General features: G+C 44.5%; 4 protein-coding genes and 1 long non-coding RNA gene across 16 annotated transcripts; 2 read left to right on the top strand and 3 right to left on the bottom strand.

Annotated features, from left to right (window-relative positions):
* The first annotated feature begins 385 nt into the window (after nt 1-385).
* Nucleotides 386-41,162, top strand: GNE (glucosamine (UDP-N-acetyl)-2-epimerase/N-acetylmannosamine kinase). 6 transcript variants are annotated; one of them, XM_045469500.1, is made up of 12 exons: nt 401-539; nt 5,665-5,870; nt 12,000-12,451; nt 13,805-13,957; nt 16,067-16,279; nt 20,926-21,013; nt 21,755-21,965; nt 25,063-25,192; nt 26,482-26,703; nt 28,597-28,779; nt 37,623-37,739; nt 38,964-41,162. In XM_045469500.1, the coding sequence occupies exons 2-12, from the start codon at nt 5,707-5,709 to the stop codon at nt 39,197-39,199; spliced, it is 2,169 nt and encodes a 722-aa protein (XP_045325456.1). In that variant the 5' UTR covers nt 401-539; nt 5,665-5,706; the 3' UTR covers nt 39,200-41,162. The 6 variants fall into 6 exon arrangements, with proteins under 6 accessions (XP_045325457.1, XP_045325456.1, XP_045325455.1 ...); XM_045469499.1 differs by having other exon boundaries at nt 404-539; nt 26,482-26,697; XM_045469496.1 differs by having other exon boundaries at nt 409-850.
* Nucleotides 41,163-46,805: 5,643 nt separating this feature from the next.
* Nucleotides 46,806-49,652, top strand: LOC123593529. Its single transcript, XR_006710363.1, has 3 exons — nt 46,806-46,975; nt 47,276-47,387; nt 49,261-49,652. It is a non-coding gene; the product is annotated as an uncharacterized LOC123593529 (long non-coding RNA).
* CLTA (clathrin light chain A) lies at nt 48,163-70,335 on the bottom strand. Of its 7 annotated transcripts, XM_045469502.1 has the most exons (7): nt 69,968-70,321; nt 62,227-62,264; nt 60,095-60,212; nt 55,112-55,223; nt 50,768-50,821; nt 49,558-49,593; nt 48,163-48,595 (listed from the first exon to the last, which is right to left on the bottom strand). In XM_045469502.1, the coding sequence occupies exons 1-7, from the start codon at nt 70,182-70,184 to the stop codon at nt 48,424-48,426; spliced, it is 747 nt and encodes a 248-aa protein (XP_045325458.1). In that variant the 5' UTR covers nt 70,185-70,321; the 3' UTR covers nt 48,163-48,423. The 7 variants fall into 7 exon arrangements, with proteins under 7 accessions (XP_045325458.1, XP_045325459.1, XP_045325461.1 ...); XM_045469503.1 differs by lacking the exon at nt 49,558-49,593; XM_045469505.1 differs by lacking the exon at nt 50,768-50,821.
* Nucleotides 70,336-92,703: 22,368 nt separating this feature from the next.
* CCIN (calicin) lies at nt 92,704-94,676 on the bottom strand. Its single transcript, XM_045468478.1, has one exon. The coding sequence runs from the start codon at nt 94,532-94,534 to the stop codon at nt 92,768-92,770; it is 1,767 nt and encodes a 588-aa protein (XP_045324434.1). The 5' UTR covers nt 94,535-94,676; the 3' UTR covers nt 92,704-92,767.
* Nucleotides 94,677-98,240: 3,564 nt separating this feature from the next.
* On the bottom strand, nt 98,241-118,286 carry GLIPR2 (GLI pathogenesis related 2). Its single transcript, XM_045467693.1, has 5 exons — nt 118,153-118,286; nt 108,879-108,987; nt 108,427-108,530; nt 106,442-106,519; nt 98,241-99,793 (listed from the first exon to the last, which is right to left on the bottom strand). Exons 1-5 carry the CDS (start codon nt 118,163-118,165, stop codon nt 99,633-99,635), a joined length of 465 nt encoding a protein of 154 aa, XP_045323649.1. The 5' UTR covers nt 118,166-118,286; the 3' UTR covers nt 98,241-99,632.
* Nucleotides 118,287-121,247: the final 2,961 nt, after the last annotated feature.

Here is a 121,247-nt window from a genome sequence, read left to right as displayed (position 1 = left end):
GTTTAACTCAAGAGATGGCTCTGTGGCTGACCGGCTGCACCGCAGAATTGTTTTGGTGATAGCCTATAAAATGCCGGAGGGAATACAAGGCCTAATTCCCCCTGGGTGCAAGGCCAAAGCCACTACCCTGGGTGAGGACCCGGACTCCCGAGCGTGCGTAGCGGCGCAAGAGAAGGCGTCGGGGCGGGAACAGAGCGAGACCAGCAAGACCCCGACCGCCACGACAACGGAAGGCACTCGGCGCCCCCGCACCGGCCCCCTCCAAAGACCGTTTGGCCAGGGGGTGGGGCACGGGAAGGCGCAGCCAATCACAGGATCGCTCTCAGGTTACGTAAGGGCGCGTTCGCCGATTCGGCGCTTGGGGTGGGCGTGCAGGGGAGTGCGTGGCTGGGATCTAGACCCGAGTCGTCCGCGCGCTCGGCCGACGTGCGGAAGGCGCGGGAGCGGTCTTGGGCCGGCCCGCTTGCTGGTGCTGCGTTCGGCTCTGCTCGCGAGGCGGGGCGGCGGCGGCGTGCGAGGGAGCTGCGCGCCAGCGTGTGGTGAGAGCCCCGCGTCGGCGGGGACTCGGGAGACGGGCCGGGGAGAGCATCCTTCGGACCCCCACGGCCTCTTCCCCCGGCCCCCGCCTCGTGGCCCCCGCAGCCCGGCGGCCGCCCGGTACCTCTCCGCGTCCCCAGGCCCGCACAGACCCTGGCCTCGCCCGGTCTTCGCAGGCCTACGTGCCAGAGCCCCCTCCGTATTCCTGTTGCGGGCTCCGTCTTGTGACCCGCGGAGCAGACCGCTTCATTGCGGGCCCCGGGCGGGTAGCCGGAGGCCTGGCATGATTCCATCCCCCGGGCAGCGCTGCCCAGTAAGGAAAGGGGTTGTCCTGGTAGATAGTGAGGGTTCTGTTACGAGGGTGTGCAAAAGAGGGCGGAGAGCTCCTTGACAGACAAGTTGCCCTGGGGTGTAAAGGGTTGGATTAAAAGATGATTTTGAAGGTCTGCGCCCAACCCTGCCATTCTGAGTCTGGGCTTCCGTAGTAGTTTGATGCGCGTTTATTTTCCTCTCCAATCTTGAGCACACCTGTAAAATTGTTAGAGCACGAACAAGTATTCTGGGCTCCTCGGAAAGAGAGGAGTGCCGTGTAGCAGTCTAGATAATTGGCTAACCCAGCTAGAGAAGCTCTGGAAGAGGCCAAACCAAACTACAGCTCGGGAATAGGCTTCAGAAATTTCAGGCCGCTTTTACATAGCTCCTTCCGTCTTAATTGTAAGTCGCATCCCCGCTGCACCGAGGGAAGAGTGGTATGTCATGGTCTCTTAATTGCTATGGAGCCTGGCAAGACCTGCCAGGAAGAAGGCCCGTGGATGTTAAGGAACAGACACTAGGCAAACACTGGATGTGTAATATCCTGCGTGCTGGGTCTGATTTTTAGTTCTGGCAACAAACTGTACTTTGGGGCAGGTAAATTATTTTGTCTGTACCTCAGTGTTCCCGTCTGTAAAATGGGATTGGTGAGAGGGCTCTCAGGATGAGATGGTTAATGTAAAGCTCTGAATATAGTTAGTGCTTAGCACCTCAGAAGTACTTAGCAGATGCTTACTGTTACTGTTTCCTCTGCTCAGTGACTACTTGAGCCGAGTGCTGGTGAGTCTTTTTCCAACAGTTCAATTGAGAGGTCCAGAGGAATATTTTTCTGGGAAGTGTTGATCATGTTGATCACCTTTTGTTAGTATGTAAAATGGTCACTCTTGAGAGAATGCAGGAAGTGGGCTTTAAGAATTGGGTTTCTCAGAGACTGCCAGTGAATTCGAGATGAAAGCATACTTCTCTGAAATTTAGCTATATTTTAGTTACAGTTCTGGAGTTAATAGGTGAAATGGGTGTAAATATCCGGCCCCTCCTGACTTTCTGAGCTTTAGGCTTGAGGGAAATGTGGACAACATACCTACTTCACAGTGTCTATTTAGAAGATTCTTAAAAAAAAAAAAAGATTTCTTGTTTTGATAGTGACAATTTCAAGTATGCTGAAAAGGACAGAAGACAATATGACACCCTCTACCAGTCACCAAGATTTAACACATATTAATATGTTACCGTGTTTGTTTCACATCTCTGCCTATGGTATGATTTAAAAAAATAAATGTTACCTAAGCCTTTTCAGCCCCATTTTTCTTTCCCTTCTCTCCCTCTCCAGAGATAATAACTACTTTCCTGAGTTGGTGTGTAACTTTCCTGTAGAGAAATAAACAACATATAATGTTTTATACATTTAAACAGTACATTATACATTAAGACATTTACAAAAAAATGGTACCTTATGTATCTAAGATTTTAGAATTTGTTGTTTTCCTCTAATGTTCTGTTGCTGAGATTCATAAGTGTGGACAAATATAGACATAGTCCATTCTTTTTAATTATTGTCTGGCATTCCAGAGTGTAAAGAAATGAGTTTTATCTTGTTTCCTTTACATTGCACTTTATGCAACTTAAATCATGCTGGTATAGTTTAAGTCCATTTTGCCACATTTACTCATTCTATACTGGTTACGGGGACTCTGGTCACAGTTCTCAGTATAAAAATGTATCTTTGGGTATGACCTCTTATGCAGAATAAGTGATAATGTATACTGGGCTGAAAAAAAATGTATTTTGTTTCTGGTGCTCCTATTTGGGAAAGTGAACTAGTTAAGATCTATTATGTGGCCTGGTGTCAGGTATTAGATTTAAGTTTCCAAAAATCAGAGACTAGGTCTTTCTCAGCTCTGTGTCTGTCTCAGCTCTCTTCATAGTTCTCTGCACATAAATGTTTGTGACATTGATTATTTTTACTTTTGGGGTTCTCATACCCTTCATATATTTGAAGAGTTGATGGTGCAGTTTTCAAAACTTTTTGCACCTTTAGGTTTAATATTTCCAGTGCCTTTTAAGTTTTCCAATTTCCCCATTCAATTCAGAAACAAAATTAAAAGCATTTTATTTTTTTAAATTAAAAAAATGTTTTTATTTATTTTTGAGACAGAGAGAAACAGAGCATGAGCAGGGGAGGGGCAGAGAGAGAGGGAGACATAGAATCCGAAACAGGCTCCAGGCTCTGAGCTGTCAGCACAGAGCCTGATGCGGGGCTCAAACTCACGGACCGTGAGATCATGACCTGAGCTGAAGTCGGATGCTCAACCGACTGAGCCACCCAGATGCCCCCAAATTAAAAGCATTTTAAAAAGCAAGGTATGAATATCAGTTTGTAGAATGTTACCAGTTGCATAATATGTGCTGTATGTATTTGTAAGCAAATACATCTGTATTTATATATGCATATAGTTTACTTATAGAAGTATAGATAAGAATATAGTAACTCATAGCATCCAGTGAGAAGAACTACATGGCTGGGGAACACAGATGAGAAGAATTTTTGCTATGTAGCCTCTTGTGACTTCTCAGTTTTAAACCATGCATATGTATTACCTAATCAAAAAATAAGTTAAAATTATGTATATATGTATATATATAAAACTTCTCCCCTTAAGCCATTTTACCATATTTTTAAGATTTAACTTCCTTTCCTTAAAGCTTTGGCCTTAATAACATTTTTGCCTTTTTCATTGTTGGTTTATTTAGCTAGGTTACTCTCAGTTTTGTTAGAATAACCTTTGACTTACTTGGTAAATACTAAGTATTTTAGTATTGCAAGATAGAGTTTACTGTTCTTCTAAAATGAAAACAAATTAACCAACCATGAAAGATTTGCTTTGCCCCACCCAGCAAGTTGAATATCACCAACAAGTTATTCAGCTCAAATTTAATCATCAGTGAAAGAGGGATAATGCACAAGAACATTTAAAATCACCATTTTTGGAAAAATATTTTTGCCTTTAACGATATTGGTAGTGCTTAGAGCTTATGAATACAACTGTCTTGACAGATGCTTATTTCATTATTTTATAAATGATTTCTGTTGGGTGCCATTAGCTTTTACCAGAGATTGTGAAGTTCAGAATGGGCCTAATGATGGGGCAGTTCGTGTGCTCACAGAAGTTCTAGCCCAATACAGAGGTGAGATGGCCACTGATGAGATTTCCAGCGGGTTTTAGAGTATTCTGGTCTAAAAGGCAGCTCCCCTTTTACTGGCATCTTTACTCAAGCTTCTCTGTATTACTGATTGCAAGTTCTAAATATTGACACACTTCCTGAAGCAAAAGCATTGCATCCATGAGGTGGAATTTTACATTGATATAGAGAAGTTTAAAATGCTCCATAAAACATCTCTTATCCCTTGCCACCAATTTTTACTTTTGAATGAAGGGTGTAGATGGCAGGAGGGCAGAGGAGTTGAACAAAAGTATATATGTGTATGGTAAGGCCATACTGCTCAGAGGAAGACAGCAACTAAAAGGGGTGAGGTGGAGAGGGACCAAAGTTTACGTCAGGGTTTTCAGTAAGAGGCAACCCTGAGACTGGGTTTTGAAGAATGGGGAGGAGGCTGGGCAAGGGGAAAAGGAAGTTTTAGGTAGAGGTACTTCTATCTAGAAAGGCACAGAGATTTGAAGACTCACTGGTTGAACCGCAGGCACTTTGGTATGGCTTTGGCACCAAGTACAGGTAATTGTAGGTCGAGGAGAAGTGGTTGGAAAGATGGGCTAGGCCCAGATCAGCAATTCGTACTTCATCCATAGGTTATGTATTCTGTCAGTCATGGTAATCAGATTTACAAACTTTGGACCAATCACTCTGAAAGCCTGTGCGAGGCAGGCAAAGACTGGCAACAGGCAAATTCCTGTGGCAGCTCTTAACAGTAGTTCAAACCTAAAATGAGAGTTTGGGCTAGGAGATGTCCTGGTGGGGAGGAAGAGGAGGAGCTAGATTTGAAAGCTGTTTAGGAGGCGGAATTGACAGGGCTTGGGAGGTACAAAGTAAGGAACAGAGAAGACAAGGATGTCAGAGCATTTGGATGAATGGAAGTTCATAACTGACTTACATAACAAGGAAGGAGGAACAGAAATGAGGGGGAAAAAAGTAAGTTTGGGTTGGGCTACTGACTTTAAGGTGTGTGTATAAGACAAGAGATCTCTCATAGGCATTTGGAGTTGTCCAGTTTGTAGGCACTGGCTGTAGGTGCTAATGAGGCTTTGAAGGTAGGGGTTTTTATTTTACCGTTCTCTTCCTCAGCACTAATCACAGTGCTTTGTATATAGTGGGTATTTAGTGTGAGGGTGAATAGATCTTATCCCTTATAAAATGTGATCTTGAACCTTGAGTTAATTTCCTCTTTCAAGACCTGTGTTTCCCTTTTTGTAAAAGAGAGAGTTGAACTAGATCAGTTATTCTCAGTCACAGTTTTGTAGTAGACCGGTATGTTGGGATCAGTTGTGAGACATTGAAAGTAGTTTCTAACTAATTAAGAGCTGATGGTTCCTTGCCCTTTAAAGAGGAGTTGATTTATATCACTGTTTCTTAATTGCGTTCCAGTGTGTTTTCTTAAGTGTCACAGAAAGAGGTGGAATTAGCTGGAATTTCTTAGCTCTGGGTGTACCAGTGGGTGTGTCACACAGGAGTGGGGGTGGAAAAAAGGTTAAGAAGCACTGTGTTAAATGTTGGTTAAAGGCTTATTAGAACTGCAGAATTCTGTGTTTATATCTAGGACCTATCATTCTGGTTATAAATAATTTGTTTTTGCAACTTTAGGAGCTCTATTTTAAGAATCTCTCAAAGCAAAAGAAACAAGTCATGGAGAAGAATGGGAATAACCGAAAGCTTCGGGTTTGTGTTGCGACTTGCAACCGTGCTGATTATTCGAAACTTGCCCCGATCATGTTTGGCATTAAAATGGAACCTGAGTTCTTTGAACTTGATGTGGTGGTACTTGGCTCTCACCTGATAGATGATTATGGGTAAGATGAAAGCATTTTCTTATGATATTCTTAATTGTAACAAGGTGTGCAGAGAGCTTGGTTCTTGGCCTCATGTGGACCTAGCTTCAAATCCCAGTTGTGCCATTTAGTTTTTATATGGCTTGGAGAAGTTGCATCTTCAGGTTCCTCAGTTATAAAATGGAATGAAAACCTATGTTGCATGTTACTGTGGAGAAAGGAGATTGTGCTGTAAAGCGTCCATCACAGTGTTGCTGCTTAATAGGTGCTTGATAAATGAAAGCCATAAATATTTTTATTTGTTACATTCAGGAGAAATGCTACTTATAAATCTATATTGTGTGACTACAATAATGTAACTACCTGTAATGTATTTTGTGACTTGTAATGGTACTTTGTTAAAACTCATGTATAGATTGACAGCATCCCAAGTAGTAGATATGGAATAAGATTTAAAAAATCTAATTGATCTACAACATAAGGTAGAATGTTACATTACCATTGGTATTTATTTTGGTGATATTAGGTTTATTATTGATCACAGTCTAAATTTGAAAAAATGACAGTTGGGAAATCTTGGAATAGAATGTCTAAACCAGAGATAAACATTCATTGTGTTCTGTGTAATAAAGTGGCATTTAGTGCACTCTTGTGGCATAAAAATATTAATGCAGTTTCCAAAGATATCAATAATACACTATTACATGTGAGAGAACCTTGTGTTAAAGTACAATTGCCTTTTTCAGACTATTCTTTAAAAGCAAGACAACAACAACAGCAAAAGCAAACAAAAACCTGTCTCTAAAAACCAGTCCGCTCTAGGTAAATACATAAAGTAGAGAAGAAACTTATGGCTAGCTCAAAAATTCATAGGTTTTAAACATGTCAAATGAATTCTGGCTATCTAAGAAAATCCACTGGGTTTTCGTATGTACATAGAGCGAAGTAGAAGAGAAATTTTAGCCAGAGCCTGAGATGAAAGTCTAAGTGGTTCCTTTACTTCTGTGAGAAGAATTTGACAGGAAGACTAGTGGAAGAGAGGCTGTGAAGGAACTTGTGCTAGGTTTCTTATCTGCCAGCCACTATAAGGTTAGAAAGGCAGTATTTGTTTGGTGAGACTGATAGATAGGAAACTTGACTGGTACTTAATGGAAATGTTGTATGAAGTACACTGACATAAGTTTCTGGGAGAGGAACTGGATGACTGGGAAACAAAAGTGAGAAGGTGGCCTTTTCCCTGTAGAAACTTTTGTATCTTAAATTTTAAACCATTCGAATGTATTATTATATTAAAAGACATTAAAACAACAGAAAAATAAGCTACCTTCTATTTCAACTACCTGGGTACTTTTTTTAAAAACAGCATTTTTAGGGGTGTCTGGGTGGCTCAGTTGGTTAAGTATTTGACTCTTGATTTCGGCTCAGGTCATGATCTCATGGTTCACGGGTTTGAGCCCTGCATGGGGCTCTTCGCTGACAGCATGGAGCCTGCTTGGGATTCTCTCTCTCTACCCACCCCCTCGCCCCCCCCCCCATCTCTCTGTCTCTCTTGCTTGTACCCACGTGTGTGTTCTCTCTCTGTCAAATACATAAACATTTTTTAAAAACATAGTATTTTTATACTCCTAAGAATTGGGTGAAAAAGAAAATCAAGTAAGTAACAACAGACTACTTAGAAATTCATTTGTTCATTCATTTCCTATGAGTTGGTAATAAAATTTTTTTTTAAATTTTAGAGCAGTTTTGGGTCTACAGCAAAATTGAGCAGAGGGTTGTGCCTCCACACATGCATAGCCTTTCTCATTTTCAACATCAGCCCTCCATCCCTAGTGGTACATTTGTTACAGTTGAACTTAAATTGGTACTTCATTATTATTGAAAGTCCATAGTTTACATTAGGGCTCACCGTGGTGGTTTAAATCCTATATGTTTGGGCAAATGTATAATGACACGTATCTACCATTATAGTATCAGAGTCGTTTCCTTTCACTGCCCTAAAAATCTGTTCTTTAACCACTGTTCCTTTTACCATCTCCATAGATTTGCCTTTTCCACAATGTCATAGTTGGAATCATAAAGTACACAGTCATTTCAGATTGGTTTCTTTCACTTAATAATATGCATTTAAGTCTCCATGCATTTTCATGGTTTGATATTCCTTTCTTTTTAGCACTGAATAATATTCCATTTTCTGGATATACCATAGTTTATTGATTGATTCACCTACTGAAGGGCATCTTAGTTACTTCCAAGTTGAGGCATTTATGAATAAAGCTGCTGTAAATATCCGTTTTGCCGATTTTTGTGTGGACATAAGTTTTCAGCTCCTTTGGGAAATACCAAGGAGCATGATTGCTGGATTGTGTGGTAAGAATATGTTTAGTTTTGTAGGAAACTACTGAGCTGTCATCCAAAGTGGCTGTATCATTTTGTTTTCCCACCATCAGTGGGTGAGTGTACCTGTTGTTCCACTTCCTTGTCAGCATTTGGTGTTGTCAGTGTTCTGATTTTGGCCATTCTAATAGGTTTGTAGCAGTATCTCATTGTTTTAATTTGCATTTCTGTGTTCTATGATGGGGAGCAGCTTTGCATATGCTTATTTGCCAATTTTGTATCATCTGTGATGAGGTGTCTGTTAAGGTCTTTAGCTCATTTTTAAATCAGGTTGTTTTGGGGCACCAGAGTGGCTCAGTTGGTTGAGCATCCAACTCTTGATTTTGGTTCGGGCCATGATCCCCGGATCGTGGGATTGAGCCCTGTGTCAGGCTCTGGCTGAGTGTGGAGCCTACTTAGGATTCTCTCTCTCCCTCTGCCTTTCTCCACTGCTCATGCACACTCTCTCTCAAATTAAAAAATGAGGTTGTTTTCTCTTACTGCTGAGTTCTTTTTTTTTTTAATTTTTTTATTAATGTTCATTAAAAAAAAATTTTTTTTTAACGTTTTATGTATTTTTGAGACAGGGAGAGACAGAGCATGAACAGGGGAGGGTCAGAGAGAGGGAGACACAGAATCTGAAACAGGCTCCAGGCTGTCAGCACAGAGCCCGACGCGGGGCTCGAACTCACGGACTGCGAGATCATGACCTGAGCCAAAGTCAGCCGCTTAACCGACTGAGCCACCCAGGCGCCCCTATGTTTATTCATTTTTGAGAGAGAGAGAGAGAGAGGGAGAGAGAGAGCGAGAGAGCATGACAGCAAGTGAGGGAGGGGCAGAAAGGGAGACAGAGGATCGGAAGTGGGTCCCAAGCTGAGGGCAGAGAGCCTGATGCAAGGCCAAACTCACGAACTGTGAGATCATGACCTGAGCCAAAGTCAGATGCTTAACCAGCTGAACCACACAGGCACCCCGTTCTTACTGTTGAGTTCTAAGCCTGTGGACCAAGTAAGTTTTAAGGGAAATTGGAAAATCTTCTGAACTGAATAATATTACAGTATATCACAATTTGTGGGTATAGATGAAGGAGTGCTTGGAGGAAATTTATAGCTTTAAATACTTAGGTAACAAAGGAGAAATTTCGAGTTAATGGTCTATTTTCACTTTCTTAAATGAGAAAAAGATGAGAAGACACCTAAGTAAGTAGAAGGGATAAAAAAGAGTGGAATTCAATGAAACAGAAGTAGGTTAAGCAATAAAAGAATTATATTTAAAAATATTAAGTTGACAAATTCCTAGCAGAGCATAAGAAAAAGAGAACACAGAGATTACCAATTTAAGATGAGAAAGAGGATATCACTACTGATCTTCTAGCCATTAAAAGAATAAAAAAATATTAGGCCAGTAAAGTTGGCAATCAGTGTATATAAAATGGACAAAGTCTTTGAAAAAAAACACTGCTTACCAAACTGACACAGAAGAAATAGAAAAATCACAATAGTCCTGTATCAAAGAAATTGAGTTCATTATTAAACACTTCCTATGAAAATAATTTCCTACAGAGATGGGGTCACTTATGAAATCTATCAAACATTTAAGCAAGAAATAACACCAGTCTTTTTTTTTTTTTTTTAGTTTTTAATTTTAATTCCAGTATAGTTAACATACAGTGTTATATTAGTTTCAGGTATATAGTATCATGATTGTATGCATTACCCAGTACTCGTCATGATAAGTATACTCTTTAATCACCATCACCTATTTCATGTATTCCTGCCCCCCTCCCCCCCCCCCCCCCCCCCCCCCCCCCCCCCCCCCCCCGCTGTAGCCATCAGTTTGTCCTCTACAGTTAAGAGTCTGTTTCTTGGTTTGTCTTTTTCTCTTTTTCCCCCTTTGTTTGGAAATAACACCAAAATTCTTCTATATTAAAAAAATTTTTTTAAGTTTATTTTTCAGAGAGAGAGAGAGCATGCACAAGTGAGGGAGGGGGCAGAGAGAGGGAGAAGAATCTTATGCAGACGATATGCTGTCAGTGCAGAGCCCGATACAGGGTTCAGACTCACAAACCATGAGACCATGACTTGAGCCAAAATCAAGAGTCAGATACTTAACTGAGTTACCCAGGCGCCCTGGGAATAACACCAATCGTACATAAACTCTTTTAGAAAATAGAGGAGAGGGGAACTTTCCCAGATTGTTTTATAAAATCTGCATAATCTTGATAATAAAACCTGACAGAGACATTGTAAGAAAAAAAAATTACACCAGTATCCCTTATGAACATAGATATAATTTTTTTTTTTTTTTAATTTTAGAGAGCATGTGGGTGGGGGTCGGGGAGAGAAAGAGAAGACCTTAAATGCTCAGCACGGAGCCCAATGCAGGGCTCGATTCTGTCACCCTGTGATTCATGACCTCAGCCAAAGTCAAGAGTCAGATGCTCAACCGACTGAGCCACCCAGGTGCCCCCATAGACATGAAATTTTTTAACAAGATATTAACAAATCACATTCAGCAATATAAAAAACAGCTAATACATCATAACCAAGTAGGTTTATCTCAGGAAATCAAGACTGATAGAACATTTGAAAATCAGTGTTATTCACATATTAACAGAATAAAGGGGAAATACCTGATCATCTCAAGAGAGGTCAAAAAAGCATTTGACAAAATTAAATCAGTTATGATAAAAGCTCTTAACAGACTTTGAATAGAAGGGAAATTACTCAATCTGGTAAAGACCGTTGTTAGAGACATGTTGGTTTGTGTAGGAAAATTCCAAGGAATCTGTAAAATGACTATTATCACATCCACATGATGTAAAATGATGTATGTAAAGAATCTTTCATGATCAGAGAAAATATTGTATGAAATGGATTAAATAGATTATAAAATTGTGTGTGTTCTCCCCATGTTAAGATATCATGCATGAAATGGGAAGAAAAATAAAAATGATTACACTGATATTGCTGAGTGGTAGGTTTAGGGAGGATAATTTTCTATATTTTCCAATTTAAAAATACAGATTTTGAAAAATTATACAGAATTACATTATTATATGTTTATTAAAAACCATATCTTTTTAAATCAGCCATAACAGACAGGAAACTTTGAGGCACTGAAAATTGCTATTGTTACTAAAGCATGAAACAGACATGAAATTACATTTTATAGCCAATTTAATGCTGTAAAACCTACATTTACACCCCATTCAGAATTATGTTGCACTAATGGTACAGTACAAATTCAGAAGAGAATTTCCATCATTCAGAAATTTATAGTATAGTGACATGTCAGGGATCCTGATTGCCTATTTTTTTTTTAATAAAAAGTGAGCTTTTCTTTTATAAGTAACATTTTTTTAAAATTAGGTAGCATATTGTTTTAAAAAAAAACTTATAAAAAGAGAAAGAGAAAAGTCAACCACCAAAAACTTTGGTCTCTATTTTAATAAAAAAATTCTCCCCCAATACCCTGAGTGCCCAGGTATTGGCCAAGACACTAGTGAGACACTAGTGAGGGTGCTGGATATGTTATATCTTGATCTGGGTAGTAGCTGTAGGGGTATTTATGTAAGATAATCAAGGGATCTGTACATTAATGATCTATGCTTTTTAATTTTTGTGTGTAAGTTACACCTCAGTTTGTCTATTTTAACAAGCACATTTCATAAAATATTTCTCCCTTCAGGGTTGCTCTTAGATTGGTTTTTCATATGTTTTTATGGTCCTGTGTTGAAGAACATGCTCTCATATCTTTATTTCTCTCCTGCTTTAGGAACACATACCGCATGATTGAACAAGATGACTTTGACATTAACACCAGGCTACACACGATTGTTAGGGGGGAAGATGAGGCAGCCATGGTGGAGTCAGTAGGCCTGGCCCTAGTGAAGCTACCAGATGTCCTTAATCGTTTGAAGCCTGATATCATGATTGTTCATGGAGACAGATTTGATGCCCTGGCTCTGGCTACTTCTGCTGCCTTGATGAATATCCGAATCCTTCATATTGAAGGGGGAGAAGTCAGTGGGACCATTGACGATTCTATCAGACATGCCATAACAAAACTGGCTCATTATCATGTGTGTTGCACCCGAAGTGCAGAGCAGCACCTGATATCCATGTGTGAGGACCATGATCGCATCCTTCTGGCAGGCTGCCCTTCCTATGACAAACTTCTCTCTGCCAAGAACAAAGACTACATGAGCATCATTCGGATGTGGTTAGGTACGTATCAAACTGTATTCACTCTGATGGTTGTTTTTGTCGGTGTTGGGTATGTTTCAGTTCTTTCAGAAACCATTGTAGGTAGAATATTCCATTAGAAATCGGAAGGCTAAAGTTTTAGTTCATAGATCTCACCTTATGGCATGACTTCACCTCTCTGAGACTTCTCAAGTTTTTATTTTTACTTATTTTGAGAGAGAGTGCACACCCACGTGTGAGCAGGGAAGGGGCAGAGAGAGAGAGAGAGAGAGAATCCCAAGCAGGCTCCGTTCTGTCAGCACAGAGCCTGATGTGGGGCTCGAACTCATGAACCCTGAGATCATGTTTAGCTACACCTTAAAGTAATCTTGAGTTTCATCGATTCATTAATACTGCTGGTAATTTGCTAGAAACGGAGAAGATTTACATTTTTCTAATGCTTTGAAATAGTTTGGATTTTATTTAATTTATTTATTTTTATTATTATTTTTTAATGTTTACTTAGAGCAGAAGCAGGGGAGGGGCAGAGAGAGAGGGAGAGAAAAAATCCCATGCAGGCTCCATGCTGTTAGTGCAGAGCCCAGTGTGGGGCTTGATCCCACAGACTGAGATCATGACCTGAACTGAAACTAAGAGTTGGATGCCCAACTGACTGAGCCACTCAGGTGCCCCTATTTATTTACTTTAAAGTTTATTTTGAGAGAGAGAGAGAGAGTGCAAGAGTGTGCTTGTGAGCAGGAGAGGGGCAGAGAGAAGAGGGGAGAGAGAGAATCCCAAGCATGCTCCATGCTGTCAGTGCAGAGCCTGACTTGGGGCTTGATCTCATGACCTGAGTCGAAATCAAGAGTCAGATGCTTAACCAACTGAGCCACCCAGGTGCCCCTGAACTATTTTGGGTTTTAAAACAATGGGTTCTAGTGACAGCTACTTAAAGTTAGATATTTTGTTTATGGTAGCAAGCACCTTTATAAAATTTGCTGGATTCTTGGACTTGGTGCTCTAAATTCTTACTTTTTTATTTATTTTTATTTTTATTTTTTTGAGAGAGAGTGCACAGGGAGGGGCAGAGAGGGAGAGAGAATCTTAAGGTCCACATCCAGTGCCAAGCCCAACTCGGAACTTGATCTCAGGACGGTGAGATCATGACTTGAGCCAAAATCAAGAGCTGGATGCTTAACCGACTGAGCCACCCAGGTGCTCCAAGTTCTTAGTGTTTGATCCTATGTCCAGATACTCTACCTGGAATGTGACAAACTGTTTTTTCCTTAGAACTTTTGAAAACACAGACTTTGGGGTCTTACGTTTTAGAATTTGCTTTTTCCTCTTTAAGATTCTTAACTAATGAAGCAACGTGGTTTGATTTTCTTTAAACAGGTGATGATGTAAAATCTAAAGATTACATTGTTGCGCTACAGCACCCTGTGACCACTGACATTAAGCATTCCATAAAAATGTTTGAATTAACATTGGATGCGCTTATCTCATTTAACAAGCGGACCCTAGTTCTGTTTCCAAACATTGATGCAGGTAATTGGAAATGAAATTATGCCACCTCCTTTTCTGATTTTATGTTTCTATTATGTCCCCTTTTGACTGCCCCTCTTATCTTATCGTTGAAGGCCACTGTATTCTGAAATGCATTCCAGTTTTTAGGGGGTCACCAATTTTGTAGTAGATTGACGTTTGTGATGTTTTTGCCAAGTCTGATAGAAACTGGGTAGGAAAGAAAGAAATACTTAAAAAAAGTTTTCTCTAATCTCCACTGTAGTTCCAAGTTTAGTCTCTGTCCCCCAGTTTCCACCAATGAGAAAATGCAGTAGCTAAAAGACAAACCTTAGAAAGTGAAAGGGTATCTCCAGGAAAGTAATGATCCGAGTGAGTGCAATAAAATAGCCCTTACTGTTATTTCTTGTTCCCTTATTTATATTAGCTATACCTTAATCTTGAGCACAGGCAGTTTAGATCCGGAGTCCCCAACCAGTTTGTCCTTAAGCCTGACCTGGTTGATCACCTACTGGTGGATGGTACTGTAGCCTTTGGTGCTAGTGAGACCTTAGGCAGGTTAATGGGAATGTGAGCTATAAGTGAGAAATGCAGAGCAGGGCCTGGTGCTACAGAATTTTCAAGTACTGGTTTAGCTGACATCGCTCGTTGCTGAGCTTTTAGGCATTTTTTGGTAAAGGAGGCAGGACCCTTCTCTGCAGTACCAAAATGTCAGCATCTTACTCTGAAAGTATCCTTCTTAGTGTCTCTTGAATAATCTTTTCTATTAGGGGAAACAAAGTAGGATGTTAGTTGGAAAAAAGAAGAACTCCCAACCCAGGTTTCATCCAGGTAACATATTAGTATTTCAAAAATGTTAATATTGATTCTTCTAACCCTTTAAATTTTCTATAAATATTTGGTAATGTAATTATATATCTCTGATTCAATATTCATTGTCCGCGATACTCTGTTTATAATATACTTTCCTGATTGTACACACTTTAGAATTAGAGATATTTTTCCCCAGTGAAAATAAAGGGTCCCAGGAATGCCCAAATCATGTCTGCTACATGCCCCTCTCCTCCTCGCGGGGCTTTTGATAAAATTAACACAAGGAACTTTAGGGAAGTAAGAATTACGGCATCCATTTATCATTATGAGGCTTAGTGCCCAATTCCCCAATGGAGGAGAATAGAAGTAGTGTCTGTGGTTTAGGCTTAAGGCCAGAGAAAGCCTTCAGTGAGCCTAAATCTGAATCTCAGAATAGTACTACCTTCTGGCGTACTAAATACTACAATAATTATAGTTGATGACTGACGTGCTCTGGCAGAACTGGATATAGAGAGGGGTGGCCAGGCCTGCGGTAGGGAGTTAGACCCTAAGTCTGTCACCTACCTTGCCACATAGAGAAAGTTAAAAAGAGAGAAAGCACATGTGTGCCCAACTTCTGTTACGTCAGTGGCTCCGCCCACCATTAAATATGGTGTGCTAACACAGTTTGGTGCTCACGGTCTTGTCTAAGTAATAAGATTAGCAACCTTATCTCCCTTGTTAGATGCTGGTTAGGAAAGGGTGAGTAAAGAGGCAAGCAGAGAGGCATTAATTATTGCCTCCCCCTTCATACACCTGTACCATTTTAAATAATCCTGCATTTAATATAAAATACCAGCCACAATATCAGGTTCTACATGCATTTTGTTGGAGTTTAGTCCATGTAATCAGGGATGCTATCCAGTTGAGCAGTTGTTAGGGTAAATATGAGCATAGCTAAGGCAGAGGCTCTCTAATCAGCTTGGTGTGTGGAGCCCGAGACCTTTCAATTTAGGAACTCCCAGCTTAAGAGAGAGAGACTGTTGGCCGGTCTTGCTTCTTAGTTGTTGTTTAATGTAAAGGCTTTTTATTGGGGCATTAGTAAGAGGTGTTTACTTTGATGAATGCTGTTTAATGTTCCTAGATGAGTTGAAGCAGAGAGCTGACCAGACATTTTAAATATTCATCATTCCTGGAAAGATCAGTAATTAAAATTATTATCTCCCTAATAACCATTGTGCATCTGCATAGAACAATTTCTTTAAATGGGGCTATACTTGCCAGTGAAAATGGTTTTTTTAATCTCATAAACCATTTAACCTTTGATTTTCATTTTCACAGGGAGCAAAGAGATGGTTCGAGTGATGCGGAAGAAGGGCATTGAGCATCATCCCAACTTCCGTGCAGTTAAACATGTCCCATTTGACCAGTTTATACAGCTGGTTGCCCATGCTGGTTGTATGATTGGGAACAGCAGCTGTGGAGTACGAGAGGTTGGAGCTTTTGGAACACCTGTGATTAATCTTGGAACACGTCAGATTGGAAGAGAAACAGGTATTTACCTTTGTCCATGTCTCAGCTATCGAGAGATATATATGAAAGCAGTGGCTCTGGCAAGCACAGTGTGGTCATTGCCCTGCTGTCTAACCAATCAGATTAGTAACTTGGCCTCCCATGGTAGGCAGTAGCTAGGAGAAGGTGAGAGAAGAGGCATTAAGTATTGGCTCCCCCTCATATATCTGTAACATCTTTAAAATTCTGTATATGAATTATTACAAGGCAGTGCTGGCATATATTTTTATGAATCAGTGAGTGAATGAGGTTAATGACCAGTTGTAGCCTAAAATCTATAAATAGCACAAAGTGATTACCAAATTTTTTTAGGGCTCTACGTTTATTTTTATTGTCTTTGTAATATCAGAGCTAAGAGTTTCTTAGCTGATTATGGTCTTTGATGGCTGTGGGTAGGTTAGAATGGTTGAATGTATTATAAGTATATGAATGCTAGTCTCATTTTTGGGTACAGTAGAGTACTTTTAGTGAGTAGTTTAGAGCATGAAAACTCTAAGATGCTCCCTTAATAACTGAAGGATAAAGAAATTTTATTATTAATTTGCTAATTGAGTTAGATCTTGTTTTTAATAGTAGTCTAAATTCTAATACTATACATGGAAATAAATTTCTGTAGCTAATGGAAAAATGTATGGACTTTGTGAAAAAAGAACAAGACTAGAATCAAGGAGGTTAGTTTCAGCTCTGCTTTTTCTCTATTCGTAATTGCTACCCTAATTTTCTGTTGTCTTTAGGTCTTCTTTCCCTTACGTTATTATTATTTGTTTTTAATTTACATCCAAGTTGGCATATAGTGCAACAATGATTTCAGGGGCAGATTCCTTTATGCCCCTTACCCATTTAGCCCATCCCCCCCCTCCCACAACCCCTCCAGTAACTCTCTGTTCTCTATATTTAAGAGTCTCTTATATATTGTCCCTCTCCCTGTTTTTATATTATTTTTGCTTCCCTTGTGTTCATCTGTTCTGTGTCTTAAAGTCCTCATATGGGTCATATGGTATTTGTCTTTCTCTGACTAATTTCGCTTAGCATAATACCTTCTAGTTCCATCCATGTAGTTGCAAATGGCAAGATTTCATTCTTTTTGATTGCTGAGTAATACTCCATTGTGTATATACACCACATCATCTTTATCCATTCATCCATCGATGGACATTTGGGCTCTTTCCATACTTTGGCTATTGTTGATAGTGCTGGTATAAACGTTGGGGTGCGTGTGTCCCCTTGAAACAGCACACCTGTATCCCTTGGATAAATACCTAGTAGTGCAATTGTTGGGTCGTTGGGTATTTCTGTTTTTTTTTTTTTTTTTTTTTTTCCAACGTTTATTTATTTTTGGGACAGAGAGAGACAGAGCATGAACGGGGGAGGGGCAGAGAGAGAGGGAGACACAGAATCGGAAACAGGCTCCAGGCTCTGAGCCATCAGCCCAGAGCCCGACGCGGGGCTCGAACTCACGGACCGCGAGATCGTGACCTGGCTGAAGCCGGACGCTTAACCGACTGCGCCACCCAGGCGCCCCAGGGTATTTCTGTTTTTAATTTTCTGAGGAACCTCCATACTGTTTTCCAGAGTGGCTGCACCAGTTTGCATTCCCACTAACAATGCAAAAAAGATCCTCTTTCTCCACATCCTTGCCAACATCTGTTGTTGCCTGAGTTGTTAATGTTAGCCCTTCTGACAGGTGTGATGAGGTATCTCAGTGTGGCTTTGATTTCTATTTCACTGATGATGAGTGATGTGGAGCATTTTTTCATGTGTCGGTTGGCCATCTGGTTGTCTTCTTTGGAGAAGTGTCTATTCATGTCTTTTGCCCATTTCTTCACTGGATTATTTGTTTTTTGGGTATTGAGTTTGATATCCCCTTTCATTCTTAACATATTACCTTGCTCCCCACTTCACAGAGAAAATACAAACCACTGAATGGAAATTCTTTTGACTCCATTCATTAAGAAAATATTTAATAAACACCTAGTATGTGTAGGCACTGGGATTTGTCAGTAAATCAGACTAACAAGGGCTGAGCTCTCGTGGAATTTCATTTTAGTGGGAGGGGAGACAGATGATAGACGAAAAAGAAAAAAAAGAAGACTGTCAGAATTTATGTGTAGTGTGCAGGGTGTAACCTGCAGGTGATGTGCCGGGCTACATTAGACTGCATCAGGGAAGGCCTCGTTGAGGAGATGACACTTCAGCTGAGATCTGAGTAACAGTGAATCTGCTGTGTGAGGATCAGAGAGAAGCAGAGGGAACAGCCAGTGAGAAGACCCTAAGACAGGAACAAGCTTGATGTATTTGAGCAGCAAAAGGCCAGTGTAGCAGGAGGGTACTGGGCAGGAGGAAGAGCGATACAAGATGATGTCAGAGAAGGAGGTAGACCTTTGTAAGCCAGGGTAAAAAATCTGGGGTTTTTCCCAAGTATCATGGAAAGCCATTTATGGGAGGATGACACGATGTGACTTGCATTTTGGAAAAACCACTCTGCTGCTCTGTGAGAGTGGAATGTGGTGGGACAGCAGTGGAAGCAGGGAGACTACTTGAGAGCTTATTTCAGTTGATATGAGAGTTGATAGTGGCTTAGAGTACATGATAATAACAGAAATGGACAAAAGTTAGATTTGGGGATTGTTAGAGGACTTGCTGCTGCTTGGATGTGAGCAGTGAAAGGAAGAAACTTGCAGATTTTTGGATTGAGCAGTGGGGGCACTCTTTGCTGACATAAGGGACACCGTGGGAGGAACACATTTGGGAGGGGTGCAATTAGGAGTTCTCTAATAGCTGTGTTAAGTTCGAGATGCCTATTAGATATCAAAGTGGACATGGCAGACAAGCAGCTAGATAGTTCCAGGGAGAGTCAGAGTTGGAGATAGAAGTTTTAGAGTGATTGGCATGTGGATGTTGTTTAGTTAGGATATTAGTTCATCTGCTGTAACAGAGAGAACCAAGATAATAGTGCCTAAGTGGGATTTTCTTTGTTTCTCATTGGTATAACTCCATGGTTATCAGAAATTTAGCCTCCATCTGTCTGCTTGAGGGATGCTAATCTTGCTATCAAGTCCACATTTTAGTCATTGGGAAAGGAAGAGGAGGGAAGATGTCCTTCTTTTAAAAGCACAACCTGTAAATTTCAAATATTTCTTCATGTATCCTGTCAGAACATAGTCACAGGGTCACAGCTAGCAGTAGGGGAAGGTGAGGAATATAGTCTTGAGCTGGATTATCAGATGCCTGGCTAAAAATTCTGATGCTAGTACAGACAAAGGATATGGAGATAATGGTGCACCCTGCCAGAGATGTCATTTAAAATGAAGAGATTGGGGCGCCTGGGTGGCGCAGTCGGTTAAGCGGCCGACTTCAGCTCAGGTCATGATCTCGCGGTCCGTGAGTTCGAGCCCCGCGTCGGGCTCTGTGCTGACAGCTCAGAGCCTGGAGCCTGTTTCAGATTCTGTGTCTCCCTCTCTCTGACCCTCCCCCGTTCATGCTCTGACTCTCTCTATCTCAAAAATAAATAAATGTTAAAAAAAAAAAATTTTTTTTAAATAAAATGAAGGGATTATAGGAGATTAACCAGGGTAACACGTAAATAGGGAAGAGAATGGAATCCACAACCAACTGCCGGAACTAGTCAGCATTTAGAGTTCTGGTGAGGAGGAGGGGGCCAGTGGGAAGACTGAAGAGGAGTTGCCAGTGAGTCCAGAGGAAACCCAGGAGTGTGATAGCATTAAAGCCCAGAAAAGAAAGTGTTTCCAGGAGATGGTGTTGAACGCTGCTCAGAGTTCAAGGACAATGTGAAAGAAGAATTGAACGCTGGATCTGGCATCGGGTCTTTAGTCAAAGGCAGTCTTGTACTTTGTCATTTGTCACCACACTTCTATAAACACATGTCCATCCATCCTGTCCTTCATACCTCTTTACATTGGAAGGGTTGGCATCTCTTTCCTGCCCATTGCTCAGCCTTCTACCCGTGTTCTAGATCCGTACCCTTCCTGCCTTCTCAGGGACCTCAGGGGTATCCTTTCTGTACCATGATTCTTTAGCCTCCTCATCATTTAAACATGCCTTCGCCTCTCACATCTGAAAACCAACCCCTTCCTCAACCCCATGCCTCTTTCCAGCTCTTCTCTTCTTAGCTAGGTCTGTTGAAAAATATGGCCATTTTCACTGTATTTACTCCATTGCACTGGTCAGAAAATATATGGAGAAAAAGTGACTGAACAGCTGACTGGCTGATAGACTAATGGAACGACCTGGCCTGACTGCTGATGAATACCTGGCCAAGTAGATGGAAAGCAGGGTGGATTGAAAGAATGGACGCACTGAACGATTAGATGAGGGGTGGGGGGTAAGTGGGTACTAGATTAATGTACATCATTTATTTCAGTAAATCAACAAAAACTTGATTTACTCTTTTTGGGAATAAAGGACCCTAGTGTCCTTAAGTATTTGGTACATGGAAATCTTGTTGAAAGTGCTTTAAAGGTATAAAGGAGAAAAGTCGATGTTTCTCTGATAGACTCATTTGAAGTCCTCTGGGTTTCAGGGTTAATAATGAGCACAACACATTGCTAATTTATTCTTTGGATATTTCCACTTCCAAATCATTGTAATGTGTCACTGGGTTCATCTAGGGGAGAATGTCCTTCATGTCCGGGATGCTGATACCCAAGACAAAATACTACAGGCACTGCATCTTCAGTTTGGCAAACAGTACCCTTGGTGAGTATATACCCTTGCTAAAGAAGTGATTTAAAAGGGGGAGCTGTGGGCACCATTTTTAAGCTGTGATCATTCTTCAGTCATTTTAACAGAGCTTTTGTTATATATCCCTGGGGGTCCCTAGCTGTCAGGGAGACAGGGCTTAGCAATAGAACCCCTATTACTCTACCAGGGGTTCAAATGGAGGATAGCTGTTTTTTATTTGTCTCAGTTAATTAATATAGCACTTCTGCCAGGAAATACTTCCTTAACCTACTTTGACGTTTTATAAATATTAGAAAATAACTGATTTTCTTTAAAAATAGTCTAGTTCAGCATTTTAATTTAGACTGCTCACCTTTCTGTTTGAAATTAATGAGATTTTCCTTTATTTGGATGTTTGAAATGTTTGAATTCTGAAAATAACTTTTTTTTCCTCACGAATGTAAAGGTTTAAAAAGCAATAAATAAATAGACTCATTGTCCCAAATTATGTTATATTCTGAAATTGGCTTAACAAAGGTAATTTGTCTTTGATGATAGAGACATTTGTTAATGGTATCCCAGTCTGGAATAGTTGTATTTCAACCAACAGTGGAGTTAGACATTCCGTTGATAATACACTGAAGATATCAGATGTTATTTTAAAATGAAAAAGCACAACTTTATTACCTGAAGTCTTGGTTTCTGTTAGTACCATGTCCTCCATACCATTTCACATGTATGAGAGAAGCATTTAATTTGACTTTTTTGATACTGCAGTTCAAAGATATATGGGGATGGAAATGCTGTTCCAAGGATTTTGAAGTTTCTCAAATCTATTGATCTTCAAGAGCCACTGCAAAAGAAATTCTGCTTTCCTCCTGTGAAGGAGAATATCTCTCAAGATATTGACCATATTCTTGAAACTCTAAGTGCCTTGGCTGTTGATCTCGGTGGGACAAACCTCCGAGTTGCAATAGTCAGCATGAAGGTAAAATAATTCCTAAGTCTTAACTTCATACCTCATATAAATAATTGATCTTTTTTTTAAAGTATGGTTGGAAGGTAGGACTAGAAACATACATTAGAGTTTATAATCATTTGCCCACAGGATTGACTTTTAGATCCATTACAATGTTTGTCTCGCAATATTTTACAAATTATTGACATTTCAGAGAAATAAAATTTTCCGGGAATCCAAGTTAGTGAGACTTGAATTAACCATGGGAGACCCCTTAGGCACCAGAGAGGGCTCTTGCCACCCAGGAGACCTGGAATTCTGTATTTGGTAACAGCATGTAGCATGTTGATTACGGTCATTATCCAGAGGAAGACATCGGCAAATGGGGAAGGGAATTGCATCTCCTCTAGAACATGATTTTTAGTTGAGTACAGCATACTTCAGTCCCTTAACCAAAAAATCAGCAGTGTTGACAGAGACTGAGAGAGCATCATAAAAACACTAAATTGTTCATGTTAAAAGATCTCTGATGACTTAAGAATAAACCTACCAGAGGGGCACCTGGGTGGCTCAGTTCGTTGAGCATCTGACTTCGCCTCAGGTCGTGATCTGAAGGCTGGTGAATTCTAGCTCTGCGTTGGGTTCTATGCTGACAACTCAGAGCCTGGAGCCTGCTTCAGATTCTGTGTCTCCCTCTCTATCTGTCCCTCCCCTGCTTGTGCTCTGTCTCTCAAAAATGAGTAAAGATTAAACAAAAAAAAAAAAAAAAAAAAGCCTACCAGAGAAGGTTCTGAAATCTTGTGGATATATAAAGTTTTAGGAGTCCATGAAAAATAGTAAGGTCTTAAAAAATAAAGTTGTTTAGGGGCACCTGGGTGGCTCAGTCGGTTGAGCATCTGACTTCGACTCAGGTCATGATCTCGCGGTCCGTGAGTTCGAGCCCCGCGTCGGGCTCTGTGCTGACAGCTCAGAGCCTGGAGCCTGTTTCAGATTCTGTGTCTTCCTCTCTGACCCTCCCCCGTTCATGCTCTCTCTCTGTCTCAAAAACAAATAAACGTTAAAATAAATAAATAAAAGTTGTTTAGATCAAATAGAGCAAAACAAAACCTAATTTTCTCAAAAGAAGTGGTGGTCTCCTTTGTAAATACTCTTTAAAAAGTATTAATAGAATGGGCACCTGGGTGGCTTAGTTGGATAAGTGTCCAACTCCGGCTCAGGTCATGATCTCACATTTGTGAGTTTGAGCCCCCCACTGGGCTGTCTGTTGTCAGTGTGGAGCCCACTTCAGATCCTCTGTCCCCCTCTCTCTCTGTCTCTCCCCCGCTTGCATTCACGCATTCTTTTCTCTCTCTGTCTCTCAAAAATAAACATTCAAAAAAATATATTAATAGAAGATTTTCTTAACCTGAAGATGATCTATTCTGTATCAGTGGTCAGTACCCTTTGTAGTGGTGAAATTCTAGAGAAAATCAAGAAGAAAAGAAATGTTTTCTGCAACATTATTTCACATAATTCTGGGGGAGTCACAAAGGGATAAAGCAAGGAACAAACAGCACAATCTCTCCTTCTCTGCCCCTCCCCTGCTTGTGCTGTCTCTCTCAAGATACATAAATAAAATTTAAAAAGATCAGTAACTTTCTACTTACATGAAATTTTAGGCACATTTTTGAGTTTTCCTCTTGGTGAGTGAGTGTTAGCCTGACTGCCCATTAGCATTACCTGGAAGCTTAAAAAAAAACCACAGATGCCCAGGCTATTTGAATCTCTGCAGGTGGGGTCCAGGGCATCACTATTTGTTCACTATTTGTTGAAGGTTGAGAAACACAACTTTAGGTTTACCTTTTAAAAAAATATTTATTTACTTTTGCACATGTGTGTGCACAAGTGGAGGAGGGGCAGAGTAAGAGGGAGACAGTGAATCCCAAGCAGGCTCCTCGCTGTCAGTGCAGAGTCTGACGGTGTGGATCTCAAATCAAGTCAGATGCTTAATCAACTGAGCCACTCAGGCGCCCCACTTTCGGTGTCTTTTTAATGACAATCATTAGTGATTGCTTTAACCCTTGTAAATGGATAAAATCCATTAATAACAAAAGATTGGGAAAGAGCCTATTCAGAACAACAACCAAAATTGTAAGAATCATCTAAACTAACAACTTACGCAATCTATCTATATGAAGAAAAGTATAAAACTTCAACAAGTAATGTAAAGGCTTGAAAAGTGTCCTAGATGGGAATGCTGAGTATTTTTAAAATGTCAGCACTTTTCCAAATTGAATTACAAGTTTAATACAATTCTAGTCAACATTTCAGTGGGATTTTTTTTAAAGTTTGGCAACATTATTCTGAAATTTACTCAAAATGATGCACAAGTGAGAAGAGCAAAGAAAAAACTTAAAAACCATAATTGGGAGAGACTCTCCTTGACTGGCTTTAAAACAGATCACAAAGCACAGTAATTTTTTTTTTTTTTTTTTTTTCGACGTTTATTTATTTTTGGGACAGAGAGAGACAGAGCATGAACAGGGGAGGGGCAGAGAGAGAGGGAGACACAGAATCGGAAACAGGCTCCAGGCTCTGAGCCATCAGCCCAGAGCCCGACGCGGGGCTCGAACTCACGGACCGCAAGATCGTGACCTGGCTGAAGTCGGACGCTTAACCGACTGCGCCACCCAGGCGCCCCAAAGCACAGTAATTTAAACATTTTGGAACCATGCCATTATTGGCTTCACTTATGGGAGGTGATCAGCGCTTACCTCCCTAGGATATATATTTAGGTGCCTCAGTTTTTAAGCAAGGAGGTTTTTTCAGCCTGAAAGAGTAAACTACGACCTTTTCGTGAAGATTGTGATTAGCCAGCACTGACTTTATGTGTAAGAGGGGCTCCGTGATTTGCTGTGAGCTGTTGTTGCTTCAGTAGCCATGTGCCAGGATGGTTTCTCAGGAAACTACTTGGACATACCCCACGGCCGGCCCACATCAGAGCAGCTCCCTTCCTGAGCTGTCCTCTAAATCTACAGTACTCTCTATCATATAGTGAAGTCTGATGTATCGTGAAAAAGGTCAGAAGATTCACAGGCTGCTTCTTAGCTTAGATCAATGAGACAGGGCTTGTTTTTTTCTCTTTTAGGGTGAAATTGTCAAGAAGTATACTCAGTTCAATCCTAAAACCTATGAAGAGAGGATTAATTTAATCCTACAGATGTGTGTTGAAGCTGCAGCAGAAGCTGTAAAACTGAACTGCAGAATTTTGGGAGTAGGTGAGATTGTGAATTACATACTCAAGAAATGTTCGTTTTTTTTTTTTAATATGAAATTTATTGGCAAATTGATTTCCATACAACACCCAGTGCTTATCCCCACAGGTGCCCTCCTCAATGCCCATCGCCCACTCTCCCCTCCCTCCTACCCTCCATCAACCCTGTTTATTCTCAGTTTTTAAGAGTCTCTTATGGTTTGCCTCCTTCCCTCTCTGTAACTTTTTACCCCCTTCCCCTCCCCCATGGTCTTCTGTTAAGTTTCTCAGGATCTACATAAGAGTGAAAACGTATGGTATGTGTCTTTCTCTGTATGACTTATTTCACTTAGCATAACACTCTCCATTTGCATCCACGTTGCTACAAAAGGCCATATTTCATTCTTCCTCATTGCCAAGTAGTATTCCACTATGTATATAAACCACAATTTCTTTATCCATTCATCAGTTGATGGACATTTAGGCTCTTTCCATGATTTGGCTATTGTTGAAAGTGCTGCTATAAACATTGGGGTACACGTGCCCCTATGCATCAGCACTCCTGTATCCCTTGGGTAAATTCCTAGCAGTGCTACTGCTGGGTCATAGGGTCGGTCTATTTTTAATTTTTTGAGGAACCTCCACACTGTTTTCCAGAGCGGCTGCACCAGTTTGCATTCCCACCAACAGTGCAAGAGGGTTCCCATTTCTCAACATCCTCTCCAGCGTCTATAGTCTCCTGATTTGTTAAGAAATGTTCATTTTGGGGCACCTGGGTGGCGCAGTCGGTTAAGCGTCCGACTTCAGCCAGGTCACGATCTCGCGGTCCGTGAGTTCGAGCCCCGCGTCAGGCTCCGGGCTGATGGCTCAGAGCCTGGAGCCTGTTTCTGATTCTGTGTCTCCCTCTCTCTCTGCCCCTCCCCCGTTCATGCTCTGTCTCTCTCTGTCCCAAAAATAAATAAACGTTGAAAAAAAAAATTTTTTAAAAAGAAATGTTAATTTTGACATACAGAGTTTTCCAAGTTCTGATGCATGACTGACCATCATGTCACTGCTCTGTGTACAGATGGCTCCAGGTCCTATCTGTGGGCCCCAAGCGTGAGGACTTCCTAGAACCCCAGTAATTGTTATGGGTACATTGGTGGGGAGCTACAGATTTTGCTCAGAATTGCCTGACATTTCCTTGCAATCTTTGGTAATGCTTGTCTTAGGAGATCTTGGGTGAATTAATTTGTGTTTGAAACCCAGTAAGTTGGCATGCTTTCTAAGGTTGCTTATGAGAATTATTTTCCTTGTGTGTGTGGTGGAGCTCAGGTATTTCCACGGGTGGCCGGGTAAATCCTCGGGAAGGAATTGTGCTGCATTCAACTAAACTGATTCAAGAATGGAACTCTGTGGACCTCAGGACCCCCCTGTCTGACACCTTGCATCTCCCTGTGTGGGTGGACAATGATGGCAATTGTGCTGCCCTGGCGGAAAGGAAATTTGGCCAAGGAAAGGGCCTGGAAAACTTTGTGACACTTATCACAGGTACAGGTAAGAGGAGTAAGAGGTTGTTTGAGGAGCTAGAATGGGTGTTGGGGCATGCCTTCAGCACCAGCAGGCAGCTTGTGAGTCTGCTTTAGTGTTCACTTCCTGCCTGAGTAGAGCCAGGAGGTGAGCCCCACATGAGAGCTTAGGGCCTTCTCAGTCTTTCCTGGGCATATGCCCTGCCCTGGGCATGTGTGTGGACCTCAGATTGCTAGGAACTTGTCAGAGCTGTTCAAAGCTCTTACTCCCCAAAGCTTCTCATTCTCAGCTTTGCCTCCCAGTCATCTTGGTTAGTATATTATTTGCCTCATCTGTCAGCTGTCGCCCTAGGCAGCAGAGACGAATAAATATATTTTGCCTTTAAATGTTTTTGACAAAGGCCACCTGAGTGCCTCCCCAGCTCTAGGGGAGTTCTGAGGTCAGTGACACAAAGGTGAGCTGAGCTGAGCTCTTCGAGTTGGTCCTCCACTAGCCGCCAAGTAGGTCAGAACAAGCAACCACAGGTTTTCGAGAATGAAGTTGGTCCTGCTTCTTCCAGTACTGCCGTCTCTGTGCAGGATGTGGGCTGGTTCAAGGCCACCAAACTGGGGAGTGGGTGGTGGGACCAGAAAATGCCAGAAGGAGCTCTTAAGACTCAGTTGTTTTTTTTTTTCTTGAGTAAGCATTCCCTGGTTGTTACAAAACCTGTGATTAGTTTCCAGAGTTCCAAAAAAAATTGGTTCTGAGAGTTTTTGCAAGTTTATTCATTGCTTTAGTGGAGGGATGGACTTTTGGAGTCGCCTACTTTGCCATTTTTGCTGATGTCCTACTTTTGGAATGAAAAACAGACTCACCTAGTAAGTGGTTGAGCCACCATTTATCCCAAATATATGTAACTTCAAAACTTGTGTGCTCTTAAACTCTGAATTATGTTACCTCCTCTTGAAGCTCAGGCCCTTCTTCTCTTAGTTGCAGATACAGTTTTAGCAAGCTTGGATATCATTTCTTAGTTCAGAGCAGGTAATTTGCAAATTAGAAGGGTGGAGTTGAGTAGGTGCCACAGGAAGTAACTGATGGCAAGAGAGCTCTAAAAATAGTCTTCTCAGGCTTTTCTCCTTAATAACTCCTCCTAAACTTGGTAACAAGAATCATTGATATTCATAATCATTGAATCATAGATTTTTGGACATGGTGGCATTAAGAGGCAAAATCTTAATATTCTCTGTTTAAGGAAGAAAGTGGTATGTGAAAGGTGGTGTGCGATACATTTGGGAAAGATGGTCTTATCTTGGGTTTCTCCCACAGCAGAGCCCAAGACGAGGACTTAGGTGTGAGAATTTTATGTTGGAGGTGATCCTGAGAAGCAGGAGTAAAGGAGTGAGAAGAGTAGAACAGAGTAGATGGAAAACCGTTATCCAAGTTGCCTTGAGGGCAGTGGGGGCTGAAATCAACCAGAACCTCCCAAGAAGCCTGTGGAATATCATCCAGAATTGTCCACTGGAATCTGTTGGCTCTTACCTTGCTTGGTTGAGGATGCCCTGTGCTCACGTGGACAGTTAGGCTCTAACATTAGTGTTGGAGATGGCCTTGGTGAGAACAGGCATTGTGAGCTTGAGGTGGTACACTGGCATCACACGGTGAGTCTGAGCCTGCATGGATCTGTTCCCCACAGCTGTGCTTGAAATCACAGTGAGCCACGTAGGTGCGACACAGGGCATCAGGGGATCTGCTAGATAGATTTTCCTCCAAAATGCTTCCAGGTGAAGTGTTAATACTTAGTAAGTTTCCGCTATTTAGGAAAAGGGGCATCATAAAGAATCTCACATTCCAAAGCTTTGCTAAACACATGAGGCATTGCCATATTTCAGCTTTCTGTTTCAGGGGAAGAGCCACCTCAGTGATTATTGTCTCTCGCTGTAGGAATTGGCGGGGGTATCATCCATCAGCACGAATTGATCCATGGAAGCTCCTTCTGTGCTGCAGAACTTGGCCACCTTGTTGTGTCTCTGGATGGGCCTGATTGTTCCTGTGGAAGTCATGGGTGTATTGAAGCATATGCCTCTGGAATGGCCTTGCAGAGGGAAGCAAAAAAGCTACATGATGGTTGGTTTCTTTCTCCTGAGGGGTTAAATAGCTAAATTGTAGACAAGTATTTCAAAGTACATATTCCAAAAAGAGCTGAACACTGAAGCCAGAACTTCTACCCTTCTCACTTCCTGGAGGAAAGATGGGGTTCCTCATACTAAAACTCCCAGGTACCCTTAGTCTTGATCCATATTAACACTTTCCTCTCCAATGCTGGGGGTGGACAAGGGTCTTGAGCTCCAGGAGAGCAGGGAGGATTTTTTAAATTTTTGTTTCCTCGGCCTCTAGCACAGGGTGGGTGCTTAATACACATTTTTAAAACTTTCTTTTTTTAATGTTTGTTTATTTTTGAGACAGAAACAGAGTGTGAGCAGGGAAGGGGCAAAGAGAGAGACACAGGATCTGAAGCAGGCTCCAGGGTCTGAGCTTTCAGCACAGAGCCTGCAGGGGCTCGAACTTGTGAACCATGAGATCGTGACCTGAGCCAAAGTTGGACGTTTAACCGACTGAGCCACCCAGGTGCCCCCTTAATACACATTTAAAAAAAAATTTTTTAACATGTATTTACTTTTGAGAGACAGAGGCAGAGCATGAGCTGGGGAGTGGGGGGAAAGAGAGAGGGAGAGAGAGAGAGGGAGAGATACAGAATCTGAAGAAGGCTCCAGGCTCTGAGCTGTTTGTTAGCACAGAGCCTGGCATGGGGCTCGAACCCACAAACTCCCAAGACCATGACCTGAGCTGAAGTCAGGTGCTCAACCAACTGAGCCACCCAGGCACCCCCCGTCCCCCCACTTAATACACATTTTAATGAAGAAGTAAATGGATTAACATACTACAGTTGTGAAGTCTGAGAAGTCTATTTGAGTTAAAGCTATTTCTGGACATGTTAATAAAAGGATGGTTTCTAGCCTAAGAAAAAGGAATCATTTAATATCATTATTAATGTAGCGTCAAGTGCACTGAGAATGATGGCCAAGGAATGTAGACGTATAAGAAGGACACCAGCGTTCTCTCCCTGTGCTCTTCATATGGGGAAGGGAGTGTTAGGATGCTGTCTGGAGGTTGAGAGAGGGTAAGTAGGATTAGCAGGGCAAGTTGGGATGAGCCAGGGATGCTTCCAAGCCTGGGAAACAGTGGTGTGGGTACATAAAGGGCAAGGTGGGGTAGAGCGTAGCAAGAGGGAGGCCAGGACCAGCAGCTAATGAAGCCATTGCGAACTTTTAGGGGAAAAGCATGGTCAGATCTGAATTTTAGACTCTTCACTACACTGTAACTTTCTGTTTTCTGGGAGAAAAATAGTAGTTGAATGGAGTGGCTTTATTTTTCAAAATTTTATTTAAATTCTAGTTAACATACAGTACAGTATTGGTTTTAGGAGTAGAATTTAGTGTCTTTTTTCCATTGGATATTCTTTTCTGCTTTGTTGAAGATTAGTTGACTCTATAGTTGTGGGTCCATTTCTGGGGTTTTTATTCTGTTCCATCGATCTATGTGTCTGTTTTCATGCCAGTACCATACTGTCTGGGTGACTACAGCTTTGTAATATAGCTTGAAATCCAGAATCGTGATGCCTCCAGTTTTGTTTTTTTCAGGATTGATTTGGCTATTAGGGATGATTCCATAGAAATTTTAGGATTATTTGTTCTAGCTCTGTGAAAAATGCTGGTGGTATTTTGATGGAGATTGTGTTAAATGTGTAGATTGCTTTGGGTAATATAGACATTTTAACAATGTTTGTTCTTCCAATCCATGAGCAAGGAATGCTTTTCCATTTCTTTGTGTCTTCTTCAGTTTCTTTCATAAGTGTTCTGTAGTTTTCAAGAGTACAGATCTTTTACCTCTTTGGTTAGGTTTATTCCTAGGTATCTTACGGGTTTTGGTGCAATTGCAAATGGGATCGATTCTTTGATTTCTTTTTCTGCTGCTTTGTTTTTGGTGTATAGAAATACAACCAATTTCTGTATGTTGATTTTATATCCTGCAACTTTGCTCAGTTCATGTATTAGTTCTAGCAATTTTTTGCTGGAGTCTTTTGGGTTTTCTACATAGAGTATCATGTCGTCTGCAGATAGTGAAAGGTGGACTTCTTCCTTGCTGATTTTGATGCGTTTTGTTTCTTTTTGTTGTCTGCTGAGGTTAAGACTTCCAGTACTATGTTAAATAGTAATGGTGAGAGTGGACATCCTTGTCTTGTTCCTCAAGGAGAAAGGCTCTCAGTTTTTCCCCATTGAGAATGGTTAATTAGCTGTGGGTCTTTCATATGTAGCTTTTATGATGTTGAGGTATGTTCCATCAATGCCTACTTTGTTGAGGGTTTTTTATCAAGAATGAATGCTGTATTTTGTCATCTATTGAGAGGATCATATGGTTCTTATCCTTTCTTTTATCAATGTGGTGTATCACGTTGATTGATTTGCACATATTGAACCAGCTCTGCAGCCCAGGAATAAAAAATCCCATTTGATTGTGGTAAATAATTCTTTTAATGTAGTGTTGGATTCAATTTGATAGTATCTTGTTGAGAATTTTTGCATCCATGTTCATTAGCGATACTGGCCTGTAATTCTCCTTTTTATTGGGGTCATTGTCTGGTTTTGGAATCAAGGTAATGCTGGCCTCGTAGAATTAGTTTGGAAGTTTTCCTTCCATTTCTGATTTTTGGAATAGTTTTAGAAGAATAGGTATTACTACTACTTTTTTTTTTTTTTTTTTTTAAGTTTGTTTATTTCTGAGACAATGTGCATGCGCAAGCTGGGGAGGAGCAGAGAGAGGGGAAGAGAGAATCCCAATCCATGCTGATAGCATGGAGCCTGAGAGAGGGCTCAATCCCACAAACCGTGAGATCATGACCTGAGCCAAAATCAAGAGTCGGATGCTTAACCTACTGAGCCACCCAGGCACCCTAGTATTAACTCTTCTTTCAAGGTACGGTAGAATTCCCCTGGGAAGCCATCTGGCCCTGGACTTTTGTTTGTTGGGAGTTTTTTGATTACAGTTTCAATTTCTTTGCTAATTATGAGTCTGTTTAAATTTTCTATTTCTTCCTGTTTCAGTTTTGGTAGTTTGCATGTTTCTAGGAATTTGTCCATCTTTATGATTGCCCAGTTTGTTGGCATGTAATTTTTCATAATCTCTTATAATTGTATTTCTGAGGTGTTGGTAGTGATCTCTCCCCTTTCATTTGTGATTTTATTTATTTGGGTCCTTTCTTTTTTCTTTTTGACAAGTCTGGTTAGGAGGTTATCAATTTTATTCTTTCAAAGAACCAGCTCTTAGTTTTGTTGCTCTGTTCTTTTTTGTTGTCGTTGTTTGTTTGTTTCTGTATCATTTGTTTCTGCTCTGTCTTTATTATTGTTTTATTTTTTTTTTTCAACGTTTATTTATTTTTGGGACAGAGAGAGAGCATGAACAGGGGAGGGGCAGAGAGAGAGGGAGACACAGAATCAGAAACAGGCTCCAGGCTCTGAGCCATCAGCCCAGAGCCTGACGCAGGGCTCGAACTCACGGATCGCGAGATCGTGACCTGGCTGAAGTCGGACGCTTAACCGACTGCACCACCCAGGCGCCCCTGCTCTGCCTTTATTATTTACCTTGTTCTGCTGGCTTTAGGCTTTCTTTATTTTCCCTTTTCTAGCTCCCTTATGTGTAACGTTAGGTTGTGTATTTGAGACCTTTCTTAATTCTTGAGGTAGGCCTGTATTGCAAGATACTTCCCTCTTTAAGACTGCCTTTGCTGCATCTCAGAGGTTTTGGACTGTCGTGTATTCATTTTCATTTGCTTCCATGTACTTTTTTATTGCTTCTTTAATTTTTTCATTAACCCATTCATTCTTTAGTATGATGTTATTTAACCTCCATGTATTTGTGGTCTTTTCAAATTTTTTCTTGTGGTTGACTTCAAGTTTCATAGCGTTGTGGTCTCAAAATATGCATGGTTGATCTCAGTCTTTTAAGGGCTGATTTGTGACCCAATATATGATCTATTCTGGGGAATATTCCGTGTGTACTCTAAAAGAATGTGTATTCTGCTGCTTTAGGATCAAATGTTCTGACTATATGTGTTAAGTCCATCTGGTCCAGTGTGTCATTCAAAGCCATTGTTTCCTTGTTGATTTTCTGCTTAATCTGTAAATTGGTATAAGTGGGGTGTTAAAACTCCCTACTAGTATTGTATTTCATCAGTGAGTTTCTTTATGTCTGTTAGTAATTGATTTGGGTGTCCCAGGTTGGCATAAATATTTACAATTAGAACTTGATGGGTAGACTCCTAAATTATGATATAATGCCCTTCTTCATTTCTTTTTACGGTCTTTGGTTTAAAATCTAGTTTGTCTGATAGAAGTATGGCTATTCCAGCTTTCTGTTAGTATCCATTATCATGATAGATGGTTCTCCATCACCTCACTTTGAATCTGCTGATGTCTTTAGGTCTAAAATGAGTCTCCTATAGACAGGTTATAGATGGGTCTTGTTTTTGTTTTTTGTATCCATTCTGATACCCTGTATCTTTTGATTGGAGCATTTAGTCCATTTACAGTCAGCATGATTATTGAAAGAAAGATAGGAGTTTACTGCCATTATGTTACCTGTAAAGTTGGTGTTTCTGATGATGTTCTCTGTTCCTTTCCAGTCTTCGTTGCTTTTGGTCTTTTTTTTCCCCCCAGAGTCCCTCTTAATATTTCTTGAAGGAATGGCTTAGTGGTCACAAATTCATTCAGTTTTGGGGGAAACTCTTTATCTCTCCTTCTATTCTGAATGACAGCTTTGATGGATAAGGTATTCTTGGCTTCATATTTTTCCCATTCAGCATGTTGAATATATCCTGCTATTCCCTTCTGGCTTGGCAAGTTTCTCTGGGCAGATTTGCTGCGAACCTGATCTGTCTTCCCTTGTAGATTAAGGACTTTTTCCCCTTGCTGCTTTCAGGACTCTTTCCTTGTCTGTGTATCTGGTGAATTTGACTATGATATGCCTTGGTGATGACCAGCTTTTGTTGAATGTAATGAGAGTTCTCTATGCTTCTTGGATTTTGATGTCTGCATGCTTCCCCAGATTAGGGAAGTTTTCAGCTATAATTTGCTCACCAAAACATTCTGCTCCTTTCTTTCTCTCTTTATTTTCCGGGACTCCTATGATAAGAGTGTTACTCCGTTTTAATAAGTTGCTGAGTTTCCTAAGTCTACCTTCGTGATCCATTATCTTTGTTTCCCTCTTCTTTTCAGCTTCATTATTTTCGATAATTTTAACTTCTGTATCACTGATTCGTTTCTCAGATTCACCCATTCTCACTGTTGTGACATCTATTCAGGTTTGCAGTTTGGTTATAGCATTTTTAATTTCAGCCTGACTAGGTTTTAGCTTTTATCTCTGCAGTAAGGGATTCTCTACAGTCTTCTAAGCATTTGTCAAGCCCAGCTAGAATCCTTATAATTGTTGTTTTAAATTCTAGTTCAGACATATTACTTATATCTGTATTGATTAATTCCCTGGCTGTCATTTCTTCCTGTTCTTTCTTTTGGGGTGAATTCATCCATCTTGTCATTTTGGAGGGGAAAAAATAATAATAAAATGGAATTTAAAAAATAATAAAGGAAGCTAGATCCTTGGTGTATAGCTTGAAGCTTGATAGAAGAAAAAAGATTAAGAAAAGGTAAAAAAAAAATTTTTTTTTTAATTAAAAAAAATAAAATACAATAAAAAATAAAAAATTTGCTTTCTGTATCCCAGGAAAAAAAACAAACACAAAAACAACTAATAGAAACAAAGCAAAGAAGCAAAGCCCAAGGGAAGCTAGATCCTGTTTCCCCTAGAGCTGAAGCTTTGCAGCATTCTATGATCTGTAGACGTAGTGCATGGAAGCAGTTTGTGTTGGTCTTCTGGTGGAGGGGCCTACTACTTTGATTCTCAGGCCAACTTGCTCTACCAGAGATGTGCCTGGAGGGTGCAAGGGGGCGGGCTTGGTGTATTGGCTCTGTTCTCCACTTGGTGGCTCCATTCTCTACTTGGTGGCGCTGTTTAGCTCACTGAGGTTGATCAGTGATGATGGGCTAGGGGTGAAAATGGCTTCACCCCACTCTGTAGCCTCCAGAGAGGCAAGTTTGTGCCCCCACAGATGTGCAATCGGTCATCCTCCTGTGTCCCCAGATTCTGTCAGCTCCCCACCTTCATACACCCTGTGTCTGCGCTGTCCACCTGCCATATGGTGCCACCCTCCTGGGTTTTATCTCAGACACAGCTGTGTTTCAAAACCCCACACTTCAGAGACCCCTGCGGCTTGGGACCTGCATTGAATCCTGTGGGACAGCATTTTGCTGCACCGTGGCTGGTGCTGGCTAGTCCTAAGCAACAGTTGCACGACTGTGCAGCAGCAGTGGCTTAGAGTTTATGGTAAATTGCAACATGCAGCCAGCATCTTTGTTCCTGTACTGGTGAATGGGGCAGCTCATACCCACCAGGGCTTTTGCCTGCTTGAGAGGCCATGTCGCCTCTACCAAATGCACTCCAGGGGATCCTCAGACCACACTGCCCGCGCCGGGGCTCTGCCCTGCTTCCTCGAGGGAACTGGCCTCTAAAACTTCAGACTCTGCACTCCACCCTCTCCTTTTTCCCCATCATTGGTTTTGGGGAACAGTTTTTTTTGTGTAGTCCCCTGCATGTATTTTCACTCTTTTATTTTTTTTCTTCATTCTTATCTCCCCTCCCCCTGATCAGAGATCAGAGAACCTCTCCCAGAGATTCAAAAGAATGTCAGCCATTCTTTTCTTCCAACGACTCAACCTTCCACAGTTCCTACCTTGCATGGGTTGTTTTTTCTGCTCGTAGACATGCAGTTTTGTCTTCTAAGACTTCCGGTCAATTTCTTAGGTGTTCAGAATGATTTGATACTTATCTAGCAGTTTGGGGGAGGAGGCAAGCTTGGAGTCACCCTACTCCTCTGCCATCTTGCCTTAATCCCTCCAAATGGAGTGGCTTTAAATAGTACAATTCTAGAGTGACTTCCCGTATTCTAGTCGGACAGCTGGGGGTTGAGAATATGAAAGGAGGAGCAAGTTGTGGCAGAAGATGATGGTTGGGTGCTTATGGGACATAGGGTGGAGATGTGTAGGCAGAGCCTGGCTACAGGAGTCTGGTGCTCGGGAGAGCGGACTAGAGGTGGGGATTTGGGAATCATCAGTGCTGAGGTGGCAGTTAAACCTTTGAATTGAATGAGATTGGAGTGAGGCAAGAGTTAGAGGTGGAACCTTGCAAAACAGTGTTTAATGGGCAGAAAGGAAAACCAGGAATGGGTAAAGTCACAGAAGCCAAAAGGGAGAGTGCTTCGGGGAGGGAATAGTTGGGAATGTCAAGTGCTGCTTTTGAGAGAGAAAATCAGAAAAAGGTATTGATTTTGGCCATGAGGACGCTATTTGAAACCCTGAAAACTATTTTTCAACCTCATTTTTTACATTCAGCCCCCCTTAGGAGCCTGTTCAGACTTTTCTTAGTCCTCCCCCCGCCCCATAATACTTTAATACCATATATCTGTTGATCTGTTTGTATTTATGTACTATTTGTATAAGAAGAATAAGCTTATAAACTTCCCCCCCCCCCACCCCCCTCCAAGAACCAGTTTTGGTCCCCATCAGGGCAAATGCCTGTCTTAAGAGCACATTCAAATCACAGGAGCAGAAACTTGACTACACTGAGAGGGAAGAAGTGTTTTGAGGACATGGAAATTGTGAGCACCTGCCAGTGGAAAGCAGACAGTAGGAATGGAAGCAAGGGTTGAGAATGCGGGAGGGAAAGGGCAGTTGAGTCCCTACTATAAAGCTCCTGGCGAGGGGGTAGGAGATGAGCTGCAAGGCCTCGACAGAGGGCCCAAGAGAGGGGAAGGATGAGTGAAGGTGTGCAAACAGACGTGTTTATAGGTGGGGGCAGAAAAGTGAGGGGACTGCTGCCTGTTGGTGTCCTTTAGTAGAGAGGCCAGCAGGACGGAAATCCTGTGGTAGGAGGTGGGGTATAAGGTGTGAGGTGGTGGAAACTGAGAAGAGCCACGGGGGGGAATGGGAGAGTGCTGGCAGGGGCAGCTGTGAGAAGATCCTTGGATGGGGTCTAGGCGGCAGCCTGCATGGCTGGGATTTTCTCTCATCAGCACACAAGTATGACAGCAGACGAGGAGGCAGATTGACCTGGGTTGATGACGGGCAGGGTGAGGGGCAGAAAAGACCAGGACTATAGATAATAGACATGTTTAGTGAGCATTGACTCTGGCCAGCACTTAACTAAGTACTTGATATCTGTTACCTCATTCAGTTCCTCACATAATCCTGCCAGGGTACATGGTGTTACCCATTTTATAGAGAAAAGAAGGGTCTGCAGGTGGCGTGACGTGGACAGGGTTGTGCAGCTGGTAGTGGCCAAGCGCCAGCAACTGAGAACCCCTGTCAGCGTCAGTTCTTCAGGCCCTGCCGTGGAACGTGGGGCACTCGCAGTAATGTGACCTGCATCTGGGGTGGATAAAGGAAGGAGATAAATACAGAGGAGTCTGATAATTTGGGGAAAAAAACACGTTAAGGACTCAGTTTCACGTGGAGGTGAGAAGTAAAGAAACTAGAGAGCCGGATAGGAGGCTGTGGTTGGAGTTGAGGATTTTCCAGGTGGGGAAGTTCTGGATGATAGGTAACCACGACAGCAAGAGGACAGCGGCCTCTGGAAAATGTATGTGGACATTTGTGCGTGATAAAAAGCTTTGCAAACGTGAAAAGAAACCATGTCTTCCCACTTGGGGGCTTGCCGCCCGCAGGCAAACTTAAAAGGTTGGCCCTGCTGCAGGGCTGCCACAGCCCAGTGATGACTGCTGCCTCTTGCCTCTTCTCTAACAGAAGACCTGCTCTTGGTGGAAGGGATGTCAGTGCCAAAAGACGAGGCCGTGAGTGCAGTCCATCTCATCCAAGCCGCGAAACTTGGCAACGTGAAGGCCCAGAGCATCTTGAGAACAGGTGAGCATGTGGCTCTGGGCAGCTGTGCCCTAGAGGGCCCCTCAGACCGCCCAGGGCTCCGACACGTACCCAGCCCCCCTCGGGACCAATGCTCTGGAATGTGTGTTCAGGGCCGTTTTTCCCTGCTTTCTGAGAGTGAAAAAAAGGAAATGGCATTCAAGGTATTTGGCAGCATTGCTTTATTAAACAAGTTTTTTGTCTTGTTTTAAAACCATGAATAAACTACTTGTTCATTTTATAGGAGATCTAGAGAAATACAGGAGAATAGGAAAAAGTATCCCTTTGGGGAGCCTGGGTGGCTCAGTCGGTTGAGCGTCCGACTTCAGCTCAGGTCATGATCTCACTGTTTGTGAGTTCGAGCCCCACGTCTGGCTCTGTGCTGACAGTTCAGAGCCTGGAGCCTGTTTCAGATTCTGTGTCTCCTTCTCTCTCTGCCCCACCCCCACTCTCTGACATGCGCTCTTTCTCACTCAAAAATAAACATTAAAAAAAATTGAAAAAGTATCCCTTCAAGTTTTACTCTTCAGAGATAGTCAACTATTAGCATTCCCTTCCAGTCTTTTCCAGTTTTTTTTTTTTTTAAACATAGTTGAGAGCATATGGTGTAGTATTACCATATCTAGCTTTTTTTAAATTTCAAAGCATTTTCTCATATTAAGAATAAATCATGAGGGCGCCTGGGTGGCTCAGTTGGTTAAGCATCCGACTCTTGATTTGGCTCCGGTCATGATCTCACAGTTTGTGAGTTTGAGCCTGCATTGGCAGTGAGGAGTCTGCTTTGGATATTCTCTCTCTCTCTCTCTCTCTCTCTCTCTCTCTCTCTCTCTCTCTCTCTTCCCCCGCCCCTCCTGCACTCAAGCATACGCTTTCCCTCTCAAAATCAATAGGAGCGGGTGGCTCAGTCAGTTAAATGGCCAGCTTCACCTTAAGTCATGATCTCATGGTTCATGAGTTTGAGCCCCACATCAGGCTCTCTGCTGTCAGCACAAGCCTGCTTTGGATTCTTTGTACCCCTCTCTCTCTGCCTCCCATCTCAAAAATAAACATTAAAAAATAATAAACCTAAAAAAAAGAATAAGTCACAAACAGCTTTAAAAGTACCACTTTCTCTTACGTAGTATGAATGTAGTGAGTATTCTGGGCTGCTGACTCTTTCCACTGTCCTCTGGTGTTTTTGATTTGGCTCTCTCCTTGAGACTTATTTTCATTTTTGTTTTCTTGTAGCTGGAACGGCTTTGGGTCTTGGGGTTGTGAACATCCTCCACACTATAAATCCTTCCCTTGTGATCCTCTCTGGAGTCCTAGCCAGTCACTACATCCACATCGTCAAAGATGTCATCCGCCAGCAAGCCTTGTCCTCGGTTCAGGATGTGGACGTGGTAGTTTCGGATTTGGTGGATCCCGCCCTGCTCGGTGCCGCCAGCATGGTTTTGGACTACACAACTCGCAGGATCTGCTAGGCCTCCCAGGAGGGGACATGGACCAAGACTCAGAACTTCTTCGTGGAATCAGGTTGTCTTTTAGATGAGCGTTTCTTACAAAGCAAATTTGGTATTTAGCAGGTGACTTCAGTTAAGTTTTTGCTTTTACTCTCCTCTTCCGAAGTCACTTTTCCCAACCCGTTTTGGTAGATGCTGCTCTTTCTGGGGTCATTTTAGCTCAAACCCTGTAAGTACCAGTCACAATTTTCTGTGCCAAAGGAGCTGTGATAGTAGACAAGGAAGCCTTAGGACTCTGCTCACCAGACGTACCACTTAGACCTGCAGGCCTTGCTTGAGATGGGACCTTGATACTGGAGTTTGGATTATTAATCCTTCCTACTCTGACCTTAAACTCAGATTGCAGAAAGGGATCCAGTCAGGAAACAGAAGGAAATCTCACCGTGAATGGCTAAAGTAAACTTTTTTAAAAACAGCTTTACTGAGATATTTTTAAAAGTGTACAATTTGGTAAGCTTTGACATATGTATATACCTGTGAAACCATCACCACAATCAAGACATTGGACATACCTGTCACCCCCAAATGTCATCTGCTTAAAGATGTTATTTGCTACTACTCTTGGAGAGTCTTGAGCAACTTTAGGGATCTGAATTACAGTGGCTTTAAGTGACCTTGTCCTTATCTTCTTAAGGACAGCTGAGAAGCCACTAGGACTTAACAGCCTCTGAAAGGAGATTAACCATCCCCAAAGGATCTTCGCTATGGACAAACACCTCTCCCTTCAGTAACTTTTCATGCTAATGTTGAGTATGACCCTGGAGTATCTCCTAAGGCAGCGTTTGTGGAGCCCGTATCTGTGAATCTGGATTCTGGCGAAATATGATTTTGTGCTTTCATTGGTGTCTAGATACAAAGGCTAGGGTTCTTGCTATCAATTTCAACCTGGAAGAAATACGAATACCCACCATTTATTAAGTGCCTACTGTGTGCCAGGTTCTGAACTAGGTGCTCCATATATGTTATTCTAAATTCTCACAACCTGGGAGGTAGGTGTTTTAATTTCCATTGTATACAACCGCAAATTAAGTCTTGGCGCGTTTAAGTGATGGCACCTAAAGCTGTGTGGCTAGTGACTCTCAGAAACAGGATTTGCTCCCAGGTCCATCTGTGCTTTTCTGCTAAGCCACACAACCCCTCAAATAAAAACCTTGCAGAAGGTAAATATATCCTAATTTAGTTCAGACTGACAACAGCTTTAATAAGACTGTCTCTTTAGCAGATGACTCAATTTGTCTTTGATGCTGTCCCTCAGTGATAAATTTAATCAAATATTCTTCTCTGCTGTGGACATTTTGCCAATACAGTATTTTGTCTAGTGACAGGTTTTTATGGGTACTTTCAGATGATCTAAGAAAGCATATGCATGTTTTTCAGATTCTTATTTTAGGAAAACCAGAAAGTTTCTATTGTTTCAGTGTTAGCATACAAAATAAAGTGTGAAAGAATCACTATTGCATTTGAACTACTTCCTTCCTGGTGGGTTAATGTGAATAGATAGGTTGGCTGATTCTAAGAACTCCACCGGCCCTGAAATAATCTCCAGGTCCTGGTTATTGTTGAAAAATTCCACCGTGATTCCTAGGAAGGAAGCTAGTTCTGCTTGGCGTCAGCGTCTGGGGTGAGGTGGTGTCCTGGGAAGGGACACCAGTTGTTCCTGGGCGACATCTGTAACTGCTCTGGACACCAGACGGTTGCATTGCTACCAGGCTTCATACCAAATATTTGGAAGGATGGTTCTAAATCTAAAACCAAATCTTAGTTTTTATTGAATTCACAGAAAGGATAATTAATATATTCCAGCATAATTATTACTGACAGTTAAACCACATATTAATTTATTTTAGTGTAAATATTTGTATGTTACTGTTCTGAGCCAAATTCTAAAGAAAAAAATAAATATATTTCTTTGTGGAAATCCTAACATTTTTGCATTTTGTTTTCTTAATTAACTGTCTAGCTAAAATCCCTTCCCAGAAGAAATTTATGTTGTTGCACTGCTTACTTTTTGAAGGTCATGTAACTTCTTAAGGCATCTAGTACAGATTTCTTAACCAAACAAATAATAAATCTTTGATAATATGGAGTACTGCTATATAATATTTTTATATATTGCAGATGATCACCACAGTAAGTCTAGTTAACAGCCATCACCATACCTACAGAACTTTTTTTTTCTTGTAATGAGAACTTTTAAGATCGACTCTTGTAGCAACTTTCAAATATATGGTATTTGAGGTACAGGCGTACCTCATTTTTAAAAAAAAATTTTTTTTTTTTTTAACGTTTATTTATTTTTGAGACAGAGAGCATGAACGGGGGAGGGGCAGAGAGAGAGGGAGACACAGAATCGGAAGCAGGCTCCAGGCTCTGAGCCATCAGCCCAGAGCCCTACGCGGGGCTTGAACTCACGGACCGCGAGATCGTGACCTGAGCTGAAGTCGGCCGCCCAACCGACTGAGCCACCCAGGCGCCCCCAGGCGTACCTCATTTTACTGCGCTTCACAGATAATGTGGTTTTTCTTTTTTGTTTTTTTGTTTTTTTGTTTTTACACAAATTGAAGGTTTGTGGCAGCCCTGTGTCACACAAATCTATTGGCACCATTTTCCCAACAGCATCTGCTCACTTTGTGTCTCTGTCACTAGTTGGTAATGACCGCAGTATTTCAAACTTTTTCATTATTATATTTGTTGTGGTGATCTGTGATGTTACTGTTGTGTTTGGGGGCACCATAAGCTGCACCCATATGAGATGGTGAACTTAAACCAAGAAATATGTGTGTTCTGACTGCTCCACTGACTCGCCGTTCCTCCATCTGTCTCCCTCCTCACACCTCCCTATTCCCTGAGACACAATATTGAAATTAGGCCAGTTAATAACCCTACAACGCCTTCTGTGTATTCAAACAAAAGGAAATGTTACACATTTCTCACTTTAACTCAAAGGCTAGAAATGAGTGAGAAGGGCAGGCCAAAAGCCGAGACAGGCCAAAGCTATGCTTCTCACGCCAGAGAGCCAAGTTGTAAATGCAAAGGAAAACTTCCTGAAGGAAATGAAAAGTTCATTTGCTACTCCAATGAGCACACATATGATAACAAGGCGAAACAGCCTTATCATTGGTATGGAGAAAGCTTCAGTGGTCTGGATAGAAGATCAAGCCAGCCACATTTCCTTAAGCCAAAGCCTAATCCACAGCAAGGTCCTAACTCTCTTTAATTCTGTGAAGGCTGAGAGAGGTGAGCAAACTACAGTAGAAAAGCTGGAAGCTAGCAGAGGTTGCTTCATGAGGTTCAAGGAAAGAAGCCATCTCCACGACATAAAGTTGCAAGGTGAAGCAGCAAGTGCTGATGCAGAAGCTGCAGCAAGTTATCCAGAAGAGCCAGCTAAGATCATTAACGGAGGCGGCTACATGAGACAACAGATTTTCAATGTAGGCAAAACAGCCATATATTGGAAGAAGATGTCTTCTAGGACTTTCATAGCTAGAGAGGAGAAGTCAGTTCCTGGCTTCAAACTTCAAACGATAGGTTGACTCTCATTAGGGGCTAAGGCAGCTGGTGACTTTAAGTTGGAACCAGTCAGTGTTCATTCATATACCATTCCAAAAATCCTAGGGCATTTAAGAATTATGCTAAATCTACTCTGTGCTCTGTAAATGGAACAAAGCCTGGATGACAGCACATCTGTTTACAACATGGTTTGCTGAGTATTTTAAGCCCACTGTTGAGGCCTACTGCTCAGAAAAAAAAGATTCCTTTCAAAATACCACTGCTCGTTGACAAGGCACCTGGTCACCAAAGAGTTCTGATAGAGAGGTACAATGACATTAATATTATTTTCAAGCCTGCTAACAAAACATCCACTCTGCAGCCCATGGGTCGAGAAGTCATTGCAACTTTCAAGTCTTATTGTTTAAGAAATACCTTTCATCAGGCTCTAGTGCCATATATAGTGATTCCTTTGATGGATCTGGGCAAAGGTAATTGAAAATCTTCTGGAAAGGATTCACCAAGTCTGGTGCCATTAAGAACACTCATGATTTAGGGGAAGAGTCAAAATATCAACAGGAGTTTGGAAGAAGCTGATTTCAACCCTAATGGATGACTTTGAGGGGTTCAAGACTACAGTGGAGGAAGTGAGGGCAGATGTGGTGGAAATAGCAAGGGAACTAGAATTAGAAGTGGAGCCTGAAGATGTGACTGAATTGCTATTACTGTCATGATAAGATTTTAATGGATGAGGAGTTGCTCCTTATGGATGAGCAAAGAAAGTGGTTTCTTGAGATGGAATCTACTCCTGGTGGAGATGCTGTGAAGACTGTTGAAATGACAGCAAAGGATTTAGAAATTACATACTTAGTTGATAAAGCAGTGTGGGGTTTGAGAGAATTGACTCCAATTTCAAAAGAAGTTCTGTGGGCGAATATCAAATGGCATTTAAATGCTACAGAGAAATTGTGAAAAGAAGAGTCAATCAATGTGGCAAATTCATCGTTGTCTTATTTTAAGAACTTGCCACAGCCACATCAACCTTCAGCACCCACCACCCTGATCAGTCAGGAGCCACCAACATTGAGGCAGGACCCTCCACCAGGAAAAAGATTACAACTCACTGAAAGCTAAGATGATGGTTAGCATTTCTTAGCAATAAAGCATTTTTTAATTAAGATATGTGTGTTTTTAGACATAATGCTGCTGCACACTTAACAGACAACAGTATTATAATGTAAACATTTATTTGCACTGGGGAACCAGAAGATTCACTTGACTCACTTTATTGCAGTATTCCCTTTATTGCAGTGGTGTGGAATTGAACCTACAATATCTACAAGGTAGGCCTGTATTATTTAATTATTTTTTGTTTATTTTTGAGAGAGAGAGAGGAGACAGAGCATTAGTAGGGGAGGGACCGAGAGACAGGGAGACACAGAATCTGAAGTAGGCTCCAGGCTCTGAGATGTCAGCACGGAGCCCAACCCAGAGCTCAAACTCACCGCGACATTATGACCTGAGCCGAAGTCAGACACCCAATCGACTGAGCTACCCAGGAGTCCCGGTAGGCCTGTATTATTAACTATAGTTGCCACACTGCATTACTTCCCCATGACTCAATAAATGGAGATTTGTACCTTTTGACTCCCTTCAGCCATTTCACCAACCCCTTCCCCATCCTGCACCTCTGACAACCACCAGTGTGTTACCTGTTCTCTATGAGCATGGTTTTTGGAGTTGTTTTTTTTTTTTTAAGATTCTACTTGGATATTTCATATGGTATTTGTCTTTCTGACTTTGCCCTCAAGGCCTATCCATGTCACAAATGGCAGTATTTCATTTTTTATGGTTGAATAATTGTGTGTGTGTGTGTGTGTGTGTGTGTGTGTGTGTGTGTATGTGTACGTGTATGTGTACACAGATACCACATTTTCTTTATCCATTTATCCACTGATGTACACTCAGGTTGTTTCCAGATCTTGGCTATTGTAAATAATGCTCTAGTGAAGACAGGGGTGCATTTATCTTTTCAAGTTAGTCTTTTCATTTTCTTTGTTAAAATACCCAGAAGTGCAATTGAACTATACATTGGTTCTATTTTTAAATCTTTGAGGAAACTTCATACCATTTTCCACTGTGGCTGCACCAGTTTGCTTCCTACCAACATAGTACAAGGAGTCCCTTTTCTCCACATTCTCCCCAACTGTTTTTTTTTTTTTTTAATGTTTTTATTTATTTTTAAGACAGAGACAGCATGAGCAGGGGAGGGGCAGAGAGAGAGGGAGACACAGAATCCAAAGTAGGCTCCAGGCTCTGAGCTGTCAGCACAGAGCCTGACGTGGGGCTTGAACTCACGGATTGTGATATCATGACCTGAGCTGAAGTCAGATGCTTAACCGACTGAGCCACCCTGGTGCCCCCTGTCTTTTTGATAATAGGCATTCTCACTGTGGTTTTGATTTGCATTTCCCTGATGATCAGGGATATTGAGCATCGATGCATCTAGCTAGCTGTTGGCTATCTGTATGTCTTTGGAAAAATGTTCAAATCCTTTGCCCATTTTTCAATCGGGTTTGATTTTTTGTTCTGCTGGTATAGGAATTTTTACATATTTTGGATTGACCCCTTATCAGATATGATTTGCAAATACTTTCTTCCACTCATTAGGTTGCCTTTTCATTTTGTTGGTTTCCTTTGTGCACAAGCTTTTTATTTTAATGTAGTCCCACTTTTCATTTTTGCGTTTGGTGTCAGATTCGGAAAATCACCAAGACTGATGTCAAGGAGTTTATTGCCTACTGGTTTCATGTCTTATATTCAACTCTTTAATCCATTTTGAGCTAACTTTTGTGTATGGTGTAAGATAAGTGACCTAATTTTCACAACAGCAATTATTGAATACACTGTCTTTTCTTGGTTATATGTTCTTGTCTCCTTTGTCGTAAATTAACTGACCATACATTCATTGGTTTATTTCTAGGCTATTCTGTGCCATTAATCTAGGTCTGTATTTATGCCAATACTCGATTACTATAGCTTTGTAATAATATAGTTTGAAATTAAGGAGCATGAGGCCTCCAGCTTTGTTCTTTCTCAAGATTGTGTTGGCTGTTTGGAGCCTTTCGGGGTCCTATACAAATTTTAGGGTTGTTTTTTAAAAATGCCATTGGAATTTTGAGAGATTGCATTGAATCTGTAGGTTGCTTTGGGTAGTGTGAACATTTTAACAATATTCGCCCAATCCCTAAGCATGGAGTATCTTTCCACTTATTTGTCTGCAGTTTCATTTATGTTAGTTTTCAGTGTACAGGTCTTTCATGTTTTTGTTTAAAAATCCCTGGGTATTTTGTTTTTGATGCCATTTTATAAATGGGATTATTTTAATTTCTCTTCCTGGTAGTTTATTAGTGTACAGAAATGCAAGATTCCTGTGTATTGATTTTGTGTTCTGCAACTTTACTGAATTTATTAGTTCCAACAGTTTTTTGGTCTTTGGGGTTTTCTATATGTCATTTTGTCTGCAAAAACTGACAATTTGGGTGCCTTTTGCTTGCCTAATTGCTCTGGCTAGGACTTCCAATACTATGTAAACATTTAAAATTTGACATAAAAAGCAAAGTGGTCCAAAGAAAGAAGTTTGAAACTAAATGTTGAACACTCTACTGAGTCCATGGACCAAACTCCCTCCTTTTTATGAAACCCCATGTGGGTGATGCAGGTTATCAGGAACAATTCTAAGTTACTACAGCTTTGTCACAAACCACCCTAAAAACTTAAGAGGTTCAAACAGTAATCATTTCTCTCTCGGATTCTGTGGACTAGGAATTTAGGAAAGGCTCTACTTGGCAGTTCCGATTCCAGGTATCGGATGTATTTGCATTTACAGCGGCTAGAGCTGGGCTAGCGGGATGTTAGAACACGAGGGACTGGCCAGACGTTTCTGCTTGTAGTTTCAGGATCTCTCTGTGTGGGCTGGTCTGGGCTTCCTCACAGAATTGGCTTCAGGGTGACTCAAGGACTTACCAGCCTGTGTAGCTTTGCGTGTTCCAACAGACCAGCTGTAAGCTGTGTTGCCTTTGATCTAGCTTTGGAAGTCACAGAGCAGTCCTTTTGTCGTGTCAACCAGTCACCTCTTGATCTGGGGAATGTCAGACTTTATGGATCTTTTACAACCGCCACATCTCCCCTCAGGAAGCCCATCTGGTGTGAGAGAGGCAAGACCAGCCACCAGGAGAATACCAAAAGGTAAGCTGCCCCACGTAGAAGGCCATGGGAGCTCACAGAGGGGAGTAAGGGAAAGCATTTTGGAGGCGACCTTTGAGCTGGTTCTTAAGATGGATTTTGACATTTTGAATGGCATTAGCAAGGTCCAGAAGTAATGGTTGAATAGCGAGTGATTACTTGACTGCAATCAAAAGTGGCTGAAGGAGAAGGAGTGAGCAGAGGCCAGAAATGTGAGCCAGATCAAGGAATGCCCAACCTAAGCAGCTTCGAGAGAGGTGGGGACATGGGCAGAAAAGTAATGAAGGTTCCTCTCCCCTCCAGATACAATTACCATGGGAGAGATGGTGAACTTTCCTTCTTGGCAATATCTACTACCCCTCCTGGGTGGTATTACAGGAGTTTACAGCAGTCTCCAACTTGGAAATAGTATCAGGTAACTATAAGCATGTATTTCTGATTTGGCTTTATTGCTTGAACTATCACCTAAAATGTGATAGGCTGAAAGGCATATAACACGTGTTGAAGCCTGAATGGAGTACACAGTCTCTTAGTGCTACCTGTCGTGTAGATCAGTATGGTCCAGAACTTTCTGCGATGATGGCTGGGATGCTACCTAACCACAGGCAGCCATTAAGCCTATGAAATCTAGGGCTGGAAATGTATTTTAATTAATTTAAGCACACGGGCCTAGTGTGCTGGTTAGCCAGGCCTACATGAAGGGTTTGGCAAGTGCAAGAGTGGAGTCCTAGGGCTGGCACAGACCCCAATGTGTGCTGTGGAAATTCAGAGTAACAGGGCTAGCCACAAAGTAATGCCATCCTGATTCAGGTTTACTGGGTCAATCCGATGGAATAATATATACCCGAGAGAGACCCCTGGTGAAAAATACTACCCAAGCCCCTAGAGTAGGGGACAGTGACAAGAGCTGCTGGGAAAAATATCTGGGTTGGTAAGGGGATTCACAGCTCTCTGGGGAGCAATGGGAGGTTAATTTTCAGCCACGGGACTCCCTTTTTTCAAACAGAAACTTCCACAGCATCCTACTACATACAGATGGCAGTAACTTGGAGCTCTTTCAGTTCAGAGCGGGGGTGGACACTCCGTGGCTGTGCCTCCTCAGTGCTAGAAATGATAAAAGGAAATCCATCATCCTTTCCAATCTTACTCCAACGTGCAGTGTATCTTGAGGTCAATAATGAGACTTCATGGTTGTTTCTGAAACAAATTTATTCTCAGAATAATGCACAAAAGTAGAGGTTGAGGCTACCTTTGGGAGGCTTCCTCCCCCTCCTCTCTGAATGCCAGGGAGAACACAGTTGAGGGAAACATGCAATCACAAACAATGATCAACTCTAAAGACAAAAAGGTTTGGTCCAAAAGAACTCAACATAATTAATCCAATTACTGTGAACAGCTTCACTGAGTAGGATTAAGATATTGCAGATGTAGTGTTTCCACAGGGTGGCTCTTCAGTGCACCAGGGGGGCCTGCTTGAGGGAGATGAGGACAGAGCGCATGCGGGAGACGTCTTTGGCCTGCTTGCTGGACTTGGGGTTAAAGTCACACAGCCGGGCCACCCGTTCCCACTCAGTGCCTGGGGACGACTCGTCTATGTCGTTTACAAAGGCTTCTTCTGCTGCCCTGGAAGCAACAATGAAATATGTTGGTTTAATGTAGAACCCCTTGTGAGCTACCTGGTGGCTGCCTCTTCATGCCTGACTGAATGGCATCTGCTTTTCCAAAGAGTAACAGCCCCTGCCTGGCTCAGGTCAGATTCAGGAGCAGACACGTGGCCAGTTCTCCCAGGCACAGGGGCCCGGACTGCTGTGTAAAATGTTGGAATACAGGTGTTTGGTGCAGGGCTCACTCTCTCTCTGTCTCTGTTGACACAGAGCATTAAACAAGCAAGTCCTTGGCCAGCTATGCACTGCCTTCATTAACAGGAGCAAAGCAGCAGGCTGGTCAAGAATGTGAACAGTGGTTTATGTTGGGCTCTATTGAGTTTCAAGTAAATTCAGAGACTTCTAAAAAGCCCACCGGTCATTGCACGATAGCCTCTGGATTTATCCCTAAGACCGGAGAGAAACAGGGCAGATCAAAAGGAATTCAAGACAAAGCTCCCATGCGAGCAGGCACTAGAGACTTAAAGCCATTCTGGAAGGGGGTTTGTTAGGACATTGTCCAGTTCAGCTCAAAGTTGGCCATTTTCCCTCCAGCCGGGTGCCTTGGGCCACTCAGGGCACTCTCTGGAAGGGGTGGGCATCTGATGGCTGAACAGCCAATCAATGTCAGTTGCTTTTTGCTAGGATGCTGCTCCAACGATCTTTCACGTCAAGGTCAGCCCACCCCCCAGTTGGGAACTGGTGGGAGCTACAGCCTGAAAGGACAGCGGAAGGAGGAGGGAAGACACACTATATTCATCTACTCCGACAAGCATCACGGGCAAAGCAAAAGCAATGGAGATGACTGGTCTGTGGGGACGGTGGGGGGGGTGGCACTCTCACAGGGATGGCCGTGGCAGACACTGCTGAAGCCCAGAGCCACTACAACACTGCGACTTCATGGCACACACAGTTAGGGGCAGTGAGAAAGGTTTACTTAACTGTTCTAGGCTGTAGCAAGGATGGTTTATGTTTGTGCTTAAAGGTGAAGAGAAGAAAAGAAACAAGGAGAGAAACTTTAGGTCAGATATAGAAAATGAGAATGAGCTCAATGCAGATGGTCAGTAAGCTAGACATGCCCTTGCCACTCTAGCTACACTTGGGAACGTGCAGCTGGCTTTGCTGGGCCACCCTGCTGCCCAGCAAACCCAGACTCGACCTTTCCAGTCTCCATTTCTACTCCAGAGAGAATGTGCAAAAAATCAATCCAACACCACCTGTAAGTCCAGCATTTCACAAATCTCATTGCAAATGCATCTGGGGACCCAGGGAACCCCGCTCTGTATTCTAAAGGGATGAACGTGTAAAGGTCACAGGCCCTAAGAGGCTCTACAGCCATGAGCCTATTGTCCACCCTTCTACCCTCATCTCCCTTGTATCAAAAGCTAGTCCTAATTCTTAAGGAAACAGCAATACTGCTCTGAAAACAAGAATCCTTAAGTACTTTTCCAGAGAAGATGTAGTTTTCTTTGGAGGAAGAAACCACAGTGGCCCACACCAGACAGCTTTGGCTATCTGGACCTTAAAAAGCTTGGGGCCTCTTTGTGCCACACTAGGGGGATAGGGCATCAGAAGGTGGCCACTAAACAATTTCCAACATATAAAACCATAGAGAAACAATTACAGAGCTCCCCCCTTACCCAATGAGACAATCTCCTCTGCTCTGGACTCTGCTGCCCCAAGGGAGAAGCAACCAACCCCACATGTCGTTCTATAGAATTAAATGTAGGAAATCCTGCCTCCCTCCCCGCCCCCCCCCCCCCAATAGCTCCCAACCACAGAGCTTCCACCTGTTCCAGGTGGGGACACGTCCCGTCCCCACCTAGGGCAGGTAGGTAGCAAGAAGTTAGAGCCCACCCCCGTCCCACAGCCTTCCCAGACAAGGTCACAAATGACCCACATTTTAAAAGGGAATCTGCTTCCTTCTCTCCAAAACCCTGGATGTGCAAAAGGGCTATCGGAGTTAAAGGGAGTCACGATTCTGCAAGACAAATCGATGGGTCATACCCCCAACCTTATAACTCTTAGGCAATCCCCAGAGTACCAATCTGAAATAATTCAGAAAGCAAAGCAACTTGTGACATAACAGGAACATTAACTCTAAACAAAAAGTAGAATCAAAACAAGAAAAGGAATTAGTTTTGCAACATACACATAACCAATCACGTCAGCGAAGGGTTGTTTGTAGAAAGCTTCATCTGCCACCCTAGACAGCAAGAGGTCCAAAAGGCAGGCAAGCAGGCAGGAAAAAAGAGAGAACATTGAGAAGCAGAAACATCTCAAATCCACAGTAGAGGCATGACTGTGCTCCAGGGCGCTGCTCCCAAGGCTCCGTCCTCACCCAGCAAGGCTTCAAGTGCTGGAGACCAGCAGGCAAGGTTCTCCACTGGCCTTCCCCAGGGGCGGGTTCTCCCAAGGGAGCCCTGCCAACTCCTTCCCCACCTTCTCCTGACAACAGCGAGCCTTTCTCAGCGCCCGCTTCCAGGTAAGCCCTTTTAGAGACTCCGAATCCATCCGATCCAATCCTCAACCCCAACGACCTAGGAGAACACTAGGACGTGGTCTCACCAACACTTTACAGATCAGGTAACAGGAGGCCTAGAGATGAAGCAACCTGCTCAACCCCAGGCAGCAGAACTCGGAAGCAGGCCGGCCTGGCTCTCTGCACTGTACAGTAAGGCTTCTTCCCCGCTGGCGGATGACCAGGGAGCCACGCCGCCTTCCCGTCAGCCTCAGGGAGTCTCGCTAGGCACGAACGCTGCCCGACACCAAACACGCTAGGCCCCAAAGCCACTATCCAACTACTGCTTCTGAACCACCCTGGCTCAATGGGATCAGTTTTCAGTATTCTGGGAACAGATGAGGAAAAAGTTGCCGACACAAGTGGTCTGGCGGAAAGGACTGCAGCCCAGGGTCCTGGCTCTGGCACCGTCTTCCTGTGTGTCCCCGAATAAGCTGGTTCGGCCGCTCAGTCCAGCCAGACTGGACTGCCACCACAAGGTACAGTCCAGAAACCCCAAGTTCACTTCCCCTCTCACACCAGGAATGGATCAAAGTGGCAGGGCTCTATGGGACAGAAAGGGAAGGGGGGCACGCTGGGTGGAGGAGTTTACACCCCCACAGACAGGCCGGCTTATTTAGACTTTGTTGCCCCAGGCTGAATCCCTGGGCCCAGCCAGCCCACCCCATCTATTGTGGGTGGGCAGGGAACCTCCCTGCGGAAATCTTACCCTGTCCTTTGCCAGGCTGGTTTTGGGGCACAGGAGCGGGAGGGGCATTTTGAAGGAAAATCATGCCTGTTTATTAACCTAGGGTCACTTATTTATTTAGAGGGAAATTCTAGTAATTTTATTTCAGTTTATTTTTAGACTCACCCACAGCCTGCCTTCTTTCCCATTTTGGTTTATACACAGGAGGTGTTTTGTGGAAATTTGATTGTAACTCTCAGTGAGTCAGCAGGAAAACAGAGTTGTTTGTGGGCAGAATGAGTGGGTGGGAAAGGAAAGGCCAGACAGCTTGTAAGCCCATAATCCTTTTAGTTTACACAAAGGGCTAAACCTAATCAACTTCAGTTTGTGCTTGCTCCTACTGGAAAAAAATAAAGGTTTAGTGACTCCAGTGGAGGCATCACTAAGACAACAAAAGCCTGAATGCCAGGCTTCTGTTCCTTTGCAGTTAGCCCCAAGACTAAAGAGCTTGTTAGTGACAGCAGAGCCCCATCCGGGTCGGGTTACAGACAAGCAGGACAAATGGAAAATCATCATCTAAGTGGCCTGTTTGTTCTTCACCCACCAGACAGAAGGGCCTGAAAGCAGCAATCCTCATGGAAGCCTGTGGGAAAGGGGGCGGGGGGAGGGAGGAGGAATGCCTTTGGGCCTGACCACAGGGTGCTCAAGAGGTGACCCACATCAATAGCCCCAACGGGGCATGGGAAAAGTGTCTGCCAACTTTTAGAAGTCTTGAAAGAGGGGAAAAGTTAGCACCAGAGACCCCTGTAAAAGGGGAAATGTTTCTGTCAGTTTGGAAGGGAACATGGTCTGCGGCTGGTCTGGAGTACACACTGTCCTGACTGGCTCCCGTGGAGGAGGAATTTGTTTCCACAGGCTGTCACTAATAATTGATGGCTCTTGTGCAGTGGCATCTGCACCCTGAGTTGGGATAAAAGCAGGGAGATGCAATCTGAGGACTGACACCAGTCTACAGATGCAGTGAAGACAAGATCTGCTGTCATCTGCCCAGCACCACGCCTGGGCACCTAGAAGTCAGGAGGCCTGACGATACACTCAAATATAGGCCCTTGCTACCCACTGCATCTCTTCTTTCAAACTACTCACCTATCTTTGTGTTCCCCCTTAAAAATCCAGCTGCTACAAAAGTCACCCAGAGAGAAGGGCACATGCTTGAAACGAACACTTCATTTTCTCAAAATACTCACTCTTTACCTACGAACAGAGTTCCTTTACATATATAAATGGGACTTAGTCCCACAGGATGCTGTTTAGAGAATCAAACACGGAGGGGGAGTGGTCAACAATGTCACGATCTCGAGGAGGGGGTGTGTGCCATTGGAAGAAGTTCCCCACGGTGGCTCTAAACGGCTCCCATGCTAGTCCATGAAAACTAACTGGAGTAAAATGTAAAAACCACCCCTTCTATCCTGGAACCCTGGTGACAATGGCTCATGTGCCTCCAGTTTTACACACTCAGAGTCTGCCCTGTGCTTCGTGACCTGGTTTTGAAACAGCTACACATTCTCCATGAGTGGCAAGTTTAAGTCTTTTCCCCTCTCTGGAACTTGGGAAGTTCACCTATGACATCATCCAACCCGATATTCTACGATTCTAAGAAAGGTACCAAAGCCCTAAACCGATGCCTGGAGGGACTAAACCTTAGAGACTGAGCTCCTGAAAACAGGAGTGCTTACTCCAAGGATGACTGATACTGTATACAGACAACCCCTTTCTTCCAGAAGGGCTACAGTTTAGCAAAACTGGCCTGAAAAAATTTCCGCAATTAGAAGCCTATTCCCACCATAATAATTTTTTAAGTCTGAGAATCTGTATGTCAACTTGTTTACACATCAGGGACCCTGAACAGGGAGGGTCAGCCTACTTCAGGGCAGACGGACTCCCGGGCAACTTGCTAGAATAAATGGGGCCTCACACGGTACTTGCACAAAGAACTCGCTCCTCTCCCTTTAGAGATGTGAACTTGTATCTGTGGTAAATCATCTGGAATGAGCACAGAATAAAGCAGCCTGGACCTGTCAGCACTTCAAAATGACCACAAGCTCAGGAGAAGCCCTGGTAGTTAATGCTACCCTGAGCAACTCAATGTGAAGACCAGAGGGCAGTCCCCACCGTATTAGAACTTCACTGGAACCTGAGAAGCATTCCTAGAAAATACCTCCCCACAGGAAGGGGGCCAGGACTAGGCTCCCATTTGGCATTTAAGACGCAGCCAACAGAACCAACTATGGCCAACAAGAGAAAGGTAGCCGAAGCCTACCGCACACAATGGTCCATCTGTTCTGCTGTAGGTGCCCCACGATGGCACAGGCTCGCTGGGAAAGCGGTCTGCTCCCTCTTTTCTGGCAGATTTCCAGCAAGAAGCTGCCAGAGACCAAAGCACTTAAACCAACTTCTGCCTCTGAGGCAGGAACCTAAGAAGGCGCCTTACCCTGAAAATTACAACTATCCCCAGGCTCAGTCTAGCCTATCTTTCCACTGAGGTAGTGAAGCGACCGTGTGAGAGCTGGGCTCAGGAATGCAGCAGGAAGGTGAGCCACTGGCCTACATCAAGGCCAGCAGTGCTGCCTCCACCTCTCTGAGCTACTTCCAAGCAGACTGAGCATGGAGACCACAGCTCCTGCTCGGCGGGGAGAGGAGGAGGCGCTTAGTTTCTCCCTCAACTTTAGGGAGTACATCATAAAGAGCACTTTCAAAAGGTCAATCTTAGGTCAATTTTCTCAGATGTACGCAGAGGACCCTTCGTTCTCAAGTCACCGTGTCGGAACATCCCTGGCTACTGAATTACAAAGCACATTTCCCTGCTAGCGGGCCCCTCTGCCTAGCAGCTTTCAGAGAGCAAGGCTGTATTTAGGGGCTGCAACATGACCAAGTCTATAATCCCCAAAGTACTGAGATCCTGGTATATTCATAACGCAGCCCTTCATTTCAGGGTTACGTTTCTGCATGTGGACTTAATCCATGACATAACTTTCCCTTTTGCTGCTTCATACCGATACAAGCCAACACATATTAACCAAACTCTTAGAAGAGCTAAATCCACTACAACTGGGATGGCTAAAGGACAGGCTGGATTAAGCTCATAAGACCCGAGAGACCTGCAACCTTTATGTTTCAAGTACTTTTTCCAAAACCTGCAAATACATTTTACACTAAAAGAGGCAGCACGTGAGAACTACATTGGCCACTGGAAATGAATTTGATTCCATCCTGGAAAGCAAGCAGTGCTGGCAGCACCGGGGACTGACCTGTTATTTGCTTTTGTTTTCTGTAGCTGCTCGTCCTGCCTTGCATACCACTCTTCTAGCTCCTTTATTGCTTTTTCTTTCCATTCTGCTTCTTGCTTCCGAGAATTGGCATCTTTGAAGGGAAGGAAAAGAAATAAAATGAGGCGAAACACAAATCGAAGTCTGCTCCATAAATTTTTTAGTCTTATTAAAACTGCCGTGCGGGGCGCCTGGGTGGTGCAGTTGGTTAAGCGTCTGACTTCAGCCAGGTCACGATCTCGCGGTCCGTGAGTTTGAGCCCCGCGTCGGGCTCTGGGCTGACGGCTCAGAGCCTGGAGCCTGTTTCCGATTCTGTGTCTCCCTCTCTCTGCCCCTCCCCCATTCATGCTCTGTCTCTCTCTGTCCCAAAAATAAATAAATGTTGGAAAAAAAAAATAAAAAAAAAAAAAAAACAAAAAAAACTGCTGTGTGCTGGCGGGAGACTAGGCAGGAGGGAAGACAAAATTCTGTTTTCCCTGTTTGTACATCCAGTCTCTGATCTCAGGGATTCCATTCAAGGGGTTTCATATTTGATCTCAATCCACTGACATTAGTGGATTCACTAATTTTGGGATTTCTTTTGGGGGTGGGGTAGGGGAGGAATACTTTTTTTTTTTTTTTAATGTTTATTTATTTTTGAGACAGAGAGAGACAGAGCATGAATGGGGGAGGGTCAGAGAGAGGGGGAGACACAGAATCTGAAACAGGCTCCAGGTTCTGAGCTGTCAGCACAGAGCCCGACACGGGGCTCAAACTCACGGACCGCGAGATCGTGACCTGGCTGAAGTCGGACGCTTAACCGACTGAGCCACCCAGGCGCCCCAGGAATACTTCCTTAATAGAAAAAAGCCTTTGGGGGCACCAACCAGGGAAAAAACAACTATGGACCATTCTTTAATAATGCTGTCAATATCAGTTCAGGGTGGACAATTAATATTACATCATCTAACAACATCTTCTCCCAAACTATATTTAACAGCCTAGGTTTGACAACCAATGGTTTTGTAAAACATAAGTTGGCACTCTCTTTTAACTAAAAATGGTAGAAGCACCTCTATAAAGCAGGGAGCTGTTGTTAAAATTACCAGAGGTAGAGAAGATTCAGGAATATAGGCGGTAGAGTATAGATGGTAAATGTTGAGGGGGACCACAAATAGCTATTCCTGCTTGGACTGCAGAGTGAGTCTGTGGCAGAGCTAAGACAGAAGTAAAAAAGAAACTAATGGAGGATTGCTGGGGTTGAGGTGGGGTAGGGGATCACTAACAGTTATCCAAAAGGTTCTAGAAATTAGAAGACGCAAACTTAGCAGGTTTGCCATACTGGATTCTCAAACATTAAGTTTCTCAGCTAAGTATTCACTTAAGACATTTAGCTAAAAAGACCAAGTCAGTAGAGAGCGGGAGACAGAAATGCAGGTCACATGCAGTGACATCTGAAGTTACTCTGAGAGTTCACTTTTAAACATGTTCTTAAGGAAATACTCTCTGGCAGGTGTTTTTATTTAAAAAAATTTTTTTTTTAAGTTTATTTATCTTTGAGAGAGAAGACAACAAGTGCACACACACGAGTGGGGGAAGGGGCAAAGAGAGAGAGAGAGAGAGGTAGAGAGAATCCCAAGCAGGCTCTGCACCGTCAGCAAAGAGCCCAATGTGGGGCTTGAACTCACGAACCGTGATCATGACCTGAGCTGAAGTTGGATGCTTAAGCGACTGAGCCACCCAGGTGCCTGTTGCAGGTGTTTTATAATGGACCCCTCATTTAATCTTTATAACAATCCCAAGAAGGTAAACTCTAGACCCATGCTCAGCACTGAGACAAACTATAGCTCAGAAAGCTTGAGTAACTTTTCCTAAAGGTTAAAGTCAGTGGCAGAGCGAAGATTCAAACCCAGATTTGCCTCTAAAGCTTACACGTTCTTACTTCATTAAGCTGCCTCCAAAGAGAAGGATGGAAAGGAAGGCAAGCCTAGAAAAAAAATCACAAGATGTGACTAGAAGGTGCTCACCAGTGCTCCAGAAAGGAGTCTGGACAGCACAGAGCCAGAGCCCGACCTGTAAGTAGCATCCTCGAGGAGGTTACAAAGCAGCGGTGGTGGCCAGTCACCCCCTGAAGGAAAGAAACTGAGCATTTGGGAGCATTTTTGGGGCCTTTGCAAGCACATTTTATAGTAACAACCTACAGAAAAGGCTGTGTCTGTAACTACTAGAAATAGCCTACTGGCACCTAGAAACTCTCCAAAAGTTTCGGATTCTAAAGCAGCTGTTAGCCTGTAGCCTGTTGTGTAAATGAAATGGAGAACGCCACGATGCGACGGGAAATGCTGTGAGCTGGCAGTGCATGTGGACAAGAAACCAAAGAGTACCAAGGTTAAAATTGAAGGTCACCTTTTCAAGAGTGGTGAAATCACTTCTAAAACATTACTTTTTGACTGCAGAGTATTTGCCTTTGTGTGTAGTCTAATGATGATTTTTTTGAAGTTATTTCTCTGAAAAATTAAATAAAAATTGTGATCTGCAGATTGTAGTCACTGCATAAAACCACCTCTTTAAATCATCTACTTGCTTTTACAGATTTATGAAGGGACACTAGCAATAAGAATTTAGAATTTTTAAATGCTTAGTACAACAGGGCAGAGATCTAAGCTGCAATACAATCTCTGCATCTGGGCAGGAGAAGAGGGAGGGAAGGATGAAGAGTCCCCTTAGAGAGCAGGGCACATGGACAGCTGTCTTCTCTGGCAATCCCTATTACTGCTCATGGAAAGGAAAATTATTTGAGGACACAGCCAACAGCTAAGCTGAAAACGACTGACATGGATTCTCTATTTTTAGCATCTGTGCTTTCTCACAGTTCTTGCAAGGAAAACAAAACAAAACAAAACTGAAAAAACACCTAAGGTTCACAGACCAATTTAATTCAGCTGCAAAGCCACATGTTTGACTTCCTTCATAAAAACATCCTAAGGGGCCACCTGGGCGGCTCAGTCGGTTGAGCATCCGACTTTGGCTCAGGTCATGATCTCACAGTTCGTGGGTTCGAGCCACGCGTCGGGCTTTATGCTGACAGCTTGGGGCCTGGAGCCTACTTCAGATTCTGTGTCTCCCTCTCTCTGCTCCTCCCTTGCTCACCCTGTCTCTCTCTCAACAATAAATAAAGATTAAAAAAAAATTTTTTTTAAAAAGCATCTTAAGAAAGCTACAATTCACTGAACATTCCCAAGGTGCCCAATCTGGTAACTGAGAAAACGCAATTCTTCCGGACACCAAAAGTGTACTCCCTCCATGGAAGACACTTTACTAAACTTTGGGGAAAGGGAAAAGATAAAGTTGGGTTCTGAAACGTGAAAAATACTAATACCAGCTAAGTCTTGCCTCTCAGCTTACTCAGAAGCAGCAGCCAGGACCAAGGCTGCCGGCACCACGAGGACAATTTTCATCTTATCCGATGCAGGAGCTACTAGCTACACATGGCTGTTAAAATTTAAAGTTCGGTTGCTCAGTCACACGAGTCACATTTCCCATGCTTAACAGCCACATGTCGCTAGTGGCTACCATCACTGGAGAGCAGAGATAACGTAGTATTTCCATCATCAAAGAAATTACTACTGGATAGTGCCATAAAGGTTCAAATAGAAGTGTGTCCTTTGATCTCAAAGTCACATAAATTGGACTGGAGAAATAACAGACTCGGTCCTACTTCCAGGTGTCAACTACCCCAACCGAAGAATAGGACTCACGTGTTTACTAATTCAGTGGTTCCCAAGAAAGAATAACGCTGACATTGTGGGTACACAGAAGAACATTGTTATTTCTAGATACACAATAAAATATTTAGGCATAAAATACGTGATGTATCTGAAAGTGGACCAGAAATGTGTGTGTATAAAACACACACACACACACACACACACACACACACATTACATTTATATAAAGATAACCCAATATGACAAAATGTTAATTGCTGAATCTAGGGGGTACACACAAGTTCACTTTACTCTTCTTTCAACTATTCTGTTTGAAATTTTAATGAAAAGTTGAGAAGACTGCCCCATGGCTTTATGTCCACACTGTGCCATACCTCTGCAACTCCCAAGTACAGATACCAAGCCTCCCAATCCTGACCAAAAGCGACACTCCATACACAGATCTTCACCGAAGGCCAGGCCAGCTGGCACTGATCTTGGGCTGGGCCTGCCTGGTGGGATAGTGTTCACTAAATGCAATGTGACTAAGGGACAGATGGGTCTGGACTATGAAACAGGGCAGACTTGAGCTGAATTGTGACTCCACCACTTCTTAGCTAAGTGACTCAAGAACTTATCCTGGGATTCTCCCATTCCTCACCTACCTACAGAGGTAAAAACGTACCTCACAGAGCTATCAGAACAGGAAAACAAAATTGTACATGTTTCCTACAATTGACATTTTCCTCTTAAAGCATTACCTTAAATTCAGCCTTCAAATGATAAATGGACTCTGGAGTCTCTCACATGGACAGGATACCTACAAGTTTATACAACACCCTTATAGATACCACCCCGGACTACCCTTGGGGTTGGTAACACTGATCTTATTCCACAGAGGAAGTAACAGACACTGGAAGGTTTGAGCAACCAAGTACCCAGAGCTGGTAAGAGTTAAGCCTGGGCCTTGAACCTAGTCTTTTACTCCAAGCTCAGGACTCTTTCCACAGCACTGCTCTGCTCTTCCTGAGAGGATGCACTCGGTGGCCGGTGGCGACTCTCGACTCTCCGACTCTCCGAGCTGCCCTAATCCTCACACAATGGCCTGTGATCAAGCGTCTCCATGCGGGTGGCCTTGGGGCCTTTATTTAGGTTGAGAAAGAGATCTTCCCAAATACGAGACAAGGACATTATGGCTAATTCTAGTTAAAAAGGGTAAGAGTCAAGGTCAACTATCACACTGAAAACAGACACCCAAAGACATAAAGGGATTCCTTACCAAGGGCTTCCAAGCGTTCCGTTTGCTCTTCTCTCCACTTACGGATACTTTCAGGCTCTGACTGCAAGCGATCCACTTGTGAAATAGCTGCGTAACTGTCTGTTGGACCATTACTCTCCTTAACACAAAACACAATTGTGTTCTATCAGTACCAGACGTTCCTTCCTGAAACACACTTCATCCGTGGCAGAACCCCTGGTTATGTACAGCACGGAGGCTGTTGTAAAATGTTAAAGGATTACCTTAAAAGCAACAACACAACCTCACGTGCCAATAGGGAGCTTTCAACATTACTGCACAGAATCCTTACAATCTACAAGGGCGGTAGTTTTTATCCTACCTGTTAATAAATGGGACGTGAGTGGGAGAGAGGAAAATTGGGGAGGCGGGTAATAATGGACTTCCTAGGAAACAGTGTTAATGGTTTTTGTTTCCCTACTTGACACACAACTTCTGTGGAATCTTCAAAGTAACACAGCCCAGAAAGGCCTAGAACCTAAGGCTTCTAAATGCCATTATACAATGTAGGAAAAAGATCACTTAATGCCACCTAACCAAAATGTGAGAACTCTGGGTAAAAGAGTCCAAAAGAAAACGTGCAGTCCCTACAGTCACACCAAAGAAAAGAATAAAAAGGCAAGCAAATAGGAGTCACAAGTGGGGGGTGGGGGGGCAGATTCTTTTACAGTGGCTAAGGTCTGACAGCTGATACACTGATAAAGACTCAAACAGAATTTAATCTTTAAGAGATTTATCTTTTAGATTTTTCACCTGTTGAACTAGGAAGTAAATTCCAAATTAACCTAACCAGACCATAAAAGATGGAAGGGGAGTTACTTAAAATATTAGTTAACTAAAAAACAAACAAACAAAACTTAGTAACACTTTCCATGTGTCAGGCACATAAAAGCTTTATCCCCCAAGCAAAGTTTTTCTTCCCATTTCACAGCTGGAGAACTGAGACACAGAACTGACATGTCCACTTCACAGCTAGTTAGGGACAGAGCCAGAATCTGAACGCTGTTGTGTCTCACTCTAAGGATTAAGCTCTAAACCAGGGATTGGAAACTAGAGTCCGTGCCAGCTGCCTGTTTTTGTAATTACATTTTACTGGAACACAGCCGTGCCCATTCACTTATGTTCTGTCTATGGACGCTTTCACAGCACAGCAAGAGTAGTCTGACAGAGACCTTCGTGACAAAGCTTAACATGTTTACGACCTGGTACTTAACGAAAAAATTAGTCCAACCTTGGTTTAAGCCAATTAGACCAACATCCTTCTTTAATTGGTTGAGGGATGGGCAGAAGAAACCCAGGCATAAGCAAAGCATCATGCTATTCCCCCAAGGCTATAGTGACTACTTCCACTTGGTTCAGAAGGAAACACACAACTCTTGTTGGGTGCTTGGGAGAAGAGGAGACACCTCCACTTGTTCTAGATAAAAGGACATGCACACGTGAAGCCCAATGTGCCCTGTGACCACCATTCGACCACCATGAAAAAAGCTAGAGCACAAAAATGCATGCTTGGCGGCCAGAGTCCGAGAACACTTCAATTACATAAACTACTAAAACTTCGCTGTGTTTAAGGTGATCCAAGTTGGGCTAGCAACTGAAAGCTTAGTGAGGAAGAGGTAAAATAATGGTAGTAACCAAAAATTCCAGCCCCCCTCCACCCCCAATATCATCTCAAAAGTTCAAATGCTGGCCCCACCACATACCAGCTTTGTTACTTTTAGACTACTCTCTCTCTGTGCCTCAGCTTATTCATCTGTAAAATGGGAAGGACAATAGTACAGGTTCCCCAGGTTGTTGAGAAAATTAGAGATTAAGTAGAAACACTTGACACAGTACATGGCACATAGTGTTTAGTCACTGCTACCATCACCATCACGAAGGTTCATTTCTGGAGAATAAAACCGGTAACACTAGGGCCAGGTCAGTAACATTTTAGAAGAAGGCTCTATCAATGTCACTTCTCTTCAAATCCTTCCATTCTAGCAGGTAACATACCCAATACTAATACATCTAGGAAAGTCCAAAGAGTGGAGTCCTTTCTAGATCAGTGAATTCAAATCACAGGAAAGGAAGCCTTGACCACTATCATTCAACATAATCAGAGTACTCTGTACCTGGTAGTATTCGCCATTCATCACTCCATCAACAGCATCTGCAAGACATAAAATTCAGTCTATCAATCAGGGCTGGTCAAACGCTAGGCCAAAGCACTCTGGCATATAATACCATACTATATGCTGCAGGTACTGTAAGTTATACTAATACTATCCCTTGTTAGGCACTAGACAGAACAAATGACTTCCTGTTTAATGAAATCAAGATGTACTTATACACAAATTACTTCACCAAAATGTGGATAAAATCTGCACCAAGCCCCTAGTTCAAAACCTTTTGATCTTCTGGCCTAGAAAGAGAACACATGGACGCCTGGCAGAAGAATCTCAGAGAGCAACAGTGTCTATGAAAGTTCTGGAGAAGGCAAAGCAAAAGTGGGCCCTAGAATCATCCAGTCAGCAGTGACATGCAGCTTCATATTCAAACCAAGGTGCTTTCTTGGAGGTAAGAACTCTCCATCCTGTGCCTATAGAGACCCAAGGGTCTACACCTGACTTCTTGCTAATTCCTCCAGACTACTGGAATTAGCCTGGGCTAGTAAGATTCGGGCATACCAAATTAAATCAGTGTTTTCAAGGACACAAGTTACAAAAAACTCAAAGTATGGTGTACCATCCAGTCTGGCACAATTAATTACTCATGAAATGAGAAAGTCCATCTGAGAAATGTAAAAAATGCCTTTTCAAGTAAGACCTAGAGACTATCAATCCATATGGTACACAATGGTGGTCCAACGGTGCCTAGTGGCTCAGTCAGTTAAGCATCAGACTCTTGACCTCAGCTCAGGTCATGACCTCACGGTTCGTGAGGTGGAGCCCCGTGTCGGAGTCTGCGCTGACTGCTCTCTAAATAAATAAGTACGCAAGCAAGCAAGCAAGGAGACATTAAAAAAATTAAAAACAAACAAAACAGTGGTCCACAAGCTAAACATATTTAAAACACAAGTAAGTACTAAGTAAGAAAATTTCCCCAAACCGGGATGTCCAGGTTTTGGGATGAAGGCAGGCAGACGGACGATCTGGCAATACTGGGCCTCTATGAAAGGATGGCCTTTACATACAGCGTGCTCTGGTCTATCTGCCGGGATCCCCGTCCCACTTTTTTTTTTAAACTCCATTCTGTATCTCACTAATGCAGTTACCTGATCAGCCTGCATCCTAACCCCTGCCCTGACCCAAAAGCAGTCACTAAGAGGCAATCTACAGACTGAATGCCATTCCCGTGGAGTGGCTGCTCTGCCTTCCTTCAAAAGCCCTGATCCAGGCAACATAAAAACGTAGCTTCCACCTACACATTCTGCACTCTGTAGCTGCTGACCGACCTACATCTACTACCTACTATGAAGGACTTCTATCATGTATCCAATTTTTTCAAACTACAATGACCATCTTGTCGCCTGGGGCGAGAGACGGAAGGTAAGAGATGAACCTAAAAGACACAAGAACCCACACAGTGAAAGAACGCCAAGCAAGCAGTTAGTGTGGGCCACCGTCAACAAGGCCCTCAGAAGGCACTCTATGGAAACATCAGGGCTTTCCTCGAGGCCTGGGGCAGGATGCTCTCATCCTTCCCTCAAGAACAGGCAAAGATTTCATTAAACCACTCCTCTGCTCTTGATTCCTAACTAATTAAACCCAACTCGAACTGCCTGTTTTCCAAACCAACCCTAACATTTTATCCATTCTTTTGGTTCTCTTGCTTCTCCCAATTACTCTCCTCTTGGCTTTGAGTATTGAAAACTTTTATAGATTACTTCCCCAGCACATCTCCCTAAGACACTTTTTAAAAAAAAAAAAGGAAAAGAGAGAAAGAAGAAATATATAATTTCAACGCTCAGCCCATCGGCTTCTACCCTTTAGCACACACATGGCAACTGCTTTCAGTGAAACCAGACTCCTACAACATATGCTTTCTTGGAATTCATTCATCTATGTCCTTAAATTCTCATTTTTTTTAGTATGAAAGAACCTACTATTGTTTCCAAGGTGCCAGGCACCATGTCCAACATTTTATACACGTTAAGTTTTAATCCTTACAATAAACCTAGATGTTATCAGCCCTTCACAAATGACCTGAAAATAGGTGTAGGGTCCCCTGAAAGATAAGGTGTTCTTGAAGGGGCAAATAATTAATGACAGTATTTTCTCTCTTGATTTTTTAAGATATGTAAGAAAAAATAATAAATGCATGTTTTATGAGATAATCAGCTTTTCAAAAGTGGTGCAATACCTCAGCAGGCCAGGAAGTCAGAGGAAAGATCATCTGATACATGAATACAAACAGCCAGGATCTAAGCATTTACCTACCTTCATGGATTTTGATCTATGTTTCAACGGCTGGTTATGGTTCTTGCTTATTTCAACATAGTTCTCATATTTTTTAATAAAGCTTGATTTATTTTCCCTGTTTTCTTTTAGAGGGAGTGTGCAAGTGGGGGAGAGGGGCGGGGGAGGAGAGAAAGAGAGAGAGAGAATATCTTTATTTTTTTTTCTTAATGTTTATTCATTTTTGAGAGACAGAGAGAGAGCATGAGCAGGGAAGGGGCAGAGAGAGGGAGACACAGAATCCGAAGCAGGCTCCAGGCTCCAAGCTATCAGCACACAGAGCCCGACGCGGGGCTCAAACTCACAGACTGTGAGATCATGACCTGAGCCAAAGTCAGACACTCAACCAACTGAGCCACCCAGGCGCCCTGAGAATATCTTAAGTAGGCTTCACACTCAGCACAGAGACTGACACAGGGCTTGATCCCATGACTCTTTGAGATCATAACCTGAGCCCAAATCAAGAGTCAGAAGCTCAAGCCTGCTTAAGATTCTCTCTCAAAATAAATAAATAAACTTAAATAAATAAATAAACTTATATTTATATTAAATAAACTTATATTTATATTAAATAAATAAACTTATAATTGCTTATATTTATATTAAATAAACTTATATTTATATTAAATAAATAAATAAACTTATAATTGCTGGTCACAGGATGTACATTTTATTTTTTTAATGTTTGAGAATGAAAGAGACAACACGAGTGGGGGAGGGGCAGAGTGGGGGAGGGGCAGAGAGAGAATCCCAAGCAGGCTCCACACTGTCAGTGCAGAGCCTGATGTGGGGCTTGAACTCACAAAACCGTGAGATCATGACCTGAGCAGAGATAGAGTCAGATGCTCAATGGACTAAGCCACCCAGGTGCCCCAGGATATACATTTTAACTAAACATTGACCAACTGACCCCTTTTAGTCTATTTCTATTAGTACCATCAGCACATGACTGCCCCATTTCTCAGACTTTTTTTTTTCTTTTAATGTTTGAGAGAGCACTAACACAAGCAGGCTGGTGGGCAAGTAAGCACAAGTGGGGGAGGTGGGGAGAGAGAGGGGGGGGGAGGGGGGAGGAGGAGGTGGGGAGAGAGGGGAGAGAGAGGAGAAAGACAGGGGAGGGTGGGGAAGGAGAGAGGGGGGAGAGAGGGTGGGAAAGGAGAGAGGGGGGACGGGGAGGGGGGAGAGGGAGAGAGAGGGGGAGAGAGAGAGAGAGAGAGAGAGAGAGAGAGAGAGAGAGAGAGACACAGAGAGAGAGAGAATATCCCAAGCAGACTCTGTGTTAAGTGCAGAGCCCTTCATCTCACAATTGTTGAGATCATGACCTGAGCCAAAATCAAGAGTCAGATGCTTAACCTACTGAGCAACCAGGTGCCCCCATCTCTCAGACTCTTAATGACACTAAAAGATTGAGTTTTGGGTTTTTAAATTTTGGCTAATTTGATAGCAGGGGGAAAAACTTAAGGTGGCTTTGTTGTGTCAATCTTATTTCTTGTGAGGTAGTCATGTATCTGACGTTTGATTTTCTTCCTTACTGAATTGTGAGAATTTTGCCCATTTTTGTATCTTCTGATCTCTAAATACTCGCTTTGTATTATTTGTCCTCTTATTACAAATATTTTTCCCATTGTCATTTTGTATGATTTATAACATTTAACAACCAGAGCTACTTAACTTGTATGCGGACACTATCAATTTTTCCTTTAGGATTTCTGTATCTGCTTTTATGCTGAAGGACTTTTATACTCTGAGATAGTCACTTTTCTTCTGATACTAAAATAACAAAAATGCCTCTCTTTAATCCACCTGGAATTTAGTTTTTGTAAGACAGAAAGAGTGAGATGATCTTGACTCCTAGAGCTTATAATAGCTAGTATGGTCAGGCCTAAGCCTAAATTCTGGTTAATTTATTACATTTAACACACCAACTGTCCTTAATATATTCCAACCCAGGGCCATTCCCAACAGGAAGAGACTTTGATCGCTACTCCATATACAAAACTAGAAGCAACTGTCATCCCATACCTCCTCCTAAGTCACATGCTGCCTGTCCTTTAGGTCTGAAGTCTCATTCAAAACCCACTGGCAAGTGATCTGAGCTCGTTAGTTACTGTACAGACATTCAGCTGGCCCAAGTCCAAGAATTTCCTATTGCTACAAAAACATGCATAGAGGACATTTAGGGCCTTGATTTATTAGGGTAACTAAGCTAAGTAACCTGATGCTCCAGAAGGAAACTTCCTAGGGCATCTCAGGAACTCCAGAGAGAAACAAAGGCCAGAATTAGTTTCCAGAGAAGGAAGATACTTTGTCCCAAACCCACTTCGACTCCCACATTCCCCATCCACTGGGGGTCAGGCACACATCGGTTTGAATTCCAGTGGAGACATGTATTAGCTTGCTACCTTAGGAAAACTGCTCAACTTCCCCCATGATCAGCTCTTACCTGTAATAGGACGCCACTACTTAGCCTGCGCTTACTGCATGGATGTGAAACCACAAAGAAGCTGGCATACATTAAGTAGGCAGTACTACTAATTATCATGCATGAGACTTCCCTGAATTCTCTCCTCCACTGCTACCAAGAAAATAACTCTCCTCCTCCAGAAAACTTTAATTCATGTGCCTCCCTCCCTCCTTCTCCAAGGATAGACTTGTCAGAAACAACAAATATTGCCTCACTGCCATAATCTCTCAGTAGCTCCTTACCCGCAGTCTCCCCTCCCTCCTTAGCCCTCACGATCGAGGCTTTTCCACAGGTCTAGACTTATGCTGCCACTTTCCTGACTACTTGCTCTTCAGTATGCGAGCCACTTCACTCAGCTGGTCACCCTCCCCCCCTTGAAACTAACCTCTCTTCTCCAGACCTCCTAACAACTGAGGGAGTCATCCAAGGCTCAGGACCTCCGGTTTTTGCCTGTTCCCATCCTTCACGGGAGTTTCCCCCAAGGCTGGGGAAAGTTTAAGTATGTTCCTCTTTCCTGAATCTGTTAGAGCATCCTGCCCATATATTTCTGTACGGTAACACATCCGATACAGGGCTTCCTCCTAAAATCTGTTTCCTCAGCACACCCCAAGGCCCATAAGCCTCGTAATGCCTCTCTCTCCCCGCTACTCCCAAGGAATAAGAGTACAGCCAGGTAACTGTGGTATTACTACCAAGTAATACCAAGTACAGTGTGTTAACGCTTTACAGGTACTAATGTAATCCTATCAACTCTGTAGATCTGTACAAGGCAGCAGTGGTTATGGAAGCTGCCTGAAACCACAAAGTTAAACTCGGGCTCAAGCAGTCTAGGACAGCACAGAATCTTAACCACTAGAGTGCCTCTTTGAAAGGAAAGAAAGCAGAGCCCAACTAGTTCTCTAATCCCCAAAGGAAGTGCTGACCACTACACTATTAGCGATCTCAACTGCACTGTCAGGGGACTGGCTTCAAGTCCATGAACGCTTAGGTCACTAACAAAGTCCTTCCTAGAAACTAAGTCAGCAACCATCCCTTCCTTCCCTTTGCTGAAAGCTTAATGCACAGGGGACCTATCCCCTCCCTTTTACCTCTCCAAACTGCCCATCACCAACATTTGTCTTTCTATGCAGGACTCTCAGACCTAATATTTTTTGTTCATTCCTTTGAGTATCTATTACGTGCTAGACACCCTGCTAGGCACTGGGGACACAACCGTGAGCAAGAGTAACACTGTCCTTGGATCAGGACAGTTTTCTAACTATGGGTCCTGATTCTCTGAACTCTGTCCTACCCAAGGCAGCCACAACTGCCTACTTCTGTACCTTTCAGAAATGACCACCTCTTATCCCATGAAACCCCTGCTGACACAACTGCAACAGAACATGGTACAACCAAAGGGCAGGGGGACTTGGGGCACAGAAATAAACTTGCCCTTTTTTCCTAAGCAAGTCATTGCTCTGTAGGACTCAAGTTTTCTTTTATTAAATGAGGGAAGTAAACTAAGGATCTAAAAAGTAAATTTATGATTCTCTGGCAAATGTTAACACCACCCAACCACAAAAACCTATTCACTTAAGGCCAACTTCATCTCCTGCCACAGCCCAGTTCACAGTTCAGTCCCACCTGCTTGCTGTAATTTGCAATTTCAAGTGTATCATATGTTCTCATGTAAGTTTTTATTGGGTGGCTGATTTGCTTAGGAGGTACCATGGTGCAGCATAAAAACTCAAGAGTCTGTAAACAAGCAGTCTCCTCACTCCTACTCACAAAGATGGTTCCGCTTGGCTGGCACAGTAATTTGAGAGTTCTGAGTCCGAATCCTTCCATGAAGAGCACAACTACAGTGCAACAAAATCTCGGTCCCCAATACTCCTTAGCGTCTCATTCCCAGCAGGTTTCTCTCATTTATGTTATCTGCCTGGCCCTTTAAGGCTGTAGTACAAGCACTCCTATCTGCCCTACTGTGCCCTATTCTCCTTTAATTCTTTTTTTTTTTTTTTTTTTTTTTAAGTAAATGAAAACCCAGGTCTTACTTCTTCCAGCTAATTTCCTACTTCCCCATATGACTAGAAAGGTCTCTTCCACTCATCTCTTCCTTCCACCATAATTCCAAACATCACCCACAGCTAAGGCATTCAAAGGTCGGGCTGGCATCCTAAGGCTCGTTTTTTGGTTTTGTTTTTGCCAGACTTCTGGCTGGGAAAAGGCCACACAATATTCTCTCTTCACCTTTTGGAAGGCTAGTCCAGGCTAATCTTAAATTCTGCTTAGGCAACACTGCTTACCAAAGCTGTTCCTAGAGGAAGTAGAGCTCCAGAAATCCTGGCTGTAATCCGTCCGATAAATGGTAAAACTCTTATCCTTCTTTGGCTGGAGTTTCTTCCTCCAGGGCTAGGCCACCTTCCTTGAGTTCCCTACTCACGCCTCCTTTCGTCCCCATAATCCAACTCTACACCCCTGAAGTCCTTAAATGCTGAACGGTATTGCCACCTCTGTTGGTGTATATCCCCAAAACGACAGCACTATGCTCATTTTTTCTGCCTTCCTTTCCCAGTAACTGGTTCTGCGCTGGGTTCAGACTTGCCTTTAAGTCTAGCCAAACTGCGCCAATGCGGCTATGTTTCAGAGGCCAGGCTCAAAGCACAGCAAGTGCTCAATGAAAAGTTCCTGAGCTGAACTGGCTTCTTCAGGCTCGTCAGCCTGACAAGTACTCTATTTTCTTTGCTTTCTCGCTCTATCCCGTCCAGGAGCACTTAAACACACTCATACGACAGAGTAGGCTCACCGAACCTAGGTTTCTGCAATGACTGGGTCAGGGTCTCGTTTCCTCTTTGCACTCTTCCTTACCCTCCTCCCCGTTCAGCAAAAAACAAGTTACACAGAGCCCTTAGACCCACCCTGGGCCAAGTTTCTACACAAGTCCTCCCGCCCCAAACGCGCCCGCACTCTCACCCGGACCCCCCGGCGGCTCGCCGTGCGGCTGGGGCCCGGGGGCACCGCCGTCCAGGATGGCGAAGGCCTCGTCGTTCTCGATGCCCGCAATCTCGCTCTCCTGCTGCGCCAAGAAGGCCGCGGCCGGGTCTTCTTCGCCGGCACCGGCCACCCCGTTCCCCAGCGCGGGGCCGCCCGGGGCGCCGGCGGGGGCGCCGAACGGATCTAGTTCAGCCATGGCGGGCAGTTCAACGGCACGGACACCAACGTTGAAAGACAAGCCAACCGACCCACCGACACCGCGCCCCGCAGCGGCAGCTGTGGCGGCGACCGCAATCCGACGACAAGCGGGAGGGAGAAGGCGGAAGCGGAAACCCTGCCCCTATATCCGGTTGGTCTAGGCGGTGTTGGGGTGGGAGCCGAAGGGCTAACAACCAATCAGAGGACAGAAGTGGTTCAAGAACCACCCAATCAGCAGGAGGAGGGGAGGGCCTCCGAGGAAAACTCGTGACTCGGGCAGCGCGGGCTGTGAGGGTAGTGAGCTCAGTCAGGCCTGAGGAAGGCGGAAGTGGCTTGATTTGAAGCAGCCTTACCCACCTGGCCTTTGGGGCTGCTCTGACCCTCGACTACCGTCTCGGAGGGACTCTAGTGCTGAAGGCGGAGGTGAGGTGAAGTGAGGGCGACAACGATCGGTGGATTACGGAAGAGGCAAGCTACTTACGCTTTCTGAACCCAGGTTTCCTCGTTTGGAAAATGGGATCGAGAATCTTGCATTGCCTCCCTCCCAGGCTCCTTGGGAAGGCTGAATCCTTTCAGAGCTGTTTACTGGCTTTATTAAAAATTTTGTATTTGTTCATTCATTCACCCAGCCTGGATTATTTTCACCTGTGGAGACGCCTGACTGAAACGTAATTCATTCAGGGCCGCCTGGCTGGCTCGGTCCGTGGAGCATGTGACTTTTGGTCTCAGGGTGGTGAGTTCGAGCCCCACCGTGGGTGTAGAGATTACTTAAATAAACTTAATTCGTTCCGATTTTTCTACCCCACAGTATTTTTATAAAAAGGCGAAGATATCTCCTTTTATAAAGCCTTTTTGCAGCGAGTATGTCTTACCAGGGCTACACATACATTTCTAGAACTGAAAAACTCCTTAGGGATCACCTAGGAATTTCATAGGGAAACAGGCCCCTGTGTGGGAAGGGATTAATCACCAAGGGAGTGCTCAAGAGGAAACCCAGGTCTTCTGGGCACCTCAGAATTGGTACAACCTCTTGTATGTACATACCTCTGTCAGCGAAGGACCGCAGTTTTCTTTAAAATTCCTTCAATATAGGGGCGCCTGGGTGGCTCAGTCAGCTAAGCGTGCGACCTCAGCCCTGGTCTTGATCTCCCCGTTTGTGAGCTCGAGCCCCGCGTCCGGCTCTGTGCAGACAGCTCGGAGCCTGAGGGCTGCCTCGGATTCTGTGTCTCTCTCTCTCTGTCCCTCCCCTGCTCACGCTCTGTCTCTCAATAATAAATAAACGTTAAGAAAAAAAAAAATTTTTTTTTTTAATTCTTTCAGTATTTAACATCAGGGGATTTTGTCTACACCATAAAAATGATAATGGGTGATTACATTTAACCCCCCACCATCCCCCCGCCCAAAAAAAGAAAAAAGCAAAACCCAACCAACCAGAGGTCAAAAATGTCTCCTGAGATGGTCAGCAAAGGACAGGAAAGTGGTTTCTTGAAAACTATATGTATCTTTAATGACATGGGGTGCCCGGTGGCTCAGTTGGTTGAGCGTCCGACTTTGGCTCAGGTCATGATCTCACAGTTCTTAAGTTCAAGCCCCGCATAGGGCTCTGTGCTGACAGCTCAGAGCCTGGAGCTGCTTCGGATTCTGTGTCTCCCTCTCTCTCTGCCACCCCCCCCCCCACTTGTGCTCTGTCATTCTTTCTCTCAAAAATAAATAAACATTAAAAAAAAATTTTTAATGACAAAAGGAGGTAATTATTTGCTTAAAGCATGTATTTTTAACGTTATTTTTAGTAGGAAATGTAAGAAAATTTTGAAGAAAAGCATTTAAGAAACTTAAAATCTTAGGCCTGCAATTCATTCAGTTTCTCCTCCCTCTTTTTGTTTAATGCTCATCCCTAGCATAAACTATCAACAACATAAGGAGTTTCACATTTGTCTTTTCCTTGAAACCATCTCTCCTGCCCCTGGGTGGAGGATAATGGGAAAAGATAGCCATGAGGGGGGCCAAGAAAGACAACTGTTGGATGCTCACAACAGTAGTAGCTGAGGGAGACAGCCTTCACTCTTGAAAGTAAGTGGATACGGCTGAAGACAAGTGTACTGGAGTCAAATCAGGGAGGGCTTGAGTGCCCAGGTGAGGATTATTGCTGAATTGGAGGAGCTGAGAGGAGACTTTGAAGGACTTTAAGCAGGCAAACAACTTAGAACCCTGTTCTGAAATCTGGCATCTCAGGCAATGTAAACATAGAGGGTTCTGAGAGCAGAGACGACAGTTAAGAAAGGTGCTGCACTGAACCTACAGTGGTTCAGGAGGGAGATGAGGGGGACCGAGGATAATATTCCAGGGAACTGAGCAGCGGGCTCTGATGGAAGAAAAATAATGGAGGTAATGTACACATAACTTGGTAACTGATCACATTTAGGAGGCAGGGAGGAGATCCACAGACAATATTTATAGCTTAGAAAACCATGAACAGAAATAGCCACGACAGGAAAAGCCAGTTGAGTGCCATGAGGCAGGAGATGAGACAAATGAAGAGTTCAGTGTGGATTCTTACTGAGCTCAGGGCACCTGTAACGTATTCAGGAGGCATTCAACAGGATATTGGAAATCAGTCTAACATTTAGAAGAGGCTTTAATTCTAGCAATGGTGGGTAGAGTTGCTTAGGGCCAACTCTTCTGCTGAGAATAACCAGAAAAGCTGGGGAAGCAGTTTTTTCAAAATCTCTCTGAAGGCATCAGAGGACTGACTGCCAAAGCAGTGAGGAGTTGCGGACCCAAGTCCTAGGAGAAGGGGGTAAGCCAAGAAAAGTGAGTCTAACATTTGGAGCCACTTTTCCTCTCAAGGAGATTGTTAGTTCTAAAAGCAGACGCTGAGAAGCCAAGTAGAGCTCTCAGTAAACAAGGCTGGGAGGAGAAAATAGTTGAGGGCTTACCAAAAAGGAAGAACCCTGAAAACTGTACCAGGTTTTTATGTGGGGTCCAGGAGGGCTATGACTGTACAGTAGGAATCAAGGTGAAGCTCTTCTAAAGCCCAGCTTTGAATCTTACAAATCCTTGACTGGGCTTTCTAGTGCCTTTAGCCTAGAGCTGCCTGCCAAAAGCAAAAGTAAATTCTAATAGAAAACATTCATCCAAAAATAGCTAAGCATGAAAAGACAAAACATGCTCAGAGACATTTTCAGAGACAGACCTATAATAGAAATCCCAGAGGATTCAGATAATGGAGTTATCAGACCTACGTTTTAAAATAGCGATGATTAAGGACTTAGGGGAATTAAAATAAAATAGAGAATTTCAGCAGTTTAAACATTTGAGAACCAAAATTTATAGTATCTGTTACTAACAAGTCAATGGATAAATTTAATAATGGATTAGACATGACTGAAAAGAGAATTAGTGAGCCAGAAGATACAGCAGAAAAGTATCCAGGCAGAAATAGAGTCAAAAGGATGAAGAACACAGAAAAGAACATAAAAAACATATGGGATATGAGGAATAGGTTTTATAGACATAATTGTAGCTAGAAGGAGAGGAGAGAGATTGGAGCAGTGTTAGAAGATAAAATGGCTGAGAATTTCCCAAACTCAAATTTCCCAAATCAAGCTACAGTTTCAAGAAGCACCACGAACTCCAAGCATGTCCAAACAAAACAAAACAAAACCAAACCTCCCTTAAACAATTAAAAAAATAAATCTACAGGCCTTGGGGTGCCTAGATGGCTCAGTTGGTTAAGTGACCAACTTGACTTCTGCTCAGGTTGTGATCTCATGGTTCGTGAGATGGAGCCCCGAGTCAGGTGCCATGCTGAGTGTGGATGCTTGGGATTCTCTCACCCTCTCTCTCTGCCTCTTCCCTGCTCATGCTCTCTCTCTCTCTCTCTCTCTCTCTCTCTCTCTCTCTCTCTCTCAAAATAAACAATAAAAATCTACAGGCCTCTTGTGCATTTTTAAATTGACATCTAAATTTTTTCATAACTTAATTAGTGGCAAGGATGTAATTTCTAATACAAATATTGATCCTTTCCAACGAAATTGTTGTATTGCTCTTTTAAATATATCCAGTGGTATCTATCATGATTTGATGCTACCATCCATTAAAAAAATACATCGCAAAACTTTTCATTAACACTAAGAAATTTCAGATTCTTACTTTTGCTCCCTGAACACATACTACCATTCCAACACTTGCCCCTAAATTCTACCGTTAGAATTTTTTTGTGCTTGAAAGACTTATCGATCAATTTATCATACTTCTTTGTAACAAAAATATGTAATACAAATATAATTGACTATTTTTAATGTTTATTTTTGAGAGAGAGGGCACGTATGAGGGAGCAAGTGTGGGAGAGGCAGAGAGAGAGGGAGAGAGAATCCCAAGCAGGCTCTGGGCTATTAGCATGGAGCCTGATGCAGGACTCCATCCGGCAAACTATGAGATCATGACCTGGGCCAAAATCAAGAGCCAGATGCTTAACTGACTGGGCCACCCAGGCGCCCCTATAACTGACTTTTAAAAAATATCCCATAACCATAAGGCTCTGTGAAAATTTTGTTTTGGATTGACATAATTAGTATACATTCAATCAAAGCAGCAAAATATACCAGAAAATGTCATAATTATTAAATATAAAAAGTGAAATTTTATTAGAAATTCCTGTCTTAAAGAGCTAGATGGGCTTGTATATTTATTGCTTATTAATAAATTATCTTAAAACTTAGCACCTTTAGGTAACAAACATTTATTATTTCACAGTTTCTGAAGGTCAGAAATCTGAGGGCTTAACTGGGTGGTCCTGACTCCGGATCCCATGAGGTAGCAATCTATCGGCAGTGGCTACAGTCATTCAAATCTTGATGGGGACAAGTTAACCACTTCCAAAGTCACTTACAAGGCTTTTGGCAGGAGGCTTCAGTTCCTCGCCATATGGGCCTCCTCAAAATATTACGACACAGAAGCTGGCATTCTCCAGAGTGAATAATCTGAGAAAGAATGACCGAGACAGAGGCATGGTATCTTTTTACAACTTTACTGAGATACAATTCACATCCCATACAAGTCTCCCATGTGAAGTGTACAATTCAATGGCATTTAGCATATTCACAGAGTTGTGCGTCCATCACCACTGTCAATTTTAAAACATTTTCATTACTCCCGAAGAAATTTTACACTCCATCCTCTCAAATTCCCTAGCTCTAGGCAACCAATTTTCTACTTTCTGTCTCTATAGGTTTGCCTGTTAGTGGACATTTCATGAAACTGGAATTACGCAATGTATGGTTCTTTGTGACTAGCTTCTTTCACTTCACATAATAGTTACAATGGTCATCATGCTATGGTATATATCAGTACTTCGTTTCTTTTTATGGTTGAATAATATTTCACTGTGTGGTTATATCTCATTTATCCATTTATCAGCTGATTTGGGTTGTTTCCACTTTTTGACTATTATGTATGAACATTCATGTACAAGTTTTTGTGTGCATACGTGTTTTCATTTTCCTTAAGTATATATACCTAAAAGAGAAATTAGTGAGTATTTATATCCAGTACATACATTACTGGTCATATGGTAACTCCATGTTTAATCATTTGAAAATTGCCATACTGTTTTTCAAAGTGGTTACACCATTTTACATTCTCAGTAACATCGTATGAGAGTTCCATTTTCTTCACAGAGTCATCAATACTTATTTTTTTTATTATTACAGTGATCCTAGTGGATATGAAGTAACATCTCATGTTTTTTTTGTTTATTTATGTTTAATTTTTTTTACTGTTTATTTATTTTTGAGAGACAAATCATGAGCAGGGGAAGGGCAGAGAGAGAGGGACACAGAATCGGAAGTAGGCTCCAGGCTCCAAGCTGTCAGCACAGAGCCTGACACAGGACTGAAACCCACGAACCATGAGATCATGACCTGAGCCAAAGTCAGATGCTTAACCAACTGAGCCACCCAGGTGCCCCTATTTATTTATTTTTAGAGAGAGAGAGAGCAATTGTGAATGGAGTAGGGGCGGAGAGAGAATTCCAAGCAGGCTCCATGCTGTCAGCTTGGAGCCCAACACGTGGCTGATGAGCATGTGTGCAAGCAAGTAAGGGAGGAGCTGAGAGGGAGAGAGAATCCCAAGCAGGCCCCATGCTCAAACCCAGGACCATGACTCAAGCCGAAACCAAGAGTTAGACACCCAACCCACCAAGCCACCCACACACCCTGAGGCACAATAGGTTATAAATTTGATGATGGTTATTTGTGTTTTTGGAGTAATATCTAAGAAACCATCGCCTATCCAAAGTTGTAAAGACACCTATGTGAGAATGGTACTTTTTAAAAATTCAAAATCTGAAATAAAAATGGAGTCATTAAAAATTTAAACACGTTATAAACATCAAAAGAGGATATACAAACAACTGTATGTTAATAACACTGAAAAAATAAATGAAAAATTCCTAGAAAATATAACTTAAAAATAACACAAGGAGAAATAGAATTGGATATTCCTATAACTAGTAAAAACAATAAATCAGAAAGCTTCCCACAAATTCCATTTGCCTTCATTAGTGAAATTTCTTGTCTTCGTAGATTCTTCCAGAGAATTTTAAAAAGGAGGATATACTCCAACTCATTTTATGGTAAGCATAATCTTGATACAAAACCCAGTAGAGAAAGGAAAATTACAGGCAAAGTCATTCATGAATATAGTTGAGAAAACCATGAGTGGGAGTCAGATGGAGTAAGCACATTCCTCCTGTCTCTCCCACTGAATGCAGCTGTAAAACCTAGCCAGAATGCATGGAGCAGAAGCTATTTGAGGACTCTGAAAAGTAAATAGTGGCAGACAAGTTGGGGAAGAACACCAAAATATGAAGCACTCAACTGGCAATGAATTCACCATTTTTTATCCTCTGGTTCTCCTGCCACTTGGTCTCAGACACGGGTGCAGTTATGAAAGTGCATGGCAGGCAGAGTAAGCTAAGCAAAGCTCTAGCTTCCTGGTGGAGAACCAAAGAGAAGAACCCCAGAGACCTGAATAGTACAAGGGAGATCATAGAGAAGGAGCACCTTGGAGAAGTGGCCCTATAAAATTGCTCACAAACTCCTGGGCTCAGCCCTGACCTGTACTTAGGCCTGGTCTTAATCAGCATGTAAGACTTTGAGAACTGCGCTTTCCACCATCCAAGTCCCAGACTGTCCACTGGGTAGCACACATGTGGACTAGATCTGAACACCATTGCAAAGTGTGAAAATTAAAATGAAATTCTAACCACAGTCCACAAGACTGGTTTGGAACTTACAGCCTGAATCTAATTAGGTCAATTGCATACTAATAAAAAATAACATTCTTCGTATGATTTAAACAAGAGCCAGAGTCTCCTAGCTTAACACTCAAAATGTTTAAGATACATTCTTAAACTTGGCAGGTGAATAATTACTTGGCATACGAGTAACTAAGGAAAATCTCAACTCACAAATAAAGACAGTCAACATGTGTCAATATTAAGATGACTTAGATATTGGACTCACGTGACAAAGACTTTAAAGCAACCATTATAAAAATGTCCTAACAATTGTAAACATCCTTGGAACAAATGGAAAACTTGGAAGATTCAGTAAGGAAATAGAAAATATAGTGAATAACAAAATGGAAATGCTAGAACTGGAAAACAAGAAAGCCCAGAAGTTAAAAACTCACTGGATGTATCCCAAAGCAGTATGGAGATGACAAAGGGAAGAGTCTGTGAACATAAAGATGAGTAAACATTAGTCTAAACAATAGTGAGGGGGAAAAAAACCTGAAAAGATCCCAGGGAACCTGTGGAACAATAAAAAAAAAAAAAAAAAAGTCCAGCATTGGTTCCATTAGACTTCCAGAAATAGAGAAAGAGTGCAGAGCTGGAAAAATGTTTGAAGTAATAACAGCTGAAAACTTCCCAAATTTGGCAAAAGACATAAATCTACATATTCAAAAGGTTCTGTGAACTCCAAACAAGATAAAGCCAAAGAATTTTATACCCATACACATCAGAGTAAAACTGCTGAAAACTAAAGAAAATAAATCTTCCATGTGGTCAGACAAAAATAATACATTCCGGCAGAGAAGCAATGATTTGAATGAATGCTGAATTCTCATCAGAAACCATGAAGGCAAGAAGGGGGTGGCACAATATTTTTAAGGTGTTGAAAAAAGGAACTATCAAGCCAGAATTTTCTATCCAATAAAAATAACCTCCAGTAATGAAGACAAAATAAAGACATTCTCAGAAGGAGGAAAAGTGAGAGCATTCGTGGCCAGTTGACATGCTCTAAAAGAATGGCTAAAGGAAGTTTTTCAGAGGAAAGGGAAATGACACCAAAATGAAAGCTAGAACATCAAGAATGAAGGAAGAGTGACAAAAATGATAAATATCTGGGTAAATATAATAGACCATTCTTTTTTTTTTGAGTTCTTTAAAATATGCTTGATATTTAGAAGCAAAAAAAAAAAAAAAATAGAAGAGTGTCTGATGGGGTTTTCAATGTGTGTAGATGTAACATATAAGACAACTATAATATAAAGGGGGAGGGTAAAGGGACCTATATGGAGTAAAGTTTTTGATATTTCACCTGAAGTAGTTAAATATTAATTTTAAATAGACTATGAAGTTCAGTATGTATACTGTAATCCCTAGAACCACTAAAAACTTTATACAAAGCAATATTATCAAAACACAATAGATTAAAATGGAATGCTAAAATATATTCAAATAACCCCAAAGAAGGTGGCAAAGAAAGGAGAGGAATGAAAAAGAGGGGCAAAATGGAAAATGAATAATGGGAGCCCTATATCCAAACATATCAATAAGTCATTAAACTTTTTTTTTTTAATGTTCCTTTATTTATTTTTAGAGAGAGTTTGGGGGAGAGAGTCTGTACTGTCAACACAGAGACTGACTCGGGACTTAATCTCATGAACCATGAGATCATGACCTGAGCTGAAATCCAGAGTCAGATGCTTAACCAACAGAGCCACTCAGGCATCCCTAAATATAACTGTTTTCAACACACCAATACAGGGGCGCCTGGGTGGCTCAGTTAGTTAAACATCTCACTCTGGATTTCAGCTCAGGTCATGATCTCATGGTTCATGGATTCAAGCCCTGCATGGGGCCCTGCTTGGGATTCTCTCTCTCCATCTCTCTCTCTTCCCCCTCCCTGCTAGTGTGCTTTTTCTCTCAAAAATAAACATTAAAAATAAATAAACACACCAATATAAAAATCAGAGTTTGTTAGAATAACAAGACATGAACCAATTATAGTCTGTCTATAAGAAACTTCAAGATAATGAATGATATAGATAGGTCAAAAGGAAAAGGATGGAAAAAAGATCTACCATGCAAACACTAATATCAGACAAAGGAGACTCAAAACAAGGAAAGTAACAGGGATAAAGGCATATATTATCCGATGATAAAAGGGTCAGTTCACCAAGAAAACACTAAAATCCTAAATGTGTATGTAAGTAACAACAATTACCTCAAAATACATGAAGAACAGAACCAAAAAGAAAAACACACAAATCCACAATTATAGTTGGGGACTTCAATACTAATAGAAAGAAGTAATAGAAAGAAAATCAAGGATATGGAAGGACTGAACAACACCATCTGCCAACTGGATTTAATTGACATTTATAGGACACTCTATTCAGTAATAGCTAAATATGTGTTTTTTCCCAAGTGCATATGGGACATTCACCAAGACAGACATATTTGGGGTCATAAAACAAACTACAACCTGGGGTGCTTGGGTGGCTCAGTTGGTTAAACGTCCGACTTCAGCTCAGGTCACGATCTCACGGTTCATGGGTTTGAGCCCTGTGTTGGGCTCTCCGTGCTGACAGCTCAGAGCCTGGAGCCTGCTTCGGATTCTGTGTCTGCCTATCTCTCTCTCTGCCCCTACCCAACTCATGCTCTGTCTCTCTCTCTCCCCAAAATAAATAAACATTAAAAAAATTTAAAAACAAACTACAAAAACAAAAAAAAATTGGGAAAATACAGTGACCATAATGAAACTAAAGTAGATGTGATGAACAGAAAGATACTAAGAAAATTCCAAAACTTTGGAAATTAAACAAAACACTTCTTTTTTTTCATAATGCATAGAAATTATTTATTTATTTATTTATTTTTATTTTAACTTGTTTCATTTTTTAGTTTTTAAAATTTACATCCAAATTAGTTAGCATATAGTACAACAATGATTTCAGGAGTAGATTCCTTAGTGCCCCTTACCTGATTAGCCCATCCCCCCTCCCACACCCCCTCCAGTAACCCTCAGTTTGTTCTCCATATTTATGAGTCTCTTCTGTTTTGTCCCCTCCCTGTTTTTATATTATTTTTGTTTCCCTTCCCTTATGTTCATCTGTTTTGTCTCGTAAAGTCCTCATATGAATGAAGTCATATGATTTTTGTCTTTCTCTGACTAATTTCACTTAGCATAATGCCCTCCAGTTCCATCCATGTAGTTGCAAATGGCAAGATTTCATTCTTTTTGATTGCCGAGTAACACTCCACTGTATATACATTGTGTGTGTGTGTGTGTGTGTGTGTGTGTGTGTGTGTGTGTGTGTGTGTGTATACCACATCTTCTTTATCCATTCATTCGTCGATGGACTTTTGGGCCCTTTCCATACTCTGGCTATTGTTGATAGTGCTGCTATAAACATGGGGGTGCATGTGTCCCTTCGAAACAGCACACCTGTATCCCTTGGATAAATACCTAGCAGTGCAATTGCTGGGTCGTAGGGTAGTTCTATTTTTAGTTTTTTGAGGAACCCTCATACTGTTTTCCAGAGTGGCTGCACCAGCTTGCATTCCCATAAACAAAACACTTCTAAATAATCCATGAGTCAAAAAGTCTGTAGGGAAATTAGAAAATATTTCAGCTGAGTGAATGAAAATACAAATATAAAGTTTTCACGATGTAAAGTAGTTTTAGAGAAAAGTTATTAGTATTAAATTCTGGTATTAGAAAAGAAGAAATGTCTTAAGTAAATAATCTAAGCTTTCACTTTAAGCAACTAGAAATAGAGCAAAGTAAACCCAAAGGAAGCAGTAGGAAAGAAATGATAAAGAGCATAAATCAATAAAATTGAAAACAGAAAAATAGAGAAAATTAATGAAATCAAAATCTGGTTCTTTGAAAAAATAATAAAATAAATCTCTAGCAAGACTGAAGATACAAATTACATGCGATACTCTGCAACATTAAAAGGATAATAACAGGATGTTATAAACAACTGCACATAAATTTGACAACATAAGTGAAATGGGCAAATACTTGAAAGCCACAAACTACCAAAACTCACCAAAGATGAAACGGATAATCTGCACAGTCATATGACCACTTAAGAAATGGTCATCTCCCGAGGGGAAAAAAAAAATCTCCAGAATTACCTAGTATTGTCAGCCAAATATTTAAGGAAGTAACGCCAGTTCTAAGCAATGTCTCCTGAAAAAGAGAAACAGAGACAGAGAAAAGGGAGCACTTCTCAACTCATTTTATGAGGCAAGCATTGCTCTGATACTAAAACTAGACAAAGGGAGTACAAAAAGAAAACTATAAATCAATATCTCCCAAGGACAGGGATGCAAAAATCCCCCGACAGAATACAGTCCCTGACTTAATGCTGGCTCAGTGTATAGTTTTTCAACTTTATGATGGTGCAAAAGCAATACTCATTCAGTAGAAACTGTTTGAATTTTGAATTTTGATCTTTTCTCAGGCTAGCGATACAACACTCCCTTGTGATGGTAGCTCCAGATCACAAGAGTAGACAACAAATATACTTAGAATGATTCTGTACCTATACAACCAATCTGTTTGTCACTTTCAGTACAGTATTCAATAAATTACATGAGATATTCAATAATTTATTATAAAATAGGCTTTGTGTTAGATGACTTTTTCCAACTGTAGACTCATGTAAATGAGCCTATTTAAGTTAGGCCAGGTTAAGCTATGATGTTTGGTAGGTTAATTGTATTAAAGGCATTTTTTTTTTTTCAACGTTTATTTATTTTTGGGACAGAGAGAGACAGAGCATGAACAGGGGAGGGGCAGAGAGAGAGGGAGACACAGAATCGGAAACAGGCTCCAGGCTCTGAGCCATCAGCCCAGAGCCCGACGCGGGGCTCGAACTCACGGACGGCGAGATCGTGACCTGGCTGAAGTCGGTCGCTTAACCGACTGCGCCACCCAGGCGCCCCGTAAAGGCATTTTTGACATGAGGTGTTGTCAACTTACAATGGGTTTATCAGGACATGACCTCACTGTAAGTCGAGAAAGATCTGTATTAGCAAGTTGAATCTATCAACATGTAAAAAGAACAGTATATGATGACAAAATGGAGTTTATCTCAGGATGCAAGCTGTTTCAATATTTGAAAAACAAATCAATGTGGGGTGCCTGGGTGGATCAGTCAGTTAAGCGTCCCGCTTGGGCTCAGGTCATGATCTCACGGTCTGTGAGTTCAAGCCCCAGGTCAGGCTCTGTGCTGACAGCTTGGAACCTGGAGTCTGCTTCAATTCCGCGTTTCCCTTGCTCTCTGCCCCTCCCCTGCTCTCTCTCTCTCTCAAAAATGAACAAACATTAAAAAATTTTTAAAAAAGAAAAGAAAAACAAATCAATGTAATCCACCACACTCAAAGTCTAATGAAGAAAAATCACATAATTCACACAGAAAAAAATTTGACAGATTTCAACATCTACTTATTATAGAGTCTCATCTATGAAAAACCTATCATGTTCATGATACATTTGGCATATTAATGGTGAAAGACTGAATGCTCTTCCCCTAAGATCAGCGACAAGTCAAGGATATTCCCTTACCACTCCTATTCAATTTTGCACTGGAAGTCCTAGCCAGTAAAGTAAGATAAGAAAAAGAAATAAAAGGCGGTGGGTGGGGGGATGGGTGAAATAGGAAGGGGATTGAAGAGTACACTTATTGTGATGAACACCGAATAATGTATAGAGTTCTTGAATCACTATATTATATATCTGAAGCTAATATAACACTGTATGGTTTTTCAAAGAATTTCAATTAACATTTATTTTTGAGACACAGAGAGAAACAGAGCATGAGCGGGGAGGGGCAGAGAGAGAGAAGGAGACACAGAATCTGAAACAGGCTCTGAGCTATCAGCACAGGGCCCCACGCAGGGCTCGAATCCACAAACTGTGAGATCATGACCTGAGCCGAATTTGGATGTTCAACCGACTGAGCCACCCAGGCGCCCCATAACACTGTATGTTAACTGTACTAGAATTAAAATTTTAAAAGAGTATGCAGAGGAAGGAATGAAGTTGTCCCTATAATTGTCTATACAGAAAATTTCAAGAAATCTGCAAAAAAACCTCCTAAAATTAATAAGTGAGTTTGACTAAGTTGCAAGATACATGGTCAACACACAAAAATCAATCATATTTCTCCATACTAGCAATGTATAGTTAGAAACTAAAAATTTTTAAATACCATTTACGGTTAGTTCCCTATGATAATTTTACAAGTAAAATAAAAATGAGCGAATATATAGTAAATGGAATCCAGCACTATATAGAGGGAATTCTATAGTTACTGAGTCCAGTAATTATATAAAAACATACAGTATTTTATATAAAAGTATGTCATATGTTGGGGCGCCTGGGTGGCTCGGTCGGTTAAGTGTCTGACTTCGGCTCAGGTCATGATCTCACGGTCAGTGAGTTCGAGCCCCACGTCGGGCCCTGTGCTGACAGCTCAGAGCCTGGAGCCTGTTTCAGATTCTGTGTCTCCCTCTCTCTCTGCCCCTCCCCCACTCATGCTCTGTCTCTGTCTCAAAAATAAATAAACATTAAAAAAAAAAAAGTATGTCATATGTCATAGCCAAGTTAGGTTTATACCAGGAATGGATGAATGGTTTTGCGTTGACAAATTAATAAAAGTGACTTGTTCTTATTAATAAAGGAGACAACTTGTGTTCATTTCACTAGATGCAGCAAAAGTATTTGATAACATTCAATATCACAATAAAAACTCTTAGTAAATTTGGAATAAAGGCAATTTCCTTAAAGAGATAGAAAGTCATTACACATAATATAATTGTGTATTTGGAAAGTATAGCAGTATCTACAAATATATTTTTAAAAATTTTTTTACATATTCTGGATACAAGTTCTTTGCCAGATAGGTGACTGGCAAATATTTCTTTCACTATATAGCTTGTCTTTTCATCCTCTTAACAGTATCTTTCCTGGAGCAAAAGTTTTTCATTTTGATGAGGTCCAATTTATTATCAATTTTTTAAATGGATCATGCTTTCAATGTCATATCTAGGAAATCTTTGCTTAACCCCAGGTTACAAATATTTTCTCCTATGTTTTCCTCTAAAGTTTTGTAGTTTTGCTTTTTACATTTAGAGCTATGATTCATATTAGTGGAGAGAAGATATTTACCACATGTACAACTGATAAAGGGCTCACATCCAGAATACATAAAGATGTCCTAGAAGTTGCTAAATACAAAGTCAACATACAAACCCCAGCTGTATTTCTATACATATTCAACTATGAAAAGAGGAAATTAATTTTTATTTATTTTAAATTTTTTTCAATATATGAAGTTTATTGTCAAATTGATTTCCATACAACACCCAGTGCTCATCCCAAAAGGTGCCCTCCTCAATACCCATCACCCACCCTCCCCTCCCTCCCACCCCTCATCAACCCTCAGTTTGTTCTCAGTTTTTAAGAGTCTCTTATGCTTTGGCTCTCTTCCACTCTAACCTCTGTTTGTTTGTTTTTTTTTCCTTCCCCTCCCCCATGGGTTTCTGTTAAGTTTCTCAGGATCCACATAAGAGTGAAACCATATGGTATCTGTCTTTCTCTGTATGGCTTATTTCACTTAGCATCACACTCTCCAGTTCCATCCATGTTGCTACAAAGGGCCATACTTCATTCTTTCTCATTGCCACGTAGTACTCCATTGTGTATATAAACCACAATTTCTTTATCCATTCATCAGCTGATGGACATTTAGGCTCTTTCCATAATTTGGCTATTGTTGAGAGTGCTGCTATAAACATTGGGGTACAAGTGCCCCTATGCATCAGTACTCCTGTATCCCTTGGGTAAATTCCTAGCAGTGCTATTGCTGGGTCATAGGGTAGGTCTATTTTTAATTTTTTGAAGAACCTCCACACTGTTTTCCAGAGTGGCTGCACCAATTTGCATTCCCACCAACAATGCAAGAGGGTTCCCGTTTCTCCACATCCTCTCCAGCATCTATAGTCTCCCGATTTGTTCATTTTGGCCACTCTGACTGGCGTGAGGTGACATCTGAGTGTGGTTTTGATTTGTATTTCCCTGATGAGGAGCGACGTTGAGCATCTTTTCATGTGCCTGTTGGCCATCCGGATGTCTTCTTTAGAGAAGTGTAGGAAATTAATTTTTAAAAGGATACTATAAAGTATACATACATGCATGTGTACACATTTTTAACTGTCAGGTAGAATAAATCTAAAAAAAGTATGTGACACCTCTACAAAGTAAAGAATAAAACTTTAAGGGAAATTAAAGAAGACTCCAATGTAGAGACATATACCACGTTCATGAATTTTAAAAATTGATATTGTAAATATATCAAATTTCCCTAAATTGATCTCTAAGTTTAGCACAATCACAACCAAAATCCCAACAGGTTTTCTGTGGATCCTAATGGTCTAATTCTACTAAACTGTGGAGGATGTGATAGAGCTTTGGTAATGTCAGTAACTGCTGACTGTGGTATTGGCATAAGATCAGAAGAATAGACCAATGAAATAAGAGAGCTCATAAACACATTTCTGTCTATGGACACGTGATTTACAACAAAGGTGGCACTGCAGAGAAGTGGAAAATTGGCACTGGGGCAGTTATATATCCATATGAGAACTTTGTAACCCCGGGGTAAAGAATGAGTTTCCAAGTATCAAAGAGCAGTAACAAAAAAGGAGAAGACAAATCAGGCTAATTACAATTAAAACATACCATTAAGAGTGAAAAGACAAGCCACAGAGGCAAAGAAGATATTTACCATATGTGTAACTGATAAAGGGCTCATATCCAGAATATATTAAGAATTCCAACAAGTCAATAAAGAAGACAGAAAAAAGAAATGAAGACTTCACAAAAGAGGAATTCCACATGGACAATAAACATGAAAAGACGCTTAACCTAATTATCCAACTAAGAGAATGCAAATTAAAAACCACACTGAAATACCACTTAATATCCAATTGGCTAGGATTTTAAAAAGTCTGACCAATAGCAAGTATTAGCAAGCCTGTAAAGCAACAGGACTTCTCATATACTGCTAATGGCAATGTTAATTAACAATCACTTTGCAAAAATAATTTGGCATTATCTTACAAATAAGACAGTAATTCCACTCCTAGGTATATGCCCTAGACAAACTTGGTACATGTGCACCAAGATACACTCACAAGAACAGCATTGTAATTGTAATGGCCCAAACTGGAAACGACCCACATGTCCATCAACAGGAAACTAGATAAGGAAAATGACATATTCACATAAAATAGCATACAGACGTGAAACGGATGGAACTAAACCTACATACAACAACATGGATAAATTATGAAACATAATTTTGAATGAAAGAAGCCAGACACAAGATAATTCATACTGTACAATTTTCTTGTGAAGTTCAAAAACAGTCTGACCTAATCTACACTTCAGAAATGCCTATTTAGATAATAAAACTATATAGAAAATCCAGGAACACATTATCATAAAGGTCAGAGAGGAGAGAAGAGATTATAATCCAGAAAGGGGCTAGATAGCTTTTGAGGTATTGGCAATGCTCTATTTCTAGCACTCAATAGTGGTTACAAGGATATTTACAGTAACTCATTAAGCTACACGGTCATGCATCATTGCTTTTCTGCATGCGTTGTATTCACAATAAGAAGGGTTATTGAGGGGCGCCTGGGTGGCGCAGTCGGTTAAGCATCCGACTTCAGCCAGGTCACGATCTCGCAGTCCGTGAGTTCGAGCCCCGCGTCAGGCTCTGGGCTGATGGCTCAGAGCCTGGAGCCTGTTTCCGATTCTGTGTCTCCCTCTCTCTGCCCCTCCCCTGTTCACGCTCTGTCTCTCTCTGTCCCAAAAATAAATAAACGTTGAAAAAAAAAATTTAAAAAAAAAAAAAAAAGAAGGGTTATTGAGCACGTGTCTTATTTCTTGGTAAGTGTTCTAACTTACATGTGATGTGTTTACTTTGTTCAAAGATGTAACACTGATCTTTCGGAAGTAAACGTGGAATGTTTTATGTCATCCTTTAAATGGTGTAAAATACGCAACTAGACATGGGATGATGGAGCTTCTTCTCAGGAATGCGAGAGGTGAAGGTGTAGAGTAGACATGCTTGGTAGCAGGTATTTTCGAAAATACTTTTAACAAATCTTGGACATTCTAATTCTAAAATAAATGGGTAGGTAGGAAAGCATAGACTTGCCATGAGTCTGTGGCCTCAATGAAATAGTACACTATGACTGTCAGTGTTGCTGAGCCACACTGTCTGTGTTTTGTCCTCACAGGACACTTCCTCAGGAAGAATGCTTTCTCTGAGAACAGTGGCATGCGGAAGAGGAAAGGTTATTAAGCAACTGTCATGAAATAAGCCCATGAAAAGATGCTTAATATCATTAGGCATCAGGGAAATGTAAATCACAACCACAATGAGATGCCACTTTGCTCCCACCAAGGTGACTATGTTTGGAAAGAAAGTGTTAATAAGAAGTGTCCACGAGGACGTGGAGAATTTGAAATGGTCATACGTTGGAAGTGGGAATGTAAAATGATGCATCTGCTTTGAAAACAGTCTGGCAGTTTCTCAAATAATTGAACATAGAGTTACCATATGATCTAACAATTCCACTCTGAGGTGTATATCCAACAGAAATGAAAACATATGTGAACACAAAAACTTGTACATGAATGTTCACATTCTTCATACTAGCTGAGAAGTGGAAACAACCCAGATGTCCATCAGTTAACTGATAAATGAGTAAATAAAATGTGGTCTATCCATACAGTAGAATGTCACTCAGCCATAAAAAAGGAATGACGTACTGGTATATGCTGCGACATAGATGAACCTTGAAAACATTAGGCTAAGTGAAAGAAGCCAGTGAAAGAGTCATATATTGGGACACCTGGGTAGCTCAGTCGATTAAGCATCTAACTTGATCTCAGCTCAGCTCTTGATCTCAGGGTCGTGAGTTCATGCCTCGCGTTGGTCTCCACGCTGGGCATGGAGCCTACTTAAAAAAAAAAGTCACATATTGTACGATTCCATTCATATGAAATGTGTAGGACAGGCTAATCCATAGAGACAGAAAGGAGACTAGTAGTTGCCTAGGGCTGGGAAGATGAGGGAGTTAGAAGTGACAGCAAAGAGGTTCCAGGCTTCTTTTGGGGGTAATGAGAATGTTATAAAATTGTGACAACGATTGTACAACTCTGTGACTATCTAAGAGTCACTGAATTGTACACTTTGGTTGAATTGTATGGTATGTGAATAATATCTCAATAAAGCTTTTCAAAATATGTCATCATTCCATCATGCTATTTAATATTTCTGAACAACCTAACTTGGACAAAACACCCCAGTTTTTAGTATTTTTTTTAACCTTTATTTATTTTTGAGGGATTGAGAGAGAGAAAGAGAGAGTGCACCGAGCAGGGAGGGACAGAGAGAGAGGGAGTCACAGAATCTGAAGCAGGCTCTAGGCTCTGAGCTGTCAGCACAGAGCCCGTCGCGGGGCTTGAACACACAAACTTCAAGTTCGTGACCTGAGCCGAAGTCGGACGCTCAACCGACTGAGCCATCCAGGTGACCCCAAACACCCCCAGTTTTTAACACCAGACTTCACACCTTAATAAAAACACTGGATAAATAGGAGAAAAATACAACAAACTCTTCTTTGGATATTGGTGTCTTGATGAAAGGAGGAGGCTTCACTGATGCTTCCCTGACATCAGTTTATACCCTCGTGTGGCATCATGAGGCAGTACATCCTAGGAAGATGTGGGTAAAGGTGTGTGTGTGCGTGTGTGTGTGTGTGTGTGTGTGTGTGTGTGTGTAAGGTGTTGGAAGAATAATTTTGAAAGGGAAGGTGGGAAAAGAGAACTAGAATGAAATCTCCACCACAGGTATATTCTTAGGTAGATTCATTTTAGGAAAAAAGTTGAAGATCTGAAAACTGATGCCCTAAAAATTGTACATGTCTGAATTTCCCTTGGAAAGACTTCATGTGCCCGAGTTTGAAGACCAGAGTTGTAGTTCAAAAGTCTAGTCTTTCAAGACCACAATCTCTGCTACGAATTGCTAAAGTTTCCCCTGTGGCTAAAGCCGAGAATTTCAGCTCTGCCAGCCTCCTCAGGGTAGTAAGCTTCAAATGTTTCAGCCTTATGGTCTAATTTTAAGGTGGGAAGGGGTTAGGAAAGAAGGAAGAGGGAGAAAAGAAGGACCACTTGGGTTAATAGATCAAATTAGAATCCTACCATGCCAAAGATCTCCCTTTTTAGCAAGCACCCTAGTGATTCTGCTGCAGCGGAGGGACAGGTCGATTCTGTCCAAGACTGCAAGGGAAAGAACTGACTGAGAAAAGGACAAAGAGGACAGTGTTGTCAGGAGACGGTTTGGTGGCATGATAGGAACAGAAGCCAGACTGAGTGGTTTAGAGATTGATCTGGAAGCAAGAGGTGGAGCCAGAGAATATATGCACAGGAAGCTCAACTAAGGAAATAGATGAGCAGAGAGCAAGAGCTGGCATTCAGGGCCGAGGAGGGTTTGTTTCCAGAAAAAGACAAACTTGAGAATATTTGTGGAATAGAGAGAGAAAATCAGGAAGCGGGTGTAGAGAGAGAAGGAACTGAGGGTCCTGAGAAGTTGTGAGGTGACAAAACGAGACCCAGGGGAGGGGATCAATGCTGAATCCTGGAAGGACAGCTCTTCCTCTGGGATGCAGGAAAGCAGCGGGAGGTCTGGAGAGAGTTTTGGTAGATGTGGGCTTGTTCATGGAGCTCAGATCATTTGACCTCTGTTTCTCTGGACGTGTGGTGGCAGAATGAGAGGTAAACAGTTGAGACAGAGGAGAGAAAAGAGTGGGGCCCCAGGACACCAGAGAGGGTTAGAGAATCAGCCGTGGGGAATGGCACCCGGAGTCAGCGAGAGGTGACGCGGTGGCCAGATAAGCCTGGTGGGGTGGGGGTGGGGCAGGTGGGCTTAGCCACATGGATCTGTAAGATGCTGTTGTTCTTCCAGCTGGAGGACGGCAGTGAGGTAAGCAGAGGTGGGGGCTACCCAGCGCTGAAGAAGTGAGAAGAGTGGGAGAAATTCCAGAGAAGAGGTCAGCTGTGAAGTGGAAGGTCCTCGCCTGCAGGGAACAAAGTAAGACGGGGCGGAAGGCAGGCTTTGAAGCCAGAGACCACCCAGCAGTGAGGTCAAGAAGATGATGCTGAGCAAGTCAAACGGGGCTGAGAGGCAAAAAGAAGGGGACGGAGCAGGTTTGAACGACAAAGCTACCTAAAGCGTCCTGTGCTACTACGGTAGCCACTAGCCTCCAGGGTCCTTACGTGGTTGGTTAGTCCAAATGCGTTTCTGCTGTAAGTGTAAAGTACACACGATTCCGAAGGCTTCGTACGAGAAAAAAAGAATGTTAAATATCTCAAGAAATGTTTGCACTGATCACTTGTTTAAATAATATTTGGATATGTTGAGTTAAATAAGATACGTTAACGTTAATTTCACCTGTTTTTTACTCTTGTAGCATTGCTTCTAGAAAAATTTAAATCACATACGTGGCTTGCATTATATTCCTGTTGCACAGCACTGCTATAGATACTCCCTTACTGGGGCATGGATTGTCTGTGTCATGCCCGCGGCCCCAACGCCCGGAACAAGGACCTGCACAGAGAGGCCTCAGTGAATGGTGTGCATGTGAAGTGATGAGAGGATGAATAAATCAATTCACGAATGCGTGAGGGGAAAAATGAGGATTATATATTAGTACACAAATGAATGAAAGGGGAACAGAGATAGTTAGAATTGAGGACTGCTCATCAAAGCTTTGAGGTAAGGAGTCTCAGAGAGCATTTTACGGGACTTTACTAATATAAAGGCTCAAGAACCTGGACTCTTGCCACACTCTTATTTTGCTTTAAAAAAAAAATGTACTCTTTTGGCACTTTTATATATGCCAGGACTGTCCTAGGCATTTACATGTATTAACTCATTTAAGCTTCACCCTATGAGGGAGGTGGTGGAATTGGTATTTAAATCAGGCCAACTGGTCCCAACGTCTGTACTCCTAACGACTATACCATCCTGTCTCTCTTAGCCCCTCTCATCCCCAAGTTTCTCCAGCAGAGACACATTAGTCCCCCCTGTATCTACAGGGGACCGGTTCCAAGACCCCTAATCGATGCCTGAAACTGCAGATGGTGCTCAACCCACGGTATTATGTTTTTTCCTATAGAAGCATTTCTCTGATAGAGCTTAATGTATAAATTAAGCACAGTAAGAGATTAACAACAACAAACGATGGAACAATTTTAACAATATGCTGTAATGAAAGTTGTGTGAATGTGGTCTCTCTTTCTGTCTCAAAATATCTTATTGTGCTGTACTCCCCCTCCTTGTGATGATGGGAGATGATAAAATTCCTGCGTGAGGAGATGAAGTGAGGTGAGTGACCGCGTTGTGACATAATGTTAGGCTCTTACTGTCTTCTGATGATACATCAGGAGGAGGATCATCTGTTCCTGGATCACAGTTGACCATGGGAAGCAAAGCCACAGAGAGGGGGGGACAACTATATAGATTTGTTTTTTCTCCCTTTACTGATCTCTCTTTTGCTTGCAGTCCCTCAAACCCTGTATTCCTGGAGAAAGTTTTCCATGAACTTTGCTTACTGAAAACAACTGTAAGTAACCCCCCAACTTCCCCACAAATAAGACACAAACACACGATGGCTGCATAGTCAAATACAACAGCCAAGTAACCATGCCTCCTCTGTTCCCTCTGCCTCCATCCCTGAGCCTTTCCCACACCACTTTCTTCACCCAGACCGTGAGTCTCCTGTCCCAAACCTAGGATCTGCCCTCCCCTGCTTTCCTGGGCAGACTCAAGGGGAGTGAGTGTTGGAGGAGCCTGAGGCTCTAAGCAAATGCTTTATCTCTCAGTCTAGTAGATGCCAGCGGAGATGACTACAGAGGATAGAATGGGGGCTTTCCGGACACCACCTTGGCCAGTGCCCAGGAGTTGCTTCAGTCCCACCCACCGGGGACTCCATTCCAGCCTCAGCTTGGATCCCTCCACGGACAGAGAAGCCCTGAATTTCCACCCACTGGGAGCAGCCCTAGCCCAGGATCTCCTCTTTCAGGGCCAAACATAGACTGGAACACTAAGAAGGAACCAACAGGCCACCTTCCTCTCTCTCTCTCATTAAATTGTGAATAATAATGCATTTACTTATTCTCCCACTTAAAAAGTTGTTCAAATCCTTTGAAGAATCTTGCAAGGTAGCTTGGCTAGACAGCAGGCAGGACAGTCCAGTGCTTCCGGTGGGGGGGCCAGGGTCTTCCACTCGCCCATCTTTTGGTCCAACAAGTAGGCGTTTGGGTTGATGGTGTAGTCCTTTGTCTGGGCATCACTGGCTATGGTGACACCCCCACAGACAAACACTTTGCTGTCTCCAATGGAGCATATAGCATGGGACACATCCAAGGGGCAGTTGTTGGGCAAGAGAGGCACCGAGGTGGTTGTCTTGTTGGCCTTTATCTTCTGCAGGTTGATTTCCACACTCTGCCGGTGGCTGTGTACACAGAGGATGTTGTCCTGATGGAAAGAGAGCAAGGGCCGGTGGTTGAACTCAATGGGGAAGGTGATACACTGGACCACATCCCCAGTGGTGGTATCAAAGCAGTCCACCACTCCAACCCGAGAAATGTAGCCCTTCACCAAGCACCGCCCAGTGACAATGTACAGGTTCCGGTCACCCTTGGTGATCACGGCTGTGCCATCCATAGGGATGCTCATCTTCCCTGCCAGGCACCAGGCCTCCTTGCGCTCATCATAGCGATAGATGTTGGAGACATACCGCCTTGGAGCAATGCTCCCACCCACTGAGTACACTGTCCCCCCGCAGGTCACCATGGTGTGGAAGACAAGCCCAATTGGCAGGTCTGGCAACTTGGTCCAGGAGTTGTCATCCATGTCGTACCGCCAAGCTGTCTTCAGCCCTGAAATCTGCTCAGTGGTGCCACCAGAGACGTAGATGTAGCGACCAGCCGAGGTGGCGCTAAGCGCTGCGGCCCGATAGGGCATCTCTGACAGCTTCAACCACAGGTTCTCCTGGATGATATAGGCAAACACGCCATCATTGAACTTGCCATGGGCCTTCTGGCCCCCTAGGATGACCACCGAATCAAGCAGGGCGCCTTTCCGCTGGTAGCTCAACAGGCTGCATGGCCTCTCCTGTTTTCGGTCCATAAGGACACTCTCAATCAGGGTCACATGGGCCGAGCTGTTCTCCATGCCCATCAACTTGTTGCTGGCAAACATCAGTGTCTTGTTGGAGACGGCATTAAGGTTGATGTAATTGAAGAACTTCTTGAAATACTTCTCCCGCTCATCCTTCCGGAAGTGCACCCAATTGATGAGTGCGCTGAGAGCCTGGTCCTCATTGAGCACATGCAAGTTTTCATCTCGGAGCAGGCGGCCAAAGATGACAGGTGGACAGCGCATGAAGTGCATAGAGCCCTCAGGACTCGCCCAGTAGTGGAAGTTGTCACGAATGCCAGAGTAGGCCAAGTCTGATACCTCTTTGAGCTCAAACAGCTCAGCCAAGAAGAGGTAGCGCAAGCAGTTTGCTCGGCAGATGGACTTAATCAGGAAGTCATTACAGTGGATTCGAAGGCGTGGTGTGTTGAAATACTGGGCCCCACGCAGGAGCTCCTCCACGTTCTGCTCCGAGATCACCACCTTGCCGCTGTAGAAGTAGTCCAGGAGCTGGTCCACTGTGGCCGGACTCAGGTAGTTGGGGTCAATGGTGATAAAGAGCTCATCGGTGGTCTTCATGTCATTGCTGGAGATGAGGCTCTTCACCAGTGGAGAGACAGCAGCCAGCACGTTGCGATGTGCAAAGAAGACATGGTGGTCCACAGTCAGGGCCATGTCCCAGTACTCTTTGCGTTTCCTCTGTTTGTTCAGGTTCTGCAGCACGAAGCTGTTGTAGTTTTTCTCCGTGAATTCCAATTTCATGGTGCTTCTTGCTGGCTGAGGCAGAAGATCAGCGGCAGGTACTGGAGAACAGACTTTCTCACGCCTTTGGGATTCAGATTGATGGTTGTTTGCAGAGCAGTTGATCGGAGAGGAGGGGGGCTGGGAGAGAGGGTGATGTCATAGAGTGGATGAGGGCATCACAATGCCAGCCCCCGGAGGCCCCTCTCAGAGGCACAGGACCTTTCTCCCCTTTGATGGCTCCAACGTGCCACGGCTAGATCCCCTGCCAGGACTTAATGCCCTGGGCCCAGAGCTCAGGAGAATGGGTTGCAGCTCTAATCTGGGACTTTCCAAACTTAGTTCAAGGTTATATCCGGAATGTTAGAGCCAGTTTGGGTGGAGGGTGGTATGGGAAGAGAAGAGGGGAAGCTGAGGGAAGAAAGGAGATTTTTGGATTTAGAAGAATCTCCCCATGGATAGGAGGGAAACAGACCCAGAGAAGGGAAGGGACTTGCTCAAGATCCCACAGCAGGTTGGAAGTAGACTAGGGCCTGGAACTCAAGCCTTCTCTAACTCAGTGTTCTTTACCTTTCCAGGAAGCCCCTAACTCCCTAGCTCTCCCCAGTCTCTGGTTCTCAGGTCTCGAGGTCCCTTTCTCTGCCAAGGCTCCTGGCCATCAGAGAATTTCAGGCTCTGTCCTCTGCCTTCTGACCTTTGCAGCCATGGACACCGTTTTTCTTTAAAATGGAGAGACAGAGGCTACTAGTTGGAGCAGGGATACAGGAGTTAGCCACACACTGGGGGATGGGAGGGCCTCTGAAGCTCTGATTATTTCAGTTCCACAGCAAACTGGGACCTCCTCTCCACATTTCCAAGTCTATAGTCATGCAGCTTTGGGAGCTGCGGTGGGTCAGCTCTCTCCATCAAGGGTGGACTTGGACCAGTGGCTCAGACTCTTCTAAACTTCGGTTTCCTCATCTGTGAGATGGGAATAATAGTACCTGCTTCAAAGATCCTTAAGAGTTTAAATCAGAAAATGACTAGATAGTGTTAAGCACATCGTCTGGCGGGTAGCAAACGTCCAATAAATGGTAGCTGCCGTTACTTTATTAATCTATTACTTCGCCCAGGGCTGGTGTCCTTGGCTGCTCCCTTCCTAAATGCCTCTCTTCGTCTGGTTGGCTTGTGATGGTGTTGGGGGGGTCTGGAATCCCGCGTCCCCTCTGGGGCGGGCTCCCCGAGCCCCGTCCGGCCACGCGGTGGAGCTGGAGGGCCATCTCCAGCCACGGAGGCCCGCTCCTCGCTCGCAACCGCAGCGGCTCCAGCTGGGAAAGCGGCGCCCCGCCCCGCCCCTCCCCCTCTTGCCACGGGGTTCCGCGCGTCCGGCCGCCGGTGGCAGGGCCTCCCACGTTCACCACCCGGCTTCCGGTGCCCGCTTTACAGGTGGCGGCCCCGGGGAGAAGCCGTCTTAGACTCCGGGCGTCACCCCTCGGCAACCCGGGCGGGCGTGGGGTTCCCCGAGTGCCCGGCTCCTGCGGAGAGTGGAAGAGCCCGGGGGCCCCACCCGCACCAGCCTTTGGGGGCCCCCAGCGAGGGGCTCAACTCGCAGGCGTTTGCGGGGATGGCCAGATGTCACAGAGAGGACCTGGGCCCGGAGCCCCACTCCTGACCCTTACGTCGTCCTTAGCGCCCCCACTAGGAAACCAGTGTTGCCTGGAGCGTGGGGAGCGTGAGCCTGCCGGCTCTTCCCCTGCCCGGCTTGGTCCGCTTATTCATCGTCTCTGCACCACATCCTTCCAGTTTAGACCTGGCTTTTTCTTTGGGGATTTGGCAGCTTGAAAAATATTTAAAAGTACTTACGTTTGAATGCTGAACTTGTTCACCTTGATACCTGAATGGAATAGAGGCACTCAGTCTCTTGACCTATCCCTGCACAAGGCTAAGAACTAATGTTTTTTCCCATGAAAAGAAGGCTGACTTCAGCCCCTCCACCACAGACTAGCCGCGAGGTTTAGGTGGACCCCTCTCTGCCGTTTTCTCCATGTGAGGCTAACTGAGCTCTAAATGCTTCACCAGCCCTGATCTCGCGAGAGGTGGCTGCCACCTGGGTGCAGGTGAGACCGCTTGGTGTTGATGCCGGCCGCTTTTTCATCCATTGGCATCTAGGCTTGCCCTTGTGAGAGGCCGGCAGACCTCACCTCCACGGGCGTTTCAACCAGTAGAGGATGGGTGGGGTCAGGCCTGTGGTTGCATCCACCCCTTTGCCCCCACATCTTTCAGCCTTAGGGGCATTTTGGTGGAGGAGGTGGCCGGGCCCCTTTACGTTTGTTTCAGGCACTAGAACACCAGGGCAGGAAGTCTCTCCAGTTACGAAAGTTGGGCACAGGGGGTGTCACGGGACCTGAGAAGATCCAGTAGACTTAAGTCTTTGTGCCAGACCTGGTACAGCCGGACAGACTGCAGCCCCGAGTGGGGAAGGGAGCACAACTCTGAGAGCACAGGGCTAGAGCCTGGAGCCAGGGTTCCTAATTCCTTCCTCTGCTCTCTGGCGACAAAGGAGAACTGGCGATCTGGCTTGTCTTTGGCTCTTATTGATTTTGGGAGTTGCTGTCTTTAAGAGATCCATTAAAGAAGTGAAATCAATGCCCACCCGCTCAGCCAGCTTTGTTGCCTGGCTTTTCTTCAGCCTAGAGTGCTCTTCTGGTCAGCTTTTTTCTTTCTCCAGCCAACTGACGAAACGGACTCCAACCTCAAGAGCCTGGCTGCATGCCAGCATCCACCCCCCTGTTATGTGTGTGCATTGGGTGGAAGGTGTCCCTGGGAGCCACCAGGAAGTTCACTGACTGGTCATTCAGTCCCTGTTGCTCAAGGTGGTTGCCCAGGTGTGGCCTCAGCCCAGTCTTTTTATTCTCCCCATCCTCAGCTTTCTGACCAGCTCATTATTTGGTTGAAAAGACTCCCTCAGGGAGGGGACCCTACTATTCTAACCTTCTGGAGAACAGCAGTTGACATTATCATTTTGTTGGGAAGCCCTGAAGATGAGGGGTGTGTTTTAAAGATACACCGATTTGGGGCCCCTGGGTGGCTCAGTTGGTTAAGCGTCTGGCTTCAGCTCAGGTCATGATCTCACGGTTGGTGGGTTTGAGCCCGTGTCAGGCCCTGTGCTGACAGCTCAGAGCCTGGAACCTGCTTTGGATTCTGTATCTCCATCTCCTTCTGCCCCTCCTCCGTTCACGCTCTTTCTCTCTCTCTCTTTCTCTCTCAGAGCTAAATGAACATTAAAAAAAAATGACTTAAAAAAAAAAAAAAAGATACACAGATCTGGCCTGGAGCTAGAAAGCTCACTCCACCTCTTTTGTACCTCTAACAACTGGCTTTCTCACGTCTATGTATTTTCAACTGGCAACTTGGCTTGCGTATAGTTTTGGCTTGCCATGGCCCTCATTCAAACCCATGGCATGGGAATTTTTTCGGTGCAACCGGCAAATTCTCTCCTCAGGTCTTAGCTAAATTCCTGGTCCATGGTCAGCCCAGGGATTGGCTGCCTTTGGATCACGTGTCCACTTCAGCCCAATCAGCTGTGTGAGGGTGGGTCACAGGGATCAAAACATGGCTGCCCAAGAGGCACCAAGTACAGGGGAGAGGTTGGAGGTATTCAGAAGCTTGAGTTACCTGAGGCAGGAACCGACAGTTATGATTACCTTAGTCACCAGTTAAGAATCGGGCACGAATGACATGGAAGATATTACACCAAAGAAAAAGATTTTATTGTTGTCTTAGTCAACATCCCTGGGTGAAACGAAGGGCACAGCATGAGGCTGTGTTCACAGTGTAACACAGACCTTCAGGAAGCACGTTTCCTGACTGGCCTGCTCAGACATCTGTCTTTAAGCCGGCAGCCTTCTAACTCCCACCCTTGCTATCTTAGGACTCGGAGATGCCAGTTTCACGCCACTCAGCCTGGCATCTGGGTTGGTTCTTCCCACATGGACCATGTGAAATTGTTATTCAGGGGAACTTTGTGTAGTTTGAGGCAAAACACAGCAGCCAATTGGCGATTCTAACCCCCCACCCGGGATATCTCCCTGGAACGCTTGGGCCTGTCACACATTCCTGGAGGGGCCGCCAGCACAGCTGCAGCCACAGCCGCCAGGAACAGGCCCGGCTCCCGCCCTGTGTGTGAGGGGAGGGCAGAGGCTGGAGGGCTTCCTCTGGGGGCCCTGGTGAGCTCACACTCACCCCCACGCGCACTGACTTCATCTGTTGGATGCTTGGCCGCGAGCCCAGGCCTTGTGAGGGGCTTTCTCCCAGAACAGGCCCCGGGGCCACCTGGCCGGGGCGGGGGAGGGGGCAGCTTCGGGCCTGACCCAAGGCCTTAGAAACCAGAAGGCACATACTGAGCTCTTCAATGCCAGAGGATTTTAAGAAAAAAGGTGGGAGGGGGCAAGGGTGGTGGTAGTGGCGCTAGTTTGCTATTTAAAGGAAGAAAATGCAAGGAAGTAAAACGTTTCTCTCCATTTGTTCTTTGGCATTCCCATCAGAGAATTCCAGGAGGCACGCAGATGACATCATGTCTTACAACGGAGAAATCCCAACGATGCTGTGAAATGGAGTTGCTGCCTGCCCCATGTTTCCAATGGAAGCTGCTTTATGTTTATGTGTTTAAAGCTGTTTTATGTTACATTTACACGCGAGTTTAATATTCCTAAGTATCTACCAAAAGTAGATTACAATGCAAGAAGATCACACAAAATGAACTTCACTTCTAAGCATCGCAAACATTTGGAATAGAAAAAGACCAGGGATGGATATTATAAGAAATATACAAAAAAAAGTTTGCTTAAAAAAAAAAAAACCAACCAAACGTTTTAAAGTTGATTTTTTCCCCCCTGAAGTCCAAATTATTGTGGTCTAGGTAACCATTAGGATAAAGGCTTCATTTGCTCCTTCCTTTGATAAGAATAAGTTCATGCATGACCGTATATCCAAGCGTGTGGTGCAAGAGACACTCACACATGCATCACACACACACACCAAGCGCGTACACCCACAGGGACAGACACACCGCTGAGTTTTTGTTGTTCTAGGAACTTCGTATCCACGCTCAGTCTGCCACCTTCCCATTACGTTTAATGAATTACTTCTTTGGAGGCAGGACATTTTCTTCAAAGAAGCCCTGGTTGACGACATTCCCTGCCGGGAAGTATCGGGCCACCACGAAGGAAGACCCGTCGCTTGCAGATGCCTTCCCCACTCCCATCTTCTTCGTATTCTTCCACACCATGGCCGTGAAGTGTCCTATAGGGGCACAGGCAGGGGGAGAGGGAAACAGGTCAGTTAGCAGAATCTGGAGAAGGATGTTTCAAAGGATTCTTGAGCCCTGCACTGTCTTGTAAGGCTTGGGAGGCTTCGCACACCAATCAGAGGAAGGAGACATAGAATGCTCCACCTACCTGATTTTCTGAGGCCTCACGTCCTCTCAATCAGCCACACAGATCCTCCTCACCCCACCAATTCTCGATGCCCAAAGGTTTCATGGTCTCCCAGAGATCACGACAAAGCTGAGTGACCCCAACAGTTAGGATGACACCCTACCAGCACCTGACTCCACCCCTCCCCGCAGACTGTAGTCTTCAGGGTCACTGATGATCTGTCTCCATGTTCTTCCCCAAAGACCCCTTTTTGTCTCTATCTCACTTGACATCTTAGGAACATTTAATAGGGTCGACGCCTCCCCTTTTCGAAGCACTCCCCTCTTTTAGTTTCCACGACGCTGCCCTCTCCGGGCATCCCCATCTCACCAGCCTCTTCTTCCTCCTCTTCCATCTCACTTGTAAATGTCGGAGGGGCTTGCGCTTCCCAAGGCTCAGTCCTGGGCTCTCTGTTTTTTTCTTGCTGTACTCTTTAGGTAATTTCATCTTTCCCTGGCTCCCAAATGTATTTCTCCAGCCCAAATCTCTGTATTCCAGATACAACTACTTACTTGACATTTCCACTTGGATGACTCATAGGCAAACCTATCCAAACCTCATCCTTGATTTTGGTTCCCCGCCCTCCCCATTCCCCCACCGCCAGAGTTGCTCCTCTTCCTCCCTTCAGTTTCCATTAATGGTCCCCTTATGCACACAACCCTAGGGGTTGGTCTGTATCCCTCCTTCTCCCACATTTCTCCTCAACAATGCATCATTCAATCTTGAAGATTTGAACTCCAAAATATATCTTAAGTCCATCTACTCCCCAAACTTTGGTCTCAACCACAAACTTTCTCACTTGGACCACTGGGATAGCCCTTGATTGGTTCCCTAGCATCTGCCTTTGCCTCCTCTAATTCACTTTCTACCAAAGTAGTCGGAGTAACCGTTTTTAGACATATCTGTTTACTTCCCTGCTTAAAAATCCTTCAACCGCTTCCAATTGCACCTAGAATAAAAGTGAGGAAAGTGAAGGCTTTGGCCTGATGGCCTCCTTTCCATTCCTTGAGCACATCAGGTTATTTCCCACCATGGAGCCCTTACACACACTGGCCGTTGTGTGGACTGCTCTGATGATGACCAACATCATCTTGTCCCTTAGGCCTCAGCCTGAATATCACTTGTGCAGGGAAGCCTTTCACAGTGACTCATTTCCTGAACACCTCCCTCCCGAGATCATCTTATCATACCTTGTTTTTCCCCTTCAGCATTCTTACCATTTGCAATATTATGTGTGTTTGATTTCTTGCTAATCTGCTTGGCTCTTTGACTAGGCTAGGAGACTCACAGGGACAAGAATGAATTGTTTCGGTAAATTCAGTACCCTGGCACAGCCTGGCACGTGAAAAGTATAAACTAAACCTTTGTTGAATGAATGAATGAATGAATGAATGAATGAAATGAGTGAATGAATGAAAAGGCATATGGAAGAACCATCTTGGACTTGGGTTCTGCCCTCACTGAAGTGCAGGCTTTCTATTTTGAGCTCTTTGACACCTTGACAGGTTAGAGCCTCCTTCAATTTCCTTTGCTCTAAGCCAAACAGCCCAGTTCCTTCTCAAGCTACTGTTGACCCTCCAGACACTTCTATGGTTTGCTAAGCTGCTCAGCATCTCAGGCTCCCTGCCCCTCACCCACTGCTACTTTCGAGCTTTTAATATAGCTCAGCTTCCAACTCCCCTTCTGCTTTGGGGTCAAAGAGTTGCTATAGTGGCTTCTTTGCTCAATGACCATTAATACTTCTGTCTCCTAGGAGTAGAGGTTGGGAGTTTATCCTTCCCACCTTCACTGTTGAGGACTCACAGAGATCCTTTGACAAGTCAATATTTACTTCCATATCACAGAACGGCATTCATTTGCTAAAACAACACTGAAGAGACTATGTTTCCTCTTTGAGGGTGGGCACCTCACCTTTCGTATTGACCACAACATACCCAGTGTTTAGCACGGAGCTTGGCACAGGTAGGTGTTCAATAAATAACTGATGAAGAATAGAAGAGACAGAGGGAAGGAGGAAAACTGTGATCAGAGGAGCTAAGTTTCCCACAAGGCAGCTAAGAAAGAAAGAGGGGAACCACTTTATGTCCATTAGGATGGATATTATTTTTTTTTTCTTAAAGAAGAGGAAAATAACAAATATTGTTGAGGATGTGTAGAGATTGGAACCCTTATGCATTGCTGATGGGCATGTAAAATGGTGCAGCCACTGTGGAAGACAGTATGGTGACTCCTCAAAAAATTAACTATAGAATTATTATATGATTCATTAATTCCACTTCCAGGTATAAACCCATAAAAACTGAAAGCAGAGACTCAGATATTTGTACACCAATGTTCACAGCAGCATTATTTACAATAGCCAAAAGAGGGGAAAAAACCCAATATCCACCAATGGATAAATGGATAAACAAAATGTTGTATATATACATATAATAAAATACTATTCAGCCTCAAAAAGGAATGCAATTCTGGTACATCCTACCTTGAGGATGAACCTTGAGGACATCATGCTAAGTGAAATAAGCCAGACACAAAAGGGCAAATATTAATGACTCCTGTTATATTAGGTACCTAGAATAGTCAAACTCATAGACACAAAAGTAGAAGAGTGGTTGCCAGAGCTTAAGGGTGGGGAAATGGGAGGGAAGGATGGGAGTTATTGTTTAATGGGTTCAGAGTTTCAATTTGTGATGACTGAAAAGTTCTTGGCAATGGTTGCACAATATGTGAATGTACTTAATCTCACTGAACTGCATTCTTAAATTTTTTTTTTTTAACGTTTTATTTTATTTTTGAGACAGGGAGAGACAGAGCATGAACGGGGGAGGGTCAGAGAGAGAGGGAGACACAGAATCTGAAACAGGCTCCAGGCTCTGAGCTGTCAGCACAGAGCCCGACGCGGGGCTCGAACTCACAGAGTGCGAGATCGTGACCTGAGCCGAAGTCGGCCGCTTAACCGACTGAGCCACCCAGGCGCCCCTGAACTGCATTCTTAAAAATGGTTAATTTTATGGTAAATATATTTTACCACAAAATGGAAGGAAGGAAGGAAGGAGAAAGAAAGAGAGAGAGAAAGAAAGAAAGAAAGAAAGAAAGAAAGAAAGAAAGAAAGAAAGAAGAAAGAAAGAAAGAAAAGGGAAAGAGCGGTAGATGTTCACACTCTTCCAACCCGACAGTTGATATCTTCCATTGTGTCTCATGTATGGTAAGGACTGAAAAAATGTTCATTGATTAAATTGTGTGTTTTGCCCTACGGTTGAACTCCATTTTTATAACTATTAAATTTAGGTATACTTTTTTGCTTTGTCTACATCCATAAGAGATTTGAGATTACTAAATTGTGAAAATAACCAAACATAAACACTGATGAGTAGAGTTGCCGTGATAAAATCAAAACAAGAACTAAAGGAAAGGAAACCCGAGGCTCAATTATGCATCTTTACCACAGATCTTTAGACTTGTATTAACCAATGCCCAATAAACTCTGATTTTCACCTCAAAATAGAGGAGAAACACTTCTTGCCAATTCACCCTTGGTCCTTACACTTTTGAGTCACAGCTCCAGGCTTTCGGCAACTTTGCCAGATGTCACTGCTTCTAAAAGCTGCCTTTTTATTAAGGCTCAAGCCCTTTTTCACACCAGCCTTTTCTCTCAAGAGAACCACATGCTTTGGCTACCGACCATTCACTCTCTCTGCTGCCCAGACAAGGACGAACTGCCTTTTATCCACCGGTTGCCAAGGAAGTGATTACAGACACAAGGTGCACATCAGCAGTTTGCATGCCTGTGGAAGCCTTTTCCAAACAGATGAGACTAAGTAATTTTTCCTCTGGCTGGGGAGGTCTCTGGTTACGGAGATAATTAAGTATGGGTATTCAGAGATGAGTTAAAGAACATGACTTCCTTAGCAACCATCAGATACACAGTGGTTTCTAACTAAATCAATTACAGTTTCTTCCCCACCCCCCACAAAAGGGATCACATCCTCTTTTCTGCTACGGACCCAAGCTTGCTAGAATACACATTTGGAAAGCATATTAAATATGTTACAGTATATTCTTGCAAGGGAATAACGTAAAACAGTAAGAAAGAATGAAAAAGCTCTTTTTGTATTAATAGGGAACAATCTCTGGCAATCTGCTGCGTGAAGAAAGAAAGCGCAAAACAGATCATATATCTGACACATAAAAAAAGAGAAAAAGAGAACATATTTACACAAACGCTGGTATAAAATCAGAACAACTCTCGACTGATACCCAAGAAACTGGTATCACTGGTTGGAAGGGAAAGTTCTGGAGACCAGGGATGGAAGGAAGACTTTTTTACCTTATACAGTTTGCAAGTTTCATGTCATATAAAAGTATTATTTACTCAGAATAAACAAACCAACCGACTCATTAAAACAGAAAATAACAAAGGAATTGCAAGAAACCATTTCTTTCCACACAACACATAGCACAGAACTGTGTCCTTCGTCACAAGATGCTGACCCAAGGTGGGTGGGGATAGATTACAGGATATTTCAAAGGCCCTTCCCCTACATCATGGACTCAGGCCAGGAAATCCCTGTAAACAGCAGCTCTGGGGAGGCTGAGGCACGGGGAATGGGCCCGAGGATCTTGAAGGGTCTTGCAGGCTCTGACTATAACACCGTCCAAAGCTGTGCTTCTGTCTTAGGATCAGGCTGTCTCCCCCAGGCATTGCCCACCGGCACCTGGGACAGCATAGGGGCTAGTTGCTCTGAGGTTTTCCTCTTTCGGGCTGGGAGATGTGGGCCAATAGGTTGGACAGGCGGTCAGTGATCAAGGAAAGTTGAGTCCCATTCCCAGCTCTGACCCTTGTGAGATTCCCACCTTGAAGCAGGGGCCATGGAAAAAGCATCAGACTGAGGACAGGTGATATAAAAGAAGACTCTTCCTCTTTATGGCCTCAGTTTCGTCCTCTGCAAAATGGGTAGAATAAAGCCCCGCCTACGAATGGTGTTGTGAGGCTCACGTGGCTGTGGCTGTGGAGGCACTTTATAATTGTCAAGTGCCACGCACATGAGCAATGCTAATAACTCGCTCTGACACATGTCTGATTGCTCGCGAGTCTTGCTTACGGGGTAAGCAAATCCAGACGCTCTGAAATAAAATGTCTTCTGGATGCCGAACTTTACGAAGACAGGTCTGCACATACATCCTTAAACACTGGTAGGAAGCTGTTCCTGTTCCCTTCCTCACCCCTTCAACGGAACTGCCATCCAACTGTCATTTCTTACTTAGGGCCCTGACAGCGGCCTCCTGGTCCCCAGCCCGGGGAGCTGAGAGGAGAAATGCCTCAGCAGATGCTTCCACCTCTGCCCCACAGTCCTGCCTACGCTGTCGAAAGAACCCCTGCCCAAAAGGGTGAGCAGCAAACCACAGGAAACAGTGACTGGCTCCGACAGCGTGTCACTTCCTGCTTCGGAAGAATGCTCCAGGGGGTGAGAGGCCATAGTGGCCCCACCCATGGGTGGGATGGGGGAGGGGAGAGGGAAGGGGGTGGGCAGAGAACCCCCTTTTCAGTTTCCCTGGTGCCTTTCGGTCAGAGAAGCTCACAGCCCCTTCTAACCCATCCTGGGCCGCAAGTGGATCTGAGTCGGTTCTGAGGAAAGAGGGTGTCAGGTGAGGGAAGCCTGCTGAGGGGTAGGAGGGAGCCCAGAGCCCAGAGCAGCTGGTGGGGCTGTAGTAAGCTGAATGTTTACCGCTCACTCTGGAGGCCTCGCAGAAAAGCCGATGCTGGTCCCACAGCTGGCCCTTCCCCGCATCTAAACACCAGCTCTCAATGTCCCCTAAAGGCCACCACCTGGCCCCTCACCCTCCGGGACAGGGGAAGCACAGGGAGTCAACCCAAGTTCATACAACTGACAGTGCTGGAGCCTAGAGCAGATCTAGGCTCTCTGCTCACCTGAACCCCAAACTGGAGAGAGAAGATGAAGGGGGAGCCTGGGAGGCTGTAGGTGTGGGAAGCACTTGGGAAGGGTTTTGGGGGAGGAGGTGAGTGGGGAGGGAGTTAAGACCAGGAGGAGAGAGTGAGCAGTTTGGCCCTTTTCCTGAAGAGAGGGCTTTCGAATATTCTGGCTGTGGGCCCAGGCTGGATCGGAGGGGAGCAAGACTGGCGGTAGGATGACGGGCCATAGCGCCAGTCCCGGGAGGAAGCACTGAGCAGCGGTTAAAATCCACAGCCTCCTGTGACACACGCACTCTAGTCATCCGGAGAACTTGGAGCTGGTGGGGAGGGAATCCGTGGCTCGGGTGTTCTCAGATAGAGGGGGATGTGTGTGTGTTGGGAGAAGTGATGGCGAAAGAGAGTTTTGCCCTTTGGGCAAAGTCATACAGGAGAAATACGGAAGAGGTAAAATAGGAGGGAAATGGCGGCTTTTCAGAGCGTTAGTTCCTTTCCAAAATGCAACCCTGCCCAGGACCAGGCCACTGGTGTGATCCCATCACTCACCAGTCCCAGAAGTGAAGCCGGGCTGCTGGAAGTTGTAGTTCTTGATTTCACTGTACCATCTATCAGCCACCTCCTTTCCTGCAGGGAAAAGACACTGCTTAAAACTCAGCAGCGGAATTGGGGCACCTGGGTGGCTCTCTCTGCCCCTCCAGAGTGCGCGCTCTCTCTCTCTCTCTCTCTCCAGATAAATAAACTTAAAAAAAAAACAAAAAAAAAAAAAACCCAACACCTCAGCAGGAAAATCAACTCACTCACTACTCCTTCCATCTTCTCCCGTTAACCCCAAACCACCCACCCCACAGTCAGATGTCTGATAAAGCACCAGTGAGCCGAGATAGGGACTCCTGCCCAGGAGTGTGTCTAGGCTGAAGAGAGAGCTTTGTTGGAGACTGGGAAGAGCCCTGGCCTGGGGTTGGAGGACTGCCTCTGTGTCCCTGCCCTACCACCAACTTGCTATGTAATCCTAGGCAAGGCCTTCCTCTTCTTGGCCTCCGTACAAGGGCTGACTGCAACGTACTCCAAGGGCTTCTAATGATGCTCTGAGTTTTCGGGAGACTCTGCCCTCATCCCACCCAAAGTCTGTCTCCTGAAATATCCACAGGAAGAAAGGCAGTTGGGCTGGTGGGCTGGGGTCTCCACTGCAGGCAGAAGGGTCCTCACCCAAAGCATCGGCTGGCCCCCGCCGGGCAGGTGCTGGTAGGACAAAACCCCCAGCATCTCTCTGGGAGCTGTTGGTGTCAGGGACCACAGCCAGGAGCCTCAGATCCCACAGCAGTTAGTCCCACCCTGAACTGTGATTTGTGCGTGAATCACCTGGGGCGCTTGTTAAAGTTCTGACTTCAGGAGGTCGAGGGTAAAGGCTCTGAGTCTGCATTTCTTGGCCGGTGGACCACCCTTTGAGTAGCAAGACCTTACACAACAGAGCCTACACACTGGCCTCACCCGGGGAGCACTGAAACGTTGCTGAGGCCTGGGGCCTGCCACAGCCTGTATCAGCATCTCCGGAGGAACCGGGTGTTGGGATTTTTTTAAAGCTGCAGAAGATCCAGGGCGGGGATAAAGACAGCCTAACGAAACAGAGATGGGGAAACTGGGGCCAGAGAGGGTAGTGACTCACTCAAGGCTCCACGGGGAGCCAGCGCAAGGCTGGAACCAATCACATCTGTTCCCACCCCTTCGGTGAGACTTCTCTCCCAGGCCCACCAAAGCCAGCGGCCTGAGCCTGGAAAGGAGGCCAAAGGCGCCCACCTTCCTGGGGAGCATGCGCACACCTCTCCCGGAGGCCCGCTGCTCTGGGGAAACCGGGAGGCCCACAGGGCCTCCCCCCCCCCAGGGAACTCCCAGGAATGTCAGGCCCCAGAGGGCACAGTAGCTCTCTCCAGCATTTTCCTAAAAAGCCGGACAGCCCTGTCCGAGCCAGGAAGCTCAAGAATGTTTGGTCAGTGTGGGGGGATCATCATTCCAGGCTGTGACCTTGGATGGAGGAATTGTCTTTCTCATTTTTTTTTTTCTAACATGGAAAAAGCTCAATTGCATTTTTCTGGTGATAAAAGTTAATACACCAACACTTAAAAGAAAGAAAAATGTGAAGTACAATTCTTCTGTAGCTGGGGATACTGGGCGCCCCCAGGGTCATGCTGAAACCCTGCACAAAAAGGGCACAGAAATGGATTTGTCTCCCCTGCCCCCATTCCTCAGCTGGGAGCTCTTCCGAAGGGGAGGGCTGGGCAGTCTGACTCATCTCTGTGTCCCTGGCACCCAGCACAGGCCTGGCCCTGAGCCGGCCATCGGAGAGTTTGTGGTGACCAGCCCCTGGGAACAGAGGCGGAGGGTTCTGGGGCACCTCTCTCTGGGCCGGTGGCACCAAGGCCACACGGAGGAGGGTGCTGGGGCCAGGAGGGGCCTGAACACTGGATGTCCCAGGCCCAGCTCAGGCGGGGGGTGGGGGGGGGGTTGGCGGGGGGGCAGCTGAGAAAGTGACCTACCTGTCTGATCGTAGGAGGCCCATGCCAGGTTCTCTCCGCACTGGCCGCGACTGGACTCCGGGCTGTGCTTGAGGATCCTCGTGCTGGCCAGGGCCTCCGAATACCTGCCAGAGTCCATGTACTTCCTCAGAGCGGGCGCAGCCCAGGGAACCCCAGAGTATGAGCCCTAAACTGGTGTGGCTGAGCTTCCTTCCCTGCCCCAGGCTAGTTGCACAAATCAGGAGCATCGTGCCAGCATCTCTTCTGAGCCCCCAACAGTCTCATTTCACAGAGAAGCAAACTGAGGCTCGGAGGAAAAGGACCTGCCTAGGTTAAGTGGCTCAAGGATTATTCAAGCCTGGCTCCCTCTGCCCCCCAGTCCTATGTCCGTCCAGCTACCCCAGGGCCCCGCCACGACTGCAGCCACAGCGCCACGAAAGGTCAGAGTCACCCGGGGCTCTGGGGACACTCACTGCTGGGCCTCCCGGTTGAGCTTCTTGCAGAGCTTCAGTGGGGGGACGCCGTGCTGCTGCCGGTACTCGTTGTGGGCCTTCAGGACCTCATTATTAAACTGCTTGGAAGCTGCAATAATTTCAAAATGGAGAATGTCTCAGTGCAGAGAAAGGACCCACCAAAAGCAGGATGGCAGGCTTCAGGGTGACGCCCAGCTCAACCCTCAGGCTACAGGGACCGGCCGCTGCTGCCCTTGGGCACCGGGGCCAACCGAGCAACCACGATGCCCTGCTTCATACCCCTGATGTCACCTTCCACATCTCCGCGCGTCTGCACCTCACGGGTCACCTAGGGCCTTATGGACCACATTAGGGATTTGGGTCTTTATCGGGGCAATGGGAAGCGACTGAATGGGCGCAGGGGGCTGGGCTCCTGAGATCTGTGTTTCTGAGAGATTCTGCTGGCCGCTGGGTGGAGGATGGGCCGCAGGTGCACAGAAGACGCAGGAGGGTGTGGGCGGGACAGTGAGCAACGGAACCGGAACCGCTGGGAAAAAAGTGTGCGGAGACTGGATATCTCAGACTGGACCCACAGGATGTGGTGGGGACCGGGAAGAACAGGCCTGGCTGTGGTGAGGGTGACAGGGACAGGTGAAGAAGGGGAGCAGGGGGGACAGCACCGGGGAGGTGGGGTGAGGGACAGAGTGGAAAAGAATGTGGTGGTGTTGGGGAGCAGGGTGGGGTCAGCTGGACCCAGGGGTGCACTGAAGGGAGAGGTAGAGCCTGGGCCCAACTGGGTCATGACCTCAGAAAGGACGAGGTGAAGGAGGCTGGAGTCGGGGAGAGAAGAAGTGGGTGAAGGCAGAGTCAACAGTAGACAGAAGTCACAGCAGTTTGGATCTGAGATGGAAGCCCATCCATCCCACACCTTCCATCCGTCTCCCCGCCACTCGTCCATCCATCTTCTGATTCATAATCTATTCAGCAGCAGCAGCAGCAGCCATCCATCCACCCATCATCCATGCATCTGTTTGTCTGCTCTCTGAGCGCCTTCTCTACTCCAGGTCCTGGATTATGTGTGAGAGGTCCAGAGACAAATGTCCTGCCCTCAGTGAGCTCGCAAACAGAAGGGAGACAGCTTTGTACACAGACACTGGCAAAGAGTATGAGAGGGCTAAGGTGAAGGTGAGCAGAGGGCAAGGGGAACTTGGAGAAAAGCAACCTAACGTGGGCCGGGGGATGGGGAAGGTGGCCCCTTGGATTGAGGCCCCAAGGATGCCTGCACAGGAGCCAGTCAGGCTGACTGCGAAGTCACTGAGCACCAGCCTTAGGCATCTGGGAGTGCCCCTCTGTGAAATGGGGTGAGTTGGGTGGGTTACGAGTAAGAGCCATGGCGGGGAGGGCGGGTGACACTGAACTAGTCCCATCTGGCGGGACCCTTCCCTGAGGCTTGGCTGTGGGCAGCAAAGGAATAAAGTGGAAGATTGAAAGAAGCGCCACTCCTATCCCTGCCCCCAGCTCATTCACCAGGCTGCCTGTCCTCTCCTCTCCTCTGCTCTTTTCTTCGCCCCAGAGGCTGAGATGACCCAACATGGAATCTTCCTCCCCTCCCTCAGCCAGATTCCCCATGTCCCCTGGGGCTTCATATCAAATCCCACTGGGTCTCTGAGGAGAAGCAGAAGGAAGGCTTGCCCTCAGGGAGCTCTAGGCTAAATGCGGCCCTGAGAGGTGAGGCAATGCCAGTGGTGGCTAGCTGCCCGAGGGGGTTCCAATGACCTGAAGAGCTAGGACCCTGGGGGCCCAGCACTGCCTTTCCGTGAGGTCTGGTCACAGCAAGGCGTGGGCAGGGGGAGGCGGAGCTGAATGGCAGGATTTGGGAGGCAAACACGGGGGCAGACTCGGGGGACACTGAACAAAGGGGTGATGGTAGCTGGGCACAAGGCAGAGGTGGAGTTGCGATCTGAACTCTTCAGGTCTTTGTGGCCAAGAAAGGGGCCAACGCCTCGTTGGTATGAAAGGTAAAGATTTCAGGTTTATGGGAGGGAGGAAGAAAAGGGAAGGTACTGTTTGGAGATCTGTTGTACGACAACGTGAGTATACATAACACTACTGAACAGTATACTCCAAAATGGTTAACATGGTAAATGTTATGTCATGTGTGGGTTTTTTGTTTGTTTTTTTTTTTAACCACAATAATAAAAAAGATTTGGGGTTTAGCATGTTAATGTGGTATTTGGGATAACGGAGTCACAGAGGTTCTTAAAGAATCTCTCGGGTGGAAGCCATAGCAACTCAAGGGGACCAGAAGGGGTTCCTGTTGGTGACGTGCAAAGGAGTCAGCAGGGCGACTCGGCGGCCAGTAACCCACCAGCTCCCAGGCAGCGCACTGCTTGTCCTGCACGAGCCGGTGTCCAGCTGGTGTGCTTCACGCAGCCTGGCCCCGGCCTTGTCTGCAGGTGGCGACCATCTGTAGTGTGTCCAGAAGTGGTGACAAGGTGGAGACGGGGCCAGAAATGGGGGTCTTATAAAGAATGGGTACAATGCTGGGTATGTTCATCCTGCAGATCAGACTTTGGAAGACACAGTGGAGGCCTCTCATGAATTCTGGGATCCACAGGGCAAAGTTGGGGTCAATGAGTAGAAAAGGCAGGATGATAGAGTTCAGCTCAGCCTAAGAAAGATCTTTCTCTCAATCAAAGCTTTCTAAAAACTGACAACCTCACAAGGTAATGAGCTCTCCGGCACTGGGGGAATACAAGCAAAGTGATTTCTCTCAAAAGGATTCAGGCACTGGAGGCCAGTCAGATGACTTTCGAGTCCCTTCAAATCCTGAGATCTCATAAGGTCCCATCAGGGTGGGGTGACAGGAGACAACTGAATGACCCACCTCAGACTTCCAAGGAGTTCTGAGCTTCTCTGAGGAGAGGGAGTGATCAAGATAAGTGTAGGTGTACGTGCAGGGGCAGGTGTGGGTGCACGCGGTCAAGGTGGCAGAGGATCCCTGTCTGAGGGACAGGCTTGGCGAGGCCCACACTAATGTCCGTTCCAGCTCCTATGTCCTGGGGAGGCCACAGTGGGACACCACAGGAGGTGCACGGGATTGAGTGGCATGGGCGATGCGGACCATCAATGAATGGCGAAGGCTTCCCGGAGGAGGTAGTGAGGAGGTGGAGAGGCACAGAGAAAGCCAGGGCCACCGGGAATCTGGTGTATCCGGGGCTATGGGGAGGAAGGGGAGACAGGGGAGGAGTGGGTAGCTTAGATGAAGCTCGTTTGTTTACAAGCAGCCCTGAGTGCCGGGCTCAGGTTGCAGGTGACCCAGTAGTGCTGGAGGTCCTGCAGTCTTTTTGGCAGAGAGGGACATATAAGGCTGCTAGAAACTAGGTCACTGCACTCCCAGAATGTGGGAAGTAAAAAGAAACAAAAGTGAAAGTTCCTGTGCCCAATCTAAGCTTGGTGCCCAGAAGCCAAAGCTAGTCACTGTCTCCAGCAGGGCCAGTTTCCTGGGCCAGGGTTTCTAGAAAGGGGTCAGGAAGACTTTTTGGTAGGGGAACCTTCTCTCCCCACCCCTGGCTGGAAGGCATGGGGGCCCCAAGGCCACATCTCCCACTGGCCCCAGAGTCCCTCCCACCTCGGAGGCCAGTCCCCGCCCAGGTGGCCCTACAGAGCAGGGCTTCCGGGAGGCAAGATACCACTTGTGACCACACCCAGCAAAAGGCACACCTCGCTCTGTAGGAAAACCCAAGAACACATCTGCACATAAAGATTAAAAGTCAAAGAAAATCTCCCCATCCCCACGTCAGGCAGGGAGAGCCCTCACAGCCACCCCACAATGGGGGAGGGCAGTGATTATGTCCTTATTTTGTAGGAGGGTAAACCAAGGCTCAGAGAGGTCATACAGGCTCAGGGTGCCAGCCCAGAATGAAGAAGGTATCCTTTCTTCTGCTTGCTGACCAACTATTTCTAGGTGCCAGGCCGGTGCACGATCTTATTTACTTATCACCCTTATCACCACCTTTTGTGGGAGCCCCTGGTTTTATCTTTGTGTTTGCTTGTTTGTTTTGATGAGGAAACTGAGGCTACTTCCACAAGGGAAGTAACCTGCCCACGTTCTCACAACTGGTCCAGGGGTAGTAGGCCCACGAAGGGGGAAAACCCTGTCCTTAACCCCACACCACACCCGAGGGCCACGACACAGAGGACAGTGCATAGAAGAGACAGCAGGGTTTCCAGATCCAGGAGGAGGATCAGGTCCAGGGAGGCTGAGTCTTTAGATCCGGAGGAGGAGGAAGTATGAGTAGAAAAGAACTTTCTCAAGAGCCTCCTCCATGCCAAGCCGTTTATGAACGACCTGCCTGAGGGGCCCCAGATGAAAATCAGGGGCTTCAGGAGTAGAAGCTCCAGGGGGCAGGTGTGAGGCTTGAATTCAGAGCTTCTGGAAGGTGGAAGGAGCTGCCTGGGCATGGCTCTCTGGGGCTGAAAGAGGGTGGCAGGACTGGGCTGTCTCTGCTAGGGTAGAGGACACTGAACTGGGATGGGGACTCTTGAAGGTCTGAACTTGGGGCCCAAGCTTCTAACTGCCAGATAGACTCAGGTCGTGCCCCTCCCCCTCTCCCTGCCCTTGGGCTAGGACAGGCTCCTCCCTCAGCGTTGAACGTCCTCTGAGGCCTCCCAGGGCCTGACTCATTTCTCTGCCCTCTCCAGAATCCCCACCAAAGAGGCCCATCAGGGGTCAGGGCAGGAATTGTGAACGAGCCCCTTCTGTCCCCTTGGCAAGATGCTGGAAAGCGACCTAGTCCCGCCTTTGGGGCAAAGCTGGTTGTGCTAGTTTATCAGGAAGAAAAATGATAAGTTGATCAAAAAAAAAAAAAAACACCAAAAAAACAAAACAAAAAAAAGAATGAGTTCCAGATGGATAGCTCTTGCTCTTTCAGCCTGGCTTCCAGGAAATTCAAGAGGCAAATCCCAGCTTTTACTCACTGTAGATTCTAGGACAAGTTGCTTAATCACTCTGTGCCACATTTCTCCCATATATAAAATGGGGATAACAGTTTCTACCTCACAGGGTTGTTGTGAAAATTCAAAGAATTGGTCTATGTAAATGCGTTAGAACAGTTCTGGGACATAATGAACAGTTACTAAATGTCAACTATAATTATCATCATCACTATTGGGCAGAGATCCTTTGGCCTCTGGCCTTCAGAGAAACTGCCCTGTCAAAGCCCTTCCTAGATTAAAACAAATTTTTTTAAGTTTATTTATTTTTTTTATTAGTTATCTCTATACCCAACAGGGGTCTTGAACTCATGACTCACAGATCAAGAGTGTGCTGGCTCCTTCACACTGCCAGCCAGGGGTCCCGCCCCTCCCAGATTCTAGAGAAAGCGGGGCTGCTGGTATTTAAATTGGTCTTTGACGACTTCTTTCGGTACCTCTGGGCTTAGACATTTGCTGAATGAACGAGTACACAAACAAATAAATGAAAGTCCCACACTAGCACAGAGAAGGCGCTAGGATGGGAGCCTTCTCATTGCAGATGAGGAAACCGTAGAACAGGAACGGCTGAACATGTGAACCGCCCAAAGGCACACAATGAGTCCACAATAAAGCCAAATGTAAGAATGTCCCTCCCTTCGCCCTCTTCCCTCCCTCAAATCTCACACGCTTTCCACTTCATATACGTCTTCCTCTCCCTAATGACAAAAATGATGGTCACTGAAGAGTTGCTCAATTGCTTACTGGAACAAGGATGTCCCGGAGCATTGGGCCCGGCTGCCCCTTTGAGGGAGGACAATACTCCTTGAAGGACTGAAGGAGCCAGGGCCAGGAGAGTGCTTGCTCCGCCTACAAAGCGGCTGTCCCCGTTCCAGCCCCGCTTGTGGCCCCTTGGGCCTGCCACAGGCACTGGGCAATTCCCTGCCTCTCTGGGCCCTGGTTCCCCACCCGTGTGAAGGAAGGATGACATCTGTGGTTTTCAAAATATCTTCAAAGCAGGAAACCCTTTCTTTGAACTACTCCCCCCACTTTTTTTTTTTTTTTTTCCAATAAAATCAACTGATGGCAATGACATGCTGGGAGTGACCCAGCCCACACAGCCTCCCCTAGCAGAGGTGTGACAGCTCCACTTGGTAGAAAGTTCCTGGGCTAGTCGGTCCCCAAAGGCCCTCTGCTCTGACTTCCCTGGGTGCTGGGAGATGTGGGTGGAGGGACACTAAGATACTTAGCAATAATTGCAGGGTGTGTAAGTTCCCTGTGGGGCTGGCATCTCGGGTGAGAAGCATCTGGGGAGCAGGTAGAAAAGTGGTCAGTGTGTCTGAGGGGCAAGCACACAGCTGGGAAGTCAGAAACTTGGGTTCAAATCCCAGTCTGTCCACTTACTGGTCAAGGTGTGAACTTGGACAAGGTGAGTCAACCTCTGTAAATCTGTAAAATTGATAATAACTGCCTTGTAGCGCTGTTACAGACGTTGGTAATGAAATACCTAGTTTCAAGTGTGGCACGTAGTAGGAGCTTAATTATTGGTGATCACGATTATTAGGGGCTAGAGGCTTCTACAGAGCCCAAGATCATTGCTTTTCTCTGCCTCTATAACATGTGCAGCAAACTGAAGGCCAGCAGGGAGACCAGGGCGAGGAGCAGGTCCTGGGAAACTCTAAGTGCTGGGCTGAGTGTCTTCTGGAATTTAAGCTGTGACGGTTGTTTGATACTTTTTCGGCAATGCCCACAACCCCAGGCAGCTCTGGAATATATCTGAGGTTAAATTTTAAAAAGAGATTGGCCCCTAGGCAGTGATGAGGAAACTGAGGCCCAGAAGAGGCAGGGGCTGGCTCTTTACCCCGGTCTTTTTGGAACCACGTAAAGCCCCTGTGTGGATAGGTATCTGTGAGTGCTATCGGACGGCAGGCGCAGGTAACCTCAGGCTGGTGGCCTGAAACCTCAAGGCTGGCCCTGTGCTGAAGGCCCGTGGGGCCCAGAAAAGCCACTTTCTCTTGAAGACCCTTAGTGGGGCCAGACACTACCTGGGGGCTCATGGTCTTTGGGACAGCCAAATAAAATGCATGTGGCTATGAGGGAGATACGCCTGGACCAGCATTCTGGAAGGTCCCTGGGTACGTGGTAGGACCAGCTCTTACCTGCCTTCTGCACTGCCCTCCTCCTCTGAACTGGCCTGACTGTGCATCTCTAGTCCCACAAGGTGTCACTGCCATCCCGCACCCAGACTCACAAGGCTGGCCCTTCTTCACATTCACAGTAAGTTGGTCACCAAGTCCACTTTTGGCTACTATCTCAAAAACCCTTCTCCTCCTCCTCTGCAGTCCTAGATGCCTCCATCTCTCTCTCCTGAGTAACTGCAGCAACTCCCCCTGACCCCCACCTCTACCCTCCCCATCTGGTCCACCCTGGCACAACTCTGGTCTTGCCGTGTTTAGATCAATGTCTTTCAATGGCACCCTAGGGCCCATGGGTAAAGTCCAAATCCCCAAGACTCTCCAGGAGGCTGCAAAGGTCCCCTCCGCACAGATTTCCCCCTCCCTTGAGCTCCTACCGCTCTCCCCCGGCACCTGCCCTGCGGCTTGAATCACTTCCCACCTATCACTGGAGCCTATCCACCCTCCTCCTCAATTAGCTTTGTGATTCATTTCTCGATCCAAATGAATACTCCTGAGGACAGAGGCCATGCCCTCCACAGCAGTGGGTCTGCGGCTTAAAGAAGAAGCCAGAAACAACTGATAAAAATGTAGCGTTAGAGAATTTGCGGATTTTCTCCTAAGGTACAGAGAAAGGAGTTGATTTTCAAAATGCTTTTTCACATCTGCCGCATTCTTGCCCCATCATCACCTATCATCCTGTTCTTTTACTACATGACAACTCCCTATGCCACCTTTCCATACTGGAGATCATAGGGGCCACCCTCACTGTACAGATGGGGAAACTGAAGCACAGAGAAGGAAAGAGCCTTGTTCAAGATCACACAGCAAGCGATTAGCAGAGCCAGGGCTGAAGGCCAGACCCGTCAGGGCAGGGCAGGAACAACGCCAGGGAGGGCCACTTACTCCCAGCATGGGTACCTCGTGAGTCTGGATCTGGAGAAGAGATTCAAGAAGGGACCCAGCCTCACCCACCTGAGGATGACAACCCCAGCTTCCCATTAAGCAGGACTCCTGAACTCTGCTGGACAGCTGTTCACTGAGAGCCTCCTGTGAGGCAGGAACTATGCTGGGACAGACATGGCCCCTGGCCACCAGCAGTGAGGAATCTGTGGGAAACAGGTCCATGGCTGGGGTAGTGTCCCAAGCTGACTGCTGGGAGGGCTGCAACAAAGAAGACCCAGAGTGGGGCCGTCCCTCTGGGGGAATGGGGAAATCAGGGAGGGGGTCCCAGCCCCGAGTTGAGCCTAGAAAGATGGGGAGGATTTGCCACCTCAGCGAAGTGGGAGAGGCAAGGTGGTGGCCGCGAGCACTGGAAAAGGAACCCTGGGGAGGGAGCAGCGTGCCAGCCTCCTAACAGCTGAATGTAGGGGAGTTAACGGGTGACGACCAACTCTCAGGGGGTTCCAAGCCCCGCGGAAGAGTGTGTACTCTCTCACCTGTGGACAGTGGGATGGAAAGTGTTAGGGAGCGACAGGACAGATCTGGATTTTAGAAAGTTCACCCCGACAGCCACAGTGATGAGGATGCGCAGCCACAGGTCCGACGTAAGGGGGAAGCGCGAGTGTATATGCCCGAGTGGAGCCAGACAGAGCCTGGCACAGAGCCTGGCACCGAGGGGGCGCTCAGGGGAGGAGGGACAACGACAGAAGAAAAGGATGCTCAGAGCTGTCCTGAGGGTTGGTTGGGGCGAGCTGTTTTGCAGCCAGAGATGCTGTCATAGTTTGGAGGCTTTTGCCGATTCTAACTCTGCTCCAGAAACAAAGCAAAGCCACGCCTTGGCCGGACGCTGAGCGCTAATCCCCAGCGCCTGGAAGCCCTCCCTGACGCAATCTCTGGCTCGCAGACAGGGGGACCCTCCCTCGGTCTCGCCTTCCCTCCCTCTCTCGCGGTGGCCCGAAGGCCACCCCGGCTTCCTGGCTGCCCCGGAAATCGCCGGCGCCGAGCCCGCGGGCGCTTCGCCCCGCACGCCGCCCCATCCCGCAGCCGGGGGTCTCGCGGCGCAGCCGGAGCCCCGGTCCCGCGTGGCCGCGGCGGTCCCGCTCCCCGGGGAACCAGCCCGCCGCGGGGGACGGTGAAGGCGGGGATCCCCGAGCCGAGGCTCTCGAGCCTTCCCCGCAGCCCGGCCGGCCGGCCCGCGGGCTCACCTGACTTGCCCATGGCCCGCTCGGCGCGCTCCCCGGCTCCAGCTGCCGCTGCGCTGCGCTGCGCTCTCTCGCCCTCCCCGCGCCGCTGGAGAGCCTCGGAGGTGGCCCGGCGGCCGCAGCCCCTCCCCCGGCGCCGCCCGGCCCCCGCCTTATAAGGCAGCGACAGCTGCAGGCGGAGGAGCCCGGGGCCACCCCGCCGGCTGCCCGGAGGAGGAGGCTCCGCGGGCCCCCTACTCCGCGAGCCTCCCCGCCCGGCTTCAGAGAACTCTTGTAGCCAAGGGACCCCAGCGGCTGTCCAGGGCTCTCCAGGTGCGGCCTGGGAACCCGGGACCTCCCGGATCTCTCAGCCCCGAGCTGACCCTCTCGGGACGCGGAACGGGGGTAGGGCAACCGCTAAGGCGCTTTGAGGACCGTGGTGCTCACTGTCGCGCGTCACCAGGGGTTCGGGGCTCTCCCCACCTCGTCCTGGCCTCCAGAGACACTTCAGGCTCCGGGTGCGCCGCCTTCCCCTCCCCAGCGACACTGGACTTCCCAGGACATGGCCTCTGGTGCGAGTCCGAGTTGGAGTTCCGGCACGCACCCCGTAACGCCCTGCGTCGACCCTCCCGGGGAGGCTGCCGCTGCCCTGCTCTGACCGGTGGGCCTGTCCCTCATTCCTATCAAACCAAGCCGAATCCCCCAGCCCTGAAGTCTGGCTCCAGACTTGTCTCTTCACATCCTTAACTTCATCCCATGCTCCAGTCAAACTAAACTTTATATTCCCCAAACATGTAGGAGACTTCTTACCTCCTTGTTTTTGCTGGTGCTGGCTCATCTCTGCCCATTCAAGTCCTACTCATCCCTCAGGGCCTTTGGGTCCTTGTAACCTCCTTTCTTGACCTTGGGGGCAGTGGTCAGTACACACCTGGCACTGGGGAGACAGGGTCTCAGTCACGGCCCCACCCCTGTGTGAGTAGAGGACTTGCATGAAGACACAGCCTGAGTCACCTGTGTGACTCCCCAGAGTAACTCCTAATTAAAGGAAGCTAAATTTAAGTAGGACCTTTCAATAAATGGGCACTGGAGTGAACTGATTTGCTGATTTGCAATACCAAGGGCTTCAAATGTCCAGTAGGGCAAGGGTCCTCTCTACTCCCTCCCCGTGTCAGGCTTTCAAACAGTGGTGGAGGGTTAGAAAGAGTGGCCCACCCTGACTCAAAGGGACTTTTGGTACTAGGCGGAGATCCAACCTTTTATGTCCAATGCCCTGTCCCATGTTGCCTACGTCCCCCTTGAAATGACCAAATGAACCCAGTAGGAAGAATTCCATATCACCTCTAGAATCTGGAGAAAAGCCTCTCCATCTTAACCAAAAGTTCAAGGCCAGGAGATAGCTGAGCACAGTGGAGCCACTCACTGCCTGTTGAGGGGGACCACCAAGTCTCACTCCCATTTCCTTGTATGGAGATGAGGGTGGTCTTGGGGTAGGGGTGGGGGGCGGAGGACAAAATCCCAACTTAGCGGCATCTTTGGAGTCTGTGTGGGGTGGGACGTTGTGGACTGTAGAGCCGGCCTTAGCAGCAGGCACGTGGAAGGGCAAGTGTGCCGAGTGGGGTCAGGGCAGTGCCAAAGTTGCCCACTTCCAAGGGCTGGAGCCACTGCCCAGCTGGTTCCAGTGGGTACTTAGGCAACAGAGACAGAGCAATGGCAACAAAGGTCAGACACAAGAAATGCTTGACCCAAGCTAGGACTTCTTTTCTGTCTTATGTCCTATTTAAGAACTCCTTACCTATTCCAAGATCATGAAATGTTTCTGTTTTCTTCTAGAAGTTTTAAAGTTTTAGCTCTTAAATTTAGTTTTAGCTCTTACCTTCATTCTAATTAGGGTGTGTAGTATGAAGTCAGGATTATAACTCTCTCCTTATCTGGCATATGAATCCCCACTTGATCCAGCATCATTTCTTAGAAAGATCTTTCTTTCCCAATTGGCCATATATATGTGGGCCCTCCATTCTGTTCCAGTGATCTATACACGTAGTTTTACATTAACACCACACTGTCTAGTTTGCTGCAGCCTTATAATAAATTTTGAAATCAAGTAGTGTAAATCCTCTCTTTTTCTTTTCAAAGTTGTTTTGTTCATTTTAAGTTTTTTGCATTTCCATACGGATTTTAGAATCAGCTCATCAATTACTGTAAAACAAACAAAACACTTGCTGGGATTTTGATTGGGATTGCCATGAATACACAGATAAACTGACCCCTTAAGAAAATTGAGTTGCTGGTCCATCACCATGGTGTAACTTTCTGTTTATTTATATCCTCTTTAAGCTCTCTCAGTATGTTTTGTGGGGTGTTGCTCTGTATTTAGTTTTCTCTTCTTGTAATGTCTTTTTCAGATTCGGGGATCAACACTGGCCTTATTAAACACTGGAAAGGGTTCTCTCTACTATTTTTTGGAAGAGTTTGTATAGAATTAGTATATTTCTTTCTTAAGTATTTGCTACACATCATCGGTGAAGCCATCTAGGCATGGAGGTGTTTTTCTTTTGGCGGGGAGGAAAGGTTTTAAATCACAAATTCAGCTTTGTGAATAGATATAAAATCATCCAAATTGCCCTTTTCTTCTTGAGTGAGCTTTGGTGACTCGTACCTTTTAAGAATTTGTGTATTTCATTCACCTAAGTAGTGGAATTTATATGCCTAAAGTTGCCAATATTGTTATCCTTTAACTGAATGATGTCTGATGGTGACCCTTTATCATTTCTGATATTTGTAATTGGTATCTTCTAAAGGCTTATCAATGCAGTTGAAATTCATTATTTGTGGATTTTGTATTTATGAATTCACCTACTTGCTAAGATTTTTTTGTAACCCTCAAATCAATACCTGCAACACTTTCAGATGTTGGAAAACACGCACAGACACTGAAAAGAAATTGAGGTGCCCAACACACAAGTTCCAAGCTAAGGTCGAGAGGAGTCGCCATGAGATGGCTCTCACACTGTAAACAAATGCCCTTTTCGTCGTCTATTTAATGCCAGATCTGGGGCATTTTTGTGGTTTTTGTTGGTGGTTTTGCTGTTTAAAATGGTCCCCACGAGCAGTGCTGAAGC

The sequence above is a fragment of the Leopardus geoffroyi genome, chromosome D4 (genome assembly GCF_018350155.1).
Source record: "Leopardus geoffroyi isolate Oge1 chromosome D4, O.geoffroyi_Oge1_pat1.0, whole genome shotgun sequence".
Taxonomy (NCBI): Eukaryota; Metazoa; Chordata; class Mammalia; order Carnivora; family Felidae; genus Leopardus; species Leopardus geoffroyi.
This window is presented reverse-complemented; position numbering and strand designations above follow the sequence as displayed.

Coding starts and splice junctions, on each gene's coding strand:
- CLTA (XM_045469502.1), bottom strand. CDS start 70,184: ATGGCTGAACTAGATCCGTTCGGCGCCCCCGCCGGCGCCCCGGGCGGC. Junction 62,265..69,967: donor CGAGCCGCCGGGGGGTCCGG/GTGAGAGTGCGG, acceptor TATGTCTTGCAG/ATGCTGTTGATGGAGTGATG. Junction 50,822..55,111: donor AAAACAAAAGCAAATAACAG/GTCAGTCCCCGG, acceptor CTTGCTGTCTAG/GGTGGCAGATGAAGCTTTCT.
- GLIPR2 (XM_045467693.1), bottom strand. Junction 108,531..108,878: donor CTCAACCGGGAGGCCCAGCA/GTGAGTGTCCCC, acceptor GGACTCTGGCAG/GTATTCGGAGGCCCTGGCCA. Junction 99,794..106,441: donor CGGCTTCACTTCTGGGACTG/GTGAGTGATGGG, acceptor GTGCCCCTATAG/GACACTTCACGGCCATGGTG.
- CCIN (XM_045468478.1), bottom strand. CDS start 94,534: ATGAAATTGGAATTCACGGAGAAAAACTACAACAGCTTCGTGCTGCAG.
- GNE (XM_045469496.1), top strand. CDS start 821: ATGATTCCATCCCCCGGGCAGCGCTGCCCA. Junction 21,966..25,062: donor TTGCAATAGTCAGCATGAAG/GTAAAATAATTC, acceptor TTTCTCTTTTAG/GGTGAAATTGTCAAGAAGTA. Junction 25,193..26,481: donor CTGCAGAATTTTGGGAGTAG/GTGAGATTGTGA, acceptor GGTGGAGCTCAG/GTATTTCCACGGGTGGCCGG.